This window comes from Notolepis coatsorum, assembly GCF_963971535.1.
Source record: "Notolepis coatsorum genome assembly, chromosome: 19".
Lineage (NCBI taxonomy): Eukaryota > Metazoa > Chordata > Actinopteri > Aulopiformes > Paralepididae > Notolepis > Notolepis coatsorum.
In genome coordinates, this window is record NC_140183.1 from 50,519,314 (window position 1) to 50,663,492 (window position 144,179).

The window sequence follows — 144,179 nt, forward strand, 5'->3', positions numbered from 1 at the left end:
TAATATAGGCACTTAGGCATGGTATATTACTTAATAGCAAACTGTAAAGATGGTACAAATGTTTTATTTTTTCATTTCAGATATTTGTATTGATATATTTATACTGTACTTATGGAGTATTTCCATTTTAGGGAACCTTGTACTTGTACTCCACTACATTTAAAAGGGAAATAGTAAACTCTTTACCCTATTTATCTGAAACCTGCAATTACTAGTTGCTTTAAATTAAATGATTTTGCATCCAAAACATGTTGATGAAGATGATGTACTTTTAGAATTTGAAGCCTGCCAACTTCACAAGGTTGTAATCATAGCTGGCATAACTGGACCACATACCACTTCGACATAACCATTTAGAGGTCAATGGATTGAGGGTTAATGTTCACAAGCACTGAAATACAATGTCAGAATATGTATTGCTTTGATACTTTAGTACATTCAATATCAAATTATGTCCTTTTTTCTGACAAACTTTTTTTTTTACCAGTACTATTTTTATATTTTACTTGAGTAAAGGAACAGCACTCCCTTCCCACTGCATGGATTTATGTTTGTGTAGGTGATTATTCCATATAGATAAAAATTTATCCACTTTTTCTGTTTTTCTCCCATCCCAATTTCCTCTCGTGCCAATTCTCCCTCTCCTGTCTTGATCATTGCTCGCATGTGCCCCCCACACTGGCCGGTCGTAGGGAGGGTTGCTAGATACTATCGCATGTCTCCTCAAATTCATGCAGAGTCAGCTAGCCACTTCTTTTCGCCTGCCAGCGTGGACTCATTGGCGAGGTGTAACGTGTGGGAGGCTCACACTATCCTCGCCATCTCCTGTCCTTGCTGTGCAGGCGCCCTGACCGACCTGTAGGAGTCGCTGTTTACAACGATAGATTACCACCCACTGGCTTCCCTGCCGCTGACTGACAATCGAGCCAGTATGACGGCCGGCCAAGCCGGAGGCAACGCTGACAGCCGGATTCGATACCAGTGTCTCTCGCGTTGGTGAAGAGCGCAATAGCCGCCCTATTATTCCATATAGTTTAAGTTTCAAGTTTTATTTGTCACATATAATGTACATTACAGTGAAATGCTTGGTTCTTTCTGTATGAGCTCCCTGAGATTGTGCTTCATATAGTAAAAAAAAATAATAAAGACCAAACACTACAAAATATACAAACTAAAGTACAAAATGCAAAATGAGGTAGGGATGTAGTGCAAATCTTTAGTAATAAATAGATCAAATATGGTGTCTAAAGTGAATGTTAAAGGTGCATGTTTAAAGTGAGTGTGGAATGAATGTAGATGGATGGGTTAGTGTCACATGGAGTCATTGAGCATCCTGATGGCCTGGGGATAGAAGCTCCTTTTGAGTCTCTACTGGCCATGAGACTGGTAGGCCTTGCCTGACCGCAGCAGTTGTTTGGGTGGCTAGAGTCTATTCTCTTAGCCTTTGGCCTCGCAACGCCTGGTGTAAATGTCCTGGAGGCGTGAATACTTTCGACAACAAATGTTTGTTTCCGCGTTCGAGTTTTGCGCTCGGATTGGCCAGGTCATGTCACGTGACATGTGCGCCAATCGTGGGACAGCAAGTTCTGCGCCTATTTCCGGGTCTAACAGCCTGCAAACTACCTGGCGTTCTATCGCCATGCTCTAAGACAAACTAACCTTAACCAACGTCGAAAGAGTGCCTAAACTTAACCGTCGAAAGAAGGGCAGGCGGTCTATCGCCATGCTCTAAGACAAACTCCAACCTTAACCAACTTCGAAAGGGCGCCTAAGCTTAACCAGTGTAGAAACTTGCGGTCCCACGATTGGCGCACATGTCACATGACCAGAAACGTGCGGGCCAATCGGAGACACGGAAACAAACATTTGTTGTCTAGTATTCAGGCGCCCAGGAGAGTGGGAAGCCCACCTCCTTATTGTGCATTTGGCTGATCGAGCCACTCTGCAGTCTGCTGCGTTGTGTTGATGTTGTTTGTATCCACAAAGGACTTAAACTGTCATGTTCTTGGTTTAAGTATCTCTTGATTCAGTCTTGATGTGATTTTGATTAAGCCTTTTCTGCGTTTTATGTGTTTTCATTAAAAACTAAAAGGAAAGTGATATCAACATCAGTCAGAGATCAACAGTTTGAGTTATGGCGCCATCTGCTGGTGAAATAAGGGACTCTTGAGAGCCTCAATTTATTTTTAAATATATAATTATACCAGTGATGCATTAGAGAAGCTTTGCAAGCCATTGATTCCAGGAGCTCAACTGGAGAGGATAAATTAGATCCTTTATGGCTGCTCCATTTATCACATAGCAATTAACTCGCATTCAAACTTTGTATGTCAACATGCATATATTTACTAGTATTTGGAGATTGGCACATGCACTTCCATTACATAAAGGAGGTGATAGAAATTATCTAAATAATTACAGACCAATCTCCAAGTTACCACACTTAGCTAAAATCCTGGAATCTGGTAAACAATTTACTCAAGACATTTATTTCTAGTCACTCTGTTTTAAGACCACACCAATCTGGTTTTAGACCCAATCACGCCACTATTTCAGCCATTAGCCAACAAACGGCCTTTGCTTTTTGGACAGGCTGCTTTTGTATAGTTTCAAGTTTCTTTAATATTTGTCATACAGAAGTACAGAATACTTTTATACAAAATGCTTCTTACTGTTACGCTCCAGAGACTGTGCAAGACAAGATAAGTATGAAATAAAATAACATGGTAAAATTAGAAGTAAAAAAAAATGAGGTCACAGTGTTCAGTTTAGACATATGTACAATGTTCGATGCAGAATAGACGTAGTTACCATACAATATACAATACTGTGCAGTGTACTAATATACAATACTATATAGTGCAAGGCAGGAATGGGACGAGGTGCAATTTAGGTACAATTCACAGTAGGTGTACGAGTTGTAGTGCAAATCCTTTATCAATAAATATAAAGTGTAAAGTGTGTTTGTGTGATCTAAAGTGTGGAGAGTGGGTGCTGCAGTGTGTTGTTTGAGTGAGTGTGTGCGTGTGGGTGTGTGTGCTGTGTGCATTTGATGGTTGTTGCATAGTGTTTATTGTTCGTTTAGCAGCCTGATGGCCTGGGGATAGAAGCTTCTTCTGAGTCTATAAGTATATACGAATTTGTTCTTAATTGTTTGCCTGGATAAATAAAGGTTAAATAAAAAAAAAATATATATATACTGACATGACAATAAAGAATGCTTTTGACCTAACTCCTAAAACCCACCTCACCCCTGCCCATTTTGAAAACCCAGGATGGCTTAGATTAGACGACAGAGTACAGCAACTTGCAATGTCTACAAGATACAATGGGCCTGGTCTACACCACTAAGGTACCCATGTACATGTTTGTCGAAATACTTCCCAAAGGTCAGTGAATACCACGACCACCACACCAGAGGGAGTTTCATAAATCATGTCCAACCCAGATTCGGCTCAAACAAGGGACTAAACACGTTTGGCAATTATGCCACAACAATGTGGAATGCCCTACCCACAGCCATAAAATAATGTGAATCCCTACCCACCTTCAAAACCGCTCTAAAAAAGCACCTACTTCGAAACTGGCCCGGTAAATGCTGATAGAAGCCTGCCCTCCAAATTATAAGTATCAATCGGTCAGAAAAAATAGAAAAGGGGGAGGGCTTGCCGCTATTTTATCTACATCGTTTGTATGTAATGACATTGACATGGGTGAATTTACATCATTTGAATATCTTGCTATTGAGCTCAAAGCTGAACTGTCTTTGCTCATCATCACATTGTACCGGCCACCAAAATACTCATCAATATTTCTGCAGGAATTCTCAGAGCTAATCTCAGTCGGTATCATTAGATGTGAAAGATTAATCATGGAGATCTGAATATTCATATAAGAAGAACGACCCCAAGGCTATTGAGCTTACCAACGTACTGGACAGCTTCAAGCTAATACAACACCCCACCAAGTGCGGTAGTTATAGACCCTTAAGCCTCCTCGGAACCGATATCAAACTGTACTCTAAGGTATTAGCCATCAGACTACAAAAGCACATGACGTCTTTAATTCATCCGGACCAAACTGGCTTCATAAGAGGCCGCTTGATCACTGATAACATAAGACGATTACTACACGTACTAGATGCTAACAAGGACGACACCACACCTAAGGCGATGCTGTCCCTGGATGCAATGAAAGCTTTTGACAGGTTGGAATGGTCGTATCTATGGGCAGTATTAGAAAGGATGGGGTTAGGAAAAGGATTCATTGATATGATTAAAGTATTATACAAAGACCCATCGGCCATGATTACAACAGGTACAATCACCTCCGAAATCTTTCCAGTATCACGTTCTTCCAGACAGGGTTGCCCTCTTAGTCCCGGACTATTCGATCTATCATTAGAGCCTTTAGCACAATATATAAGACAATCCCAATCCATAGAACCAATCGTAATCAAGGGCACACAACATAAAATTAGTTTATATGCGGACGACGTAATACTGTTCATGCAAAACCCAACACCGCATTGCCTCATCTTCTCAAGCTGATTGAGGACTTTGGAGATTTATCGGGATTTAGGATAAATTGGCCGAAGTCGGCCTTCCTCCCACTTAACGCCCCTGCAAAAATAAATATAACCCTCCCAGAAGAGATACCTATGGTAAAACACTTTAAATGTTTGGGAGTTGAAATATTCCCTACCATAAGCCAAACGGTGAAGCACAATTACATAAAAATCCAAAACAAAATCAAATACGACCTTGACAGGTGGTCAAAACTAAAAAACTCAGTACAGGCACGGGTATCAATAGTTAAGATGGACGTCCTACCTAGAATCAACTTCTTCAGCTCAATGCTACCGTTACCCCCTCCAGAGGGTTACTGGAAAGAATTACACTCCTCCACATACAAATTTATTTGGAATAACAAACCACCACGTATAAAAAGATCCACCACACAGAGAAACAGAGCAGACGGTGGTATGGCATTTCCAGATTTCTACCACTATTTTAAGGCATACACTTTAAGACCACTGACAACATGGTTTGATCCCCAAGCATCAGTATCCTGGAGAAATTTAGAAGAAAATATAGTAGCTCCACATAGGCTGAAGGACATAGTATACACCAAATTATCAATTAAGCAATGCGAACGGAAATTTGGCCCCATAATTACTCATGCGATCCGGATATGGCGTGAAACACAAAAAAAATATTCTATCCCACAGAAATGGCATAATCATACTCCCTTATTCAATAACAATGCACTCTTGATTGGAAAACAACCTATAAGATTCCCTAGATGGGAAAAGCAAGGCATACACTCATTAGGAGATGTTTTTGTAGTTATGATGAAATACGCAAAAAAATTTAATCTCACCAAGTCCACATATTATTTTTACGCACAGTTATTGGCATGTTTGAAGGCTCACAGTGTTCCATTAAGGATACCAATTGTACACCACAGATACCACAAATTCTTCTATGAAAGAGACATCGAGAGGTTTTGTTTCAGATTTTTATCATCAATTACTAACATCCTCATATGAAACCCTCCATCTAGACTCAGTCTGGAGGAGGGATATACCAGACCTGGAGATAGATTTTGACTGGCAAGAAGCCTGGGCAAATGTGCGACTTGCATCAAGGAACCCAGACCATCAACAAATCAATCTTAACTATATTCACAGGACATACTTAACTCCTATAAGACTGAACAAAATGGGTCTTAAACAAGACCCCAAATGCTCCTTATGTACAAATGGGGACGAGGGGACATTTATGCACATGTACTGGGACTGCCCACCAGTTAAGATATTCTGGACCCAACAATTATCAAATCTCTTAACTCTGAATATACCTGTACACCCCTCTGTATTACTGCTGAATGATGTGTTTGAGTGTGCAGTACATCCACAGCTAAAGAGATTGGTTTTATCTGGTATCACAGTGGCTAAAAATCTGATAGCATCACGATGGTTTCAACCGGAAAAAATGTGTTGGAAGGTCTGGATTCTTACATATCTCGATGTGATTTATCAAGAAATATCTACAGCAAGAATTTTGGGTCTCAATTAATCCAAAATGACAATGTGGTTAGAAGTGGTGGAGAGAATAAAAGCTAGCATATAAGGGTAGTGTCTGGTAGGAACAAGTTATAATGGATGGATTATCCAATGGGGGGTCCGGGAGGGGGGGGGGGGGTACGAGCTAGAGCATATGTGTGTAGGGTACTAGATAGGTAGGGGTATATCCTGTATAAGACATTTAACTAAATGGTGATTTCATTGGATATGCACTGTTAATTAATGCTTGTATATCTTATCGTGTGTTGTCATGTTTGTTTATATGTTTGTTTAAAAAATAATAAAAAAAATAAAATACAAGCTAATACAACATGTAAATGAACCCACTCACCAACATGGTAACACCCTAGACTTAGTGATGACAACAAGGCTGAACATTGATAAAGTATCAGTAATCGAATTACCTATATCTGACCATCACAGTATTCTTTTTCTCCTTATTTTTCTCCCATTCCAATTTCGTGTCGCCAATTCTCCCCTTCAATTCTCCCCTCCCCTGTCTTGAACGTTGCTAGACTATGCCTCCCACTGGTCGGCTGTAGTGAGGATAGAAGCCTTGCATCACGTGTCCCCTCCGGTACACGAGGAGGCAGCCTGTCGCATCTTTTCACCAGACAGCGCGGCCTCTCAGTGGTGAGGAGTAACGCGTGGAAGGCTCACGCTGCCCCCGATACTTCCTGACTCTGCTGTACAGGTGTCACCAAACCGACCTGTAGGAGTCGCTGTCCACAACGTCCAATCCCCACCCATCGACTTTCCACCCGCCAATTGAGATAGTATGACGACTGGCCCAAGCCGCAGGCAATGCTGACTCCGGGAGTCGAGACCGCAGCCTCTTGCATTGGTGACGATTGGAATCTCCGCTACGCCACCCAGTCGCCCAATATCACTGTGTATTCTTCAATGCTAACCTAAACTTAAGAGAGACAAAAAAGGTAACCATTGTAAAGCGAAAAGTACTAGATGACATCGCAGAAGAGAAGTTCTCAAACATCATGAGACAAACTGAACTATCCAGCCTGGACTGTTCTTTAAACTGCATGGTTGAACATTTCAACAACACCCTATCATATACACTGGATGCTGTCGCTCCATTAACCCTTTCCCCGCCAATAACGTCGTACAACGGGTTTCAAGTTCATGCGAATTCTGCCAATAACGGCGTACGACGTGATTCTGATCATAATTTCATATTTTCGCCATGGTATTCATATTTCACTCACGGAGCCTTGTCGGATGCTGTGTGAGCCAGCACAACTCTGCAACGCTTCAATACTGCCACCTGGTGGCTGATCGGCGAGTTGCAACCGGAAGTGGATCTCTTGTGATCCCGGTGCGTCTCCCTATTCCGTTCGGCCACTCGTTTATCGTCGCAGGACTCAATACACACACCGTGGATATGGATCTTTGCCATAACTCAATAATCTACATGATTTGGGCGTGTATTAGTAATATACAAACCGGAAATGGATCGCCTAGATCCCCACCACATAACTGGGATCTGTTTGCTCCACTCTCATCGCCCAACGGTACGAGGAGACTGACGTGAGTTTCAGCATTTTTGTTTATCATTTTCGATACAAACTGCTCTGATCAATATATCACCCATACTACATGAAGCATCTAACGACTATCACAGAATTATAAACGACCCCCCCCCCCCCCCCCCATTCACCCGTGCATGATCAGTCATACCGTTTAGGACCATGTACAGTTGAAAATTTTAATATAGCGTCGATCGGTATCAAACTGCATTTGATGATCTAATATATGCATTTGTGCCTATATCTCACGTTCTGGGAAATACTGCAGAAAACGATAAAAACATATTTATACTCTAGAGTCTAGATGATATTTTCGTATGAATGTGTAAATGAAAAAGTAAAACGTTCCTACATCCTGAACGATAGATAATCGATGTTGAATGGGCCATAGTAATGTCAATTTAGCAATACAATTTAAAAAGTTATAGCCCTGCAAAGAAGGTGAACATCTCCATAGACTTACTTACAGTGTATGACAACTATTAAAGAAACTTGGCAGAGATCAAACAGCGATGGATATAAGCGTGGCAGAGAATGGGTTAAAGGTAAAAAAAAAAAAAAAAAATCAGGTGACAAAATCTCCCCATGGTTAAATAATAGCAGTGTTGGTCAGACAAAGAGAATCTGTAGAGCTGCTGAACGAAAATGGAGAACTTCAATTAGAGCCAGCATTAGTCCTGATACAAACATGGACACCATCAGCAAACCCTGCGAAAAAGTAACCATAGGAAAATGTGCTTGCATTACATCAACTGAGCTTTACAAAACTGTCATGGAATGTAACTCCTCCACTTCCTGTATTGACCCTATACCCACAGCATTTTTTAAGCGAATATTCGAGAGTATTGCAAGTCATGTCCTAAATATTATACTTACTACTGTGTCTATGTGTGTTGACCATGTCAGATCCTCTGAGATGTGGACCCCCAGGTACTTGAAGCTGCTCACCCTGTCCACGGTAGCCCCGTTAATCATCAGTGGTGTGTGTGTCTCCTGCTGTCCTCTCCTATAATCCACGATCAGCTCCTTGGTTTTACCAATGTTCAGGAGCAGGCTGTTGTCCTGGCACCAACGTTCCAGTACCTCAACCTCCTCTCGGTAGGCCTTCTCGTCGTTGTCTGAGATCAGCCCCACCACCACTGTGTCGTCTGCGAACTTCACTATGGAGTTGGAGCTGAACTTGGCCACACAATCGTGTGTGTAGAGTGAGTACAGCAGGGGGCTTAGAACACAGCCCTGGGGGGACCCGATGCTCAGGGTGATGGTGTTGGAGGTCTGACCCCCCACCCTGACCGCCTGGGGTCTTTCACTCAGAAAGTCCAGTACCCAGGCGCTCAGGGCGGAGCTCAGACCTAGCTCGATCAGCTTGTCCACCAGTCTGGTGGGGACTATGGTGTTGAACGCTGAGCTGTAGTCAATGAACAACAGTCTCACATAGCCCCCCTTCTGACGGTCAAGGTGGGAGAGAGTGCTGTGCAGTACCTGGGAGACCGCGTCGTCAGTGGACCTGTTTGTCCTGTATGCAAATTGCATAGGGTCCATATCACTGGGGAGAGAGGCACAAATGTGGTCCTTGACCAGCCTCTCGAAACATTTCATGACCACAGAGGTGAGTGCCACCGGTCTGTAGTCATTTGGACATGTTGGGGAGGGTTTCTTCGGTACCGGGATGATGGTAGACATCTTGAAGCAGGCAGGGACTACTGACTCCGCCAGGGATTGATTAAATATGGCGGTGAACACCGGGGCAAGCTGGTTTGCACAGGACTTAAGTATGCGTCCTGTTATACCATCTGGGCCCGCAGCCTTCCTGGTGTTCACCTGCATAAATGCTCTTCTCACACTGTGTTCCGACAACGAGAGAGCGCCCCCGCCCCCCCGCGGTTGCCCCCCCCCTCCACAACAGCCGGTGTGCCAGTGACGTCACTAGCCAGAGGGCTAGCGGCGACACTGTCTACACCGAACCGAGCGTAGAAGGAGTTGAGTTTGTCCGCGAGAGAGGCGTCGTCGCTCCCCATTGAGGGGGCGCTGACTTTGTAGTCAGTTATTGTCTTCAGTCCCCTCCACAAGCCTCTTGTGTCGTTTTGTGCCATTTGTGTCTCCAGTTTCTCAGCATATGTCCTCTTAGCAAGTTTAACAGCCTTGCGCAGAGTGTAGACTGAAGCCTTGTACTCTTCCATATTTCCTGACTCTCTGCCCAGGTTATAAGCCGTGGTGCGTGAGTTCAGGGCTGCTCTTATAGTGCTGTCCACCCAAGGCTTCTGGTTTGGGAAAACCTGCGCCTTCTTTGTGAGGACAATACCGTCTCAAAACTGTCTCAATACAAATAAACTCCTTTCTCAAAGAAAACAACATCATGGAGGAATTTCAATCAGGCTTCAGAACGCACCATAGCACTGAAACTGCTCTTACAAAAATAATTAGTGACCTCAGAATAAACTCTGATGCAAACAAAGTCTCAATTCTCGTCCTATTGGATCTAAGCGCAGCGTTTGACACACTAAGCGCAGATGACACACAATTCAATTGTACATCTCTGCTGAACCAAATGATCACACAGCTATTAACGCCATTTCCGCCTGTCTCTTAGCAATAAACAAATGGATGACGAACAACTTCCTAAAATTAAATGAGGGCAAAACTGAAATCCTACTAGTCGGTCCTATAACAAAAAGAGAAATGTTACAGAGCAATATGGGGCAACTTACTCCTTGGATCAAACCCGAAGTTACAAGTCTTGGTGTTATAATAGACTCAGACCTAAGCTTTAAATCACGATACAAGGTGACAAAAACATCATTTTTCCACCATAGAAACATAGCTAAGGTAGGCCGTTTATAAATCAAAAAGACGCTGAAAAACTGATCCATGCCTTTATCTCAAGCTGACTTGACTAGTAATGCACTCCTCACCGGCCTCCCAAAAAAAAACACAGAACGACTCCAACTCATTCAAAACTCGGCAGCTAGGCTACTAACTAGAACCAAGAGGAGAGACCATCAGTCCAGTATTAACCTATTGGCTTCCGGTAACATTTAGAATTGATTTCAAGGTCCTCCTCCTTATATACAAAGCACTAAATGGAACAGGACCAAGCTACATTGCAAATTCTCTAGTCAACTATGTGCCTCCTAGAAAATCGGGGATGCAGCCTTTGAAAACTATGCACCAAAGTTATGGAATACACTACCTATGGACATTAGGGAAGCTAAATCTCATAATATTTTCAAAAATAAGCTAAAAACTTACCTCTTATAGCCTTCTAATACACTCTAGCACTATTTTACTCTGTCCATTCTATTGCATAATTTTACTATATATTCTATTCTACTATTTTATTGCACTGTATTATCTTACTCTGTCTATTACTTTTTATTACAGGTTCAAAACTGTCAGGTATTAAACTGTGTGGGTATCAAACAAGAGACTCAGGCCTAGAACTGCACCCTGAGAGAGGGAACTGCGCCCTGAGAGGGAGGTTTGCCCTGAGTGGGAGGTTTGAAGGGTCAAAGTGGGTATAAAACAGGAGGGAAGACTGTCGAGTTTTAAACTGTGGATACCAAACGGAGAAGGTAAAGACGACTTTGAACTGTGAACAGTAATCCAGAACAATTTTATTGCACTGTAAAAAATATATAGTTAATCTATTCTATTCTACTATTTTATTGCACTGCACTATTTTACTATTTTATCTTACTATTTTTATCTTTTTAACAGGTATATCATTAAATAGACATTTAAAACGGAATCAAACTATAAACAAGGTGGCCTGTTGGGATGTTAGATCCTAATGTGAAAAACTGTGATTTTATGTCTGCACTTTATGTGCTCATTTTATGCCTGCCTTTTTTCTGTTGTGAAGCACTTTGAGCTGCAGTTTCTGTATGAAAGGTGCTATACAAATAAAGTTTATTATTATTATTATTATTATTATTATTATTATTATTATTATTATTATTATTATTATTATTATTATTATTATTATTATTATTATTATTATTATTATTATTATTATTATTATTATTATTATTATTATTATTATTATTATTATTATTATTATTATTATTATTATTATTATTATTATTATTATTATTATTATTATTATATTATTATTATTATTATTAGTGTGTATGTCCGGGACTACAGTCTGAATTCTTACCAGTAACAAAGGGTGTTCCATAAGGATCAGTTGTGGGTCCTGTCCGCTTCACAATTTATATTAATTATGTTCTCTGGCAGAGAGGCGTATAAAAAAAAGACCATTGTCGGAAAACGACCACTTTATAGCAATGATGCTAGATTGGAACTTTGAACCCTGTCTTCTAACTCGCTCAAACTACTGGCTTATGCTTCAGGTCGCTCGAGCACAGTCTGAATTTGGAAAGTCAGCCTCTTATTTTAGTGCACCAACTTGATCTTCAACACACACTGAACAATCGATTCTCTAATAACCTATGTCCAGTTCATTGCTATGATCTCAAACCTCTCTGCTTCATTATGTGTCTGTATCGTCAGGCCCACAGGCTCCCCTTTGAACCTGCCTGTCATCAGTGATTCTCCGTCTATCACCAATATCCTAGACCCGCTTTGCAAATCCAAGGGCCTTCATTTTCTACACATAAATACTTGAAGTCTTCTCCCCAAGCTTCATGAACTCCGGATTATCTCCAGTCAGAGTAAAGTATCTATAATCTGCTGCTGTGAAACCTGGCTGGATGACTCAATAACAGACTCCGAAATTGAAATAGAAAATGTTATTGTTGTTAGGAAAGATAGGAACCGCAAAAGGCGGTGGTGTCTGTGTTTATGTTAAGGCAGATTTGGATTTTAATGTAAGAACGGACCTAAATAATGAGTTGATTGAGGCGGTGTGGTTGGATATTACTCTTCCTAGGAGTAAGCCTATTTTATTGGGAGCGTGTTATCGTCCACCCAACCAAAACCATTTCTATGAGCTACTAGAAGAGGTATGTTCAAACGGTGAAGGTTTTGCTAAGGCAGAAGTTATCATTCTAGGAGATCTGAACACAGACATTATCAAGAAAGACACTGCAATCTTTAAAGCCTTTGTTAATTTCTGCAGAATGTTTGATCTTCTTCAGATAATAAGAGATCCCACGAGAGTCACAACCACAACCCAAATAGACCTTATTCTGGTGTCCGACAGGAGTAGGATTATCAACAGTGGCGTGGTTGATTATAGCCTCAGTGACCACTCTATGATTTTCACCAGAAAGATCCAGATTTTCTTTTTTAATTGCCATAATTCAGTCAAAATTAGATAGCTGAAAAAGTATAGTAAAGACTCTCTCATTGAGAATATGACCAAAGTAGATTGGTCTAATGTTCTGAATTGTGTTGATGTCGACAAGGCATGGGTCAACTTCAAATCAGCTTTTTTTAAATAGTAGCTAGTTTGGCCCCATTTAAGATAGTTAGAATCAAACAATGTACAGAGCCATGGGTAACTGATGAGATTTTAAAGTTGATTAAGTTAAGGAATTTAAGTTTGATTCATTTTAAGAAAACTAGGGATGAGACAACTTTTAATGAGTTTTAAAAAATAATAGAAATGAAGTGAACGGGACAATAAAACTGGCTAAGAAATCCTTTGTGTGAAAAGCTAGTACATAAAAATGATTCACGCAAGCTGTGGAAATCCCTGAAAGAGTTGGGTTAGAGCAAAAAAAAATTAACAAAACCCAGCAGCTTTAGCCTGGATATAAAAGGTTCTACCATATCTGATAAGGTGGAAGTGGCAGAATGCTTAAATTACTATTTTACTTCTGTGGCAAGCAACCTGGTTAAGGAGCTCCCTTGCCACTCTGGCACATATGGTTGATTGATTGATTGATTGAAAAGTTTATTAACAGATTGCAGAATGGGTACAGTACAGTACAGCTCAATACATACAATTGTTAAGAGGATGCAGACCTGAGAAAGACTTTCGTCTTGTTTCCATCAGGGTCCCCCATTTTCAATTCATCATATGACACACATGACATACAGATAGACAGTACTGCTACATCTATACATTTATGACATACCAGATTTTCAAATACAGTACTGTTTGTGATACTAAAAAAATCCAGAAGAAGAGTATATACATTTGACATAGAAACTGTGCATTGGGGGAGGTTGGGTAGGTGGGGTGGGGCTGTACATTGGAGGTGGGGGGGGGGGGGGGGGGGGGGGGGTTGGGTAGGGGGGGGGACACACTGTACATTGGAATACTGACATACATTTGACATGGAAACTGTACATTGGAGGAGGTTGGGTAGGTGGGGTGGGGTTGGGTGGGGCTGTACATTGGAATACTGACAAAGCCATGCTTGGTCTTTATTGTACAACTGGGTTAGGACATTTGTAGGGGCCAGTTTTGAATTGCAGTCTCCCGTAGGTGTTCTTTGAGAGTGTTTTTGAAGGTGGGTAGTGATTTACATTCCTTTACAGCTTTGGGTAGGGCGTTCCACATTGTTGTGGCATAATTGATGCCACATGGTGCATCACATGTTCAGTTTTTATCGTCAACAAGGGCTTCAAGCCAACTCCTTTCATTTTAGCAGGGTAATGGAGAGTACTGTTCTCAAGAGGCTAAATGAATTAAAAGACAACAAAGCCACAGGTCTTGATAATATACCGGCCAGGTTCTTAAGGGATGCAGCTGAGTGCATTTCACCTGTGGTAACTCATATCATTAATCTCTCCATAGAACAGGGCAAGGTACCTTCTGATTTTAAAAGTGCTAGAGTCATCCCCCTCCATAAGAAGGGAAAAACATCTGAAAAGGGTAACTACAGACCAATTTCAGTTTTAAGTGTTCTATCCAAGGTCATGGAAAAGATTATTCACGAGCAGATTAATGCATTTTTAACAGGTCACAATATTTTATTCAAACTTCAGTCAGGTTTTAGACGATCCCACTCTACGGAAACATGCCTCCTCTATTTAACGGACCGCATCAGAAAAGAGGTTGACACAGGCCACTTTTGTGGAATGGTCTTGCTCGACCTCCAAAAGGCCTTTGATATGGTCGACCATGGCATCCTGCTAATGAAATTAAAGGCCATAGGCTTCAGCAGGTTGTCAATTGAATGGGTAAACTCCTACCTTTCGGGAAGGACCCAAATGGTCGATATAAATGGTACCTTTTCCTCCCCCAAGAATGTTAGCTGTGGGGTGCCTCAAGGGAGTGTGCTTAATTATATATTAATGACATGAAATTTGCCTGTATGTCTGACCTGTTTTTATACACCGATGATTCTGCCATTCTTGTGTCTCACAAAGACCTAGGAGAGGTAGAGAAGACCTTAAGTAAGGAGCTTCAGAGTGTGGGAACATGGCTGGCCGACAATAAGCTGTCTCTCCACCTGGGTAAAACTGAGGCCATACTTTTTGGATCCAAAGTAAAGCTGCGAAGGTCCCCAGGGCTGAAGATCCAGGCAGGAGAGTCGGTCATTGCTGGTAATGATTCTGTAATATATTTAGGATGCACCTTGGATGAATGTCTCACAGGGGAGGCTATGGCCTTGAAAGCCCTGGCTAGGATAAGCCAAAGAACCAAATTCCTAGCACGTAAGTCGGATATGTTGGATAGAAAAACACTTAGGATGTTGTCAGGTGCCCTGATACAGAGTAATTTTTACTACGCTGCCTCCTTCTGGTACAGTAGTGCACCCCAGAAAATTAAAAATACATTTCAGACTGCCCAAAACAAATTGATTAGAGTTAGTGTTAAAGCTTCCTACCCGCACTCACCTGGATGTAGCCATATTTAATCAACTTAACTGGCTCCCAGTGGAAAAACGGGTTATTCAAATCAAGTTGGGCCTTACACATAAAATAATGTATAATAGGGTCCCCTCATATCTCTCAAATTATTTTATGTGCTTTAGAGACACCCACTCCTATGCAACGAGGGGCAGTTTAACTGATATCAAACTGTGCATTTTCAGTAGCTCTATGGGGGGAAATACCTTTCGGTACTCTGCAGCCTATGAGTGGAACAAACTGCCAGTGTCCATAAAAATTATTGTCTCAATACCCCAACGACGGAAATTAGGGAACAGTACGGGATAAGATGGGACATGGACAAGATTAAATACTTAGGGGTGAACATCACGAGAGGGGTGGGGAAACTGTTTGAGGCGAACTATATAAAGATAAATCAGAACATCAAGAGAGACTTAGAGAGATGGACAGTAATGCCCTTGGACTTCAATTCAAGAATAGAGGTCATTAAAATGAACATACTATCAAGGTTACTGTACCTGTTCCAGTCATTACCGATACAAATACCACAGAATCAATTCAGGGAGTGGGACAGACTGATATCGAGGTTCATATGGGCGGGGAGAAGACCACGGGTCAGATATAAAACACTACAACTACCAAAGGAAGAGGGAGGGATGGCAGTACCCAGCCTACAAGATTATTATTATGCAGCGCAACTGAGAGCAGTGACGTGCTGGTGTAACGACAAATATGAGGCAAGATGGAAAGACATTGAAAAAGAAGGGGAGGGATACAAGGTACAAGCTCTGGTGGGAGATAGGGAACTGTTCAAAGAAAAAGAGGGACTGTTAGATCCTATCACCAAATGCACCTTGACCATATGGAACAGAGTAGTAAAAACACACAAATTAGAGAAGCAGTCAGGGGTTCTGAGATGGATAGCACATGACAAGAGATTCAAACCAGGGAGGCTGGACCATGGATTCAGAAGGTGGGAGAGGGGGGGGGGGGGGGGGGGGGGGGCAACAGCGATATGCAAAATGATAGAGAAGGGGGAAATGCAAACACTACAAAAATTAAAGGAGAAATTTGGACTAGAAAACAAGGACCACTTCAGATATCTGCAGATTAGAGATTACTATAATAAAGAAATAAGAGGGGACAAGGAAGAAGAACAGAATGGAATAATTAGGATGATAGTAAGGGCATACGAAGGAGGAAAAGGAAGGGTAATATCAGCACTGTACCGGGCTATAATGACCAGCAAGGGACACACGACCGATTATATAAGGGAGAAATGGGAGAGAGAACTAGAGATAGGAATAACAGAGAAGGAATGGGGGAACATATGCGAGGTGCAACATTCAACAACAGGATCGAGGATATGGAAAGAGTTTGGATGGAAAAACATAATCAGATTCTTTATAACCCCAGAGCTGAAGGGAAAATATGCACCAACACAAAGAGCATTCTGGAGGATGTGTGGGAAGGAGGGGGCAAATCACACGCACATATTCTGGGGATGTCAGAAGCTGAAGGGGTATTGGGAGGAGATAGGGGAGGCAATGATCAGAATATTAGGATACGGGTTACCACAAACAGGACTGGTGCTTTACTTAGGAGACCTGACACACGAGGGAATACAAGGGGGTGGGGCAAATATTTAATAAAGATAATGTTGATAGCGGCCAGAAAAGCAATAACAAGACTGTGGTACAAAGAAGACCCACCGACAATAGCACAATGGGTAGGAATAGTGGAGGAGATACAGGATATGGAGAGGATAACACACATGCTGAGGTTACAGGAAGAGAAATTTGGAGAAAGATGGGGAAAGTGGGAGGATTACAAGGGGAACGAAAACGACATCACAGAGGAAGAACCAAATGCATCACAAGAGGGCGAAGGGTAAAGGAGGAAAGAGGTTCAAGGAGGGTCTCTGAACCCATGTCACACACTTTTGACTTAGTTAGTATTTTCTGATTTTATTTATCATTTTTTTGGATATTACAATTGTATTACATTTTTTGTACTTTATTATTTATGTCTGTTTAACAATGTTGTATTAATAATCAAGGAAGATGTGGTTTGTAAATGGGTGAATCAAAAGGCAAAGAGAAATTTAGTATAAAAGAAATAGAAAGGGCGAAGGATACGAGAAGAAAGAAATTCAAGGAGGGTCACTGGACCCATACCATACATATTTGCCTTAGTCAGTATCTAATCCTTTTGAGTAGGTATTAAATGTGTCTATACCTGTTCAAGGGCGGTATACAATCAGTCTTTGTATTAAGTACCTGGAAAAACAACTGTAGTGGAAACATATAACCAACAATGCTATTCATGTAACCATTTATGTTCACTGCATTCTTTCATATTGTGTTATGGGATCCATTTTTGTGTAAGTGTTGTTTGTCTATAAATGTTAATAAAAATTTAAGTTAAAAAAAATATATATATATATTGTCTCAGAATTTTTTTTTTTAAAGATATGAAGAAATGGCTTAGTCACATAGGATGATGCTATATGGGGGTGTGCTGTAGACTGTGTTTATTTTATATTGTATTTATATGTCTTATTTGTGCATGGTGGATACTAGTAATCTTGTCCATTGTCCATTGTGAGGACCACAATGGAAATAAACCGCAAGGTTTTATTGTGTTTTAATCCTCGACGATCTTAGATTATATGTGATGGCTGTACATGTGTGTACCGGTATTGTATGTAATTTTGATTGTCAAATAAATTCAATCAATCAAACAGATTTATTTTGAATCTGTTCTGCTTTTATTTAATTGCCTAATTTTTATTATTGCCTGTTGTAATCTTGGCATCATTGAAAATGAGGGCCCATCCTCAATGTATTTCCTAAGAATTTAATAAAAGTATAATTAATTAATGAATAATACCAACGCAGTTGTGCGATTTGCGAATCTGATTGGCCACTGACGTTTCTGGTCATGTGACATGTGCGCCCAATAGCGTGACGAGCTGTGTCTTTGCCCATTTCCGCGTCGAACAGCCTGCAAACTACCTGGCGTTCTATCGCCATGCTCTAAGACAAACTCTAACCTTAACCAACTTCGAAAGCTTAACCGTCGAAAGAACTTGCCGTCACGCTCTAAGACAAACTCTAACCTTAACCAACTTCGAAAGAGTGCCTAAGCTTAACCGTCGAAAGAACTTGCCGTCACACGATTGGTGCACATGTCACATGACCAGAAACGTCAGTGGCCAATCAGATTAGCAAAACGCACAACTGCGTTGGTATTAGCATATAGGCCTACTGGCCACGTAGACCATCAAGTGTCCCGACTATTACAAGATACAATTTTATTTGTCACGGCATACAAGTATACAATGAAATGCGGGGGGTCTTGCCCGCAACGATGTGCATAATTACAATAGTAATATATAATAAGAATCCAATAGAACGACATTGTGCAATAAAAAGTAACAAAGTAGGGCATATCGGTATCTGTACATGAGTTATTTACAGAGCATGGTAGGACATGCTAGGTCCTGTGGTAGTGCAATACACTGTTAGCTACGGATGAGGCACTGGGTCTTTATGTACACTGCTATATTTTACAATCTCAACCTATACTATACTATTCTTAAAGTGACCTTTCCTTCTGTAAAGTGACCATAAGTGTGAGCTTGTGCAGCATGAGTGTGTGTGTGCTCATGTTAAAGTGGCTGCTAGTGTGTGAGCGTGTACAGTGTGTGTTGTGTGTGTGCTCATGTGTGCTTGTGCGTGGAGAGTTCAGTGTTTAAGGCTCTGATGGCCTGGGGGAGGAAGCTGAGCCGAAGTCTCTCTGTCCTAGTTACTGGTGTTCGCAGGCGTTTGCCTGACCGCAGCAGCATGAACAGGCTGTTGTTGGGGTGGTGAGGGTCTTTCATTATCCTGCAGGCTCTGGATTTGCACCTCTTGTTGTATAGGACCTGCAGGGTTGGTAGTGCAATAACCGTGGTACGCTCGGCTGAGCGCACCACTCTCTGTAGGGCCTTCTTGTCCTGTGCCCAGTGGCGTCATTTCAGTAAAAGCCAAGGTATGGCAATTAGGGAGGGTGGGGGGGGGGTGAAGGTGGATTTTTTTTTGTCAAACCAGTTGCGCAATAGTCACTTTTGGCGAGTTGTTTCTATACAATTCACTTATGACATTTAGGTATGACACAGGACTACACAAGCATCTTTTGTATAGAAATGTGTCAACAGACTAAAGCAGGGAACCACAATATTTTGCATACAAATTATGCAAAATGTAATATCATAACTGTCTATTATTTTTCTTGCAATTGAGCCAATTTTCCTAAGGTACGGTTTTGAGGTGTGTGTTCAACAGAATGTAGTATCAAAAACACATTCACAAAAAGTATGGGTTACTGAATGCTGAACTGCACTGTTATAATCACTAAGCCATTGTAAGACCTTACCTGTGTCCCTGTATCACTTGTCTCTGCTGCCCTTTGATTAAAAAACGTCTGTATGTCCATTTTCCTTTTTTTGTGTGGCATAGTAAAAGTCACTTAGTAAAACTGAGATAATTGACAATATCAAAACATGCTAGGGCTGTACCGAATAGTTCGAAGCTTCGTTCATAATGTTGACAGTCTATGTGTGTTGTCCATGTCAGGTCCTCTGAGATGTGGACCCCGAGGTACTTGAAGCTGCTCACCCTGTCCACGGTAGCCCCGTTTATCCACAGTGGTGTGTGTGTCTCCTGCTGTCTCCTCCTAAAATCCATGATCAGCTCCTATTGTAGACTCAAGTTTCTTTAATAGTTGTCATACAGAAGTACAGAATACTTTTATACAAAATGCTTCTTACTGTTACGCTCCAGAGACTGTGCTAGACAAGATAAGTATGAAATAAAATAGTATAGCATGTAAAATAGAAGTAAAAATAGAAGTCACAGTGTTCAGTATAGACATATGTACAATGTTCGATGCAGAATAGAAGTAACTGAGTTACCATACAATATACAATATACTATGCAATGTACTAATATACAATACTATATAGTGCAGAGCAGAAATGGGATGAGGTACAATTTACAGTAAGGTGTACGAGTTGTAGTGCAAATCCTTTACCAATAAATATAAAGTGTAAAGTGTGTTTCGGTGTTCTAAAGTGTGTAAAGTGGGTGCTGCAGTGAGTTGTTTGTTTAAAGTGAGTGTGTGCGTGTGGATGTGTGTGCTGTGTGCGTTTGATGGTTGTTGCATAGTGTTTATTGTTCGTTGAGCAGCCTGATGGCCTGGGGATAGAAGCTTCTTCTGAGTCTTTCTGTGCTCGCCTTAAGACTCCGGTATCGCTTGCCTGACCGCAGCAGTTCAAAGAGGCAGTTGTTCGGGTGGCTGGAGTCCTTGATGATTCTCTTAGCCTTCCCCCTGCACCGCTTGTTGTAAATGTTCTGGAGGGTGGGAAGCCCCCCTCCAATTGTGCGTTCGGCTGAACGTGTCACTCTTTGTAGTCTGCTACGGTCTTGTGCAGTGCTATTCCCAAACCAGGAGGTGATGTTGCCAGTCAGGATGCTCTCTATTGTACATGAGTAGAAGTTCCTAAGGATCTTCTGACTGACTTGGAACTTCCTTAGGCGCCTGAGGAAGTAGAGGCGTTGTCGTGCCTTCTTCACAACACTGTCAATGTGTGTGGTCCATGTCAAGTCCTTGGATATGTGGGCTCCGAGGTACTTGAAACTGTTCACTCTCTCAACCGGTGCCCCGTCGATGCTGAGGGGGCTGTAGTCCTTGACCCCCGACCTCCTGAAGTCCACAATCATCTCTTTTGTTTTGCTGACGTTCAGGGAGAGGCAGTTCTCCTGACACCACTGTGACAGATTCTCTACCTCTTCCAGGTAGGCCCTCTCGTCGTTGGCAGAGATCAGGCCCACCACTACTGTGTCATCAGCAAATTTGATGATTGTGTTGTTGTTCCGCTGTGCCACACAGTCATGTGTGTACAGGGAGTAGAGGAGGGGGCTCAGAACACAGCCCTGGGGGGCCCCTATGTTGAGCGTGATGGATGAGGAGGTGCAGTTGCCTGCTCTTACCACCTGGGGTCTGCCCGTCAGGAAGTCCAAGACCCACTGGCAGAGGTCATAGTTCAAGCCCAGGTCCCTGAGCTTGGCTATGAGTTTGGAGGGGACTATGGTATTGAATGCTGAGCTGTAGTCAATGAACAGCATTCTCACATAGTTCCCCTGCCTCTTGTCCAGGTGTGATGCTGCTGTGTGCAGCACATGGGCTATGGCATCCTCCATGGATCTGTTAGGGCGGTATGCAAATTGCAGGGGGTCCAGGTTGATGGGGAGGGAGGAACAGATGTAGCCCTTCACTAGCTTCTCAAAGCACTTCATGGCTATGGAGGTGAGGGCTACAGGGCGGTAGTCATTGAGGCAAGCGGGCGTAGATTTTTTGGGTACAGGGATGATGGTGGACTTCTTCAGACAGGTGGGGATGACAGCCTGTTCTAAGGACAGGTTAAAGATGTCAGTGAATACTCTAGTGCCATCTGGTGGTCTAACAAGAATGCTGCAATAGTAATTGTGATGAAATTTCAGCCTCGTTGTCATTTTGATTATTTGACTGAATGAATGAATGAATGAAAACGTTATTTAACAGATTGCAGAATGGGTACAATACAGTACGGCTCAATACACACAATTGTTAAGGGGATGCAGACCAGAGAAAGACGTTTGTCTTGTTTACACCAGGGTCCCCCATTTTCAATTCATATAGTGATCACTGTGTAATTCATCTTTGAACGAGTCAGGGTGTGAATGACGGATTGTTTTTTGTATGGTAGGATTGGGGATGTGGAAGTAAACAAGCTGGTAAACAAGTCGAGAATAGCCCCCTCAACCAGTGACGTCACTAAACTCAGGTGTGGCGTGTTCCAGGTGGAAAACACAGGTAGACCATCATAAATGGCCGCCAAATAGTGGGAGTCTCCATTTGTAAGGATATATACTATTTTACAAGTTTAGCGGGTCAAGGAAACATCAAACATTTCTTTGGACTAAGGAAGGAAATTGCCTCCAGGAAAAGCACTGCATGGGCTATAATTATCTCAAGCAAGTTTTTCCTACTTCTATGGTTTCCCCCCCGAGCTCTCAGAGACGAGTCATCTTGAAGAGCGAACATAGCTGGTTGAATGATCCCAAACATAGTGGCATTTTGAATGAAAAGGACGAGTTTTGGATCTCGCTATAATCGCTGACTATTGTGTGCATTTACTTGTTCATATGTGGAATTTAGCAGAGTCGAGTAGGATTATTTGTTAGTTTTGGAACGCCGGGGCACAACCAGTGAACATCGTCCTGCCAGGGTTTGGGTGAGTAGACTAATGATTTGTCATAGTGTTTCCGTTTCAAGGACCCCCGAATAGATTTGAGAAGATTTAGATCCATTTCTATCCGAGAGTAGGATATTTCCTACATAACATGCATTGCCTTATGTAATTGGGGTGGGGATGTGGAATTTATAAACATTACTCCGTACCAAAATAACCATACTATTACATTCGCTTGCCTTTAGTTTCTTTCTGGTCAGTGGAATTCTAGACAAATCAAGCTATTAAAGAGGCACTTAACAATGCTGATTTATTTCCCACATAATCTCACATAAATCTCAAAACTCTATACAGTTTCGTACACATTAATTTAGTTTGACCGTTATTGAGAGTAAATTAGTTTAAATATGGCTGCCAGTGATGTCATCATCAGGGACATTGAATCCTTGTGTTGTCAATCAACACATCATGACTTGGATACCATCATGTACATAATAAGCTTGTAGGAAGTGCAAGCTGACCATGTTGGATGATAGCCTAGTCTTCCCTGAAACAAAGGACATTTTGGACACCACTCCCTCATTTCCAATGCATGTTCCCATGTCCTGTCCCTCCATTATGTCCTCACATATTTTGTGTTGTCCTGATCACATCCCCAATGTAAACCTACAGATTCCAACCTCCTTCTGGCACCAGGGAAGTTATGCAGGACATTGACATTGAAGAGCAGGACCCGTTCCCTGTGGACAGAGATGGGAGGTCCTGGCCGCCTGAAGAAGACCAGGCTGTTGGGAAGAGGAAGCTGGGGTGGTGTGAGAGGTTCCAGCGGTCCGTCTCCAAATGGATGCTTCCCGAAGACGCCCGCAACACATACCTGGAGCGCACCAACTGCTGCCCGCCTCCCATCTTCATCATCCTCATCAGCATTGGAGAGGTGTGTGGGGAGGGGGGGGGGGTAATTAAGAACAATGATTATTTACAACGACGGCCTTGTAAAGGGTATCTTGAAGGGGAAAGGGGACAATTTTTTTTATGGAATAGGAAAAAAAGGCATAAAAAAATAAACAAAAAAGAACAATACAGATAAGACTATTGGACAAATACGATTACAATGTTACAATGAAGCAGAAAGCAATTTATATCTCAGTTAAAAGGCTGGGTGACAGTTGCAGGTGTGTAAACAACACTGCGATGCAGTCCTTAATAAAAGTAGTGAGGGGGGATCTATCATTTTCAAAATATTTTGCATCTCGTTCCAGCTGCTAGGAGCAGCAAATTGGAAGGAGGGTTGACCAAAGGAAGTGTTAACACGCAGAACATCTAGTGGGATATGACGAGCAGCTCTGGTGTTATAGGGAGTACAAAAGGTGTATCAAATAAGGAGGGGTCAGACCAAGGAGGGTTTTGTAAATTAGTGTAGGCCAATGAATTCACAGCTAAGCGTGCAGCACACATGTAGCACACCATATAGATCCTGTGCTCTAATTCTGCGGCATGTGCAACAGATTCTCATTAGACACGGGTGTGGTAATGACATTATGGATTCTCCCTGATTGTATTTAGGCCAAGAGCTCATGTGATGGGCTTGTCTCTCAGTGGGGTTTGTGTCCGATTCAGCCATGCTACTAAGTGAAACCATTAGTCCTATTGGACCTTATTGCAGCGATTTGACTGCAGCGTGGCTGTGCAGTTTGAACGTGTAACTGCACTGAGAGGCCCTTGTACGGCGGACGGACATTGGTCTCACTCTTTCTCTCCGCCTCCTCTGACGCCTCTGGCCAGTTAGCCCTCCGTGAATGTCTGAATTCATCCAGGGCGATCCCTAGATGTGGGCACGGTTTCAATGAAAATAATGGTTTTGAGCTTGAGATCAGACAGAGTACAGTCCATATTTAGAGATGCTCACTTGGAATGCGTAAATGGTATGCAGCCATAACATTAGATTTCTGCAGACGCAATAACCACGTCTGTGTCCTTGAGAAGCACAGGAATGTGTAGGGTTCACAAGGAGATGGTGGCCTGATAGTGGTTTTCCCTTAAACAAGAAGGTGCATTCAATGATGAACAAGGGGAACATTGGCATCATTTCTACTATGTAGACAGTGGCGCTGCTGGCTCTCCGGCTAGTGACGTCACTGGCGCGCCGGCTGTTGTGTGGGGGGGGGGGGGGGGGGCAACCGCGGGGGGGCGGGGACGCTCTCTCGTTGTCGGAACACAGTGTGAGAACACCAGGTGAACACCAGGAAGGCTGCTGGCCCAGATGGTATAACAGGACGCATACTCAAGTCCTGTGCCAACCAGCTGGCCCCGGTGTTCACCGCCATATTTAATCAATCCCTGGCGGAGTCAGTGGTCCCTGCCTGCTTCAAGATGTCTACCATCATCCCTGTACCGAAGAAACCCTCCCCAACATGTCCAAATGACTACAGACCGGTGGCACTCACCTCTGTGGTCATGAAATGTTTCGAGAGGCTGGTCAAGGACCACATTTGTGCCTCCCTCCCCAGTGATATGGACCCTATGCAATTTGCATACAGGACAAACAGGTCCACCGACGACGCGGTCTCCCAGGTACTGCACAGCACCCTCTCTCACCTTGACCGTCAGAAGGGGGGCTATGTGAGACTGTTGTTCATTGACTACAGCTCAGCGTTCAACACCATAGTCCCCACCAGACTGGTGGACAAGCTGATCGAGCTAGGTCTGAGCTCCGCCCTGAGCGCCTGGGTACTGGACTTTCTGAGCGAAAGACCCCAGGCGGTCAGGGTGGGGGGTCAGACCTCCAACACCATCACCCTGAGCATCGGGTCCCCCCAGGGCTGTGTTCTGAGCCCCCTGCTGTACTCACTCTACACACACGATTGTGTGGCCAAGTTCAGCTCCAACTCCATAGTGAAGTTCGCAGACGACACGGTGGTGGTGGGGCTGATCTCGGACAACGACGAGAAGGCCTACCGGGAGGAGGTTGAGGACAGCAGGAGACGCACACACCACTGATGATTAACGGGGCTACCGTGGACAGGGTGAGCAGCTTTAAGTACCTGGGGGTCCACATCTCAGAGGATCTGACATGGTCAACACACATAGACACAGTAGTAAAGAAGGCGAAACAGCGCCTCTACCACCTGAGACAGTTAAGGAAGTTCAGAGTATCGGGGAAGATACTCCAGTCCTTCTACTCAGGAGCGGTAGAGAGCATCCTGACCGGAAACATCACTGCCTGGTATGGAAACAGCACGGCACAGGACAAGAAGGCCCTACAGAGAGTGGTGCGCTCAGCCGAGCGTACCACGGGTATTGCACTACCTCCCCGGCAGGTTCTATACAACAAGAGGTGCAAATCCAGAGCCTGCAGAATAATGAAAGACCCCCACCACCCCAATAACAGCCTGTTTCAGCTGCTGAGGTCAGGCAGACGCCTGCGAACCCCAGCTACTAGGACAGAGAGGCTTAGGCTTAGCTTCTTCCCCCAGGCCATCAGAGTCCTGAACAATGAACATTGAGTACCACAGAACACTGAACTATCCACACATAAGCACACACGACACGCACGCAGTGCACGCTCACACACTAGCAGCCACTTAACACTTTAACATGAGCGGGCACACACTCATGCGCACACACTCACACTTATTGCCAAAAGGAAAGGCCACTTTAAATCAGTAGTAGCAACAGTAACAGTGTATTGCACTACCAAAGCTACCTAGCATGTCCTATATGCTCTGTAAATAACTATGTACAGATACCGATTTTGATGTCACACCATGTTACCTGTTACCTGTTATTGCACAATGTTTTTGTATTGGATTCTATTATATGTTGTACCCAGTCCACTGTATTGCACATCGTTGCGGGCAAGACCACCCACATTTCATTGTATACTCGTATGCCGTGACAAATAAAACTCTTGACTTGACTTGATGTAATGTGGACATGTCCCCTCCACTACTCCCCCCCCCCCCCCCCCCCAAACTGTTAAACTCTTTCGAGTGTAGGGTGTAAAAGTATGTAAGGCGGGGTTAGAAAAAAAATAAAAATTCCAGGGCTTTTTTTGCCGCCCTTATAGTTTCTGAACTATTAACAGCGGAGCTGTTTGTAATCTTCACTCGCACACTGCGAGTAAATGATTTTTCCGGTTCGCACACACATTATTAGGGGCAAATATGAGTGAAATGCTCGCACTGTAGAGCATATATATAATTATATAATTAGTAAACTGTCGGGGGCTTTTCTTGCCCCCCTTAACAGATTTTCGAGGGCATTTGGTAAATTTTCGAGGGCATTTTGCCCCAAGCCCCCGTTAATTTATGGGGTGGACGGTATAAACGGTATGAATTTGCGCTACGGTATGGATTTTGACTATACCTTCATACCTTGTGACTGGTAGACTAGAGCAGCTAGTCACAGCAGTAGCAATGACGTTAACGGTACTTGACGATTCACTCGACGTTTGCAGTGGTCGTTGCATAGTGTTTAATTGTACTGAGTTTTTCTCCACTTGCTCATGGACCTTGCCATATAGTTTGGGCATTTCAATTTGGCTAAGGAGGCTGAGAGGAGACTTGCTTTAGCGCAGCAACGGGCTAACGTTAGGCGCTAAGCGAACATTCTAACGTGACTCCGCGGCACCAGTTTTACCCCTTCAGAAGCATTTATATAGACATTTTAAGATAAATTAGTATACCGTGATATATACAGTTACCGTCTATTCTTAAAATTATACCGTGATATACATTTTAGACCATACCGTCCAGCCCTGAAAGTATGTATGGGCGTTCTCCCTGGATTATATCTTGGAATTCTAGAACTCTATAGCTCTCAATGACCAGCAGCCATTAGGTCATCATTAGAATGTTCAGTTCTCTATCTCACATGTGAGATAATGCGCCTGAGCGTGTTAAACAGGTTTACACTAAAGCAATGCAGCCACTGAGATGATTCCCCCCCTATATATATATATATATATATATATCCCCCTATATCTATATATATATATGGGCCACCTCCCAAACCAAATGTGTGCCTCTGAAGCACATTGCCCTCCTACTTCTTCCCCTAATATCAGATGGATGGATGGCTTGAAATGCTTAAAGCAGATAGCCTAGGGACTTTGATTGCTTTGCCAGAAGCTCCCCTAGGTCCAGCCACTGCTGTCAATTGGAAGAAGGCTGTCTATTCATTCAGACTCTCTTTATCAGCAAGCACCGTGTACATCCAGTGCCTATTCAGTTTTAGAGGAGAACAGCTCATCTTTTCTCTGTCGCAGATGTCCAGTGTCACTGTGTACAACTTGTCGCTCTGAGCATGTCCTTGTCTGGGCCCTTGGCAGGGACTTCATGACAGAATTCTCATTCTGTTGTATATGATCACGATCAGCATAAAATAATCCGATCCCTCATAAATGATGGTCCATATATCTACTACATATGTGTAAAAATCAAGGACCACAAAGTAGGATTCAGAATTGGCATTGGCAGAAGTGTATAGTTTGTGCATCCTTATTTATAAGTTCAAGTTCTTTAATATAGAACTATAAAGTGTAGTGTTTGCTGCATCCTTATTTATAAAGTGTAGTGTTTGTGCATCCTTATTTATAAAGTGTAGTGTTTGTTGCATCCTTATTTATAAAGTGTAGTGTTTGTTGCATCCTTATAAAGTGTAGTGTTTGTTGCATCCTTATTTATAAAGTGTAGTGTTTGTGCATCCTTATTTATAAAGTGTAGTGTTTGTGCATCCTTATTTATAAAGTGTAGTGTTTGTTGCATCCTTATTTATAAAGTGTAGTGTTTGTTGCATCCTTATTTATAAAGTGTAGTGTTTGTTGCATCCTTATTTATAAAGTGTATTGTTTGTTGCATCCTTATTTATAAAGTGTATTGTTTGTTGCATCCTTATTTATAAAGTGTATTGTTTGTTGCATCCTTATTTATAAAGTGTATTGTTTGTTGCATCCTTATTTATAAAGTGTAGTGTTTGTGCATCCTTATTTATAAAGTGTAGTGTTTGTTGAATCCTTATTTATAAAGTGTAGTGTTTGTTGAATCCTTATTTATAAAGTGTAGTGTTTGTTGCATCCTTATTTATAAAGTAGTGTTTGTGCATCCTTATTTATAAAGTGTAGTGTTTGTTGCATCCTTATTTATAAAGTGTAGTGTTTGTTGCATCCTTATTTATAAAGTGTAGTGTTTGTTGCATCCTTATTTATAAAGTGTAGTGTTTGTTGAATCCTTATTTATAAAGTGTAGTGTTTGTTAAATCCTTATTTATAAAGTGTAGTGTTTGTTGAATCCTTATTTATAAAGTGTATTGTTTGTTAAATCCTTATTTATAAAGTGTAGTGTTTGTTGAATCCTTGTTTATAAAGTGTGGTGTTTGTTGAATCCTTATTTATAAAGTGTAGTGTTTGTTGAATCCTTATTTATAAAGTGTAGTGTTTGTTGCATCCTTATTTATAAAGTGTAGTGTTTGTTGAATCCTTATTTATAAAGTGTAGTGTTTGTTGAATCCTTATTTATAAAGTGTGGTGTTTGTTGAATCCTTATTTATAAAGTGTGGTGTTTGTTGAATCCTTATTTATAAAGTGTGGTGTTTGTTGAATCCTTATTTATAAAGTGTGGTGTTTGTTGAATCCTTATTTATAAAGTGTGGTGTTTGTTGAATCCTTATTTATAAAGTGTAGTGTTTGTTGCATCCTTATTTATAAAGTGTAGTGTTTGTTGAATCCTTATTTATAAAGTGTAGTGTTTGTTGAATCCTTATTTATAAAGTGTGGTGTTTGTTGAATCCTTATTTATAAAGTGTGGTGTTTGTTGAATCCTTATTTATAAAGTGTGGTGTTTGTTGAATCCTTATTTATAAAGTGTAGTGTTTGTTGAATCCTTATTTATAAAGTGTAGTGTTTGTTGAATCCTTATTTATAAAGTGTAGTGTTTGTTGCATCCTTATTTATAAAGTGTAGTGTTTGTTGCATCCTTATTTATAAAGTGTAGTGTTTGTTGCATCCTTATTTATAAAGTGTAGTGTTTGTTGAATCCTTATTTATAAAGTGTAGTGTTTGTTGAATCCTTATTTATAAAGTGTATTGTTTGTTAAATCCTTATTTATAAAGTGTAGTGTTTGTTGAATCCTTATTAATAAAGTGTAGTGTTGGTTGAATCCTTATTTATAAAGTGTAGTGTTGGTTGAATCCTTATTTATAAAGTGTAGTGTTTGTTGCATCCTTATTTATAAAGTGTAGTGTTTGTTGAATCCTTATTTATAAAGTGTAGTGTTTGTTGCATCCTTATTTATAAAGTGTAGTGTTTGTTGAATCCTTATTTATAAAGTGTATTGTTTGTTAAATCCTTATTTATAAAGTGTAGTGTTTGTTGAATCCTTGTTTATAAAGTGTGGTGTTTGTTGAATCCTTATTTATAAAGTGTGGTGTTTGTTGAATCCTTATTTATAAAGTGTAGTGTTTGTTGCATCCTTATTTATAAAGTGTAGTGTTTGTTGAATCCTTATTTATAAAGTGTAGTGTTTGTTGAATCCTTATTTATAAAGTGTGGTGTTTGTTGAATCCTTATTTATAAAGTGTGGTGTTTGTTGAATCCTTATTTATAAAGTGTGGTGTTTGTTGAATCCTTATTTATAAAGTGTGGTGTTTGTTGAATCCTTATTTATAAAGTGTAGTGTTTGTGCATCCTTATTTATAAAGTGTAGTGTTTGTTGCATCCTTATTTATAAAGTGTAGTGTTTGTTGCATCCTTATTTATAAAGTGTAGTGTTTGTTGCATCCTTATTTATAAAGTGTATTGTTTGTTGCATCCTTATTTATAAAGTGTATTGTTTGTTGCATCCTTATTTATAAAGTGTATTGTTTGTTGCATCCTTATTTATAAAGTGTATTGTTTGTTGCATCCTTATTTATAAAGTGTAGTGTTTGTGCATCCTTATTTATAAAGTGTAGTGTTTGTTGAATCCTTATTTATAAAGTGTAGTGTTTGTTGAATCCTTATTTATAAAGTGTAGTGTTTGTTGCATCCTTATTTATAAAGTAGTGTTTGTGCATCCTTATTTATAAAGTGTAGTGTTTGTTGCATCCTTATTTATAAAGTGTAGTGTTTGTTGCATCCTTATTTATAAAGTGTAGTGTTTGTTGCATCCTTATTTATAAAGTGTAGTGTTTGTTGAATCCTTATTTATAAAGTGTAGTGTTTGTTAAATCCTTATTTATAAAGTGTAGTGTTTGTTGAATCCTTATTTATAAAGTGTATTGTTTGTTAAATCCTTATTTATAAAGTGTAGTGTTTGTTGAATCCTTGTTTATAAAGTGTGGTGTTTGTTGAATCCTTATTTATAAAGTGTAGTGTTTGTTGAATCCTTATTTATAAAGTGTAGTGTTTGTTGCATCCTTATTTATAAAGTGTAGTGTTTGTTGAATCCTTATTTATAAAGTGTAGTGTTTGTTGAATCCTTATTTATAAAGTGTGGTGTTTGTTGAATCCTTATTTATAAAGTGTGGTGTTTGTTGAATCCTTATTTATAAAGTGTGGTGTTTGTTGAATCCTTATTTATAAAGTGTGGTGTTTGTTGAATCCTTATTTATAAAGTGTGGTGTTTGTTGAATCCTTATTTATAAAGTGTAGTGTTTGTTGCATCCTTATTTATAAAGTGTAGTGTTTGTTGAATCCTTATTTATAAAGTGTAGTGTTTGTTGAATCCTTATTTATAAAGTGTGGTGTTTGTTGAATCCTTATTTATAAAGTGTGGTGTTTGTTGAATCCTTATTTATAAAGTGTGGTGTTTGTTGAATCCTTATTTATAAAGTGTAGTGTTTGTTGAATCCTTATTTATAAAGTGTAGTGTTTGTTGAATCCTTATTTATAAAGTGTAGTGTTTGTTGCATCCTTATTTATAAAGTGTAGTGTTTGTTGCATCCTTATTTATAAAGTGTAGTGTTTGTTGCATCCTTATTTATAAAGTGTAGTGTTTGTTGAATCCTTATTTATAAAGTGTAGTGTTTGTTGAATCCTTATTTATAAAGTGTATTGTTTGTTAAATCCTTATTTATAAAGTGTAGTGTTTGTTGAATCCTTATTAATAAAGTGTAGTGTTGGTTGAATCCTTATTTATAAAGTGTAGTGTTGGTTGAATCCTTATTTATAAAGTGTAGTGTTTGTTGCATCCTTATTTATAAAGTGTAGTGTTTGTTGAATCCTTATTTATAAAGTGTAGTGTTTGTTGCATCCTTATTTATAAAGTGTAGTGTTTGTTGAATCCTTATTTATAAAGTGTATTGTTTGTTAAATCCTTATTTATAAAGTGTAGTGTTTGTTGAATCCTTGTTTATAAAGTGTGGTGTTTGTTGAATCCTTATTTATAAAGTGTGGTGTTTGTTGAATCCTTATTTATAAAGTGTAGTGTTTGTTGCATCCTTATTTATAAAGTGTAGTGTTTGTTGAATCCTTATTTATAAAGTGTAGTGTTTGTTGAATCCTTATTTATAAAGTGTGGTGTTTGTTGAATCCTTATTTATAAAGTGTGGTGTTTGTTGAATCCTTATTTATAAAGTGTGGTGTTTGTTGAATCCTTATTTATAAAGTGTGGTGTTTGTTGAATCCTTATTTATAAAGTGTGGTGTTTGTTGAATCCTTATTTATAAAGTGTAGTGTTTGTTGCATCCTTATTTATAAAGTGTAGTGTTTGTTGAATCCTTATTTATAAAGTGTAGTGTTTGTTGAATCCTTATTTATAAAGTGTGGTGTTTGTTGAATCCTTATTTATAAAGTGTGGTGTTTGTTGAATCCTTATTTATAAAGTGTGGTGTTTGTTGAATCCTTATTTATAAAGTGTGGTGTTTGTTGAATCCTTATTTATAAAGTGTGGTGTTTGTTGAATCCTTATTTATAAAGTGTGGTATGGAACAGTGAACAGGGGGATAGTTTCTCCATGAAAAGCCCTTGGACTGACTCTAGCTCCCTGTTCAGTTGGCAGTGTTCATCTACTATGCAGTGTGGAAGCCTCAAAAGCAGTGGGTGACCCTGGACGAGGGCATCTGGGAAAGCCCCTTGAGCTACAGGGCCGACAGGAGGCAGGAGGCCTGGCGCTTCGTCTCCTACATGTTCGTCCACGCGGGGTAAGAGGCCCTTCATGTGCTTATGGATGGTTCATTATTATAAGGACGAGTACAACGTTGATTTGTGTCAAATAATTCGGCGCTAATATCAGATCATTTTCAATGCCAGTCCTTGTAGCAGGTACTAAAAATGGTTTCTAGAACACCAAGCATGTGACCATATATAGGACCTTTATGGTCTTGGTGCTTTTAGCTTCGTAGCCATGTATTTGTAAATTAGTGTTCTTTTGTTTTAACATTTTTATATTGCTCTGTTTTTGTATTTTGGGTATATTTGGGGACTGAGGATGAAAATTAGCATCCCTTGTTAAATCCTGTGTATTTACAGTGCATTATATGAATTGTCCATTAATACATGCTGTCCCTTCCAAATAAACAAATACATTAAATGAAACCATTAATGTAGAGTTCATGGGGGTTAGATGCTCTTGCTCAAGGGCATTTTTCTTTTTAGTTTTGGGTAGTGGGAATTGAACCAGCGTCAATAACGGCGTAGGTGGCTTCCCTTCCCTGTCTGTCTACCTGCTGCCTGTCAATAATCTATTCTAATAGATTATAAATGTATGTATAATAAAGCAGTCATAAAATAAGGCTTTGTGATTCGGATTGTGCACAATTTTCCTGCCATGTCCTAATATTGCCTTGGTCTGTCCCTCTAGGGTGGAGCATATCCTTGGGAACCTGGTGATGCAGTTGTTGCTGGGCATCCCTCTGGAGCTGGTCCATAAAGGCTTTGAAGTGGGCATGGTCTACCTGGCAGGGGTCCTGGCAGGTGGGCATGACTGTCGCAGAACTCCCTCACTCGCACAGCAAGAAGTAGCACTTTTACACTTGTCTATCTGTTGAGAATTGAGCCTTCTAAATCCCAAGCTACACGTCATCATTGGCACATACGTGTGAGGGCTGTGAAGGGTATGCACTAAACATCTGACATTTGTTCATCTTGGAAGTTTGTTTTTCCTGTTTGTGTCAAAGCGAGCCATGGATGTCAGAAATGCCATTGACGCTAAAAGCAGATAATTTCCCCCCTCAGGCTCCCTGGCCAGCTCCATCTTTGATCCCCTCAGTGCCCTGGTGGGGGCCTCGGGGGGGGTGTACGCCCTGATAGGAGGCTACTTCATGAACGCCGTGGTGGTGAGTTCAGATACAAGCCTGTGCTGTAAATACAAAAAGTGTTTGCCGGGCCTACATGTAAATTACACTGCATGCGGATGTTTGATGGTTTTTGGTGACATCACCGTGTCGCTCCTGTGAATTTATGCTCTGTTGTGTTTTGATTCCGCAGAACTTCCGAGAAATGATTCCTCTCATGGGAGTGTTCCGTATCGCGGTGATATTACTTATCGGTTGGTTTTCCCCTCCACTCCTCCACATTCCTTTTCCCCACCGTTGTTGCACTAGCTGTTGTGATCATTATAAAGACGGAAAAAGTCAATAATATTTTTTTCATCTCTAGTGGGGACGGATGTGGGCTTCGCCATCTACAGAAGATTCCTCACCGACGAAGACGGCTATAAGGTATGACGCCATCTATTGTTTGTTTTTTTGACAGTAAAGGAAGAGGTTGTTTCAACAGAGCGGAAAACAAACAGGAGAGAGAGGTCCTCATGAGTGCTCCAGGCAGCCTCACCCTCACACCAGTGGCTGGCCACGACTTTGATTAGCTTGAGGCAGTATAAAGATTGGAAGTTGTGTAGACGCAAGCCTCTACCGAGGACTGACTAATCATGTGCCCTCACACAAGGCTGCACACCCCCTCTCCTTGTTTTCTAGACTGTAGAGAATCTCACAGCAGCCAAAAGCATATCTCGGAGTATGTTTGTTTTTCCAGCTGATTAGAACAGCTAGTGTCACTGCCAGTTTCCTCTCCTTCCTCCTATAGTTCAGTGGTTCTCAAACTGGGCTCCTTGGGGGGTGGTTCAGGGGATCCCCAGCTAAATGGAAGCAGTTTAGTTTCACTAATTAATATTTACTTCACTAGAGGTTAGTACAGTGAGAGAATTAAGTTGGTGGGCATGCCCACAACGCAGGGCGCCTTTTTAGGGAAGTCCTGTGAGAGGGGAGGGGTCGTGTTATTTTCTAGGGCTGTCAAGTTTAATCGATTGATAGCCATAGTTTTTACCCGTGTATATGATTTAATTAAATGATATAAAAAAAATGTATAAACAAAAAGTACAGTGAGAGAATATACAAGAGTGACTATAATGCTCTCTCCTCTGTTGGTTTATACTCTATAAAGTATGGAATTCTGGATTAATGTAACAAAAATATCTTCAGACGGGGGTCTCTGGGATAGAATCTTATGAAATGGGGCTCCTTGACCAATTACCTATCAATTTGGGTGTCCTTCACGTGAAAACATTTGAGAACTAGTGCCATAGTTAACCTCATTTCTCATGCCCATGTCGGTAAGTAAGCCTTTGTTTTAGCCGTTGCTATTGAGCAGGTCCTGCTGGTTTTGTCCTGTGGTAATTATGTGTTGGTGGTATTGTGTGGCTTCACTCCGCCCTTCCATTCCTCCCTCAGGTGTCCTTCGTGGCCCATATCGGAGGAGGGGTGGCCGGTATGACCATCGGCTATGTCTTCTTCAGCTCTTACAATAAGAAGCTCCTCAAAGACCCACGCTTCTGGCTCTGCATTGTGGGTTATATAGTCTTCCTGCTCTTTGCTGTGCTCTTCAATATCTTTCTGTCCCCCGCATCCTAAATGCCTTGCATTGATCTGTCGTCAAAGCAAAGTTGCTTTTTAGGGACATACTGTAGTGCGAGTCATTACACACAAGATTATTTAGTTGTACTGTAATGACCCACCATCTTCCTTGAGTTGACAAGATGACTTCAAAATGGATGAGGGCCGCCTGCTGTTGCAGCATTGCACTCTAGAAAGGTTTGCATGGTGTTATACCTTTTGTTGATGAGAGCTATGTTTTATTACATTTTTATACCTCATGATACAGGTATTACCGTTTTTAGGATGTATATATAATTTGTTCTTTTTTTGGGTCAGTGTTTTTTAAAGGTATGTGCCTTCTATCTATGTGTATAAATTGAAAACACTAATGTTTTTACCACAAGGGTCCCATGCCATTTTACCTTAATAGAAAGTAATACCTCAGGTTTATGTCTCTTCAACGAAATGGCCACACTGGACAAAGTTTTCCTCTTTTTTTTCTTTTCATTATTGTGATACCTCGACAGCAATTTATTTTGCTAATGCGTCACAACAATGTCTCGATTTAATATCTACTGCAGTGTAAACCCTCAACACCTAGAAACCCCACAAAACATTTGGTGAAGATGCTATGCTAAACTACCTAAAAAGGATGATATTCCTTAGTGTATCTTATGCCACAAAAGACCAACTTCAGGAAAAGGGGACGTGCTGTATGTATAAAACACTGGTATTGTCTTTCAAGTGCCTTTTCTGGAAAAATGGATCCTACGTAACAATCAAGCCATGGCTGAATGCCTAGTTATTGTTTCACTTGCATCCTGTTGACAGGATGTGAGCTAATGATGTCAATGTTATAATTTCAGCAAGATGCGAAACGTAATTTTCTTTTATTATATTACTTTTTCAACCAGGCATCTTATTTTAAACAATTTGCGTTTCCATCTCCGAACTTTTAGCTATGACAGATTTTTTTTTAATTACAATTCTTTTTTATGAAAATGTTATTTCCTTGTCAGTGTAGTCTATATACTAAAGTCTGCTTATTTAGTTGTGCACTTTCAGCAGGAGGCTACACAAGGCTTTTGTGGATCATTTAAAGGTGCAACTTGTACGATTTCCAAATGTTTGGAATGAGGTCTGTCGACTCAAACATACACATTTTGTGAAATAAGCATGTAATGATCGAGTCAAAATGGTCCTCATTGATGGCCTGTCACACCTATTAAATGATGTGCTTATTTCTCAAAATGTGTGTGGTTGAGTATTCATGTCTTCACTCCAAATGATTGGAAAATGTACAGATGGCACATGAAATGTTAGTCCATGACTTGAAGTGAAAAACTACATTACCTCATGTGCCTGGATGCACTGACTTATTTCAAACCCGCCCTCTTTGCTCAAACCTCCAATCACAACTGTTGGCGAAGCAACAGTTGTCATTGGAGGATCAAGAAAGAGGGCTGGGTTTGAAATGGGTCAGTTGAACCCTTGAGATAAAGAACCATTTAACTGTTTAAGTTCTGTCAGTACAAAATGTGAAAGTACTCAAACCTCTGAACGTACAAAAAAAACTCCAATTTACCATCTTCAGATAATACATAATTATGGAAAATATTATACTTAAAACAAGTTATATGGTTCTTCTGATTCTGAGGTACTTTTCATATCCAAATTACATGTTTTCTCATCTATTCCTATAAAAGTGGCAGCAATTTGTCAGTGATCCATGCTGGAGTGTATATATATAAAAATATCCAATGATCACCTATTTTAAGAATCGCAATCACCTTCAATCTCGTCGGCCTAAAACCTATTTCCCGTTGGGCCTCAATGATGAAGTGAACATCAGTCACTCTAAAGTCCCGCCCAGCATGAAGTCCCACCTGAACAGCCCGTTTCATTCAGACGAGTCAAAACTCAAATCAAGACGAGACCATCCTACATACTAGCTAATTTCTTAGGATACCTTTTGCATTCTGTGTGGTGTGTGACATAACTTTGTATAACATGTCGATAGGTTTCAAATTGTGCTATAGGAAATAATGTTTTTGATGTCCTGTAGCTTAATTCCATTTTCTTTTGTGACATGATCAAAATTCTAACGGTGAAATGGAAAATGTTTTTTTTACTTTCTGCAATGGATTTTACATTGTCATGACTATAAGCATTTCTAATAAAAGTGTGGAACGTTGTGGAAAAGTGTTGCTGATTATCTCTGTTTTCTAATAAGAAATCTATCAGGACATGGCCATTGATTTTTCAAATGTAATGTTTACAGTCACTGAATATAAATATCTTGGTGTGTGGCTCTGAGAAATTTACATTTACATTCCATGTGGACAACCTTGCCTCTAAGTTGCAACAGAACATTGGCTTCCTATACATAAACAGAACCAGCTTTCCTTTGATTAATAGGGAGAGTTGTTGAAGCCATTTTCTTATCAGCCTTGGACTATGGTGACAGACATGCTGCAGCATCAACCCTTAAACTCTTGGACTATCACTGCCCTCAGATTCATCTCCAATGATGTATACACCACTCATCACTGTCCTTTATGAGAAGGTTGGTTGGCCCTCTCTGATTGATTGAAAAGTTTATTAACACATTGCAGAATGGGTACAAGAAACTTGAAACTTGTACAGTACAGCATGCAGACCAGAGAAAGACTTTCTCTGATGGAGAGGTGCAACAAACGCTGGTATTTGTTCATTTTGAAGGCCCTTACTGGCCTGCTACCTCCTTATACTACATTATTGGAATAACATTTTGTAACCTATGTAACTCGTTCTAGGGACTGGCTGGTCATTAAGGTCCCCAGAGTCTTCTCAGAACAGGGTAAATCATTTCGCTATGATGCCTCTAGCTCATGGAATGAACACCCAACAGTCGATACAGCTATAGATTCTCCCCTCTGTTGCAGAGTTTAAAACCTTGATCTCCAACCATTGTCAATCAGTTATGCACATTGTCTTGTCTTATGATTTTATATGCTTATTTCTGTATGTACACTTAACGTGACTGTAAATGAGGGAAACCTCAGTTGCCATTAGAGTTTAAATAAAGGTTTGAAATTAAATCTGGCATTAATAGTACTAATATTCACTTGTCCGGCTGAGGTAGCAAAGGTAAACGTCTAAAGAGGTTAGTTACCATGTTGCTGGCAGCATACCGACCTGGTGTGCCAGTGCACAGCTTGGCCTCCCCAACACTCATTAATTACGGGTGGTCCATTGATTGTGCCACCACTCTAATCACTTTATGTGGAACATTCCATAGTTTCCAGACATAGCACATCGATATCGCCTGCGCCATTGTGGCCGCTTGTTTGTTTGCTTTGGGAGCACTCAAAACAGTGGAAAATGATATGCATAAACACTTGATACATGATAACATGAGCCTGATTGTTGTGCAGTGGACCAACTTTGAGGAAATTCAGATGCCTATAACAGAGTGAAGGCTGATCAATTATGTATCCTTGCCTTCAAAATACTCAAGTACAAAGTAGAACACAGTTTACTCCTAGATGGCACTAAATTTAAACCATTAACCCTTTCACTTCCGCACTACCAAAACAGTTAACCCTTTCACTGCGACAATTCACAGAAGGTTAACCCTTTCACTGCCACACAACAGCCGGTTAACCCTTTCACTGCCACACGACAGAAGGTTAACCCTTTACTAGCACGCGACCGTCGGGTTAACCTGTCGTGTGGCAGTGAAAGGGTTAAATGCCCATTCAGTGATTAAAAATGTCATATGTCACATAAATAAAAACATCACATATAATAGCAATGGAGACATGCTTTAATTTTCTAGTTGATTGATTGAGCTCTTGATATAAGGTCTTAACACTTGACAACATAGTCTATTTGCCATCCCATAAAGCCCCATTGAACCCGGAAATTTCGGAACCACCAAAGTTTTATGATGGATATGGATAGTACGGATCCCCAGCACTCAGAAACTGCCGGATGCTATGTTGTAAATCTTGGGCAACTTTTTTTATTTGCATAATTAGCACACATTTGCATAATCGCATAAATGGCCAAATCTCAGAAACGACTTGATCAATTTCAACAATGTTAGAGTTGTTTTTGGGGTTATTCGGGATACTGAATCCAGTTATGATACTTAAGAGAAGAAGTGCCTAATAGACCACTACACTTCCGCGTTGCATTGAAATCGGGGAGGAGCAAATGAATGAATGTGGATGAGAGCCGTGATGTAAGTGGTTGCATTCCTAATCGATCAGAACTAAATCGGCAGAGAAAAAGCCCATTTTTAAGCACCTATTCCCCATGCACATGCGCAGATTGCCCACGGATTGGGACACCACGCACACCTGGACTGTTCCATCAGAGGGGCGAGCTTCGGTGGCCAGTGTCCTTTCAGCCAAACAGGATAATGAAACAATGATCCCACTAAATGGCCAGACGCGTCTTATGGCGACATCTACAATTACCTCATTGAGTCTCCAGGTAGACTAATGTTTATATTTAAGTGCAGTGGTCTGTAGCCACTCACACTACCATTAAAGCTCCCCCCTCTGATGGAATTGTGTTCTGATCGATTAGGAATGGGTCGCGCCGTGTTCAGGAGATTCAGGCGCATAGAAGTCTATTCGATCATGTCTCCAGCACCCCCACAGCCGTAGCTGCAATCACTTACATCACGGCTCTCATCCACATTCATTCATTTGCTCCCCCCGCTATCTTCTCCCCGATTTCAGAATCCCGGAAGACTATTGTTGATGAGTTGTTATGAAGAGCTGGCTACAATCCAGGAACAAAGATACACACCACTATCCATATCTTCCTCATTCCTGGGTGTGTCTGTGTGAAATCTCTCCCCAAACAGTTTCAAATGTTCTCGAGGTCATGTCCTACAAAGTATCCTCTATACAGTCTGCCCCATTGTTCTGACCAGGATTATTAGTTCCTTTTGGCCTCCTTGCTGACGTGGACGAGAAACCCATCTATAGGCCTAGTTATCAAATTCTTGGTTTGCAATGGTTTTGCACCTTGTGGGTAAATAAAAACCCAGTTTTCATCTACAACTCCTGTTTCCTCATTGTCTCACTGCTTGGTCCCTAACAAGGAGAAATGGGCATTCTAAACACTCTGTGCAAGGCCTCTATTAGGCGGTAAATTGTTCTTTGTTTTCACAATGTGTGCCCTCTATCGTATCGAGATACATATTCCATGTGTATGGAATAACACTCACCTTTAACATTCACTTTAAACACTTTTTAACACTACACCATATTGTATCTATTTATTAGTAAAAGATTTGCACTACCTCTCTAACTCATCTTTGCATTGTGTACTTGTACTAGTTTGTATAGTGTTTGGTCTTTATTTTTTTTTACTGTCTGAAGCACAATCTCAGGGGGCTCATACAGAACCAAGCATTTCACTGTAATGTACATGTACCTTATATGTGACAAATAAGCTGGTCAGGAAGGCCAGTAACATGGTGGGAGTGGAGCTGAACTCTTTCTCTGTCAGAGAGGAAGAGCCTTGCTAAGCTCCACGCCATCATGGACAACCCCTCCCACACGCTATACACAGACTTGGCTGATAGAAGGAGCATGTTCAGTGTTAGACTAACTCCCTAGATGCAACACTGAACGGCACAGGAAGTCCTTAATTCCAACAACCATCAGAGTATACAACGCATCACTGTGCCTCACTGCCTCACCACAGAGTGACAGTACAAACTCTGGTAATCTTCCTGGACTTTTGACTTCTTATTTTTACATATACACTTAAAAAATTTTATTAAAAGAAATTCAAGATTTATTACTGTACATTTTACTGTATATTTTTGGCTGTATATCCCGAACTGTATTTTTATTGTTATTTGTGATTTTTGACTACCTAAACTTTACGCAACATAGGGGAGGAGCAAACATAGCAGCCTTCTAAACTCTAATTTGAAAATTACCTTGAAGAAAAAGTTTTCTGCCAGTGAAGTTGTCACAGATATTTGACGGTGAAAGTGACAGGAGAGAATGTGTCCGAGACCCTGATTATGAGGCGTCCTCCTCTGATGAGAATGAGACCCTTAGTGCAGATGCTCCTGTTGTCTCTCAACCACAAGCAGACACGTTACTTTCCAAAAACAGAAAGTTATCATGGGCCCACTCCCCACTTGAACATAATATATATTATGTATGTATAATTGGGTGGGTGGGGGGGGAGTAGGGGTAATGTTTTATTTAAATGGTTATTTAGGTAATCAACAAAGTAACATGAAGCACCTGAAACATACATTTGGGTAACACTTTTGATTATGATAATTTTCTGGAGGTTTAAACTGCTGGGGTCAAAATGTCCCCAATGATAAAGAGTGTAAAGTCAATTTGAGGATAACAGGAGGGTTAACAAAACCATTTCAAATAATTTTAGCCCTGCTAGATAGAGGTAGCAAATAACTCTTAAGGATGGCAATAATAACAATAAACATTATTTGTACAAATTCCATACAAGAATTGCAGCCCAAAGTGCTTCACAGCAGAAAATACACTAGAATACATCAAATGAGCATAAAATAGACAGAATAAATGCAATGCAGAAAATAAAAATACAAGATGATAGAAGTAGATGATGGTAGTGTTCTTGGGGGCATGCACGGTAGTTGACAAGAAAATTGCCAATATAGCTTGGTCTGGTTCCATTTAGGGCTTTGTACATAAGGAGGAGGACCTTCAAATCAATTCTAAATGTTACCGGAAGCCAGTGTAATAGCCTATAGCTGAGAGTTGAATAAGCTGAAGTATTTTCTTCAGTCGGCTTGGAATAAAGGCATGGATCCGTTTTTCAGCATCCTTTTGATTTATAAATGGTTGTACTTTAGCTTTGTTTCTAAGGTGGAAGAATTATGTTTTTGTCACCTTGTTAATGTGGGACTTGAAGCTTACAGTAGACCTGAGTCTATGATAACCAAGACTTGTAAGCAAGGAGTAAGTTTCCCCATAATATTATTCAGCAGAATTTCTCTTGAAATTGAAATTTGGTAAATTCCAGTAAATATTGCAATTCCGAAACTCTTGAGTATCATAAATGGATTCAGCATCCCGAATAACCGCCAAAACAACTCCAACATTGTTGAAATTGATCAAGTAGTTTCCGAGATTTGTCCATTTAGGTGATTATGCAAATGCAGCTAATTATGCAAATAAAAAAAGTTGCCCAACATGTACAACTTAGCATCCGGCAGTTTCTAAGTGCTGGTGACCCATACTATCCATATCTATCATAAAAGTTTGGTGGTTCCAAAATTTCCGGGTTCATTGTGTTGGCAAATAGACTAACTAATAATTTATAATTGTACCATATTGACCTGAATATAAGACTAGTATTTTCTGTTTTGTGGTTTTGTTTATGATGGTAATGTTTGTAAACACTGGAATAAAACAGACCAATATTCTGATTTACAGTGGGGTGTAAAAGGTCTAGAGAAAATTATGTGTACACCCCACATTGATATAGTCAAAAGAAATGAGGGATTGGGGTTTTAACCTTCCAGCTATATGTAAAGAAGTGCCCTTTGCGGATCTTTACATATTCATGAGAAGGGAATCATTGTGTTTTCTGTGAAACCTCAGGAGCTGGACTTGAATGCCACAATTATGTTCTTTTCATAAAGTGAAAAGGTACCTTGTATTTTGGTTTGTGAAGAAAAAGTTAATTTTAAAAAGGAAAACTACTAAATCCTCGATGACAGCAGATGCAGTCTGATTAAGATGATAGATATTTTTTATTATAACATTTTACCCGACAGATCAAATAGGAAAAAAATATGAATACTGAAATTATGTCTTATATAAACCGTTTTGCACACATTCATTTAGTTATTTAGAGTACACTTATGTACATCATTTCATGGAGCTGTAATTAACACAAGACAGGAAATCACCATGTCCCTGATGACATCAATGGTGGCCATATTTAAACTCATTCATGTCAGTAACTGTCAAACTAGATGAATGCAATTGCGAAAATTATATCAGTTTCAATTTCCAAAAGCAGAAGCTGTTTGGTGCATGCAGGTCACAGAGGTCAGTTGAATACGACCCCCTACCGCCCCACAACCAATCATTAGCCTAGTTTAGGTTTGTTTGGTTTGTATTTTCTATCGGCTAACCAATATTCTGTCACGCTCTACATAACTAATGACCGGTTCAATCTGGGCTATTCATAGAGGACCAGCAGTACATACTGTATCTACTGTACTTGTGGACTAAAGAACATTTCTGAGATCAACAAATGGAACATGCTATTCCAACAGAGGAACTCCAGGGTACAACTGATCATATTCACACCGACTGCGGCCCAAAAGAATCCCAACCCAATCATGACATGAGCATATGGTAAATTCATGATTGACTCAATTATAACAAATACAAAAACAAGTAATATCTTATGGATGCCTTTCCATCTGTTGTAACCAACCAGCAGTTAACATGTCCAACAAGTCATAGCGATTGATTTCTTGTAAATGGGATAAAATATTGTCAACTGGAAGAGACAACTTAATTACATCCAGAGGGGAGCAGCAGAGGATGAAATCGGACGTGACTCATTGATCAGCTCACAAGAGAAGAAAACTATTGATCATGAAATGCCAATGCAGCTGAGTGCCTGCCTATCATAGCATTATGATTCCAACTACAGTTAACCGCTTTCAAACCTCTCCCGTTTGTATGCACAATCAGATGAGGTGGTAATACCCTTCACATGGGGCCTGGATTCAACGACCTGCCACACAAGAGATGTCATCATCGAACATCTATCTGCAAACTGCTATCACACCAACAGTCACAACCAATGCACATACACACACAGGTGAACCACCCCAGAGTATGCTGTGAAAAATATACTATGTTATTCTATGTCATGTTTTATGAATATTCCCGTCTGGAAAGGGTCATGTGTATGTACAAGTAAAAAAAAAAAGTGCCAGTGATTGACTCCATCATGCGCGAGGTTCAAATACAACCCCTGATTGCTGGGAGGCTATTATCTAAACAGCGGAGCTGTGGGTATCGACCTTACCCGATTAGAGTAGAGTTGGCACCCTTCCCTTTGGACGGCTCAGTTGTCCCAACTCTGTTTTTGGCAGCACTGGACACACCCGCGGGTCACCGAAGTTCAGGTGATGCGCAGCGACAGATGTGGAGGGTGGCAAACGATTTTCTTTTAGTTTTTTTTTACATTTTGGTGAGCGCGTCACGGCTGTATGACCCGAGGAGATTTAAACCACCGGCAGTCTATTCACGCCGCTGCAAGGTAAATGGCAATGGCTACTACATTGATCACTGTCCTTGTCTATAAAATTGGCACAATAGGGAATGGTTTTATTATGGTGAAACGGAACCACTGACTGGAGCTTAAAGGCATGATAATAACAGGCCCTGGACCATTACAATCAATGGCAGTGGAGGTGTTAAGACTTTTCCATCTTTTAGGTTTTTCTTTTTGAAAATATGTGACACTCAGGATTTTCATACTTACATGATGTGTCTTCAGTGTTAATGTTCGATTTTTCCTGATGGCAGGTACGTGTCTCATCAATTATCTTTCATTTATTTTGCGGATTTGTGAATGTACATTTTTCTGAATAACCTTTTTACCAAAATGTTCGACTTGAACCTCAAAAAGGTGCTGTAAGTGGTATTTTTTGGTTAAAATAATAGCTCCACATTATGACAGCAATCGCTGATATATTGTGTTTGGTCAGTAACATGGGTCTCCCAGTCCTTCTGCAGTAAACAGAAAATAAATGTTCTGGTATCTCCTTCCCACCTAATCCAATCAGAAGAGAGAACTCACTGCAAAAATGGTCTGACAAAAAGAAATAAAAACTAGTTTTACTTGTGCTTGAAACTTCAAACATCTGTAAGTAAATTTGGCTTGGCAAGATGTCTTTAAAAAAATATCTACCGATTGAATAAATTGGACCGGGATACCAGACATTGGGACTGGGATACCCATGTTACTGACCACTCTATATCAGTGATGGCTGTCACTTATTTTTATAATTTTTTAAATTATGTTTTTGTAGATTTTTATTGTTTTTTCTACCGGGCAGTCCAGTAGAGAGAGAGAGGAAGAACGGGAGACAGAGCGGGGGGGGGGGACATTGGGCAAAGGATGCCGGGAATCGAACCCGGGTCGGCCGCCTTGCGACGCAGCGCATTACATGGTTCGACACTCGTCTACTTTATGCTAATTCTATGTCTATTTTACTATATGTTCTGCTCTAAAGCACTTTAGGCTGCAATTATTGTATGAAAGGTGCTATACAAACAGCACATTTAATTTGTATGGTTAAAAATGTTTAACATGAAATTCCAAACTCTTAATTTATTTTAATTCAACTCTCAAAATGACTGTAGTTGCACATTAAATGCTTGCAGGCTACTTTTAGGCTGTGGCTACACTGATCCGTCACTTAGCAGATACATTTGATGGAAGGTACCTTTGCAGAAACAACAGCTTTGCGGATGGTAACATATCAGTCAATTCCAAAGGTTCTCCTTGAATGTTAGTCTGTCAAAACGGACAGAGATCTGGTGGAGACAAACACAGCATCAACCCTATCCAACAAACATACTCCTCGAATTGTAGATGGAAAAACAGATGTAGATGAACAGACAACAAATCAATGTAGCAAATACGGAATTTCTTTCCGACAAAACTCTGCTTTGTTGATGCACATCTCAAACTATTTCTTCAAAATCGCTTTCTTGATTTTCTCTCCCTCTCTATTCCTGCCATCACCTACTGCCAGTCACAACAATGGCCACGTGAAAATGGGGGATTGGAATTTCCTTGGGGGAATATTGGAGGAGGTCCACATCCACTCCACCATGGTGGGGAAGATCTGGCTGACCATCCTGTTCATCTTCCGCATGCTGGTGTTGGGGGTGGCCGCCGAGGACGTGTGGAACGATGAGCAGGCCGACTTCATCTGCAACACGGAGCAGCCCGGATGCAGAAATGTGTGCTACGACCTGGCTTTCCCGATCTCCCTCATCCGCTACTGGGTGCTGCAGGTCATCTTCGTGTCGTCTCCCTCGCTGGTCTACATGGGCCACGCGCTCTACCGTCTCCGGGCACTGGAGAAAGCACGGCAGAGGAAGAGGGCGCTACTGCGCCGGGAGCTGGAATCGGTGGACGTAGAACTGGCCGAGGCCAGGAAGAGGATTGAGCGGGAGATGAAACAGGTGGATCAGGGAAAGCTCAACAAAGCTCCTCTGAGGGGCTCTCTGCTGCGTACCTACGTGGCCCACATCTTCACTCGCTCTGCTGTGGAAGTTGCCTTCATGACGGGCCAGTATGTTCTCTATGGTTTCCAGCTCTACCCACTATTCAAGTGTGAGCGTGAGCCTTGCCCCAATGCGGTGGACTGCTACGTCTCTAGACCGACAGAGAAAAGTGTCTTCATGGTGTTCATGCAGTGCATCGCAGGGATTTCCCTCTTCCTCAACATCTTGGAAATCATACACCTGGGCTACAAGAAGGTAAAAAAGGGCATCTTGGACTTCTATCCACACGTGGATAGAGACGACATTGATGACTTCTATGCCAACAAGTCCAAGAAACAATCTATAGTGCAGGTGGGTGCCAGCACAGCCCGGAAGGTGACAATTGCCTCTGCACCTAGTGGCTACAACATCCTGATAGAGAAGCCCCAGGACCCAAGTCTTATCAACCCTTCAGCTTTCCTACCTCTCCAGGGTGAGCTTGCCTCTCACCAGGCATTAGATGACCCCAAGGATGCAGCTCATAGCCTCACTGAGACCAACTGCAACTCCAACAATACTAGTAGCGAGCCCCGCTCACCACCCTGTGACTCCGTGACCCCCCCAAAGCAGGAGGCAGAGGACATGGCACACCACCCCCCACAGAGTGAGGAGGACGTTGACGGAGGGAGCCCAGACTCAATAAAATTCCCAAGGGATGCCTCCTCCTGCCCCACACTGCCGGTTAGTGCTGTGAGGAGAACATGGAGGGGTCATGGCACGTCCAACTGCTCCACAGTTTTGGAGGGTAAGAGTTCAGACACAGACTCATACGGGGGCATGAAAGCCAGCGGTGGGTATCCGTGTGGCCGAACCCGGTCCAAATCTGACTCGAAACATCAAAGTCCGCCTACCAGCCCAGAGTCACTGGAAGACTCCAGTTCAGGATCCAGGCACAGCCCAAGACTACCATCCTCTACCCGCAAAACATCCATGGCAGGCAGCAACACGAGCAGCAGGCGAGCCCCAGACTTGCAAATATAAATTCTGAAAGCAGGTCTTTAGTTATTTTAGTCCCTAGTTGCTTCGTTACTAAACAGAAACCTAAACGATTGGTATAGCAGGTTAATGGGCTAATCATTGACATTTTACAAAGTCCAACTCTTTTGATTAGTGTCACAAAGTCAGACATTTGGAATGGTGTTTGCCATTCTTGACAAGCCTTTGAAATCAATGAACCAGTAGGTAATAAAATCGTAACAGGCGCATGTCTTAACATATAGCCTACATCATTGTCAACCTTTGAATTCCTTTCTGTGATATATTATTCCTAGTTTCAAAGTAGACTATGAATTTGTATATTTTGTATAATATATTTTCTAAACATGTTATTTGAAATAATGCCGTTTTGTATTGTGACTACATGCAACAGTAAATAAAGTAGACTATGAATTTGTATATTATGTATACAGTACATATTTTCAAACATGTTATTTGAAATAAAAATGTTTTGTATTGAGACTGACTACATGCAATGGTAAAGTAGGCCTGCACAATATTCACTAATAAAATGTTGTGATTATTTTAGCAGTTGTGTGATGTAACTAGCTATAACATCTTTAAGTCTAGTCTCAAGTCAGACAAGAAGATGAGACTAGTGTGCAGCCAGATAGCCTTCTACTGAACACATGGAAATTGACATCCATCTTCTTTCAGACTCTGGAGAAGATGTTAAGTGAATTTCCCATAATGTTGTGTTCCTTTAAGGTCCCCCTGGCAGCTCCATGAGGCAGCTCCATGAGGCAGCTCCACGAGGCCCCCTTGTGGTCCCCCAAGTTGATGTAGAATCCATGATAAAAGATGGAAACAAACAAACATTCTAAAAAGATATCAGCTCCATGTACTTATTTACACTTCTTGCTACATTAGTAAGAGTGTTGAATGGAGAGTTCTGCATGTTCAGCAATACACTGTACCGGCTGTGCACTGTACACAACTGTACATCACTAACATCTATCATGTGGAGTTCAGTGGCACATGTCTTCACATGTCTAAGTTTGGATGTACTAAGAAGACCCAAGAAAGCGTTTCAGCTCAAAGACGGGACTCGGGACGCAATACGCAGGGAAAACTAAAATATATTTATGATAAATTATGTACAAAATAAGTTAAATTCTAAGAAACATAGTAGAAAACAAGACTTAAGAAAAATAGAACATGTACATAAAAATCCCTTGCATTCAGTACTGTCTTGCAAATTGACCTATCCCCCAATCACAACTATTACTTCCCTCATTTGTCTGAGGGAAGCAACAGTTGTGATTGGAGGATAAAGAAAATAGGGCGGGTTTGAGATCACATAAAGAAAAGTAGGTCAGTCAAGCCAGGGTTAGGGTCACTCTGTTCAGGTCTATTCGCCTGCAGGTCCATCGTCTTTTACTTCATAGCGCTGAAGCTGTGGAAAATGAAACAAAAGTTAAACCACATCAGGTAAAACGTCTGGGCAATATACTGATATGCATTGTCTCTGCATAATCATATCATGAAATTATTTGATATTGTGATGCACAATTTTGTTTAAATAGGCCACATGATAAATTGGGACAGACAGAGCAGCTTGCACATCCAAACTTCTCTGTGCAGGTGCGTGGGAAGCAGACAAATATATGGTTTAAATAAAGAGAATCCCACACACTGCTCTTGTAACAAGGACATGACTTTATTAATTACTAACAATTCAGTCCTCATACTTGCATCAGAGTATGTGTATATCTTATACTCCGACAGGACTGAAAACTGAGTTAATAATATCCTTGTTGCAAGAGCAGAGAGAATATTAGTTGAAAATCATCGTTATATTTTGACATTGTATCAAACAACCCAGCGGTCGAATATGACGAACATCAATTGGACATGACTACCTGTGTGATTACAAGCGTTTTCCATACCCAAGCAGATATTGTGATATGTATTGTAAATCAAGGAAATTCCTTCTGAATATCGTGATGTATATATTTTTTTCCCCATATCCCCCCCCTGGCCCATCAGGTAATTGAAATCCATGCCCTATCTGTACACAAAATGGGTAATTTCCCACATCCGGGACATACCTTGGTCTTGAGTTCTTTGTTTTCCTCTGCCAGGAGGTTACATCTCTGCCGCAGCTCACTGATCTCCTGATGAAGAGCCTCAGTGTCTGCTGACTCTTGGCCAGCTGCACCAAGGTGCTCCTTGAAAAACCTAGAGTAGACCTGGTTAAAGAATTCACAACATGGGTGCAGTGTCATGCAACATTCAAGTGAGGGTTTTACATAAGCACATTGGAATAGCCTAATTGACCTCAAATCCACCCTCTCATGGCTCGAAAGTGCAAGTGTTTCACTCACTTAAAAATAGATTTGCAAATCGGAAAAAATATTTAGGAGCATGTACAAGATTAGATCCTACAAGCCAACAGTTCAATGACGCCCCCCCCCCCCCCTGCATATAGGTCAGTGGCTGCATTGAGCACACCACCATGACTAACAGTGGTCAGTAGGGTTGGGTACCTTTCACATTTGAACCGATGCCGGTACCAGTACCTGTGAATCGATACCGGTACCCAAACGGTACCTTTTTTCTGTACTTTAGTCTCTAAAAATGTCATCTACCTACCTCAGTTGTCATTTCTTTTTTTAAACTTCAAATAATTTATTATCATTATTATTTATTTAGAACAATTAATATACAATATTGCAGCGAGTGTTGTCTGCATCTAACTTTTGTAACAACACTTGCAACCGTTTTCGTCAACGACTGCTGCGTTGTTGAACCCCATTGACCATTTCTAAATAGTCTCATTTAAAACAAATAAAGCATAAACATTTGCATGGTGTACCTTTCTGTGTGTATTAATCCACAATCTATAGCTCAACATGAAAATATTCACAATTAAATCGTAATAATTTTTAACACTTTCAGTGCCCAGCAGGAGGCGCACATTTAGTGCTTGAATGCCCACCATCCACTTCAATGTTAGCATTAATATCACCTAATCTATGTTTTAAATTATGGCTATGTGTCTAATCTGCCCGTCGCTTATCAATGACTCATTTTCCAGTCAACATTGTCGAAGCGGATTGTTTTTTTATCGGTTCATTTCCGTTTGATAGCATTTTGAAAAGCCCTCGTTTTCAAGGGGAAAAAAAAGAATCCGTGATAAACGCCCTGTACTGTAATATTCTAGAACGTTGTCATTTTTCGGCCTATTTATGAATAGTTTTCAAATAAACGCTAGATTATCGATATTATGTGTACGTATGCACGCTGGTGCCGCGAGCTGAAAATCGATTATCTTAGTTCCTGATCGCTCGCACAGTCAAACAGCCATATCTCCGTGAAAACAGGTCTGATTATCCTAAGACTGGTAAAATAGATTCCTTACCCGAGATCAGATTGTATCCAAATGGATTATTCCAATTCCTGATCGCCATTCCAAAAATCGATAATTTTATTGATCCAACGTGTATACTGTAAAACACATTACACGCTGTGCTGAGGGTCCACAATGACTGGGATCATCTCCGGTTACATGCGTGAGAAGTAAAATGTGGATTCCGGAGTTTTTCTTTCTCATCCATTTTCATTGAGTCCATTCCAAAAGGGTGCATAGGGAGACGATAGGGGGCGCTTTTTTCACATCTGAGCTCCTGGTGGAGCTGATTTCCCAACGGTAGATTCGGTTGATGAAATATGAATTCAGATCGCTAATAAAAAAAAATTCATGAGAATTCTCGTGATGGGCATTCAGGGGGCGGGCTGATAACACCAGATATGTCGTGATGGGCATTCAAAGTGTTAAGTTCAACCAAAAATGCTTAACACTTTCAGTGCCAGCCGTTTTAGCCATCCTTGTACTCATTGCGGCACCGCTGTAAGAGATATAATAAGGATTTTCACTGTGCGTCGCGGTGTTTGCAGGGCTATATCTATATTCTATATTATAGCTATGGAGACAATACTATGGCTCATTTGACATCAACTATCCCTCGTTCAACATGTGAAAAATAATAAATTTGTTCATGTATACGTTCGCGTGTTATACCGTGGTGAATATTGTAGTTTCAGAGTGATACTGGCTAATTCCTGGTAACTAGGGCTGACCTTCGAAGCTTTTTTTTTGGCAATCGAAGCTTCGGGGCCGAGCTTCGATTTTAATTTGAAGCTTCGATTTTTTTTTTATAATTTTTTTTATTATAATTATTTTTTTATGTTGTGGGACTTGTACAGCACTTTGGTAAACTGTGGTTTTTAAATGTGCTCTATAAATAAAGTGGATTGGATTAATGAATTAAGTAGCCCCTTTCGTGACTGTGACGCAGCCAACAAGGTTTCACTCGGCTGTGTGATTTAATTCAAGGTGGATCGCTGTTGTCGTTTGAACAACTTCAGATTTCATGGGAACTACCAATCCCCCAAATCAAGAATGTTTAAGATGAATGAAGTAAGATTTTGATTATTTGAAATATGGCCTGTGTAAAAAAAATAGATTTTTTTTTTATGTTCGAAGCTTGTGCCATCGAACGAAGCTTCGAAGTATTTAAGACAGCCCTACTGGTAACTGTGCTATGGAGCGATATGTGAATTTTGCTAAAAGCGTTTGCGTTGCTCGCCTGGACACGCTAATATTTCCAAATCAAAGGTATATAATAGGTATTGTTTCATCATGAAATGCATGAAAGGGGGGGGGGGGGATTTTGGATGCTTTGATCGTCACCAATGGCATACGTTTTGGAGTATGTTACATATGATCGTTGTCATATAGTCCTTACCTTTAGGAGGTACTAGGAGGTATCCCAAAAAGAATATTCCAATTGTCTGATCGCGATTTCCAGTATTGATGTCGATCGGGTCCCTGACATGAAGTGGCACAAGATATGCCTAAAGTGTGCTTAACGCGTTTCGAAATGGTCGGATGAAGCGATTTACTTGGCTTGGTCTAAATTCTCCACCCGGATGAAATTAGATGTGACACACAGTGTGGAATAATGTTTCAAAGGGTGGGCGATACTGCCACCTAGCAGGATGCGGCCAGTATTGCACTCTCGGGATCTCAGAATGATTTCCTATGGTAACACCGAGGTCCGTGAGGCTGTAATGAATAAAAAATCGAATAAAAGAAAAAAACTGCCAAAACCCAACTATACTCTGGTATGGCGTTCAACCCGCTGGCGAGATAACCCGACTTTACTCGGGTCTGGCGCCCAATGAGTTAAACAATAATGTTATTGATAGAAGGGAACTCATTTTGTGCAAAAATGGAAAGCTTTTCAATGTTCATGAGGCAGAATTGTTACAATAGCCGATAATCCATTTTCCCAATGATAAATCCCTATACGGGTGGAGCTCGCGGGCGGTCCAAAGTTGCATCAGACTACACCTCCCTATTGGGTGCAGCAAGGAAGCAGCTCCAACATGACAAAGCATTTGTTTCAACACCCTCTGTGCACCATTTGAGTGTTCCGGTCTCCCGTCAGCGGTTACACTTGGGTTGGGTGACAAACTGGTCAGTAAGGCTGTCCCCGAAGCAAGTTTTTGGGATTCGAACATCGTCAGGGTTTTTCAAACGAACGTTCAAACCTTCGTTTTTTTATAGAAAAATAAATAATTTTTTTTCTATACTTTTTCTTTAGTTTTTTCTTTTTTTAAATATCCTCAAACTAAATCCTCAATTTGAATAAAGTGATTAAATGAGTTTTTAATTTTTTATTAAATAAACTTTCCAGCCCCAGCCCAGGGAGAAGCCCCAGCCCAACTAAATCAACTTTCTTTTAAAGGAAAACTCCAACATTTTGGTAAATTAGCTTATTTGCCATCTAACCTGGAGTTAGACAAAAAGATACATACCTTTTTCTTCTCTGTGCATGCAGTAGGAGTAGGAAGACGTTGGAAACTAGGCTAATGGAGGAACCTACTTCCAGTGACTGACGCTAAGCCAGGCTAACGGTGCGTGTCTTCCTACTCCTACTGCATGCACAGAGAAGAAAAAAGGTATGTATATTCTTGTCTAACTCCAGGGTGGCAAATAAGCTAATTTCCAAAAATAATGTTGGAGTTTTCCTTTAACCGTTTCGCGGCCAACCACGTATATATATATATGTTATTGGGCGCCATCCTTAACACTTTGAGTGCCACAGACGTGTTCTCGTTATTTCATGCCCCCCGTTGAGTGCCACCGACGCGAATTGTCGTTTGATTTTTTTGAATTCATATTTCATCAACCGAGTCTCCAGTTGGTACAGCAGCCCCTCTAGGAGCTCCGATGGGAAAATACCGCCCCCTATCGTCTATCCCTGTGTAACTGCAGGCCATTCGATTAGACTGGTGGATGTGTGGAGGGGGAGCCTACTGGCTCCACTATGCTGGCGAGCCGTCTGATCAAGAGGGAAGTGATCGCGAGATGGAAAGCAGCCTGGAATATATATTTACAGCAGAAGAAGAGGAATATTTTTTAAATAGCAAGAATTATCGACTGGCAAGTGCGTGCTCGTCAGACCTGCAGCTGCTGGTACTGTATGGAGAAAGAGGCACACAACAAGACAGACAGACAGCTCAGTGATTGAAACCGGCTGTCTGTCTGTTGTTGTGTGCCTCTCTCTCCATACAGTACCAGCAGCTGCAGGTCTGACGAGCACAGAGTTGCCAGTCGATAATTCTTGCTATTTAAAAATATTCCTCTTCTTCTCCCCCACTACTCCTCCAACGGGTGCTTGTGCGACCATGTCGACCTGAACAATGGGGGATAATAATAAGAAGGAGCCGCCTCGGAGGGAGGATACCGCAGGCGGAAGACGGCCGCTGCTGCTGGACCGAGTCAAGCCGGCGGCAGCGCGGCGCACGGAAGCCGGGGAGAAACCACCCTGGACCGAGTCAAGCCGGCGGCAGCGCGGTGCACGGAAGCCGGGGAGAAACCGCTGCATCGCCCGGCTGGCGCTTAACAGCGCGAGAGTGTAAAGGGGGGCGTAATAGCATAAGTCAGTGGCCAATCAGAGGAACCCGGAAACACAACTGCGTTGTAGAAAGCATACACGCAACCCGGACTATCTTGGGTTTGGCCTCCAAAGTGTTAAAAGGCCAACCACGTTTATATACGTGTTACCACTCAGTTTTGCTTTTATTCCATTTTAATATCCTACTCAATGTCACTGAGCTGTATGTTGGCTGGAAACGGCATATCGGGACTCCGAAAGTGCAGTACCGGCCAGATCCTGGTATTGGCGCGGTCTCGATAATGCAGTTTCCCCTGTTGCAGACCGGGTGTCACTTTTTTTTCACTCCGGGTTAGCTTTTCTGTTAGCCTGAAGCGAGGGCTTTACCCGATCGCCTGGAATACTTTTTGCGACGCCGAATTCAGTATGCAGTAAAGGAATATAGCATCAGCCAATGGACATATCGATCTACCAGATGGCGATAAAATAACTGGGAAATTCTTTTTGGAATCCAACCGGCCACAGGTAAGAGCGATTTGACGTCAATTTCAGTCTGATCGGGCCTTGTTCTCATAGCCATCCACCCGGTCAGCGTATGATGTTGCAATAACGAATGCCGTTATTGGTAATCAATAATCAGAAACGACTTCCCCTGCCCCCCCCCCCCCCCTTTCATGCATTCATGGTGGAACATGATACCGATCATATGCATTTTGATTTTTAACTCTAGCTTGTGTAGGGCCGAAACGCCAATCGATTTAACGTTATTAGCTTAGCGCCCTATAACTAGCTTTGCAGGAATTACCCCAGACCATTGCGCCATATAGTTCATATTCACAACGCTATAAAACGGGAACGTATTGATGAAAGAATTATTTCTTTATTGCATATTGAAGGGAAGGTTTATACTGTCAATTGACAATGACAATGGACACATAGCAATAATATAAAATATAGATTTAGCTCTACAAACAACCTCACGCACAGTGAAAACTTGTAATGAAAAGCTGGCCTCAGAGTGGGATTAGACGGGCCCCAATGGCCCCGAATGTGTTAATGAATATAACTAATCAGTTTCTTTTAATACTATAATATTAGTGTAGCCTAATCTTTTTTTTTTGAAACTTTATTTTTTAGCGTTTATCGCTTTTCTGGTCAAGCATGACTGACAGATACAGGGTGAAACGGGATATAGAGCAGGGGAAGACATTCTGGCAAATGACGGCGGGTCCGGGAATCGAACTCGGAGTCCACCAGATCCGTGACGCAGCACGGTTTTCCCGACGCAGAAATAGCGCCGAGATATGCGGTGAGCTACTGGAGCTCCCCGTGTAGCCTAATCTTTATCTGCAACTGTGAAGAAAAACCCCATTGGTTTAAACAGAATTAATGTATAATTTCTTATTTTCTTTTTTTAATTACAAAATAAAAAATACATTTTTTAATAAAAAATAAAAAATTCAAATGTTGATTTAGAATTCAAATGCCAATGTAACAAACGAAGGTTCGAACGTTCGGGCTCAGCCCTACTGGTCAGGCTACTGCTTGGCCTTACTCCTAAAAACCCACCTTACCCCTGCCCATTTTGATAAGCTAGCATGGTTTAGGGTAGACGGTAGAGTACAGCAATTTGAAATGGGCCTGGTCTACAAGATACACTAAACCTCAAATATATCCACGTACCCTTCTAAATACTTCCTAAAGGTCAGTGAAGTCCACGACCACAACACCAGTAGTCTAGATGGAAACATAGGTCCACCTGCATAGGGTGGATTTTTTTTCACCACCTGTTTTTTCTTAATCCTTGAAGTGTCTATTTTAAGATTCTGACAGGTAACAGGTTGAAATATACAGCGAGTCAACTTCAGAGTTGCCTGCTACAAAAGAGCCAAGCCAATATTTGAGAGGCCCAAACCCTATGATCAGGATATGGGCTGGGAGAAGATGATGAATGAGGGGGTGTTAGAGCCTGTGTGGACGGTTTGACCCATTCTCCCTCCTTCTCTTGTTGTGGTACTGGCCCAGAAAGCGGAGTCAGAAGAGCAAGAAGCTCTTAATAAGGAGGCAGATTATGAAAAACATAACGTGGATGAGGAGGATGGAGAATACGAGTGTGATGAGGAGGAAGAGATGGAGAGATAGACTTTGACAATCTCTTTGGCGATGATGATCATGATGATGATTTAGTAGTTTAGGTGTGAATGTTGTGCCAACAGAGAAGATGTACTGTAATAGTATTTTGTTTGAACCTTTGTATAGGAAAATGTGTTAATTTTTGTCTATGTAGGACACATTAGTCTTTTCACATTCGTCTTCCACTTTTGGCCATGTTTACACAAAATCTACAATATTTAGGGCATAACGGCATGGAGATGATCTTTATTACAATATTATTTCCAATATTAAGCTAAATCGATCTCGTCCAATGCACATTTTAGTAAAAAGGGAAAATAGAGATGTGATATACGTTTTTTCAGCGTTTTTTTCCTTTTTCTGTCCTGAAATTTAAGATGCGTTTGAATCTTTAAAATAACAATTGTACTGAATTCCTTGAGTCAAACTTTGAGAAAACGTTTTAATTTGTCTCTATATGTTGTTAACTTCAAAAAGGTATGCCGTTTTCTTTCTTATTTTTCAGGTTTTGGTTCAGGATAGGTGTAATAAAGGGTTAAAAATAAACCCCATGGGACATTATTCCAACCTGTTACCCGTCAGAATCTTAAAATAGACACTTCAAAGGATTAAGAAAAAACAGGTGGTGAAAATAAATCCACCCTATGCAGGTGGACCTATGTTTCCATCTAGACTACAGAGGGAGTTCCACAAATCACGTTCAACCCAGATTCAGCTCAAACCCAGGATTAAACTCGCTTCGCAACTATGCCACAATAATGTGGAACGCCCTACCAACAGCCGTAAAAATGAATGTGAATCCCCACCCTCCTTCAAAACCGCTCTTGACTCATTCAGCGGCAGTCACAAGAAAAGTTGGGTTAACTCGCCAACCGTGCGCCAATCACGAGAAAACTGGGGTTTTAATCGTTATTTCTTTTATTAGCTATATCCATTCATTTTTCATCCATCCAGCCTGATGTTATCATTGGGAATGGGTCTGAGCTCGCAAAAGGGCAAATACCGCCACCTACGCCTTCCAGCCGGTATTGCACTCTATTAGAAATGGTGTAGTTTCTTTTCTGGGCCGACCTGAGCGGGTGGGGTTTAAATACTCCAGCAGGACTAGCGCTTACACCGTTACATCTGCGATGCTGTACTCTAAGGCAGCATTTTTCCACTTCAAGATTTCTAGCCGTTTTGGGCTGAGCTCCGCCCATAAGCGCTTTGAGTGACAGTCACCCACAGTCTGCACTGGCAGACAGAGAGATCTAGAGATTGAGCGTGATACTAATACATTTTGCCACGGGGGGCATAATCCCACGGGACAATGCATTGTTAACTTGTTTCAATGACAATATATACCCGTGAATATTATTGCATGGATCGGAATATAGGCGTGCATGTGGGAGCATGCACTATGATATTTTCACAGTGATATGCGAGTGGAGAAGCTCCTGCCCCGCGCACGCACACACACAAACACTCACTCCCGCGGTCGGGAGGTTGTGTGTAAATGCTCGTGTCCCTCTCTCTCCCTCGCTCGTTCTCTGCTGTCTGTCGGCACCCGCGCACGTCAACCAGTTTGAGGAAGTAATTCCACTCTGTTGTTGAGCGAATTGTTGATTGTGGGCGGTGACTACAACCAGTGCATTACTCACGTCAGCAAAACAGTCAAATCAGAATGGCTTAGTTGAGTGAGGGAGGATCTCGTGAATTCGAGACTAGACTGATGAGCCTAAATGATAATTAGAGACGGACCCCATTGATACAAACCCCCATTGCTAGAAAACAATGATAAACACTGGAAAAGGCTATTTATAAGACAGAAGAGCACCTACAGTTGGCTGCAATTCGAAAATGCCCCAGGTAAATGTCAAAATCCCCCCCCCCCCCCCCCCCAAGGGTAAATTTTTTCTCTCCTTTTGTATGATGTTCTCTCTTTCTTACAACTGTATATTTGTACGTCTCTAAATGTTTCGATGAATTGAAAATAGAGGACCCTTATGTAAACAATATGAAAGTATTTTTCTGGTCTTGATCCTCTTAGCAGTTGTATTAAGCTGTACTGTATCCATTTTGCAATCTGTTAAAAGTTTCCGATCAATCAATCAATAATATCTCCTGTGGAGAGGGGTCTGGCTATGTGAGACACTTGAGTGTAAGAATATACTGACAGCTGACGTTACCCAAATTAACAATAATCCTAGATGCAAGTTCACAAAGCACCCTACCACGTCCAGTTAATCCCCAAACACCCTATTAAAAAAACTGCCACTTTAGTTATGAAGGGGAAGATGAGCACAGAAAGAGTGGATGAATGTCACTGAGCAGTGATTTAAGGTTAACGGCTTACATTCCTTGGCAACAGTTGTCTCCTTCCTTAGGTAACAGGTAAGCAAAATGCATTATCATCCACAGAAATATTAATTAATTGAATACGTCTCTTTGATATATTGACTATTCCGACTATGCTTGTGGGGTTTCCGTGAATATTTAAGGTGCAACACTGCATCGCAGAGCGGTTCGGACTCCATAAACGTACTTGAGTTTTGGCCATTAGTGGAGATATGGGATGAGGACCTCCAAACATCAAACATAAATGTCAAATGCTTCGGTTTTGGAATAGACTTGTGAAGATGTCTGATCAGACACTTACTAAAAAGATATTTAAATGGATGACTATGCCCCTTGGGGCAAATTAGTTGAAATCCTTATTGTATGGTAATGATGTTGGCATTCATTTTCCAGAAGCAATTAGTGTGATTTTCAGGAGATTATGAGTACAATTTGTCTCATGTACATAGAAAAATAGTCTGTTGATATATGGTATAAAGAAAAACTTAAACTTAGTCTCATAAAAGATAGTTACAGTGTAGAAACTTATGTTAAGTATAATTTAAACAAAAGACAAATATCACCATGTGCACAGATATGGCCAGGGACATTACCACTAGCCCTAGAGACCAGCAGATTTAATGCCACCCCAGAGGACACTTTGTTTGGTGTGCGAGTTTAGAGGTGAAATTGAGAATGAGGTTCACCTTTTCAGTTTTTTGTTTTACTGTCCCTTTTACGAGGATGCAAGGGAAGTACCTTTTAGTCAAATGTCCTCCATTTATGTTGATTTTCTTGAGCTGGAAGAATATGAATATGTGCTTCGGGAAGGGAACGTTTTTTGTAGCAGATTTGATTTGTCAAGCTTGGGAGAGAAGGCAGAATACTTTGTTTAAATCTGAGCTGTAATTTGTATTTATGTAATCCGTATTTAGATTATGAAGTGTAATGTCATCATGGAACACTGAAACAGTATTTGTTTGTGTCTTTGTGTGCATGACACGAAAATAAAATCATCAATCAAAATCAATGCATTAGAAACAGATGACAAACTAAAGGCTAAGTTACAGCACGCCAGGTTATGAGAAAAATATACCTTCATGTCATGATTGACAATTTACTGACTATAGCCTAAATCTGCCAAGAATGAAAGTAGTTTTGAGTCTTGATATTTAATTGTGTTAGAATCAGAACAGAGATTCGATAAGAACCGGATTTGATATGCAGAACCAGAATCGATCAAATCCAAATGATACCCAACCCTACTGAAAAATCGGTACGAACATTTTTCACTGTGGTCCTAAATTGCATTGTGTATTTTATTATTTAGTAGCACATGTACTCCTTGGGAAAAAGGTAAGCATCAAGCCCTGCCTCTTTTTTTTATCCTCAGATCACAACTGTTGCTTCCTGGATTTGTCTGAAGGAAGCTAGTTTGTCTGAGGGAAGAAACAGTTGTTTGAGGATAGGTCAATTACATCAGATTATGTGTATTTGTAATATATTGAATCAAGTTAAGTTTGGAAGGATACTCCAGTGCATTGTTGGGCTTCTCCGACTGTTCATACAAAGCCACCAGCACTGAAAAAAAAAAAACATTTTATTTGATTTACATTTAGTCATCGTTATTAAAAATTTGATCAGAAAAGAGCTGCTGTCATTTACAAGGCAATTGGTGAAGTAGGTTTCATCTGTACAAATGTAGCCTCATACAGCCAATTCTCAGGTCAGACTAAAATTCACATTATTATTCTAATGACAAGTTTTGCCATAAATCATGGCTCAATCCAGCCCCTTACGTGACTGCGATGTGCAAGCCAGGGGCTTTTGTAACCGCAGTCACTCAGCTATATAGCTACCAGGCTCGTTTGGACCACCAAGCACTGCTTCTGAACTCGGGGTGCGCTGTGACACCAATGGCGGAAATACACGGCTCGCTCTGTGAGTAGCACTCGTTTTATAACAATGATTTAAAATGTTTATTAGCAACTCCGAGATTTCAAACCCCAGCGTATCGCTGTGTGAAACCCTAATTGTACGCTGGGTACCTTTGAAATTCATATCGGATATATTTTTCTACCCACCCCGAGCTCAGAAGCAGTGCTTGGTGGTCCAAACGAGCCTGGTAGCTATATAGCTGAGTGACTGCGGTTACAAAAGCCCCTGGCTTGCACATCGCAGTCACATAAGGGGCTAGGCACAATCATGCAACTCATTGGTCATAGTTGTAATATATATTATAAATAATAAATCACCTGCTATTTGATTACAATCACCTGTTTGCAATTGAATACTATGAATATCTTGCCTTTGTTACCATCAGGTTTGCACATAATATACAAGCACATTTAGAATAGTCCTACATTATACATACGACTGGTATAGGAATACATAGGTGCAAAAGGCAATGTTGCCCTCAGCAAATACTGCCCCCACATCCAAAAGCATCCTAGATAATTACACTGGTAATATACATGTTAATTAAATCATATCCTTCTAATTAAACATTTAATCTGCCATAAAACAAGTTTCCTACCCTGGGTAAGACTATCCATAACACCAGCCTTCTCAAGGTATCGCCGGAACTGTTCTCGTTTCGAATCCGAAGCCTGTGGGCAGCCAGAGTCAGTTAATTTACTCAATACAATGACATACAAAACTGAACTTGATTCGGCTATGGTCTAAGACAGTCTAAAAATATTAGTGAAAATGAACAACTCTCCCAAAGTCAAATACTAGAGGGCTAAATCTCTCATATGTGATGTCATCAGGTTATAAAGTCTGAAGCTGCTCCATGGTCAATTAAATGGTAAAGGTGGTATAGGTGACAGAGCAGTGAATGTTCTGAGTATATGGACACATTCTCTATTTCTGAACTGAGAAGACTACTATAAAATAACCTAATTTGGTATACAAGAAAACAAACATTCTGTGGGTACAACAAATGTGTCATTCATAGTCAGTGGAGCAGCTCCAGACTTTATACCTACCTGATGACATCACAAGTTTGATTCTTACCTCTTTGGTTTCTAGCTTTGGGAGAGAGTAGCTCATGTTGACAAAATATTGATTGAACTTTCCTACTCCATGGACATAACACTGACATTCTTAATGTAGGTGTTGTCCCGCCTTAGTTAAACCTGGGAGGCCGCACCATCAAAATGCAGTTGACCCAATGTAACTTAACATGACTGTTTAACATTACATTGAGCTTTAACTGTCGTGTGTGTGGATGATTAACACAGCCATCTATTTCAGTCTCTCAATTAGTCTGCTGACTTGTAATATCCAAATGTATTAAGCATTTTATGTTTATTTATGGATTGATAAACAATTATAATTAACACTGATAGTTAGTTTACTGATACTATTCAGTTAGACATCCTAATTAAAATAGAAGTTAATAACAAGTCAAGCAGCAAAAGTCAAAGCAAGGCCGGGTTTGGATGGAAATCAATTAGATGGAGAACCTCGCGGTGACGCGGCTGCCTCTGATTGAGATGGGAGCGTTACTAAAGTTAAAGCTAGCTAACAGTTAGCTTGCGTCGCGTGGACGTTACTGACATGTACACACACGGTTCACCATAGTCCACGTTTGCTACAAAACTCAAACCTACTTACTCTATAATGCTGGGCCATAATAACGACGTGGAGCTTTCTCGTTGTCAACAATACTTTTGTTTAGAAGTCACTAGTAGCGACACAGCACAACAGCAGTCAAACTTGTGTCGCGCCAGTTGCCGGATAGATGTGGTTTCGTTTCGTCCTCTTCCTCTCACGCAGTGGGCGGGGCTTCCTCTCACGCAGTGGGCGGGATATCTTCCTCTCACGCAGTGGGCGGGGCTGCGCTGCTGCTGCTGCTCCACAGTGGACCTACACTGCCACCTGCTGGGGGAAAGGTAACACGTCATACATATCCACTGTTTTGACGTAGGGCTTTTCGCCATTATTCAAACGCGCTCCTTTTATTACAAATATATATGTGTTTTAATTCGGTGCTATAGTTTGATGCTCTAACTACTTTGATTATTTGTGGTACGAATTCATGTGTTATTCAGGTAATAGGTCACAAAACAAGTATGAGTACTAGTCAGGTGACAGCGAGGGTTCCTTGGTTGAATGGCAAACTAGTTGGCAAACCAGCGCTGGCTTCGTAAGCGGGATGTCCAATCAGAGACGGAGGTGGGATTAAAGTCAAGTTTATTTTCCCCTCACAGGAAAGGAAACCCGAAGGAAATGTGGGAACACGCTCTGTGTTTTGCAACTATTATTGGCGTTATCGATACAATAGATTTAACGGCTTAATTCGTTTTTAGGGACGATCGACCGATAAAAGCGGCACCGTGTTAAACAGCAAGTGAGGGGGGGATCAGGCAGGGGAAAGCGACCCAATCGTTAGGTCAAAATGTCGATTCAGTACGAGGTGGAGCCGCTGGCTGACAGCTACGGGGTTGCGGACTCGTTCCCCAAAGATTTCGGCTACGGAGAAGAGGAGGAGGCCGACATCGAGGACAGCCCGACGCCGTCTGACAGCAAGCCGAGGATACTGCTGATGGGCTTGCGAAGAAGTGGGAAATCGTCAATACAGAAGGTTAGGAAGAAGAGGTGCTGCTGAGCAGCTGTATTTACTTACCGCTGGTTCATGCGAGTAGCTGCTCAACCTAACTGGCTGCTAGCAGGAGCTAGTTGTTAGCATGTAGCCACACAGCAGATCAACAGGACATGGGGATAGGATAGTAGTGACTGACATCGCAACATTAGCTAGCTAATGTGTGTTTTGAATCATTAACCAGGTGAACACACAGACGGCTCAGTGCATTTTGCACTGATTCCCTGTGGGGTTATTATGGCACGACATGACTGTATGGCTTCAGTCAGCCCCCCCCCCCCCCCCATGACATGTTTGTGAGGTACTGAATCCAGTACAGAACACCTTATTTATTGCTATCATGTGACAAAGCAGCCACACCTTATTTCATCTGTGAGTCATAATACTTTGTTATACATCAATACTTATATGTCAATCCATAGACCTCTTTCCATAACTGGGCTTTCTCAATCCTGTGACTGCATACCACCATAATTGTGTATGTTGTTATCTAACTCCACAGCAGGGTTAGACTATTCCAACGCTTCACATTGTTAAGTCAGACACTTTTAGACTAGCACTGTAGATAAATAATTGATAATGCAGTTGTGTGATATTTTTATTATTATTATTCATGTTTAACTCCACAGTGGGCTGTCCGTTTCAGATACTAGAACAGGATAGAGCTAGACTGAATAATAACACATTTAGGACTGTCTTATAGTAGATTCCATCGACTCCTTAAAAAATACACATCAAATTATTTCCCCATGCATACCTAATGTTTGACTGCGTTGGCTGTAAATCCTTGGGCCCATGAGTTCCAGATTAAGTCTGTCATGTAAGCCTCTAAGGGTGGGCTCAGCAACATGTGATTTGGCTTTTTCCTGCCCCAGTGGCACATGAGCAGACTCTAAGCCAGCAGCGCTCCTATCCTCTCCAGCAACACTAACTGCACCAATATCTCCCTCCTCCCCTCAGGTGGTATTCCACAAAATGTCACCCAATGAGACGTTATTCCTGGAGAGCACCAACAAGATCTACAAAGATGACATCTCCAGCAGCTCCTTCGTCAACTTCCAGATCTGGGACTTCCCCGGCCAGGTGGACTTCTTCGACCCCACCTTCGACTACGAGATGATCTTCAGAGGGACCGGGGCGCTCATATTCGTCATCGACGCTCAGGTGAACGGACTACTCTGAAGGTTTTGAAAAACAACACTCAAAATTCAGTCACATGGCCATAAAAAAGACCCTCCCATATGATTTTAATATACAGAGCTTGGAACCCAAAAGGCATGTTCCTGTCCTTGGTGGGTCCTTAATGAACGTTCTAGTAGTGGAAGTCAATGGGCATGACATAAGAAACATCATTTAGAATGCCCCCCAATCGACTTCCACTAGCATGCTTATTATAATGCTAACATTTTCTTCTACCAATTATTCCCAACACCAAAACACTGGTGTACATATTCCAAGCACAATGCTTTCGTCTCATTGTGGTTTCCCCTCAAGTCAAAGGGGGGGATGGGTCCCCAAGGTGCCTGGATGGAAAACATCTGCCTAACAAAGTGGGATTCGCTTCCAACTTATGTGAAGGAAGGGCACATTTACTTTCCCTTGATGCCTCATTTCCCCCGCCCTTCCACAAAGGGTATAAAATACACATTTCCAGCATGAAGTGTCTCCCACATTCCAGTACTCCACAAGGTCACTGAATCTGCACATAATTAAACAGAAGTATAATGGCTAAGAATCACATATGTAAATGAGTGGCCTATAGAGGAAACTTCCAGTTTGCATATGTTTTAGACCATTTACTAATCAGGACACCTTTTTTCTTTTTTAATTAAACCTACCGTAAAATGTTTTCCTGGTTGTGCTAACCAGCATACATTCGTTTTTATTTGTTTAATCCACTTTTTCTCCCCATTTTTTTTTCTTTCTATTTTTCTCCCATCCCAATTTCGTATTATCCAATTCTTCCCTCCCCTGTCTTGAACATTGCTAGACTATGCCAGTATGCCTCCCACTGGTCGGTTGTAGTGAGGACAGAAGCCTTGCATCACATGTCCCCTCCGGTACACGAGGAGGCAGCCTGTTGCATCTTTTCACCGCAGCAGCTCAAACTCTCAGTGGCGAGGAGTAACGTGTGAGAGGCTCACGCTGCCCCCGCTACTTCCTGCTTCCGCCGCACCAGTGTTAATTTTGTTGACAAAAATTATGACGAAAGATGTTCGTCAACAAAGGTTTTTTTCATGACGACAACGAGACGTGACGTCACGTTATTGAAGACCACTTGAGGCTTGAGCTTAATCGTTTATTAAATATCGTTGACCACAACTGACACAAAAATGTAATTTACAAAAACCAGGACGAAATTTCTCTTCATGTATGTTGATATTGTTGACTAAAACAAGACGAGACAAAATAATTTTTTTAACTTTTTTTTAACTTTTTTAACAAAATTTTTTTTATTTTAACTTTTTTTTTTAACCTCGTCCCGAGTTGAGCAGTGTGACGGGGAGCTATGTTATTAGCATTAGCTGAAGAGCTATTTGAAAAGCTAGTTTTAGCTTAACGTTACCTTGGCTAAAGTTGGGACTATTCATAATCCAGCTGCAGACCTGCAAGCAAAGTACAGCAAGTTGGCAAAGGAGTATTCCAAGGTAAATCACTTTTTCACCAGTAACGTTACATTGTTTGTATTTCCATCTAGCTTGCGTTAGCTAGTGGCTAACCTAGCTCACGCTAATGTGGCTAACTGATCGACCTCTCCCACACAATTAATGACATGTTGTGGACAGCCATACCGGTGACAATGTTTAGCTTTTAGTGCCAAATGATAAGAGTGTGAGGCGGAGTCTCAAAAGAGAATGTTGAATATTTATTGTGCATTTAAAATCACAACAGAGCCTCTGCTACTACAGTAGCTAACCTAAATGGAGCCTTCTGGCTAGGAGGAAGTGCGCAACAACGTATAATGTCCGTGTGGAACCAATGTGCCAACAACCTTTCCGTGGGTGAAGCATAGTTGAGCATAGCACTTTTAATGATACTAATACTAATCTATACAATCACCTGTTGTTGAATAAATACCACTACTTTCTAGTTATTACTAAAAAACTGTATATATAAAACAGTAGCTGTAAGAAAGAAAAGGTTTTATAATTTATATAATTTTCTTTTCTTTTTTTGTACATTAACTAAAAATAGACAAAAATGTCATCCGTTTTCGTCGACAAAATCTAGACTTAAAACAAAGACAAAATTGAGACAAAAACTGACCAAGACTAAAATGCTCAGACATTTAGTTGACTAAAACTGACTAAACGAAAAAGAAATGAAGATGACTAAATATGATAAACGAAAAAGGAGCACTTGACACATGACTAAGACTAAAACTAAAATGAAAATAGCTGCCAAAATTAACACTGCACCGCACCGGCGTCACGAAAGCGACTTGTAGGAGTCGCTGTCCACAACGTAAAATCACCACCCACCGGCTTTCCCACCCTCTAACACAGACCTGGGCATTGTACGGCCCGTGGGATGATTCTGACCGGCCTGCAAAAGATTACATGATAATTAATTTTTTTTTTCTTCCATGTCAACGTTCACACGCACAATATACGCTTACCTAGGATTTGACTTGATTCAACAACAAATCAGTCGGGGCAATGGCAAGCCGAAAACTGTCGAAAGTGTGGTTATTTAAAGTTTTGATTTTTATTTATTAGAGGTAGGTAGATTAAAAAAAATTTTTATTTGCAATTAATTTCAAGGCAACTAGGCAGCAACAATCTGGAACACATGAAAACCCTGAAAGAAGTCAAACCATCAGCTGATCACCGGCACAGGAGCACTGCATGATGAATTTTCAAGGCGTTTAAGATTTCAAAAAGGTTGAGGATGAAATGCAGCTGGTTTCCTCTCCCTTTACCTGCAGTGTTGATAGTGCACCCACTGATGTTCAGCTTGAACTCATTGACCTGCAGTCTGATTCACTACTGAAAGAGCACTTTAAGTCAGCATCACTGCTAGAGTTCTACTCTGCTCTTAAGGAGGATAACTTTCCAAACATGAGGAGACATGCTCAGAAGATGTTGGTTCTCTTTGGATCCATATGTGAACAGACATTCTCAGTCATGAAGTTTACCAAATCCAGGTACAGATCCTCTCTCACTGAACATCTGTCGGCTGTGCTTCGCATCTCCACCTCATTCAACCTGACTTTGATGGACTTGTTAAAGCTCAAAAGAGACTGGACTTTGCACACTGAATGAAAAAAAAGAACTGAAGAACACTAAAATGTGGAAATATAACAAGTGAAATTGGACACTTGAACCCTTTATTTTTTTCTGCACAGTAAAAAAAGAAAACTGAAGAACACTAAAATGTGGAAATATAACAAGTGAAAATGGACACATTCTTTTTTTTGCACAGTTCTGAAAACATTAAATGTTTAATATAGGCATGTAGTTAAAAAGGCTACAAAACTGGGACACTTTTCTTTACACCGTTACACAGTTCAGTGACATGTCTTGTTTATTTTGGCTACAAAGATGATGTGATGTCTTTAGAAAGCTAAGAATATCCTTGTTTCAATAGTATATGAAACTCAAAATGCCCTTTGTTATTAATGTGACTGAAAATGAGTTAAATGTTTCACATTTTGTTTATCATTTTGGAAATTCTATTTGAATAAATGATATTTTTGAAAGCTAACCTCACCTTTTAATTGCCAAATAATAACATACACTCTTACCAGCGGTCAAAACAATGCCATTTACTGCTTTTTATATAGAAATAAAATGTATATTATGCATAATTGAGTTCGGAATTTTGGCCCGGCCCTCCAAAATATTTTCAGTTGCTCATTTGGCCCCCTGGGGAAAATAATTGCCCACCCCTGCTCTAACACTTGCCAATTGTGTTAGTATGAACGACCAGCCAGCCGGTAGCAACACCGAGAGCTGGGCTCGAACCCAGCGTCTCCTGCGTTAGTGGCGAGCGCCTTGCATCAGTCGCCCAGCATACATTCGTTTTAAAAGGCGGAGGACGTGCCATTGCTTTTTGGCACAATAAAGTGACTTTGACAAATATACTGTGTCGCACGATTATGAGATAATTACATTTTGCTGTCATTTCACGCTCCATTCATTTTCTCGCTGAGCTGCCTGGCGAGATGACTTCGGTGACTCTCTCTCCCCACAAGGGTTTGAAGCACGTCGTTCTCACTAGAATGCGCAGGCATGAGTACAGAGAGCCTGCTTTGTGTGGTAGTTCTCCCTGAATAATATACATTTACTAACAAAGAGCCGTTGTTCCCCTTTTAAAGGTGGCCAGGTTGTTTAAAAAAAGAAGGGGAAAAAAAGAAGCTAAATATTGCAGATATTTTAAATGGATTTCAGGGCCGTTCGACTTCGATTTCCATTAGTGGTGTTCCCTTGCTGGGAACCAGATAGGCTAACGATTTGTATTGTCAGGTCGTCACCAGAGGGCTCACTAATGGGACCTGCACCTTCCTTTTCACAGGTTATATCAGGTCGGAAACGTATTCAGCTTGTAGACTATAGAACAACAATGGAACTCCACAATTCCCCATTGTGTGGAAATGTGAAATATAAACGAAAGCGAGCAAACTCTGTTGGAATACTTTTTAACCGGATGAGCCAGGACGACCGTCGGGTCGCCAGACTATTGGGTGTCACCGCGCCGTGTGCCTGTACCAGTGCCACACACATTAACCTGAGTGCTTGGACCGAAGCTTTCTCATCCACAATCACATTCTAAGCTGATCTGGTTGAAAGGTTTATAAGTCATCAAAGATCTAACCCTGATGCGATTTGTCTCTGTGGTTGATCACACAGTGAGTTGTAAGGAGACTCTTGTCACAGCGGGTTGTCCTTGTTGTTGCTGTAGTTGACGGTGAAGTAATGCGTTCACTCATACCTTGTCTGAAATGCCTGTTCTTATTTCAAGTCTGTTGCAATTATTAGCTTAGGTGTAACCGATAGGGTAGCATCTTCTGTCTGTGAGTGTTTAAGCCGTGGTTTTCTGTCTCTTTTCGACTAAGGAGAATGTGCTGTCTGTGGCATAATTTAGCTTCTCTAGCTGGTGCATTATATAACTACATATTGAAATGATCTGAATTTACCTACATAAGCCATTTCCTGAGCTTGTCAGAACAAGTTTTAACTGTTGCTGTCAGAAACATACCTGTCAACTCTCCCGTTTTTCCCGGGATTCTCCCGTATTTCAACCTTCTCTCCTGCCGTCCTCCCGTTAAAATATTTCCCTGTATTCTTTTATTTATACAAAATAGCTGCAAATCCCCTCCGTGACAATAGGTGGCAGCACTGTAGATTAGAAAATTAGAACAGGAAGTCAGACAGGAAGACAGTTGAAGTGGGGTTGTTCCCGGAGAGCTCACTCTCGGCCGTGGTTTCTCAGTGTATAATGTATGGTGCTCTCCCTCAACATGCGAGTAAGGTGAGACAACACTATTCTTTAGTCCAAATAATACCCTACTTTATACTATATTATTGTCATTCGTTTAATGTAAAGTCAGTCTTACATTGGCACTGCTTTAACATAGGGCTGGGCGATATGGCCTAAAAATAAAATCCCTGAATTTATTTTTTAAATCCGATTTACGATTTTAATCGATTTTTTTTCTCTTGAAAACTAGAAACGCCAAGGAAATCATTCAAATAACCTTTGTTTTTATTTGACAGTGACACAAAAAAATTATCAAACCAAGATGAATGTCCCTATTGGGATTGAAGTGCAAACCTAACTTTCACCAATCTTTTCACCATTTTTTTTTATATAATATATATATATTAGGGATGCTCGATATTGGCTTTTTTACCGATACCGATATTCCGATATTGTCCAACTCTTAATTTCCGATACCGATATCAACCGATACCGATATATGCAGGGTTTCCCCCCCCCAAAAAACTGAATAATTTCAGGTAACTAATAATTTCACTGGATATATATATAACAAATATTGTTATTGTTTTTTTCTTTTTTTAAACCGATACAGATATTTTCCGATATCACATTTTACTGCCGATATCGGCCGATAATATCGGTCGGCCGATAATATCGGACATCCCTAATATATATATATGTAAAGTTAATCAATACACAATGAAACAATATCTTTATCTATATCACATGTCAAAACTACTTTAATAAAACAAGATTTCCGGCCGGCTGATTGGCGCAGTGGGCAAGGCGCTCGCCTCTAACGCAGGAGACGCTGGGTTCGAGCCCAGCTCTCGGCTTTGCTACCGGCTGGCCGGTCGTTCATACTAACACAATTGGCAAGTGTTAGAGCAGGGGTCTCAAACTCAATTTACCTGGGGGCCGCTGGAGGTAGAGTCTGGGTGAGGCTGGGCCGCATCAAAAATTCCACAAAAAAAGGGTTTCCAGTATTCCAAAAAAAGTACAACTGATCCAATCTTCTCAATATTTAGCAATAACATTTCAGAACATGAACAGTTCTTCAGAACATGAACGGTTCTTCAGAACATAGGCTTCTCAGTGGTGTCAGTGGACTCATCCACATGCAGCTATTGAAATGCACTGCATTTTTTTTTTTTATTCTATAACAAAGCTGTTTAATCAAATCACCAGCCAGTATTTCAGTTATTCTGGTTGCTGTGCGATCTGAGGGGGATTTGCTTTTGTTTGCCTTCAAACATGGTCTCCATCACTTCAGTCATACATTATTTTATTATGTATGCATCAGAGAGAGAGAATGGCTTCTTGTGTTTAGCCACCCATGGTTGCTTTTTCTCGTTGTGACATAGATTTAACAATAATTCTGCTTGCAGCTTGATATGATTTTCATTCCATTTATTTGTGTGGTTCTTAGCACTGAATTTTGAGGGAAGGTTGCATCAAAATAACTGTTTTGTTTCATAGTGGTGTTTCATATTGCCACTCTTCACAAGAGCTACCGTTTCTTGGCATATTAGTCACATTGGTTTGGTGCTGGACTCAGGATGAACGCATATTTTTCAGTCCATTCACCCTTGAATTGCAGTCGACTTTTCTTTTACTGGCCATCTTTGAAGATCCCATATTTTTCTGCTGCCTGCCTGCTGGCGAAACTAGCTACATTTATCTCACGGAGATAAAACTGGGAGCAAGGCTACTGTAGATGCGCTGTCAACTCTGCTCTGACTCGGACTGAAAGAGACGACACGCATTCCGTGAAGACCCGCCCTACTCCCCTACTCTGCCTCTGATTCGCAGACTGTGGGTGGGGGGGGAGAAACTCTGACGGGACGCTGAATGTGATTGGACCAGACCCGTACACAGACACAGACAGACAGTGGCAGTGCAGCCGGACATGCAGAGCACTGCTTGCAGAGGAGATTTAGCGAGGATGCATTTGCCTTCCACTTTACTTGGTATCACTCCGGAATCACGTTTCAACCAAGTCACTAACGTAACGTTGCTGTCATGAGCCTGCGCTATGGTAGCCTACAAGTGATAAAATAAATAAAACTTCCAACTCGCGCAACGACTCGGCAACAAGTTGCGCGCGGGCCGCATTAACACTAAACTTTGATGTCAAGTAGGGGGCCGAGCGGTCAGGTGGCGTAGCGGAGATTGTGCTCGTCACCAATGCAAGAGGCTGCGGTCTCGACTCCCGGAGAGTCAGCATTGCCTTGGCTTGGGCTGATCGCTATACTAACTCGTTTGGCTGAGTTAGGGGGAGGGAAGCCGTGGGTGGGTCCTTTGAATATTTTTTTTGATTGAATACTTTATTTTGACACAAATCGTATGACAAAAAAACATTTTAAAAGACAAGACAATAACAGTGTCAATAACGCAGCGACAGCGACCCCTACAGTTTGGTCGGGGCGCCTGCACAGCGAGGGTAGGATCTGGAGAAAGGTAGTGTGACCTTCCACACGTTACACTCTCCCGGTGAGAATCTGCGCTGCCAGGCTGGCTGCCGGCTGGCTGCACATGTGTCGGAGGAAAACATGTGACAGTCTCCGGCCTCCCGGACCAACAGTAGGGGGGGGGTGCGCAACAACCAGGAAGGGAGTTGGGAATTGGCATAACGACTAACGGTGGGATGGGAGAAGGATCGAAAAAAAAGGGGGAAAAGATTTAAAAAAAAAAAGAAAAAAAAAGTAGGTGGCCGCAAAATATCATCCCGCGGGCCGCAATTGGCCTGCGGGCCGCGAGTTTGAGACCCCTGTGTTAGAGGGTGGGAAAGCCGGAGGGTGGGGATTTGACGTTGTGGACAGCGACTCCTACAGGTCTGTTTGGTGACGCCGGTGTGACAGAAGCAGGAAGTGACGGGGGAAGCGTGAGCCTCCCACGCGCTACTCCTCGCCGCAGAGTTCGAGCTGCTGCGGTGAAAAGATGCGACAGGCTGCCTCCTCGTGTACTGGAGGGGACACGTGATGCAAGGCTTCTGTCCTCACTACAACCGACCTGTGGGAGGCATAGTCTAGCAACGTTCAAGACAGGGGAGGGAAGAATTGGATATACAAAATTGGGATGGAAGAAAAATAGAAAATGGGGAGAAAAAGTGGATAAAAAAAACAACAAGATTTCCGTTTTTCAATTCTACTTCTGCATGCACCGGGAGAATTGAGCTCATAGCACAGATTTGGAGTTGATAGAATGGACATTGCTGTTCTTAGGAAATGTTGCACATGGTGGAAATAATGGAAATTAACATTTCTAACATTAACATTTAGTGTATGTTTGTGGGCGGCTAGGTGGCGTAGTGGGCAAGGCACTCGCCACCAATGTGGAAACGCTGGGTTCGCGTGTTCGAATCCAGCTCTCCACATTGTTTTCAGTTTGGCTGGTCGTCCGTACTAATACAATTGGCAGTATTAGAGGGTGGGAAACTGATGGGTGGGGATCGGGCGTTGTGGACAGCGACTCCTACAGGTCGGTTGGTGCACCTGTGCAGTAGAATCAGGAAGTGTCGGGGGCAGCGTGAGCCTCCCACGCGTTACTCCTCGCCACTGAGAGATCGAGCTGTGCAGGTGAAAAGATGCGACTGCTGTTACCTCAAGTACCGGAGGGGACTTGTGCTATGTATGACTTAGTCCACATTGCAGCCGGCTTGTGGGAGGCAAGAAACAGCGTTCGTGACAGGGGAGGGTTGAATTGGATGATACGAAATTGGGATGGGAGAAAAATATAGAAAATGGGAGAAAAAGTGGATAAAAAAAAACAAAACATTTAGTGTATGTTTAAAGTTGATACATTGAGGCATGGTAGAATTTCACTTTATATTACAGCAGTATCTGTTTTTAACATTACAATTAGTGTCTGACACTATAGACACATTAAAAGTCAACTTTGTCATTTTCCAATTTGTGCAAGACATACAGAAAAATTTAATTACGTGCCCCCCTTCCCACGGTGTATATAGAAAGAGACAATAAACACAAAAGTAACAGGACACAATATACAACACACAGGACTATGTACAATATAAACAGTGCCTACAATTAAATTAATGAATTAATTAAATAAGAGGTAAAAGAGAACTTAGTGTAAATATTCCTTAATTTGTGTCAACGTTATAAAAATCCTATTGTATTCAACAAATTAATTATGATACACCACAATGTGCCCTTTCTATCTATTCTAAATCTATGGCCTCGCGATTCCACGGCTGCGCAGTGCAGACAATATATATATATATATATAATATACATACGAGGGGGAGGAGACTACATTGGGAGGGGGCGGGGCCGGGGCAAAATATCCAGTTTTTTCAAATCCCAATGTTGACCGCTATGGTCAGAAACAGCATTGTGAGGTAGTAATGTACAGTACGATTGCCCAACAATTTAGCTTTAAGCCCTTGCACCTATCCCATGCTATTGGCACTATAGCAGAGCACAAGCTTGTTGTTCAAATCTGTATCTCTGTGTTGTGTCATTGTCGTCCGTCCGCCCCCCCCCCCCCCCCCCCCCCCCACAGGATGACTATGTGGAGGCGCTGGTGAGACTCCACCTGACGGTGTCCCGGGCCTACCGCGTCAACCCGGAGATCAACTTCGAGGTGTTCATCCACAAAGTGGACGGTCTCTCTGACGACCACAAGATCGAGACCCAGAGAGACATCCACCAGAGAGCCAACGATGACCTGGCCGACGCCAGCCTAGAGAAGCTGCATCTGAGGTACACACACACACACACACGCACGCACGCACACACACACACAACCAGATGTTTCCTACAATATTTGGGGTATAGACTAACATAACATACATAAGTGCTTATGTCCATGTCTCCAATATCTCAACAGGTCCTTATATGGGAACTAACAGATCTTTGACCTCTCGGGTGCGAGGATGTTCACTATTGAATATTACATACAGGATATATTCAGAATTACACTCTTTGTTTGAAAGAGATATAAAGGTAATATAGAAATTATTATGGATATGATATAGATATGTAATGTTGTCAGAATTCACATACACACACACACACGCACACACACCAGCTTAGAGAGGTCGCACCTCTCAGACCAAATGTATTTGCGCCGTTCTCTAGATCAGTGGTTCCCAACCTTTTTCCCCCCAGGGACCCCCAAACATCTCTGATGAAATTCGCGGACCCCCTCCTAATAAGATACCATAAAATACTTTTTTTTTTTTCATTTTAATAACAAACTGCTTATACACAGGCATATGCATCACAATTAGACCCACTATGCTTCTTTGACTTGTGCCTTCAATCAACAAATCTCATCTTGCACCATATGCATTTCAAAATGTTTGGCCAATATTCAAATGCTGTATTCATCCTCTCAAATCAGGCCCTAATGGTGAACGGTTTGCATTTATGGAACAAATCAATGCAACAAATTAAACTAAATATGAGACAGGAAATTCCAATCAGTAGCAGAGAGAATCTGTCCTAGCTGGGTTTAATACCTTTTTTTTGTCATTTTAATAACAAACTGCTTATACACAGGCATATGCATCACAATTAGACCCACTATGCTTCTTTAACTTGTGCCTTCAATCAACAAATCTCATCTTGCACCATATGCATTTCAAAATGTTTGGCCAATATTCAAATCCTGTATTCATCCTCTCAAATCAGTCCCTAATGGTGAACGGTTTGCATTTATGGAACAAATCAATGCAACAAATTAAACTAAATATGAGACAGGAAATTCCAATCAGTAGCAGAGAGAATCTGTCCTAGCTGGGTTTAATACCTTTTTTTTGTCATTTTAATAACAAACTGCTTATACACAGGCATATGCACCATAATTAGACCCACTATGCTTCTTTGACTTGTGCCTTCAATCAACAAATCTAATCTTGCACCTTATGTATTTCAAAATTTTGGCCAATATTCAAATCCTGTATTCATCCTCTCAAATCAGGCCCTAATGGTGAACGGTTTGCATTTATGTTGAATGAAGTAAGAATCCACTGCAGTAAAAATATCCTCACCTCGAGTGGGTGACTGACATGAGAATGTCCTGCTTCAGATCCTCATTTTCAATATATTGCACATAAACGATGAGCACAGCCTCGTCTGCGACAGTTGTAGTTTCATCAAGTTGTATGGCAAATGGACCCTTTCTAAGCTTTTCTGACAGCTGCTGCTCGCAATCACTTGACATCTTATCAATTCGGTATTTCACTACATTGTTCGAGAGTGGTACTGATTTTAGTTTATCCGCCACCTGTGGGCCGCACAGTTTCTAAACCATTTTGATGCAGGCTGGTTTGATGAGCTGCTCGCCAATATTGTGCGGTTTCTTTGCTTTTGCAATTAAAAGCGAACACTCAAAGGAGGCTTCGGTAGCCTTCTGTAAATCACTGCCACCCCTGCTCCACGCTACTCTAACATCAACAGGCTTGTTCGCCTTGAGAGACTGTTCTTTCCTCCGAAAAAAGTCTGGATCCTTCCCAACGGTTTCTGGGTGCTTAGACGCCTGATGTCTCTTCAGCTTGCTGGGCTTCAGGCTCGAGTTTGCCAACTTTTCTCCACAAATCACACACTCAGGTCGTTTGTCTGGTCCCTCAGTGAAGCCCATGGTGATGTAATTTTCGCGATTGCTGTAGGTCCTAACTTTTTTTGCAGATGAGCTGCCATCATCTCCTTTTCGTTTGTCACACATTTTCGCCTCTGGCGGCTGACTGCAGACGAGCCGAGAAAGTTAACTAGCGTGCTAGGCTAGCTACAGAAAGTGATACAGTCAACTGATTCGCGTTTAGCCGGTAGCCTACTGTTAACATTCAAAAATCATGTCTAGATGTTTATTTATTTATCTTTATTTTTTTATTGTAGTGGAGAGACTATTCATGCTTCTGATGATAAAAAAAAATTAAAAAAAAACTTTAAAAAAAAAAAAAAAAAAAAAAACTCAAATCATCTGTGGTCTGGCGGACCCCCTGCGCCCCCTGGCGGACCCCCAGGGGTCCGCGGACCCCAGGTTGGGAATCACTGCTCTAGATGATACCGGACCAAAACACAGTCCTCACTTTGTTCCAACACATATTTGTGAATACAGCCGTAATAACAAAACAGGATATGGAGAGGGCTTCAGCGTTCTTGTTTTGTTTCAGGTAGGTGCTCTTTGGATTAAATCCGGGGTAGGATTCGTTTATAAAAGAGAGGTTGAGATCCAAGGCAGCTCTACAAATTTTTAAAAAGCCTTTATTTGTTGGCTTACATTATTTAGAAAAATATTAAAAAAAACGACATGTTTCGGCCTACATGGCCTTCTTCAGGGTGTTGTAGCTGTGACAAGACAATACTGTGACTAAATAAAGAAAAGACTAAAAAACAAAAACAAAACTCAGGGAGTGACTAATTACAATGGGGGACAGCTGGTCCCAAATGAATGAAGGCAAAGCACATTCTCAACTTGACATAGTTAGAAGACAATCCACTTATAAGTTATGTCTACGTTGAAGGAATAGACAATAATACTAAATAGAAATAAACAAATTTGTATATTATATATGTATATATACACACACACTCAAAATATTATAACAACATAAGGAAATGAGTCAAAACAAACATAGAATAGATCAATAATAATATAAAAAATTATCAAAAATTATCAAAAACAACAATGTAAGAGCATTGAGTAATGCAAGACAAAAAATACTACTATATAATGTAATCTACTTAGCCTATAGAAGTGAAAACATGTCCATAGAGTCATTTAAACCTGCAAAGAGGTGGCCTGTAGTCTATCAAAATACAATAAATAACAATGTATAAATATAATAAATAAATAAAGTGTTCTACTGGCCTATAAAAATGATACCATGTCTATGGAATCATTTAAACCTGGGAGTGAGGTGGCCTGTAGTCTATCGATCCAGCGACTTTCTTTCTGGTTTAGAATTCTTTGTCTATTTCCTCCTCTAGACGTGAGTGGAACACTGTCAATTCCGATAGCTGTAAATAAAACGGAGGTAATTTGGTGAACTTCATGAATATGTTTAGCCATTGCATAATCCATGTTGTTAGTTTTGATAGCATATTTATGATCTGCCAGTCGATCAAGTAGGCGGCGTTTCGTACGACCAACATAAAAAGAGTCACATTCGGAACAAGACGGTATATAAATAACATGTGTCGTTTGACAATTAATAAAGCTGTTAGAAGTATATGTCTATTTTGTAACTGGGTGGGTAAAACCTTTTGATCTTACCACCACATCGCATTGTTTGCAGTGACCACATCTATACGTTCCTATAGGAGGCTTTGGTAACCATGTAGATTTAACATCTGCCGGTAGATGGCTTCGTACTAATTTATCTCCGAGATTGGGGGCTCTCCTAAATGTACAGAGGGGCGGGTCAGGGAATATGTTAGACAGGGCCTCATCACATTGGATCAAGCTCCAATTCTTTTTAATTATATTGCGAACAGCAAGGGCCTTAGTACTATAAGTGGTAGAGAAAAACACCCTATCGGTTTTCTCTTTTAGTGTCTTTCTTTTTAAGAGGGAGTCGTGTTCTACAGTAGCGGCTTCAGATATAGCTGTTTTAAGAGTATTATGTGTATAGCCACGTTTTCTAAAGCGATCATACATTTCTCCGCTCTTTTCTCTAAAATCAGCCTCACTGTCACAGATTCTACGTACTCTTTTAAATTGGCCGTAGGGAACATTGTTGATCAAAGTAGAGGGATGGAAGCTCTCTGCATGTAAAATAGTATTTTTATGCGTTAACTTCCTGTACAATGACGTATGTAGGTCACCATTCAAATCTTTAGTGATTTCTAAGTCCATAAAATTGACTTGATCGGGACTAAAATCTAGAGACGGTTTTATATTTGGGTTAGTGTTGTTCAAATAACTATGAAATGCTTTCAATTCATCAATAGTGCCTTTCCACCACATAATGATGTCATCTATGTATCTGGCCCACCAGATGATCTTATCTTTAAATACGTTTTGAGTGTTGAACACATAGTCGTCCTCCCATTTTCCCATAAACAAGCCTGCATATGAAGGGCTAAAACATGCACTCATAGCACAGCCTTTTACCTGTCGATACATTTTGTCCTGAAATAAAAACACATTGTTAAGTAAAGTCAATTTAGTTAGTTCGACCAAAAAATCTGTAGGGGGGTCCTGTGAGTCAGTGCGAGTATCTAAAAAATGTCTCATGGCTGTCATGCCTTGGTCATGGGCAATACTGGTGTAAAGGGCTTCTACATCCATTGTCACTAAGTAAGTGCCTGGTCCAATATTACCTTGCTCTAGAAGCCAACCTTCTCTTTCTCTCCTCATAAAGACAACCTTCTCTCTCTCTCATAAAGACAACCTTCTCTTTCTCTCCTCATAAAGACAACCTTATCTTTCTCTCCTCATAAAGACGACTCTTTCTCTCCCCATAAAGACAACCTTCTCTTTCTCTCCTCATAAAGTCGAGCTTCTCTTTCTCCTCATAAAGGCAACCTTCTCTCCTCATAAAGACGACCTTCTCTTTCTCTCCTCATAAAGACGACCTTCTCTCATAAAGACGACCTTCCTTCTCTTTCTCTCCTCATAAAGACTACCATATCTTTCCCTCCTCATAAAGACTAGACGCTGCCCTGTCGGAACTGACTGCCATTACTCAAAACTCAGAGACCAAATGTATTTGCGGCGTTCTCTAGATGATACCGGACCAAAACACAGTCCTCACTTTGTTCTAACACATATTTGTGAATACAGCCGTAATAACGTTCATTACACAAGGACCAAAGATGCCACTAGTGCGTGTCCCAAAGACGTGCGTCAGTGAGACAGATTGACCTGTGTGTTCCCATCACATGTCCCACAAACTGTACTCTTAGCGTTGCTGTTAGATTCCTCTCTGGCCTCCTAACGAACGGCACAGACATGCGCTCCACATACCAGGAGTGTTAATTAGTCTACCACTTAAACCAGAGAGGAGTGCTGCGTTTCCTGAGACCGGTCTTGGTCCTTTAAGCCTGATCTGTTAAAAGATAAATACTGATGGTCCTCCTAGTCTTGTCTTGGTCTTGGATAGGGCTGCACGATTTAGTGAAAGAGCAATTGCGATTATTGTGGACAATATTGCGATTTTGTAATATAATATATATATAAATGGTAATGGTTACCATTTATTAATGGTGGGAATCGCCAGAGACCTCACAATACGATACTATCGCGATACTTGCGCCACGATACGATAGTATCGCGATACTAAATATACCGCGATACGCTGAGTATTGCGATATTAATATTGCGATTTTTATTTTATTTTTTTAAATTTAATTTATTACCTTTTTCAACTGCAAAAGTAAAACTGTCAACATGTTTTATCTAATAAAATAAAGTTCAGTCTGTTCATCTCCCTTCAATCATTTTTATTGCAGAACATGGTATTTTCTCAAGCAGACAGAAACACTGTAATCTGTGTTGCATGTACCTGACAAACTGAACTGTTTGTATTACAGTCATATTCCAACTTAACTGAATGCACATGTGTGTGTGTTCTACTGTACTATTACAGGTATTTAAATGAACAATGCAACTTCCTTATAAAAAAAATATATTTTTTTATGAATAATTAAATATCGATACTTTGCGTCCCTGTATCGATACAGTATCGCCATGAAAAGTATCGCGATACTACTACGTATCGATTTTTTCCCCCACCCCTACCATTTATATGTATATTATATCACAAAATCGTAGAGCTGTACCGAATGTAATTTTTTAACATTCGAAGCTTCTATTGAAGTATTCGAACGAAGCTTCGAATGTCTGTCGTCATATATATATATTTTTTATATCCTCAAACTAAATCCTCAATTTGAATAAAGTGATTAATCTGGTATTTTTTTTTTTTATTAAATCAACTTTCTTTAATGAATATAACTCATCAGTTTCGTCAACATAAATAATAAGGGCACGGTTGGTACGAAAGTGATGGTGACGTCTTATAGTATAATACTATAATATTAGTGTAGCCTAATCTTTATCTGCAACTGTGAAGAAAAACCCCATTGGTTTAAACAGAATGAATAGACACGTAAAAAAAAGATATAAAAAATTAAATTAAATAACTTTTTATTAAAAATAAAAAATTCTAATGTTGCTTTTAGAATTCGAATGTCAACATTATGATCGAAGCTTTGAAGCATTCGGCTCAGCCCTATAATGGTGTCATGAGTCTACTTGTTTGGTTATCAAGGAAAAGGCAGAGATTACTGATGGTTTTGAAATGTGTATTTCTCAGCTCAAACAGAATAACTTAACCACATACTATTTCTATATTTATAAAATAAATCATAATAATGAATCATGTTACCCTTTTTTTAGTTCGGCATGCATGTGAACTGTGGATTAATTCCAAAATCTAACTATCACCGTGCGCTATATGACATGTTTGGGTACAGATTTAGTTTTGTCTATAAATAGAGACGGATTAAACAGCAGCTGTGTGTGAGAATTGTTCACATTGACCTAATGTGTCAATATTAGGGGTGCACGATATAGATTTCTTGATATCGATACCGATAACTTTCTGCTCCTCAAGGTCGATACCGATAACCGATATATATATATTTATTGTATTATAATTATTTTTTTATGTATATTCCTGTAGTGTTGACCTAACCAGATTTATCATGACATGAGCGTTACTACTATGAACAAAACAAAGCCAAGAGAACAGTTTGACTCTTCAAATAAAGTGACTATATTTATTTTTCCAAATAAATATAATTTGAGTCAATCACAAAATTCACAATCCGTCAATGTCATTAACAATGTGTTTCCCTGAACAATGAGTGAACTAAAAACCAACAGGTATTGTGCTTTGTCAGTAGGGATGGGATACCATCCACATTTGAATACGGTAGCGGTACCTGTAAATCGATACCGGTACCCAACGGTACCTTTTTTCGGTACTTTAGTCTCTAAAAATGTTATCTACCTACCTCAGTTGTAAAAAAAAAAAAAAAAAATTATCCAAACTTCAAATAACCACATTTTCGACAGTTTTCGGCTTGCCATTGCCCCGACTGCTTTGTTGTTGAATCAAGTCAAATCCTAAGTAAGCATATATTGTGCGTGTGAACGTTGACATGACATTTTTTATTTATTTTTTTTAAATCGGAGCTATCAATAATTGTATCGGGTTTATCGGGATGACGTCATAATTGCTGATTATCGACCCGATAATTATCGTGCATCCCTACTAGTCAATATATACTTTAACGTTATGTCTGGATAACAGTCCGTTACCAGTATGAGATCCAGGAAGGCAAAAGCAACTCCTCCTCCCCAAAGTATTTACAGAAAATACCTCTGCATTAAGATATTGACAGGGCAAAATCATAATAGAAGCCTTAATGTTATTTATAACAAACGTTATGCAGTTGTGGGTATTTGTTATTTCAGTGCATAATGTCGAGCCACAACGTTATATTTCCTTTCGGTCACAAGGCAGAATTGTCAAAGAATGATCCAACACGTCCACTATGTTGCACTACTAGGTCAGAGGACTGGAGCTCCAGAGTTACCAGACTGACAACAACTCTCATTACAGAGAAAGAAAGTCCTTCTGACTTGAGAGCCACTTAGAATGAACAAATTAGCCTAATTTATACCTACCGGTAGATAAGAACATACATACGTGTTCCTTATGGTTTCAGCTAATGCCTTTTTCTTTTCTTTTTTTTGCTGATCCGAAAAATTATCCAATCTGTGACTCAAAACCGTGATATGATCAGAACCATTTTGTGATCCATTGCTCGTGATTTTTGGATGTTTTTTGATACAGTGTCTCTATCGTAGAACATGAATCCGGGTCCTAAATGCTGTAGGCTAATAAAAAGCTCCCTCAGGCTCAGCTGAGAGCCGGCTCTTCTGTAAGGTTAGATCTTTAATGGGTGGTGTTGTTGGCGCCCCATGCACTGGACCTTACGGAAGGGAGAGATTGCTGTTTATTCACGTCAGATAGCCGGATCAATGTTCAGTTTACATGGAGCTAAGAGAGATATCTGGTGCTCCGATGGTGTGTTGTCTGGCTGTCTGCACTTGCAACATTATTTCTCTGCCAAGTAAGAGCCATATGACACACATGACATACAGATAGACAATACTGCTACATCTATACATTTATGACATACCAGATTTACAAATACAGTATTGTTTGTGATACAATAAGAGTCTAAAAAAGAGAGTATATACATTTGACGAAGAAACTACATTGGAGGAGGTTGGGTGGAGGGGGGGGGACTGTACATTGGAGGTGGTTGGGTGGGTGGGGGGGGGGGAGGGGGTAACTGTACATTGGATTATCGACTAAACCTAAACAAGTAGGCACCCTTAAAACGCTAACGCTAATAAAAAAAAAATACAGTGGAGGTTAAAATAAGAATATGACAGTCAGGAGATTTTTTTTTGCTTTAATCCCTGGAGCCTGCAGACAGTTGGCTGATGTCATTGACTTCCCCTTTGTTTGATCTTTTGACTACAGCACTTTTTACACAAGTAACCAAAGCGACCGCAGTGTCAAAGCGACCGCAGTGTCAAATGTTGAATCACCACTCGGGAATCAGTCGATGCTAATCATTAGGCTTCAATTCCCCAAAATGTTTCCAAGTTAAGGTCAGGATGGCTGAAGTGCCGCCTGAAGGTCCTCTACTAGTCTACTCCACAAAGCAGCTGCCGCTGGTCATGTGTCCGCTTTTGTGTTTTTACCTGTCTTCACACAAAGTATGAGGAACCGAGACGTGTTCCAGATGCTGATTGTCAGAAGAGTAAATGCTTGTTCACTTCCCTCTTCTGTCTTGACTTCTGGTCCCCATCCCAGCTTCTACCTAACCAGCATCTATGACCACTCCATCTTCGAGGCCTTCAGCAAAGTGGTCCAGAAGCTAATCCCCCAGCTGCCCACCTTGGAGAACCTCCTGAACATCTTCATCTCTGTAAGTAGAGAACTGTACATTTAGTGTGAGGAAACCTATTTTTCTTTGACTAGTGTGATGCATGTGTGACTCAAGCTATGTGGTCTGAGTCATTGTCAGCCTTGGCAAGTGTCCCTCCTGCTTTTATAGGCCTGGTGGTAGTTTTATAACAGTTTTACTTAAAGGCCCAGGCAGTGTTTGGACTCCTTTTTGTAAAGCGCGGATTCGCAATTGCTGCAGCCTTTTTGCAATAGACCACTCCCATCGCCATGCTCTCCTTTTTAGCCAATTGGCATTAACACACACACATGCACGCACGCACACACACACACACACTTGACCTCCACAAATCGCAAAGATGTATCCAGCCAACATTGAAGTGAGAAAGAGGAAGGTGCTTGAACTGAAATCACACAACTAGCAACAAGACAGCTGTTGCCAGCTGTGAAAGGAAACGCTGTGACTTTAGCCTCCTATCGTATCGGCCACGTTCTTCAGCCTCTTATGACATCAGCCACGTTCTTCAGCCTCTCATACCACCTGCCACGTTCTTCAGCCAAACACAAGAAATTGTTTCAGGATGGCAAGATATTCCAGGTGGCATTTCTTTCAGGTGCAGACGGGTTGTTTTAAAAACAGGACTGAACTCATGGAAGGTGTCCACAGCCTTCAGTTGTCCAGGAGAACAGTGACATGGAGCCATGAGGGGACGCCAGGCGCAACTGAAAAAGAACATCAAAACCTGTGTGTTTTTGTCTTCAGTTTGAGGAGTCAACAGACCTTACTGAAGCAGAGCTGTGACCAGGCATGACGGTGGATTTCATGGCCTTTTCTTTTCTACAGTCAGATTTTCTTTGTACAGTCTTAATTTTAGATTTAAGTGAAAATAATAGCTTCTGCTTGTACTCTTTTCTTTCCTCTGACGTGCAATATATTCATTATTTTGTGTTGTGCAGTCAAATTTGTTTTGTACAGTCATTTGTTTTGTAAAGTCTTAGAACCTGCTGCTTGACTCCTTTCTTGCCTCAGAGAGAATGACCTTTCTGCAATATATTCATTATCTTGTGTTGTGTAATTCTTGGGTTCTCTAATAAACATTTTGAACTGAGAAATGTGGCTTTTCTTCTTTCTCAATATTGAAATGTAAAGCAAAGTGCAAACTGTTCAGAGGTCATCGGGAGCAAGTGCTATCATCTATTTTTTTTTTTATATAATTTCAATGTACTTCTTTCTCCAGATAGTTGGAACATGTTTATAAACGGGGTTAATTATTAACTTGAGTAATCAGGAGCAAGTGCTATCATCTGCATTTTAAAGGTCCCATATAAGTTATTATTAGATAATACAAATGTGCATATTACCTTTCTCCCCAGATAGTCAGAATGTATTTATATATCTTTGTATTATTAATATTAAATGATTGACTCATGTTTGCATTATTCTGATTTACAGCAGCCTATAATAACATCTAAAAGCAGTAGTCATTCGCTTGGCAGGCGATGGTAGATCTCTCCAGCATGGGCGTAAAAGGCAAAGTAGATATTGTTGACCACCCCTGACCTATACAATCAACAGCAGAAAATATTAACAAACCGGATACTATAACAGTTTTTTTGCACAATTTCATTTCAACAATAGTTTCCTACTCACTTGTGCCGCTTGTAATACATATAAAGCGTTAAACTGTTTAGAATTTTAAAAAAAGTGTCACAATCAACCAGACATGCTAGCCGCCCTCCACTGACGTGATGCATGATCAGTCATGCCAACTCTCCTTTACTGTGACTACAACCTCTATGTTGGAAAGGAACTGGAACTGAAAGGGAAGGTCGAATTAAAGGGAAAATCAATTGCCACCCCTATCTGCTGTGGCTTAAAGCTTTGCTCAAATGTAAATACAAAATAATTACATTTACGTCATTAAAAAACTAAATCCTCCAGGTTAGTTTAGTTTGTTAAGTTCAATAGTTAAGTCTGTCCTGTCATCATTGTATAATTGTATATACACAGTATATATATATACATCAGTGATCTAACCAATGACATCCTGTCGCTCCTTTTTGCCCCTTCTCCTTAACAACCCCACACCATTCCTCCTCCTCTCGTCCTCCAGAACTCGGGGATAGAGAAGGCGTTTCTGTTTGACGTGGTCAGTAAGATCTACATCGCCACCGACAGCTCTCCAGTGGACATGCAGTCCTACGAGCTGTGCTGCGACATGATCGACGTGGTCATCGACGTCTCGTGCATCTACGGGTCAGTCTGTCCTTCCGTTTTGCTATGGCTCCTCCTGGTTGGATCACAACGAGTCAATTCAGAGGAAGAGGCTAACGTTTGTTTATCCTATGAGCGAGAAAGAACAAAAGATCTGCATCTGTTATCGCTTAAAGGAAATTTTAGGAAATTAGCTTACCGTCTTCTCCAGAGAGAGAGACAAGAAGATGGATACCAGTTTCCTCTCTGTGCGTTCAGTAGAAGGCTATCTGGCTGCATGTTAGCCTAGCTTAGCACAATGAATGGAAGCGGAAATGACCGGTTAGCCTAGGCATTGTCCAACTAACACCTCTCCCGAAGGCTAACCGGTGTCTGCTTCCATTCATTCTGGCCTAAACAACTAGCCCAGGGACTATAACTGAAAACTAGCAACCCTGCTAATGTTGGCATATTTACAGTTTTTAATTTGTATTCATTTATAAATGTATAACTGTTGATTGATAAGCACCGTTCCTGATCAAATAAACTGAGTAAACTAAACTAAGCTAGGCTAACATGCAGCCAGATAACCTTCTACTGAACGCACAGAGAGAAAACTGGTATCTATCTTCTAGTCCAGGGGTGGCCAACCCAGGGCTCGCGAGCCTCATGCGGCTCTTTGCCTGTCAATGTGCGGCTCTTCCATCCATAAAAAAAAAAAAAAATTATTATATATATATATATATATATTTTTTTTTACTTCACTCATTCCATAAGGATGTAGAATAAACATTTACAATTTTTTTTAAATGGTCCATTTGCATGTTCTTGGTATCTGAATCTAGGGACATATATGGATCAGTGTCAGAAATAGTGTGTCTGTTACTAGGCTTGAGTAAATTGTAATGAACCAAAGGAGAATATCAATTCTATTTAAAAAAATATATATATCTTTGACTGAATAACACCATGCTAAAATTGACCAGACCTGAAAAATCTAAGCAAATGAATAAAGGGATTAAACAGAAGGTTTTGTAGATACAGTACTGAATTCTGCCATCTTTTTTATAATGTAAATTTCTCCACCACTTTTCATCGTATTGCAACACCATTTTTGCAAGACGTTCACAGAAAGGTAGAGAAACTAACTGCGTTCTGTTTTATGGCAATAACGTTCCGGTTTGTGGGAGATAATCCCAAAAAATAAGAGAAATAAAAAAGTTAATCCAGAAGTCAGATGATTGACACAGGCGTGGTGTGAGCTGGGTAGGGTAGTTTTTCGAAATTCGAAAGCCCCGAGTCTCTTCCTTCAAAAGACTACACTCACTTTTGGCTGTGCCACTTCCTCCTGTCAATATGCGCTGGTTTTTGACTCAATGCCCTGAGATTTCTATAATCTTATATTTCACTAATAACAGTTAAAATAATTGGTAAACAAACGTAATGCTGAAAATATACACTTTTACTGTATATCTCGGGCTTAAGAAGTTAACCCTGTGAGGCCCAAATTAAAAAGACATTAGCAACTTCAGAGGCCAGAGGGTGGGACATATAAACACATTTACTATCAAATAGCATTGTGAGGCTGAACAACAGGACCAATTGACTATACATGTGCTTAGCATTTTTTAAATAAACATTCTTTTTTTAAATGGCTAAAAGTGATTTTGTAATTTTGCAACCGTGGGTCTCACAGGGTACTTTTAACCCTGTGAGGCCCAAATAAAAAAGACATTAGCAACTTCAGAGGCCAGAGGGTGAGACCTATAAACACATGAATGGTGCCGTGACTGAAAAAAAAGGTTGAGAAACGCTGGTATATGGTGTGGCTCTTTGTGGTACCACAGTAATTTTTGTGGCTCTTAGTCTCTGACTGGTTGGCCACCCCTGTTCTAGTCTCTCTTTGGAGAAGACTATAAGCTAATTTATCAAAATGTTGGTGTGTTCCTTTAAGTATCCGATGGAGTTTCTGACGTCTCGTTGATGAAATTGCTGCTGCAGCACATGGTAGAAAAGTGGTCCCTGAAAATAGTGTATGGCATGTTGTGTCATCATGCACACAAGGACGCACGAGGCACAATGCAGCAAAGAGAGAGAGAGATCACTTACCGCACGGTGGTGTAGTGGTTAAACACTGTCGCCTCACAGCAAGAAGGTCCAGGGTTCGATTCCCGCTTGGGGACCAGGTTTCCATGATGCCAGTTACCCAGGTGGGGTATCTCCCAGGCCTTTCTGTGTGGAGTTTGCATGTTCTCCCCGTGCTCACAAGGGTTTCCCCAGCCCCCCCCCCCCCCCCGATAAGATAAACCCAATGGAAAAACATGCACAACAACAAGATCGCTAACGCTGTGGCGTCCTTGACGAAGACGGACAGGAGCACTTGGATTGGTCCCCTGGCGCGGCTCACGTTGCGCCTGTCTGCTCCCGGCTGCCCTTGGGGGGGAAGGACGACGGGATGGGTTAATCGCAGAGACGAATCGCATACATGCATTGCATGCATGCCAATTAATGACCTCTGAGCAGGTCCTAAATTATTATTTATTTATTACTTACCTAACGAGACTGGTGATGTTGCTTTGCGTTTGTCTTGCACGTGAAAAAGTGTCACTGACGTCCCCTGAAGATTGAGTCCATTCAAATGCTAAAAAATATCTGCCTTGTATGCCAATTTGGCAAGCCACTGAGCATCACAGAAACAATGTGAAAGATAAAATTTTTAGTCAAGTAAAAACATTCTAACACAACTCGTAGAGCAAGCACCTTTCCTCTCGATAGCCAGCGGACCTCGGTGTGGAGAAGTAATTGCCGGTGATCACTGCCCATCTCATCGCATAAAGCTGCAAACAACCGTGAATTCAATGGACGGGCCTTGATAAAATTGACAGTTCTTACCGCTTCGTCCAAAACTGTTTTGAGATCAGCAGGCATTTTTTTTGGCAGCTAGAGCCGCCCTGTGGATGTAGCAGTGAATAGATTTCACTTGCGGAGCCTGCACTGCTTTTACGCGGGTAAGTGCAGAGGTGCAGGTGCATCTGTAAATCTGTCGTCACGCACGCGTGTAGCTTAATCCCAGCGGAAGAGTCGCAGAACGCTTCCGCATTCTTTGCCGCACGCCAGTACGGTAATGCGCATTTCCTTTTCCTTCGCCCAGGTGCTCGCGAGGTGCTCGCGCGCGCATGCGCATGAGATCCACGCTTGGTTCGACACATTAACACGCTTTGGTTCATATTAATCATATTAATCACATACACGCGATGGACGCAGCAGGCGATCACTGCTACTGTTATTCAGCCGCGCCGAGGTACATGCATTTGTACGTCACAGGAGAGAAACCGTGTATTCAAAGAAAGCTATTAAAATAGTCTTTGAATCTAAATATACTTTCTTTGTAAAATTTGTCATAATGTAGCATTTGTGTGTGTAACGTACTGTAAAAAATAAATGTTTTTTCACAGGAAATTCACTTCTCTGGTCTGCATCCCCTTAACAATTGTGTGTATTGAGCCGTACTGTATTGTACCCATTCTGCAATCTGTTATTTTCATTCAATCAATTTCATTCAATCAATTTTATGAATGACCGAAAAAACAATGTTACAAAGTAAAGTTGACAGCTGCGTTGTGTTATCGTTACAATGTACAGGGAAATAACATTATGGCGTTGCGAGTGAATCGCGTCGCGATAATATACATGTATTCCATAATATGTAAAGTACAGTTGACAGCTGCGTTGTCCTCATTTGGATAATATGTAAAGTACATATCCATCAATCATGTACCTCGGCGCGGCTGAATAACAGTAGCAGTGATCGCCTGCGTCCATCGCGTGTATATATGTGTGCTAATATGGCGCGTTAGCGTTAATATGTGATTAATATTAACCAAAGCGTGTTAATATGTGATTAATATGATCGCCTGCTTTGTCCATCGCGTGTATATATGTGTGCTAATATGGCGCGTTAGTATGAACCAAAGCGTGTTAATATGTGATTAATATGAACCAAAGCGTGTTAATATGTGATTAATATGAACCAAAGCGGCGAACCAAGCGGGGATTTCATTCGCCTGGGTGAAGGAAAAGGAAATGCGCATTACCGTACTGGCGTGCGGCGAAGAATGCGGAAGCGTTCTGCGACTCTTCCGCTGGGATTAAGCTACACGCGTCACTCACAAGTGCCACTATTTACCCATAATGATTAGCCTAATTTGAGAGTAACAAACTATAATACCATGTTTTATATTACACAACAGTTTTACAATTTTATTTTAAATTAAAATTATTTTATATACATTTTCTATTTAATTTCGCTTTTTTCCCCACGGACCACCTGCAATACCCTCGCGGACCACAGTTTGGGAACCACTGTTAGATGGTACATTCCAAACAGCTTTCTAACTGTTTAGCTGCATAGACCATATGCCGTAGTGTAGGAGGACTTAAATGTGAGGTCTGTTTAGTTTTATGCCCCAGTTGACGTTCACCAGTATTGCTAACAAAGGCTAATATTTTCCAAAGCTAAGTGTTTTCTGGCTGAAAGGGATAGGTTATGGGTAGGGCTGCAACTAATGACTATTTTGGTAGTCGACTAATCTGTCGATTATTTTTTCGATTAGTCGACTAATCGAAAAACAATTATATTAAAAAAAAAAAATATATATATATATATATATTTTTTTTTTTTTTTTGTACTACCTATCTTTGTGAAAGTGGCTTCTCAGCTCTGGTCCAGCTGAAGACAGAGCAGAGGAACAGATTGGACATTGAGCATGACCTCAGAGTTGCTTTGAGACTCTTGTCAGGACCAAACAACATCCCCAGTTATCCCATTAGTTCCCCCAAACTTACTGTCGGTCTGTTATGTTAAGCCAGTGCTTCTCAAACTTTTTCTGTCAGGCCCCCCTTTGGCGGACCCAAATATTTTGGGCCCCCCCCCCCCACCCTCGCCCCAACAAAATAGTCATGAAATGGGCCATGTTTAAATTTATTGAAATAACACCAATATCGTGACCTTTCAAATTGGCCCTATATTTTGTTTTCAGAGCTGTCGTGGATGAAAAGCCAGCTTCACACAGATACTGTATGTGGTGCTGAATGGTATCAACACCTTAACTGCTGCATCATGAGATACTTGGTGGGCCATGAGATGAGATACTTGGTACTCAGCACCACACTCTGAAACTAGCTCTCCAGGTGGTATCAGATGAGATTTCAAAGAGTTCTTCCAAGAGTTTGGATGGAGATGTGTCAGGAAGCTTTGTCTCAATGTTGTCTGTAAAGTTTTTTTTTATCCAGAGTAACTTGGTGATCCTTTTCTGTGTTTTATTAAATAATGATTTTCAGATTTTGAGAAATGGTATTTTCATGGAGAACAGTGCAGCTGCAACAGATAGCACTTTAGTGATAATTTTCTGTAATCCAATTTTTAATAAATCTCAAGGCCCCCCTGTCATGCCTCTGCGCCCCCCACTTTGAGAAACACTGTGTTAAGCTAAGAAGTCTTCAGCTGGCTGGACCAGAGTTGAGAAGCCACTTTCACAAAGATAGGTAGTGCAAAAAAAAAAAAAAAAAATTATAATATATATATATATATATATATATTTTTTTTTTAATGACTAATCGACGCAACAATTCCTCGTTGTCGATTATGTCGACTAATCGTTGCAGCCCTAGTTATGGGTAATGCTAATTGTTTACAATGGGTGAAGTATCACTTTCAGGTTTCAGGTCAGTAGTTAGTTGTGTGATGGTGGTGGTTGTCTTTCCCAGTCTGAAGGAGGATGGCAGTGGCAGTGCTTACGACAAGGAGTCCATGGCCATCATCAAGCTGAACAACACCACCGTGCTGTATCTGAAGGAGGTCACCAAGTTCCTGGCGCTGGTCTGCATCCTTCGAGAAGAAAGCTTTGAGCGCAAAGGTAAGCTATTATCATGGAATTACATTGTTTTCATTTAATTTCAAATGTTTTATTTATACTCGAAAAGCAACAGGGGTTTCCCTAATTTACAGTCGCATTGAGTTTACATACAGAAATAAGCATAAATAAATATGGTTGTTTTATAATCTGAAGAATCCAGAAACTCTTGTGGAGGGCAGATTGTGTGACGTGCGAGAGACTCTGCAGTCCGCATACTGACTGTACACAGGAAGTCAAAGGGTCTAAGGGGGAGGTCTCGGCTACTAAATACCCTCCCTTTCCTGAAATGTTCACAGCGAATGACCGGCCAGTAGATCCATTTACATGCCACACAGCCACGCCCCCCTCTATTGTTATTTGCCCCAAAAATCTGTTGGGATTTCAAATGTCATGAGGTAGAAACGCCTCCTTCACACTGCATTCAGAAAGCCTGCCATCAGATCCATCATGTTAACCCATCTCTAGTTGAAGTGCTCGCTTCTGCTGTCATCTCCTTCTGACACATTTTTACCATGGGCCATCTACTTCTCCACAGCAGCTCTATCAAATAAAAGAACACGAGAGGGAAAACATGGAAATAACTACAGTACTACACGTTTTAACTACAGGTGGAGCTATACAAGTGGATCTTTCTCTTGACCGCCTTTCTTACTATACAACAATCAAGTAGATGTGCTTGGTGTGTGATTTACATGTTGCAGGTTTGAGCAAATATTAGCAAACCTTTAACCCTTTCACTGCCACACAACAGAAGGTTAACCCTTTACTATCACACAACCGACGGTTGCCGGCTGTTGTGTGGCAGTGAAAGGGTTAACCTTCTGTGTGTCGCCGCAGTGAAAGTGTTAACCGTTTTGGCAGTGCGGCAGTGAAAGGGTTAAGTACATAGGGAAATTGTGGATTATAACGCACTAGCAAGCTGGGACACTGTTGTACTGACACAATGTACAACTCTCACAATGCATTCTCCCATGTGCAGAGCACTCTTTATTACATGTGCAGATCACTCTTTATCACATGTGCAGATCACTCTTTATCACCACATGTGCAGATCACTCTTCTATTACATGTGCAGTTCACTCTTTATCACATGTGCAGATCACTCTTTATCACCACATGTGCAGATCACTCTTCTATTACATGTGCAGATCACTCTTTATCACATGTGCAGATCACTCTATCACATGTGCAGATCACTCTATCACATGTGCAGATCACTCTATATCACATGTGCAGATCACTCTTTATTACATGTGCAGATCACTTTTCTATCACATGTGCAGATCACTCTTTATCACATGTGCAGATCACGCTTTATCACGTGTGCAAATCACTCTTTATTACATATGCAGATCACTCTATTACATGTGCAGATCACTCTTCTATCACATGTGCAGATCACTCTTCTATCACATGTGCAGATCACTCTTCTATCACATGTGCAGATCACTCTTTATCACATGTGCAGATCACTCTTTATCACATGTGCAGATCACTCTTTATCACATGTGCAGATCACTCTATTACATGTGCAGATCACTCTTCTATCACATGTGCAGATCACTCTTTATCACATGTGCAGAACACTCTTTATCACATGTGCAGATCACTCTTATATTACATGTGCAGATCACTCTTATATTATATGTGCAGATCACTCTTTATCACATGTGCAGATCACTCTTTATTACATGTGCAGATCACTCTTTATCACATGTGCAGATCACTCTTCTATCACATGTGCAGATCACTCTTTATTACATGTGCAGATCACTCTTTATTACATGTGCAGATCACTCTTTATTACATGTGCAGATCATTCTTCTATTACATGTGCAGATCACGCTTTATCACATGTGCAGATCACTATTTATCACATGTGTAGATCACTCTTTATCACATGTGAAGATCACTCTATCACATGTGCAGATCACTCTTTATCACATGTGCAGATCACTCTTCTATCACATGTGCAGATCACTCTTTATTACATGTGCAGATCATTCTTCTATTACATGTGCAGATCACTCTTTATCACATGTGCAGATCACTCTTTATCACATGTGCAGATCACTATTTATCACATGTGCAGATCACTCTTTATCACATGTGAAGATCACTCTATCACATGTGCAGATCACTCTTTTTTTTTTTTTTTTCTTTTTCCCCCTCCATTTTCCTCCGATTTTCTCCCATCCCAATGTTAGTCGTATGCCAATTCCCAGTCCCTTCCTGGTCGCTGCGCACTTACCCCCCACAGTCAGATCATCTGGGAGAGTGGAGGCTACCACGTGCTTCCTCCGACACACGTCCAGCCAATCACCGCTTCTTTTCACCTGGCAGCGCGGATTCTCATTGAGAGGGCGTAGCGTGTGGGAGGACCACACTATCCCCCTCACGTCCAATCCGCGCTTAGCAGGCGCCCCGACCGAACTGTAGGAGTCGCTGTTTACAACGACCCGGACCCACCCCGCCAGCTTCTCCCACCCTCTGATACAGCCAATTGTATCAGTGCAGACGGCCAGCCAAGCTGGTGACAACCCCGGAGCTGTGAGCTGGATTCGAACAGGCAAATCCAGCTCAGCTCCGGGGCTGGTGACGAACGCAATCTCCGCTCGGCCACCTAACCGCCGTGCAGATCACTCTTTATCACATGTGCAGATCACTCTTCTATCACATGTGCAGATCATTCTTTATTATATGTGCAGATCACTCTCCTCCGTCTCTCCCCTCTCTCTGCTCCTCCGTCTCTCCTCTCTCTCTGCTCCTCCGTCTCTCCTCTCTCTGCTCCTCCGTCTCTCCTCTCTCTCTCTGCTCCTCCGTCTCTCCTCTCTCTGCTCCTCCGTCTCTCCTCTCTCTCTGCTCCTCCGTCTCTCCTCTCTCTGCTCCTCCGTCTCTCTCTCTTTGCTGCTCCGTCTCTCCTCTCTCTGCTCCTCCGTCTCTCTCTCTCTGCTCCTCTCTCTGCTCCTCCGTCTCTCCTCTCTCTGCTCCTCCGTCTCTCTCTCTTTGCTCCTCCATCTCTCTCTCTCTTTGCTCCTCCATCTCTCTCTCTCTCTGCTCCTCCATCTCTCTCTCTCTTTGCTCCTCCGTCTCTCCTCTCTCTGCTCCTCCATCTCTCTCTCTGCTCCTCCATCTCTCTCTCTCTCTGCTCCTCCGTCTCTCCTCTCTGCTCCTCCGTCTCTCCTCTCTCTCTGCTCCTCCGTCTCCCCTCTCTCTCTCTGCTCCTCCGTCTCTCTCTCTCTGCTCCTCCGTCTCTCTCTCTCTGCTCCTCCGTCTCTCTCTCTCTGCTCCTCCGTCTCTCCTCTCTCTCTCTGCTCCTCCGTCTCTCTCTCTCTGCTCCTCCGTCTCTCTCTCTCTGCTCCTCCGTCTCTCTCTCTCTGCTCCTCCGTCTCTCTCTCTCTGCTCCTCCGTCTCTCCTCTCTCTCTCTGCTCCTCCGTCTCTCCTCTCTCTGCTCCTCCATCTCTCTCTCTCTGCTCCTCCATCTCTCTCCTCTCTCTGCTCCTCCGTCTCTCTCTCTCTCTGCTCCTCTGTCTCTCTCTCTGCTCCTCCATCTCTCTCTCTCTGCTCCTCCGTCTCTCTCTCTCTGCTCCTCTCTCTCTCTCTCTCTGCTCCTCCATCTCTCTCTCTCTCTGCTCCTCCGTCTCTCTCTCTCTGCTCCTCCGTCTCCTCTCTCTGCTCCTCCGTCTCTCCTCTCTCTCTCTGCTCCTCCGTCTCTCTCTCTCTGCTCCTCCCGTCTCTCCTCTCTCTGCTCCTCCATCTCTCTCTCTCTCTGCTCCTCCGTCTCTCTCTCTCTCTCTCTCTCTGCTCCTCCGTCTCTCCTCTCTCTGCTCCTCTGTCTCTCCTCTCTCTCTCTGCTCCTCCGTCTCTCCTCTCTCTGCTCCTCCATCTCTCTCTTTGCTCCTCCGTCTCTCCTCTCTCTGCTCCTCCGTCTCTCCTCTCTCTCTCTGCTCCTCCATCTCTCCTCTCTCTCTTTGCTCCTCCGTCTCTCCTCTCTCTCTCTGCTCCTCCGTCTCTCCTCTCTCTCTCTGCTCCTCCGTCTCTCCTCTCTGCTCCTCCATCTCTCCTCTCTCTCTTTGCTCCTCCGTCTCTCCTCTCTCTGCTCCTCCATCTCTCTCTCTTTGCTCCTCCGTCTCTCCTCTCTCTGCTCCTCCATCTCTCTCTCTCTGCTCCTCCGTCTCTCCTCTCTCTCTGCTCCTCCATCTCTCCTCTCTCTCTCTCTGCTCCTCCGTCTCTCCTCTCTCTGCTCCTCCTCTCCTCTCTCTGCTCCTCCTCTCTCCTCTCTCTGCTCCTCCCGTCTCTCCTCTCTCTGCTCCTCCCATCTCTCCTCTCTCTCTGCTCCTCCGTCTCTCCCCTCTCTGCTCCTCCGTCTCTCCTCTCTCTGCTCCTCCCATCTCTCCTCTCTCTCTGCTCCTCCCGTCTCTCCTCTATCTGCTCCTCCGTCTCCTCTCTCTGCTCCTCCGTCTCTCCTCTCTCTGCTCCTCTCTCTGCTCCTCCGTCTCTCCTCTCTCTCTCTGCTCCTCCGTCTCTCCTCTCTCTCTCTGCTCCTCCGTCTCTCCTCTCTCTGCTCCTCCCCTCTCCTCTCTCTCTCTCTGCTCCTCCGTCTCTCACTACTGCTTCACCCTCTGCTGGCTTAAAGGACCATACCAGTCTTTTTTTCTTTTCTTTTTTATCCACTTTTTCTCCCATCCCAATTTCGCATCGCCAATTCTCCCCTTCAATTCTCCCCTCCGCTGTCTTGAACGTTGCTAGACTATGCCTCCCACTGGTCGGCTGTAGTGAGGATAGAAGCCTTGCATCACGTGTCCCCTCCGGTACACGAGGAGGCAGCCTGTCGCATCTTTTCACCAGACAGCGCGGACTCTCAGTGGCGAGGAGTAACGCGTGGGAGGCTCACGCTGCCCCCGATACTTCCTGTCTCTGCTGTACAGGCGTCACCCAACCGACCTGTAGGAGTCGCTGTCCACAATGTCCAATCCCCACCCATCGACTTTCCACCCGCTACCTCTGCCAATTGAGATAGTATGACTGGCCCAAGCCACAGGCAAAAGATTTATCTAATTAATTACAGGATTTGTAATTAATTAATCTAATTAATCGCATTTTAATAATTTATTATGCCTTATTATCATTTTATGCCTGATATTCTATATTCTATAATTATATTTCAAATTGCATGTGTCCGGATGGCAGAATTCAGTACTGTATCTACAAAACCTTCTGTTTAATCATCTTCCATCTATTAATTTGCTTAGATTTTTCAGGTCTGGTCAATTTCAGCATAGTGTTATTCACAGTCAAAGATAAAAACAAATAAATGTAATTGATATTCTCATTTGGTTCATTACAATTTACTCAAGCCTAGTAACAGTATTTCTGGCGCTGGGAATACATTCCCTGAGATCCATAGATGTCCCTAGAATCAGATACCAAGAACATGGACCATATAAAAAAAAAACGTTCTTATGGAATGAATGAGATTTAAAAAAAATAAAAAGTATTTATAAAAAAAATAAAAACAAAAAAAATTTGAGTTCATTTTCATAACGCGCTAATTTGCTGTGTAATTAATTAATCTAATTAACGCGATAAACTGACAGCCCTAATATATACGTGATTGGTGTTCAACACATGGCGAGCAAACACGTATATATATGTGGTTGGCGGAGATTGAGTTAAGACACCTTTCCAAATACAATGGAAGCCTATGGTATTGGTGATTTGGCAGAAAGATTCTGTTATGGTGAAAGATTATGGAAAAAGAGCGTCTTGATTTTTGTATCAAGGTAAAACTGATACAAGATAGGTGTTCATATCAGAAACATCACTGCAAATCGAAAATAAATTAGGTCGCCAACATGTCAAAAAAAAAGAAGAAACATGTAGTTCCTTTTCTGTGATAATTTTACTTCTTTCATGTAACAGCTGCTGTTGGGAATCTGGCTGCAGAAACACAGATGGATACAAACATGTTACTTCATTACTAAACGCCCAGTGTTTTCTCACATGCTGACAGCCCGACGGTTGGATAAATGGTACTGCTGAACTAGGGATCATGTTATACATTTACATGAAATGTACCTTTTCAGGACATATTTTTGTCCTTTTCAACAAGCTAATATAGGTCTTTGAGGTTCCCTAAACATGTCTTTGTGTTTTTTGCTGAAAGAAAAGCACTAGCAGCCTCTATACCCCTCTGTTTCAGTCCTGTTCTCAATGGGCTGTTTCTGTGCCGAGCGAACCGTTGCTAGATGGAGCACGAGCCTGCAGATAAAATATGACTCGAGCTGCAGCAATAGTATAGCATTAGCAACCTTACCGTTAGGAATGTATCAACTTTAGGTAGAATAGAGAAGATTTACGACCGTTTTATACACACATTTTTATCAAGATATGTGCATGCACATACAGGTGCAGCTCAATAAATTTGAATATTGTGGAAAAGTTCATTTATTTCAGTAATTCAATTAAAAAAGCGAAACTCTTATAGGTTATAGACTCATTACAAACAAAGTGAAATATTTCAAGCCTTTATTTGTTTTAATTTTGAAGATCATGGCTTACAGCTAATGAAAACCCCAAATTCAGTATCTCACATAATTAGAATATTGTGAAAAGGTTCAATATTGTACTCTCACGTTGTCACACTCTAATTAGATAATTAACTGAAAACGCCTGCAAAGGTTTCCTGAGCCTTTAAATTGTCTTTCAGTCTGGTTTAGTCGGCTACACAATCATGGGGAAGACTGCTGACTTGACAGTTGTCCAGAAGACAGTCGTTGACACCCTCCACAAGGATGGTAAGCCATAAATACAGAGTGCTGTATCCAAGCATATCCATAGAAAGTTGAGTGGAAGGAAAAAGTGTGGTAGGAAAAGGTGCACAAGCAACAGGGACAACCGCAGCCTTGAGAGGATTGTCAAGCAAAGCCCATTCAAGAATTTGGGGGAGCTTCACAAGGAGTGGACAGAGACTGGAGTCAGAGCATCAAGAGCCACCACACACAGACGTGTCCAGGACATGGGCTACAACTGTCACATTCCTCGTGTCAAGCCACTCCTGAACCAGAGACAACGTCAGAAGCGTCTTACTTGGGCTAAGGAGAAAAAGAACTACTGTTCTACCACTGCAACTACTACTGTTGCTCAGTGGTCCAAAGTCCTCTTTTCAGATTAAAGTAAATGTTGCATTTCATTTGGAAATCAAGGTCCAAGAGTCTGGAGGAAGAGTGGAGAGGCACAGCATCCACATTGCTTGAAGTCCAGTGTGAAGTTTCCACAGTCAGTGATGATTTGGGGTGCTGTCATCTGATGGTGTTGGCCCACTGTGTTTTCTCAAGTCCAGAGTCAACGCAGCCGTCTACCAGGAGGTTTTAGAGCACTTCATGCTTCCTTCTGTTGACAAGCTTTATGGAGATGTTGATTTCATTTTCCAGCAAGACTTAGCACCTGCCCACACTGCCAAAAGTACCCATAACTGGTTTAATAACAAGTTTCAAGTTCAAGTTTCTTTATTAGTTGTCATACAGAAATACAGAATACTTTTGCATGAAATGCTTCTTTCTGTTTTGCTCCTGAGAGTGTGCTAGGTAAAATAACAAGATAGTATAAAATAAGTATAATATAAGTATAAAATAGAAAGTCAAGTACATAAACGAGTGTAAACAACAAAAATTGTCAATATACATATATACAGTATATGTACAGTCTATACAATGCAGATACAGTACAGTGTAGAAATGGTGAGGTATAGCTTAGCTTGTGGTGCCACCTTGTGGTGGTGAGGTGCAATGAGGTGCATGAGATTGATGTGCAAATCTCCTTACAAATAAATATAAAGTGTTATGTCTAAAGTGGGTGCTACAGTGTGTTGTTTATTTAAAGTGAGTGTGTGCGTGTGGATGTGTGTGCTGTGGGTGTATTTGATGGTTTTTTATTGTTCATTGAGCATCCTGATGGCCTGGGGATAGAAACTCCTTCTGAGTCTCTCTGTGCTTGCCATGAGACTCCGGTATCACTTGCCTGACCGCAGCAGTTCAAAGAGGCAGTTGTTTGGGTGGCTGGGGTCTTTGATTATTCTCTTAGCCTTACCCATGCAGCGCTTGTTGTAAATGTCTTGGAGAGTGGGAAGCCCCCCTCCAATTTAGTCCATGGGCCAGAGGCCAAAATTTCACTTGTCGGTGCCACTAACGGTGAATAAACTTACATATAATTTTTTCGAAGATCTATGTCTGTAGATGATATTTTTGTATGATAGCCCTTCCAGAGTGGTAGCTTAATCTTAATTATCAAGTCATGAAGTATACCTACCCCCTCAGGAAATTGCATTTCAGATGCTGGTGCATATCCTGTTTAGACTCATGTAGAGGACATCTGTCAATGTTTCACAATATTGTGTTTGGTATCATTTTAAAGGGGACTATGTAATCTTTCATTCAAGCTAAGATGTGAATCTTTCTGACCAATATAGAGGTCACTGGAGCTCTTTGAACAGTCAACAACACACATTTTACACGATTTTCACCTAAATGATATACTATCTTTTAGCCTTGTGTCATCTAGGAGCAATAGGGACACAAAATACAAAATCTACAACACTCTCAGGACCATAAGGATTCAGGAAATATATAATATGCCTATACTATTTCTTATCAGGGGTGATTGTGAGCCTTAAATTAGAAGAGCGGTATTAGGCTCCTATTAAAACTATACAGAACAGCCACTAGGATAATGTCACAAAGTGATCCGTCTTTATCATACATATACAGGAGCAACAGGGGCACAAAATACAAAATCTACAACACTCTCAGGACCATAAGGATTCAGGAAATGTATAATATGCCTATACTATTTCATTGTTACGGGTCATTGTGAGCCTTAACCTGTCCATGAATGAACTTGCCAAAGAAAACCAGTCTCTTAAAAGGGAGCTTCAGACCTTGAAAAGTGCTAGTGCCCAAGATGTCATAGCCAACACAGCCATCAAGCTGAGAGAGGACTAGGGCTGCAACGATTAGTCGACATAATCGACGACGTCGATTATAAAAAATCGTCGACGAGAAATTGTTGCGTCGATTAGTCATTAAAAAAAAAAAAAATTATTTAATTTTTTTTTTTTTTTTTTTTGCACTACCTATCTTTGTGAGAGTGGCTTCTCAGGGTTCCAGACAACATCATAACATGATGATCCCATAGCAAATTTTGGACATTGAAAACATTGTTCCCCTGCAGGAGATGATGATCAGACTAGACACACAATACATTACACACGCACTCCTCTCACTCACACACAGCGATCAGAGTAAGACACACACATACACACTCCTCTCACTCACACACAGCGATCAGAGTAAGACACACACACATACACACTCCTCTCACTCACACACAGCGATCAGAGTAAGACACACACACATTCACACTCCTCTCACTCACACACAGCGATCAGAGTAAGACACACACACATACACAAATTACACAGTACACACCTCTCACTCACACAGCGATCAGAGTAAGACACACACACAAATTACACAGTACACACACTCCTCTCACTCACACAGCGATCAGAGTAAGACACACACACATACACACACACACGGACTCCTCTCACAAACAGCAAACAAAAGTTATTTAAAGTACACTTCCACTTTAATTTGTATTATTTCATTTATTTATCTTGTTATGAGTGATTGCTGTATTGTTCTTCAAATACATTTCCATTTAAAGTGGCTTAAAGATCCAAATTCAAATGTTTCATGAGTCATTATTTTAATTTGCTATGGGATCATCATGTTATGATGTTGTTGTTTGGTCCTGACAAGAGTCTCAAAGTCTGGGGTGATGGTAGACAAGCAACTCTGAGGTCATGCTCAATGTCCAATCTGTTCCTCTGCTCTGTCTTCAGCTGGACCAGAGCTGAGAAGCCACTTTCACAAAGATAGGTAATTAAAAAAAATATATATATAATTTTTTTTTTTTTTTTTTTTTTTACATTGGTTTTCGATTAGTCGACTAATCGAAAAAATAATCGGCAGATTAGTCGACTACCAAATTAGTCATTAGTTGCAGCCCTAGAGAGGACATCAATAATCAAGATGTTCCTCAAGCCTGGCCACCTGACATCAAACCAGAAGCAGAATGTCCTGTCATTCCAGAATCCCTTAGAGTCTTTCTGTGCTATCTACTCTCTGGCACTAATGATCCTGATCATGCATCCCAGAGAGTTTTGCGGCTCATACAGTCATTCGGCCATGACATGGTATATGCAGTGACAAGTGGAAGGATCAAACCGTCCAAGCACATCGTTTTGCCATTCAGTGTCAAGTCATTGACAGGGAATGTAGAGCTGATAAACATCCTCAACCTACTTGGTCACAGCGTGTCCTACTCACAGATGGAGGAAATCGACACTGCCTTGTGTCTGCAGAAACTCTCAGCATCAGGAAGTGACATTGCCTTACCAAGTAACATCCATCCTGGTGTATTCACAACTTTAGCCTGGGACAATATTGATCGTCTTGAAGAAACCATCAGTGGAGAGGGAACATCTCACAGAGTCAATGGGATTGCTGTGCAAGCAAAGACGGTCAACCCAGTCCCTGTCCAACCCATGCCCACACAAAACAAAGCAGAGAAGCATTGACTCATCCCAGCCAATGTTACCAACTTACAACGCTGGACAACGGGCTGGGCCACCACAAAGCAAAAGTGCAGATGCTGATACTGCTGCCAATACTCAGCTTGCCAGAGAGAAGAACCTTGTTTGGGTCCTAGCAAGAATGTCACAGCAAGAAGACCAGTCAGTCAACATCCTGACTCGCGGTGATATGACAGTCATCCCTCACAGTGTAGGCTATCTGCCTACCATCAATGCTCCAGCGACACAAATGTCTACTGTCAACGAGGTGCTTAACCAGTCACTAAGCATCATGCAGTGCTTAGACCTGACAAAGATTGTCTGTGTCTTTGACCAAGCCCTGTATGCAAAGGCTGTTGAGATCACATGGAAACATGCTGGCAAGTTCCAGAATATCATCATCAGACTTGGGCTATTTCACACCATCTGCACACTGCTGGCAATCATAGGAAAGCGTTTCCAAGATGCTGGACTCCAAGACCTGTGCATTCAGTCTGGCATGATCGCAGAAGGCTCCATTGCTTGGGTCATGGGTGGCTGCAAGTACAACAGGGCAGTGCGACTACACAAGCTCTTGTATGAGGCTCTCATGCGACTGACATGGAAGGGTTTCCTCTCTTGGTTGGAAACAACTGAATGAGATGGTTTATTTGGATGAAACACTGAAGGTAATTGACAGCCTTGGGGAAAATGTCTCACAAGCCACTTTGAAGGAAGCCCTCGAGAACAGCTCTTGTGCACGCATCATAGAACTGTTTGAAGTCTACCGCAAGTTCCTCAGAGGTGGGAACAGCAGCCTCTCCAGCTTCTGGGTGTCCTATTTGGACATGGTCGAAATCTTGCTGGGGCTCATCCGAGCATCCCGAGAGGGAGACTGGATGCTACACTTGGCAAGCATTCGAGCAATGATCCCATGTTGCTTTGCCTATGACAGGATGAACTACGCACGCTACCTCCCCTACTACTACGCCCAGATGTCTCAGCTGTACATCACACACCCAGATGTGTACACAGAATTCATGAAAGGAGGCTTCTCTGTCCAACTGGGCCCCACTAATCCCTTTGGCAGGATCCCAGTTGTCCAAGCTATAGAAGAAAGTGAACAAAGACACCCAGACAGCTGGAGGGATGAAGGGATTCAGCTTGAAGTCAGGAGCTGTGGCCAAGTATTACCTAACCGCTGAGTATAGAAGCATGTACCTCAGACAGCTGAGAGACCTGACAGATCAAGGCACGTCCAAACTGTCCCATCCAGATCTACAGCGTCCAAGAATCAAGAGAGATTAAGCCGATGTCCAGTCTCTTCTTGACCTTATGCAGAACAAGTGGTTCAATCCTATGTCCCCTGATGAGAACGATCTGGTTAGCCTATCCACTGGCTTCATGGCTCCACCTGATGTGACAAGAGATCTCCTGAGAGCTCATGAGATAGGAGAAGAGGCATACCAGGTATTCAAACAAACAAGGTTAGATGAGGACCCACCATCTTTAAAGTTTTATGACAAGTCAGAGGATTGATGTTGTGTTTGATGTTTACCGCCAGACTTCAATCAAAGATGCTGAACGACAAAACCGGGGTGCAGACACTACGGTCCAATACAAGAACCTGGCAGGAGGACACCACGTACAGCAGTGGAGAACTCTCCTGTGCAGTCCTTCCAACAAGACCAGTCTCATCAAGTTTCTGGTGGAAGAGTGGAACCTCCCACAATACAGAAAGAGGCTGCATGGCAAAGTGTTGTACACAACCTGTGAGGAAACCTGCTACAGGTTGACAGATGGTGGGTGTGAAGAAGTAGCAGAACTGCAATCAACACATGAAGATGCTGACACTCGCCTGCTCCTGCATGCATCAGATGCTGCAAACATGGGCTCAAAAGCAGTCATCATCATAGCTGAGGACACTGATGTCATGGTGCTTTGTCTTGCCTTCCAGAAGGACATCACCTGTCCCATCTACATGAAGTGTGGGACCCAGAACCGCACACGATATGTGAACATCAGCAAACTTGCAAGCTCAGTTGGAGACAGCCTCTGTGACAGCCTAATTGGCTTACACGCCTTCACTGGCTGTGACACTGTCAGTGCATTCGCTGGCCGGGGGAAGCTGAATGCCCTGAAGATGGTGAAGAAGGATACTTCCTACCAAGAAACCTTCAGTGGACTAGGGCAGTCATGGGATGTGAGTGAGGAGCTGTTCCAGAGAATTGAGGAGTTTACATGTCGCATGTACTCTGCTAACAGCAGCACAGTAGAGGTGAACCAACTGCGCTACCAGCTCTTCTGTACCAAAAGGGGAGAGGTCGAGTCCAGCCAGCTTCCACCATGTAGGGACTGTCTCTTCCTGCATGTTGAACGAGCCAACTATCAGGCAGCAATCTGGAAGAGCAGTCTGCAGTCTAACCCTGTGGTCCCAAGTCCTACAGAGCATGGATGGAAAGACGATGAGGGCAAGCTGGCAATTTACTGGATGCGCTCCCCACCTGCACCAGATGTAGTCCTGGAATTGCTAAGATGCAAGTGTGTCCGTTCATGCAAAATGCCAAGCTGCACATGCTTATCAAATGGACTGGCATTCACAGATATGTGCAAGTTACAGACATGCAGCAACCAAAAACTGCAGGATGATCCAGAACCTGACTTCGAACTCGAGGAGACGGAGGATGAGAGAGACGAGCAGTTTGAGTGATTCAATGTACATTTAGTATATAATGTTGTTCTGTTTAATAGGTTGTTCATAAAACTCTAAGTGGTTCCTTATCTCATTGTGGTGTCCTTTATGTCCTGTATATGTATGATAAAGACAGACCACTTTGTGACATTATCCTAGTTATCTGACCCAGTTAATAATGCCCATCTAATTTAAGGCTCACAATGACCCGTAACAATGAAATAGTATAGGCATATTATACATTTCCTGAATCCTTATGATCCTGAGAGTGTTGTAGATTTTGTATTTTGTGCCCCTGTTGCTCCTGTATATGTATGATAAAGACAGACCACTTTGTGACATTATCCTAGTGGCTGTTCTGTATAGTTTTAATAGGAGCCTAATACCGCTCTTCTAATTTAAGGCTCACAATCACCCCTGATAAGAAATAGTATAGGCATATTATACATTTTCTGAATCCTTATGGTCCTGAGAGTGTTGTAGATTTTGTATTTTGTGTCCCTATTGCTCCTAGATGACACAAGGCTAAAAGATAGTATATCATTTAGGCGAAAATCGTGTAAAAACGTGTGTTGTTGACTGTTCAAAGAGCTCCAGTGAGCTCTATATTGGTCAGAAAGATTCACATCTTAGCTTGAATGAAAGATTACATAGTCCCCTTTAAAATGATATCAAACACAATATTGTGAAACATTGACAGATGTCCTCTACGTGAGTCTAAAGCAGGATATGCACCAGCATCTGAAATGCGATTTCCTGAGGGGGTGGGTATACTTCATGACTTGATAAGTATGATTAAGCTACCACTCTGGAAGGGCTATCATACAAAAATATCATCTACAGACATAGATCTTTGAAAAAATGATATGTAAGTTTATTCACCATGAGTGGCACCGATATCTGGTCTGGCCCATGGACTAATTGTGCGTTCGGCGTTGTCGTGCCTTCTTGATAACACTGTCAATGTGTGTGGTCCATGTCAAGTCCTCAGATATGTGGACTACTTAAAACTGTTCACTCTCTCAACCGGTGCGCCGTCGATGCTGAGGGGGCTGTAGTCCCTGACCCCCGACCTCCTAAAGTCCACAATCATCTCTTTTGTTTTGCTGACGTTCAGGGAGAGGCTCTTGACACCATCCCGCTAGAACCTTTACCTCTTCCAGGTAGGCCCTCTCGTTGTTTGCAGAGATCAGGCCCACCACTACTGTGTCGTCAGCAAATTTGATGATTGTGTTGTTGTTCCGCTGTGCCACACAGTCATGTGTGTACAGGGAGTAGAGGAGGGGACTCAGAACACAGCCCTGGGGGGCCCCTATGTTGAGAGTGATGGATCAGGAGGTGCAGTTGTCTGCCCTCACCACCTGGGGTCTGCCCGTCAGGAAGTCCAAGACCCACTGGCAGAGGTCATAGTTCAAGCCCAGGTCCCTGAGCTTGGCTATGAGTTTGGAGGGGACTATGGTATTGAATGCTGAGCTGTTGTCGATGAATAGCATTCTCACATAGTTCCCCTGCCTCTTGTCCAGGTGTGATGCTGCTGTGTGCAGCACATGGGCTATGGTGTCCTCCGTGGACCTGTTGGGGCGATATGCAAATTGCAGGGGGTCCAGGTTGATGGTCTTGTGTAATATTCCAATTTTCTGAGATACTGAATTTTGGGTTTTCATTAGCTGTAAGCCATACCTTCAAAATGTTAACAAATAAAGGCGTGAAATATTTCACTTTGTGTGTAATGAATCTATAATATATGAGTTTCACTTTTCTATTGAATTACTGAAATAAATGGACTTTTCCACGATATTCTAATTTATCGAGCTGCACCTGTATACATACATACATACACATACACACACATGTATACAAGGCCTTATAAACTTTGGCGATGAATGAATGAATGACCTTTATTTATATAGCACCCTTCACAGCACGAATGCACAGGGTGCTTTACACTACAGCTAGCATATAAAAACAAATCAGAAATAAATGACAACAGACAGCAGTTGAAAACAGTGAACCAATTAAAATAATAAAATCATCAGTCAATAATTAAAAACTATAGGAACAGTGAGGACAAAAAGGGTGCCTATATATGACCAAAAGCCTGTCTAAACATGTGTTTTTAGCTGTTTTTTTAAAAGAGTTATTGTGGCTGCAATTCTCAATGGCTAATTTCAAGAGGGAGGATTCTTGTTGCAGAACTGCAGAAAAGGCACAATGCACATGTTTAACATGTTCTCAGTGTTGGGACAACCCCTCATTCTGTAAAAACAATGCAACACACAGGAAAAGGCGATTTTCACAATAGGTCCCCTTTTAAAATGATTTCACTCTCACCATTTATTTTATTTTGTAATAATGATTACCAAAAAAATTACAGAGAGAGGGAGAGATAACATCATGTAGTTATTTATTTCTTATGGGTTTGTCTTCCAAATCGGAAACAAATCTAAGCAAGAGCATTTACAACAGTGCTGTATATACCACATATATACAGATTTATATTTACCGCACATATATCTATATATATCGCACATAATATATATATGTGTATATATATCTGTCTGAATATACCTGCACATAATCCTCAAATATACCTACTTATACACCTGCATATAACCCATATAATTCTGTATGATAGCATGTACAATAATGCTGTATACCGTATATATAAATGTATTTTTTCCATATATATATTAGGGGTGCACCGATGTATCGGTCGGGTATCGGTATCGGCCGATAAGTGCCTTGTTGACTGCAATCGGCCTATCGGCCGATAAGCTCGAATGTGCCGATGGCAGTAGCCGATAAATATCCATCAATTTGTGTAGCATCAAGACAAAAAAAGTTCACTCGCGACCTGCACAACGCCGTCCCCAGTCCCCCCCCCCCACACACACACACACACACACACACACACACACAAGCTACTGCATCAAAGTTACTACTTATGATTAACAAGGCATTCGTTTTGTGGCATTAACGTTATATAGTTAGTGTTACACGTTCAATAACATCAACATATTATTTACCCGAACGTAGCAAGTGTTCATACTAGCTCAGTTCCTTCCGTTGCTCACAGAGCCCTGAGTTTTACCCATTCTGCAATCTGTTAATAACGTTTTCAATCAGACACATGTATAGAAAGGCTTTGTTTTATTATAACATTAGTTGCAGTAAAATCATTATGCCTCATTTAAGTCATCCTGCGGTGCTAAAAGCTAAACGTTGGCCGCGCCGTGTTGTTGTTGTTCTAGAAAACCTCTCTTGTCAAAATCAATGGCGGACAAAAGCAGAAGTAAAAAATGTATACGCGCTTGCCGATTGGTGGTAACAGCAGAGGCGGGTGCAAGCGGTGTGTGACGTAATTGGCAGAATCGACTGTCAATCAAAATGTCATTGGTTGAGACAATAGTATCTAGCTGCAGCCCAGCAGGTAGACCATGCTGGGAGAACTAGTAACTAGCTGCAGCCCTGCAGAACATACTGGGAGAGAGATAGTGCTATTTCTTGATGTTTCCTTTTTTTAAATAAGTAAAGAGGCCTATGTTCATATCGGTGAGCACAATTTGTAAGACAAATATACAGTAGTTTCATAAAAATAAAAATATTACAAAAAAAAAATATTTACAAAAAAAAAGAAATTTAAAAAATATAAAAAAAAAGAAATTTGCCACAAATATCTGTATCGGTATAGGCCGATTGTGTTAGTTGAACAATCGGTATCTGTGGCAAATTTTCATATCGGTGCATCCCTAATATATATATATCCACAGCTGTCTGTACATACCTGCATATAATCCTTTTTATATATCTGTAGATACTATATCTATATCTGTACATATCCCCTACCTACTAGTTACGCTGCTGGCCAGTACTATGACTACTACCATACTGTCTTTATACCTGTATCACTGTACATATTAATATTACAACTCTGTACATACTGTACATCTGATTAGTACTATTACTCAGTAGTACTATTTTATACCCAGTTTAATCACCTGTACATTGTATATTACTATTGCATTGGCACTCTGGTTGGATGCCAAACTTATTTTTGTTGTACTGTACTGCTGTATAATGAGATTTGAAACTGATCTTCACATGGTTCCTCTCTGCCCTCCTCCTCTTCCTCCTCTCTCTCCAGGCTTGATAGACTACAACTTCCACTGTTTTCGGAAGGCCATCCATGAAGTGTTTGAAGTGGGTGTCTCCACCCTGCGCCTGGGAGGCACGCAGCCGACAGGCACCCCTTGCACCAAGCCTGTGGCGCTCAACGGCACACCGCGCAACACCATCTAGACACCCGAAGAGAGGAGAAAAAAAAGAGAGGGAGAGAGAGAGAGATGGAGGAAAGGATGGGAACAGGGTTAGGGAGGAGAGACTAATGGATTGGGGCCTCGCCCGGCGCACCAATCACATTCCCCCCAAAGCACAGTGAGAAGACTATAAGTAAGAGGGAGAGAGATAGAGATAGAGAGAAGGACCGACGCACTGAGTGGGGGGGAAGGGGTCTAGGCTTCTCTTAGGATGGAAGGGAAACTCCAGCGTTCGTTTCATGCGAATGCCAGGCATTCAGAGGCACACCGTTCGCCCCCGCAAGAAAGTCAATGAAGTGAAAGTGCACCTGGACTTGTGTGCTACTAGTGGAGACTGCAATAGGTGTTCTGGATCTTTCCCTGGCTTTTCTTTTTTCCTGAAAAAAAAACAAGTGCCCAGAGGAAAGCGCGTGGCGACGGCACCGTGTCAATTAGTTGCTGGGCCTTCTATGTGAATTCTGACAACGAAACAAAAAGAAAAAACTAAAGTTTATGGTAAACCCCCCCACCCCACTCCACACCCCCTGCTATGGACAAGCTGTAATGGACTCAGTGTAGTCATAACCCCCCACTCGCTGATGAAGAGACGGAGGATGAGAGTTGCCAGCCAAACCCCCACTGTTCAGAGATGGCCTTATGCAGAAAGAGCTTGTCCTGACGAGCTTTCTCTCACCATTTTACCATTCACCTCACCTGAATGCTGCCCAAGCCACCTCACTTTTTGCTCTCACTACTGAAGGGAAAATAGGTTCCTCACCCAGAGTGAAAAGGGATTGCGGCGTCCACCTATTCTGCTTTTTGTGTGTGTGTGTGTGAGAGAGCGATTGTGAGTATGTGAGAGAGAGAAGGAAAGGTTTTGATCATGTATTTCAGACCATGCTCCATATCTGTCGTGACAAATCTTGTGTTGGAACGTTGTATGATGTCAGACTACTTATGCAAACGCTTAGCAAACGAACGCTGATCCCACCAGTTTGATCGGTGAGAGTGACGTTACCCGCTACATACTGGCTGTACTGTGTATAGTGTTACTCCACTTAACATCAGATTTCGTGATGGCGACGTCTACTGCCAACGCGTGGGCATGTTCTTGCCTATTCGTAGATCGTAAACATGAGCATAATTTGGCTGAAAATTAAATGGTGAATTGGTAACATCTCGCCAAAATGAAAATGTTAAAGAGAGGGGAAGAAATGCAAAATGCGTAAGAAGAAAATACATTTGATCTCTTTGATCAAGTCGCTATTCGCCCTTCAGCTTCTAATCGTGTCATTGTCTGGATGAAGTGGGTCAGTCGGCGGACTGTGGGAAGCCAGATTCCTGTTTGGTTTTTTTGGCCTCACGGTAGCCGGTAGGTAGGTGTCGTGATGTGGATGAGCATCGGATCTTTGCACCTCCTCCTCGGTCTTGTCCGGTGTGATTTACTTCATCTGTTGTCTCTGGCGTGACTCCAGTCACAGGGATTCACCCGTGACAAATTGACAGCACACGCAGCAGAATCCAGTACCCATTCCAAGCATGTCGTTGAACCATAACTTTTGCTCATTGTATTCAAAAGGTGAGAACGTCGAAAGTGGACTAACCGAGAAAATTTAAACACGGAGAACACGACAATAAAAATAAAAAGACCAAATTTCATTACTATTGTCATTACAATAACATGTTTAAATGCCTGAAGTTTTTGTTATGGTTTGATATTGATTGCGAAGCAGATGCAGGGATTCAGACTGGCTTCATCGAAGACTTGGTACCATCAACCCAGCCCCACTATCAGTCTCATGGAAATATAGACTTGCACATCAAAACCATGTTGGATGATTGATCGATGTATTATGATGCTATACTGTGTGAAATAAATGGAAATTAAATTTTCACTCTGCTACTGTGATGAATCATTACAGCAAGCTATACTGGCATGACAAGGTCTTAACTGGTGGGTTTAAGCTTTCAGGAGATGCATTTCATAGCATCCAAAAAGTATTTGTTTCTGACAAATTCGTAGAAGCCTTCAGCATTTGTTAGCAATGCTTGCTAGTGCCGATCAGCAGGGTTCAAAATCCTTTCATTTCAAAACCACATGCAAGCCATGATTTCCAATTAATTCTGTTCAACTGTTTGGTTTGAAATTTATTAGAAGGATAAACCCCTTCAATCTCGTTTTCGAGGGGGTTCTTAAATGATGTTTAGTTTCTAACTAGACCCGACGTATGTTGGGTTACATAGTTGCAGAGCCATGCGATTTCTCCTCCACTCGCACTAGTGCCACCAAGGCAAATATTAAGTTGAGCCAAAACAATGCAAGATCAATGTGTTGCACCTGACAAGGGCACAGGTTGTAAAACATAAGCATTTTACATAATCTCTTCTGTATTCTCTACATCATTTTTAGACTATGTTGACCTAAATTACTCTGAGAAAGTTGGATGCAGCAGTGCCACTGGTGGAACGGTTAGTCTGGAGCTCTGCTCAAAATGCAGTCAATTGTGTTACTCAACATAAAACCACATCACATTTAAAGGATATGGCTTAAGTTATTACATTTCCAGAAGTCGTAGAACAAATACTTTTAAAACGAGTCACAGACCTGTACTTTATTGAATCACTATATAAAGTGACCGCGATTCCATTGAGTCTTGGACGAACTACAGTGGTACATAAAACGCAGCAGCATGTTTCAGAAAGGACATGGATATTTTGAGTTCATGAAGAACACAATGTTTCCTATGTAAATTGCATTGCCATATTACACTAACCTTTACTTTGTTAACATAGGCTGTCTTCTAAACATGAGCCAAATAATTAACCCACAGAGCTTGTAGAAAGGTGCAAAATAAAAGTATCGCTCCCCCCCCCCCCCCCCCCCCCCAAGTAAATTATTGATTCATTTATCATTTAAAAAATCTTTACAGGTCCAAAATGAATCGCCATTTCTGTGGAATGCATCTGATTGGATAAATGACATGCTGGTGCTCTAGTGTGACATCTAGTAGCTGAATGTTTTCTATACCACATTTAACTTTAGCTAACAAGAATACACTTAAAACAATTTTCCTAAACCTAACGGTACACTTACAATGCAGCTATGTCTCTCTCAGCTAACATTAATGTGAGTTTAGGTCACAGACTTATTGCTTACATGGCCATGGCATTTCATAGAACTCATTAATAAGGCTAATTAATACTAGCTTTTAATGTTAAATTAGTTACCTTTAGCTAAATGGACAATCCTCGAAACAGACTTGTACCAACATACAGACCTGGTAGCACATGGGACTTTTTTTTTAAATTTGTAATTCACCAGGCAAGTCATTATGAACTAATTCTTATTTACAATTGCAGTCTGGCAAGACTTGCGCAAGAATAACTGGTAATGTTTGCTTTAGGGCTGTACTGAATAGTTCGAAGCTTCATTCATAACGTTCAATTTTCTTTTTTTCATTCTGTTTAAACCAATGGGGTATTTCTTCATAGTTGCAGATAAAAATTAGGCTACACTAATATTATACTATTATACAGTGGCGGCTGGTCCATAGAGGGTGCTAGGGCGCCGCCCCCCCTGGTGTAAAGAAGAAGAAAAAGGTGGTTTTGGATTTGTCTATAATAGTAGATTTTTTAAAAAATAAATTATTAAATAAATAATAATTACTAATTTTAACACTTTAAGTGCCGGAAACATGTTTAGGCGTCTTTCCTAGCCATGCTCAAGTTGCCTAGGACGCCGTAACTCGTCTTTGATATCAATATTTCAAAAATCTGTGATCGGAATCATATTTCCCCTCTGCAGCCTTCACACACAGTTCTGATCTCCTCTCAATTCTCTAGCGGTTCAAGAGCGCCATCTGGTGGCCGATCGGCAGATCGCCCAACAGGAAGTCATGTGGATGAAGTGGTGATCACCCATATTACTTCCGGGCACTCGCTATAGGTCCCGGGACTCGAGCTCGACACAATACATAGCGATCCGTTGCCAATAACTCGATAAACAACATGATTTGGACGTATATACTATTATACAACCTGGAAATGGACCGGGTATTTCGACATCCCATAATGGAAAACTGTCTACTCCACGCTGATCGCCCAACGGCCCGAGGAGACTGGGGTGAGTTTTAGCGTGTAATATTACCGTGTTCGATACTAACTGCTATGATGAACATATGACCTACATTAGATGAATGGTATAACGCTGCCCACGGAATTATAAACGCCCCCTCGCCCATCCGGTCAACATCAGATGACGTGTAGTAACTTCCAGAAGTACGTCCAGTTGGAATTTTTTATATCGCGCCGATTGCTATCAAACTGTATTTCATCATCAATATAATGCATTTGGGGCTATAAATCACGTTCTGGAGAAAGCTGCAGAAAGAGATGAAACATACTTATACTTTAGACCATATTTTAGTATGAATATGTGAATGAAAAAGTTTAACGTTGCTACACCATGAACAATACATATAGGACCTTGAATGGGCCCTAATAATGGCAATCTAGCAATATAATTAAAAAAGTTATAGCCCTGCAAAGAAGGGGAACTTCTCCATGTTAAATGCCTTAGGCAATCAAAGTGTTAAGTATGTTTGTGTTTAAAATGCACAATAACGTTATGTATACAATGTAAATATGTACCTCTGGTGCAGGGACGTGCACAGGACTTTAGAGGGGCAGGTGCTCAAAGGCTGAAAAGGGCACCACACTTGTGTATATATATTAAGCGAGCGCGCGTAGCGCGCAAGCCCGATTTGTAAGGGCCCTTTTCGGGCGGGGGGCCCCCTTTTTATGCTTTTTGGGGGGTTTTGGTGATCAAATATTGAATATTGAACTATAATAATCAGTGCAGGAGCTCACTTATCCTTGAAAGACACTTTTATCACTGACTTAAAAGGCCCATACATCTCCATAAATGTTCAGGGGGGAGGGAATAAGTGCTTACCCTACAGACCCCAAGAAGTGCTGTATATTCTGTATTGTTTAATATAAATGCATTTTTTATTCCAATCCCGATTTGTATTTGAGATTCCCAAATCCCATCGGACTTGACTTCTTTGTGTCCCTCAATGAGTGTAATACCAGCATTCAACAGCGGTTTCTATCATGATCATCATCACCACCCACGCTATGCATAAAATATATAGGTCCGCGGAGAGGCATGCTGAGGAGGCCGTGCAAACTGCAATGGAATATGGGGCATCTCTCTCTCTTTACCTAATATTTTGATTCTATCCTGACATTTTTCAGTTGGAAGGGCAGTCTATATGCGTAACAGTAAAAAAAAAAAAAAAGGGCACTTTTTTGATGAGGCTCAAAAAGGCAGGTGCTCAGGCACCCCTTGGCCTCTATGTGTGCACGTGCCTGCTCTGGTGTGTGTGGGTCAATGATCACACTCGGGTTTACCAAACCGTAGGTTTATTTAACATCTAGATATGACGTGACGGCAAGAGCAGGTTCACAGTACCGAGGCAGTTTGTAAGCAGCAGCACTACCGGTACGGTGGCTCGTAGTAGTCATTAGTCAAACTGCATAATCATTTAGCCAATGATCTACATCCCTTCCCTTTAGCTCAAATCTCGTATAACAAAATACTGTATCACTAGGTGAATGTTAACATCACAGAACATTTCTTTTACTTAAAAAATCTACAATTTCCAGTAAACAATTAAATGAAGATACTCTTAGATAAACTTGAAACTATCCATCTGTAGACAAAGGTGGACGAATATATATCACTTTGAGAAGTAGTGCATTCATAAAACATGGAATCACCATAAGTGGAACAACTTAGTGCAAATAACATTGACACATTGGCATAGCATTTTACATTAACCATGTTATACACAGCAGTTTTCTTGCGGCCTGCACACGTTGGTGCGTTACTGTTCTCAGCTGGGAAGCGTGCTGGGTTTGTCGGCCGGGGAGAGTGTGTTGCATGTTGTTTGGCCCTGGTGATAGTGGCGTGAAGGGTGCATTGTTCACTGTAGAGGAGCTGGTGTTCTGGGAGTCTGGGTCCTCTGCGTGGAACCGTGGTGGTGGTGGTTCTGTGACAGGAAGGATGTGACAGCGATTCCTCCTGTATGTCTTCCCGTTGGACTGGATGACGTAGGAGCGCGGCTCTTTGCTCTTCTCCTTCACAGTCCCAAGTCGGTCGTATCCTTTCGGGGTCTGCATACGGACCACCTGTCCCTCTGTTAAAGGCGGTAGTAGGCGACTTGACTTGTCAAAATGGTGCTTTATAGAGTGAGCCTTTTGTTGAGGAGCTGGGCGCTGACTCGCCAGGCGTCCTTGGGGGCTGGTTTCAGTAGTTTGCTACACACTGGAATGGCTGCGCGTGTCTGCCGTGACATCAGACGTTCAGCAGGGGAGCCTAGTGTTGAGTCACGGGGGACGTTCCTGAGGTTTAGGAGATTGAAAAAAAACATCGGTTCCATCTCTATGAGATTTCTCCATCAGATGCTTGGCACTTCTGACCGCCCTCTCTGCGAGCCCATTAGACTGTGGGAACTCTGGGCAGCTGGTGGTATGGACAAAATCCCATTGTTTGGCAAAGTCCTTGAAACTCTGACTGGTGTATTGTCTAGCATTGTCAGAGAAGAGGGTGTGCGGTGAGCCGTGGACTGAAAAATGTCTTTTCAACTTAGATATCACAGCCGATGATGTCAGGCTGTGGAGAAGGTCGATCTCGTACCAGCCAGAATACGAATCTGAGGCAGTTTGTAAGCAGCAGCACTACCAGTACGGTGGCTCGTAGTAGTCATTAGTCAAACTGGATAATCATTTAGCCAATGATCTACATAATATATCAAATATAAATCATTGTGTGTCCTATTCATCCCCCCTCTTCTCGGGCCGCTAGAATTTTGCCCCATGTTGGGCGTCAGTGTGCAACGCAGCCAATTGAAAATTTCACAGGGGCAACATAGCAACAAAATTTTGCCAATCAGCGTCTTAAAATATGATGCATGAAGGGCGCTTTCTCTAGCGCCCAGAGTCACTGGTGCATAGATATAATATATCTATTAGGAGGTGCACGGACTGATGACGACATCAATGATTGTCGCAGTGACTCAAGACGAGACAGGATTTCAGGAAATTGATAATAATCACAAGAAAATTGAGACTGTGTTGGATCTAACTAAATGGATTTATATGGACACATTTGTGGAAAATTCAAGCCCGGACCACAAAGCTTCTCAAAGGGTTCGCGCGACACGCAACGGCTCTTCCAACGCGTAGTGATGTTCTACCGCAGCAAAACAGTGAGTGTCTATAACAATATATACTGTTCTGTAGTTACTGAAACTGATTGAATATGCCACTGCCCCACCTAGAATGATTTTCACCAGCTGCCACTGCTATTTTTTTGTGATACATTTTTTTTAAATGTATTTCCTTTTTCTTTTACATGAAACAAGACAACACAACTCAAGAGACGAGGAACTACCTGGGGGAAGCAGAAAGGACAGCCCAAAGCCGTGTTGGATGGAGAAAAGTCGTAGATGGCCTATGCTCCATTGGGAGCGATGGGCCTAAGTAAGTAAGTAAGTAAAGACAACACAAAGACAGTAATAACAACAATAAACAGGACTTCACAGGACATAGTAACAACAATAACGACAATGGAAATAATCAAAACAAGAAAACGGAACATAAAAATAAAATTGTGTTACCACAGACAAAATATATATATATATAAAAATAAACAATATTTATTTCCTCCCCCACTACCACCCCTGGACCCCCAGGATCAGCACCCCAACTCCGCTTCGTCGCTAAAACATGGCCTTCACTCTCTCAGCCACTGCTATTATGAAAATTAACTACTAGTATAGTCATAAATTTTTTTATAAAACATTTATCATAAATGATGTAGCCTATCTGCATCCGCTTGGCGCTCTGCGCTCCATCAAGACGTCACCATCACTTTCGTACCAACTGTGCCCTTATTGGATTATTTATGTTGACGAAACTGACAAGTTATATTCATTAAAGAAAGTTGATTTAATATAAAAAAGACTCATTTAAACAGATTAATCACTTTATTTAAATTGAGGATTTAGTTTGAGAAAAAAAAGTATGATTAAAATATAGAATATGACGCTTCATTAGAAAACTTCAATAGAAGCTTCGAATGTAAAAAGAAAAATGACATTAGGTACAGCCCTAGTTAGCTTTACATCCTTCACAAAGCCCAAACCAGCTGGCTGTTAACACAGGATGGTGGATAAATGGCGCTCTCTACAGGCCAGTGTTGCCTGTTACACTTAACAGCTTGCCGTAAAGGCCTTTACTATGTCGTAACACTTAGACACTGTCCCGTGGCGTCTAGAGTTGCTGATGATCGTATCAAAATATGTATGAGCCAGCTGAACAGAGATTCAAAAGACAAAGGTGAATTCAATCAGTGTTTTTTATTGTCTGGAACACACAGACAATCAATGTACAGTGTTACTTGTTTATACAGTATGCCCCCCGCCCCCCCCCCCAACCACCTCCAATGTAAATTACCCAGTATGGTTGTCAATATCCCAATGTACCCAACCCCCCCCACCCAACCTCCAATGTACAGTTTCTACGTCAAATGTATATACTCCCTTTTCTTGACTCCTTCTGTATCACAAACAGTACTGTATTTGCAAATCTGGTATGTCATAAATGTATAGATGTAGCAGTACTGACTATCTGTATGTCATGTATGTCATATATGTCTATATGAATTGAAAATGGGGGACCCTGATGGAAACAAGACAAACGTCTTTCTCAGGTCTGCATCCCCTTAACAATTGTATGTATTGAGCCGTACTGTATTGTACCCATTCTGCAATCTGTTAAATAAAGTTTTCATTCATTCATTCATTCAAGAACAGTCCGGAGCCCAGCCCTCCACGGGGCTGAGAGTCTCCAAGAACGCGTCTCTACAATTCGTAGCCGCATTTCTGCAGACCCCTCTCTGATTGGTTGAGGCCATTTCTGCAGACCCCTCTCTGATTGGCCGAGCGTGCGCATGCGCATGAGCCGCGACAAGCTCTAGCCAGGAGTCGAAACTCCGTTAAGCTCCAGAGAGAGAGGCTGAAAACCCACAGTTGTTGCCCGACGGATGGGAGCCGAATCCCGGATCCGAGTTTTCTGATGAATAGCCCCAAAACATGGAGGTCGCGAACGCAATTTATACGCATGGAAGTATTGATTACGCCATAACGAATCATTAAAAAAATATACCGTTAACTGGAATATGTTGTGTGTGCCTTTACACATATGTTGGATAGGATTATGTAATTGGTTTGTCATTAAAACCAATAATAATCGCTCGCCAGCTTCGCTGACCAGAGCTCTCTCAAATTCAAAATGTTTATTAACATACATGTTTCGGAACCAATGTGTAACTAGACAGTTACAATATAACATTTATATTAATTACCCCAGTTAATGCCTTAAGAGAAAGAGTCTGGTGGTCAATTGCTACGGAAATGTTGTGACTTACTAATAATAACTAATTCCTTGGTCAATAGAAGTCTCTGTGATACTTTCTGAATATGATTTGGGAACATCAAATGGGCAGGCCGCGAAATAACAACGTTACAATGTACAGTTTCTGACAGCTGGCTGTGTTGTGAAATGTGCATAACGTTATGAATAAACCACGAAGTCACGCGAAATAACGTTATACGCGAATCTGGTAGTACATTTCCAATCAGAGAGGGGCTTCGCTCAACCAATCAGAGAGGGGTCTGCAGAAATGGAGCTCCACCAATCAGAGAGGGGTCTGCAGAAAAGAGGCTACGAATTGTAGAGACGCCTCTAGAACAGGGGTCAGCAACCTTTTTGACATGGAGTGCCTGTTTGAAATATAGTTGTAACTAGTGTGCCTCAACAATATTCCATGCATTGTAAATTCTTTTTCTCGTAATCAGGTCTTTTTAATGATAATTTTTACATTATTACATCATTATTGTTATTGTTATTATTAACAATATTATTATGATGGTTGTATCAACCCTAAATCTGAGTTGGGGGGGGGGGGAAATGCAATGCAGACAAACAGCTGCATACAGTGCGACCATTTCACTCATATTTGCCCATTCATTTTTGGACACATCACACACCATCGGTGTGTGTACTTTACGTGTGCTGTCATAGCTCCACCTACAGGCCTAATGGAGAACACCAGGGTGTGAATGGAGGGTGAATGTGAGGTATATTGTGTAAATAAGTTTTGATTGATCGCAAGACTACACTGTAAAAAAATAAATAATAATAAGTTACCAGAACTTAAAAATATTGAGTTCAGTTACTGTGCATTAAGGTTTTCAGTTTTCAATCCATAAGTTAACAGAAAAATAAGTACACAACCACATTATTTCAACCTAATAAAACTATGTTTATTGTCATTGTTTTAAGAACACAAGTTGACTTGGTAATACTCACATTTTGAGTTAAAAAAATGGCTTTTAACATGTGCAATGTTCAATGAAATAGAAAAATTAATAATACAATTTGTTGATTAATCCCACTGGTCACAATGGTGACCGTAATAATGTTTTTGTTATAAGGCTCTGCAAATGTTACTGAATGATGTAGCAATGTATTTCCAGCTAAATTGAAATAATAAACAAATAAAGGGTCTCAATTAAATATGTGGTAGTAAAAATAACCTGTGGGAGGATTTCAACAAGATAAATGCGACAACAGTGCAAAACATTTCACTATAATATTTCAAAGCAAAAAAAAAGAAACGTATAATATTTATTTTTTTATTTTTTTTATGCTGCCCCCTGTGCCTATGAAAATGCCCCCGTGTGCCTATGCAGGCACGCGTGCCTAGGGTTGCCTACCCCTGCTCTAGAATGATGACACAACCATGGCATTATATACTCTTGTGGCAGTTCCATATATAGGGAGGTGGTTAATAATGGATGATCCGACAGACATTACCATACATGGTCTTGTGTGTGTGTGTGTGTGTGTGTGTGTGTGCGTGTGTGTGTGTGTGTGTGTGTGTGCGTGTGTGTGTGTGTGTGTGTGTGTGTGTGTGTGTGTGTGTGTGTGTGTGTGTGTGTGTGTGTGTGTGTGTGTGTGTGTGTGTGTGTGTGTGTGTGTGTGTGTGTGTGTGTGTGTGTGTGTGTGTGTGTGTGTGTGTGTGTGTGTGTGTGTGTGTGTGTGTGTGAAAGAGGGGGGTGGGGAGGCACATAGACGATAAAACATCCACGGCCCGACAAGGGTGCGGTCACTGGACCCTACAGCCTGCACATTCCGGAGTGGGGGAGACGCATGCTTTGACCAGAGGAGCTTAGATATAATATTAGATATTAATTAACTAAAATAACTATCAATTCCCCCTTTTGACATTAAAATCAAATATGTCCACACAATAGTTCATTAATGGACCTGTACCTGCCCATCATCAACCATTAAACACATCATACCTAACCAGAAGAAAACTAAACAACAGTTAGAGAGGAGAGAGAAAGAGAGAAGAGGGGGGGGCGGGAGAGAGAGAGAAAAGAGAGAGACACAGATTTGCAACTTTCAAAAGAATACACCTAACCCCTTTGAACCCCCCTTACTCAGGTACACCTTTCCTCTATTAGGATATCCTTCCCTCTCTTACAGTGCACCCCCTGTCTTTGGGCTGGTCCCGTCTTCTAGGGCAAGGTCCCCCTCTAGAGAAAGGTCCCAGTTCCAGGGCACAGTTCTATAGGCACAGTGTCTCTTCTGGTCTGCCTCAGTGTCTTTGGGCTGTCTTCTCCGCCTCTCCCCAGCTGGTACCCCATCTCTTCAGCTCTGCCTCAGTGTCTCTCCTGCTGCTGTCTTTTCCCTCTCATTGTAGATGATCTGTGTACCAGGCTGCGGTGCTTGGCCTTGCTGGGCGGAGGAGATATGGGGCGGCGTTCTGGCCCCTGCGGCTTAGCTGACTCCTCCTCCAGCCTGTCTCTCTTCATCTCTGGCCTGTCCTCCGTCTCCTCCAGCCTGTCTCTTGGTCGAGGGTCGTCTGGTGGTCTGGGTCTCGGACGTCTGAGGGGCTGCTGACCTCCCTCTCTGCCACAGCTGAAGACGCACCGCAGACAGCTGTTAGTGAATGTCTGGATCTTCTGCAACATCTATTTTCTTCATTCTCCATGTCTCCTTTTGATGTCAGGAGTTCTCGTTCTGTCATTGAAGAAAAAGCACCAGCGGCCCTTCTTGGTGTTTGTCAGCTGGCCCAAAATCAATCTCAGCAGCACCTCCATTTGATAGTATCAAAAAGCCCAAGTCCTTTGGATTGATATGTATGAGCCAGCTGAACAGAGATTCAAAAGACAAAGGTGAATTCAATCAGTGTTTTTTATTGTCTGGAACACACAGAGAAGAAGAACAGTCCGGAGCCCAGCCCTCCACGGGGCTGAGAGTCTCTAGAATGATGACACAACCATGGCATTATATACTCTTGTGGCAGTTTCATATATATAGGGAGGTGGTTAATAATGGATGATCCGACAGACATTACCATACATGGTCTGGTTTGGAGATGAATCTGATATTATAGGTCTGCCCCTCCTCACTGGCCTGTGGTGTGTGTGTGTGTGTGTGTGTGTCTGTGTGTGTCTGTGTGTGTGTGTGTGTGTGTGTGTGTGTGTGTGTGTGTGTGTGTGTGTGTGTGTGTGTGTGTGTGTGTGTGTGTGTGTGTGTGTGTGTGTGTGTGTGTGTGTGTGTGTGTGTGTGTGTGTGTGTGTGTGTGTGTGTGTGTGTGTGTGAGAAAGAGGGGTGGGGAGGCATCCAGATGGCATCCAGATGTAGAGAGAGACACACAGAGACGATAAAACATCCACGGCCCGACAAGGGTGCGGTCACTGGACCCTACAGCCTGCACATTCCAGAGTGGGGGAGACGCATGCTTTGACCAGAGGAGCTTAGATATAAGATATTAGATATTAATTAACTAAAATAACTATCACTGAGCTCTTGCCATAAAGGCTGTTACTATGTGGTCAGTGTCCATGTCCAGACTAAACCGATTTCGGTCGTATCAGTCAAAGTATTTGATCGTATGCACCTTTCATCCACACGGAACTGCGTTGTGGCAGCCTGAAGACGCTATTTTCTGAAACCGGCTTCCAGAGTGCGGCAGTGCGCAATTCTGAAGACGCTCCCCTTGCGTCGCCGTCTTTACAAGCTATACAAGTCTTTTCTTGAACCGTTGACGTGATAGCCCACCTCTCCCTTAACCCGCATGTGCAAACTCAGCCAACATCACAACCACCGTCGACAATAGATTGACATCTCCCTTACAGTGTTACAGAAGCTATTGAGCTTGATCGGGCTTTTACAGCTAAATGTACTTTTTCTGAAAACCCAAGTAGTAGCCAAGCACATACTGTTCCATAGAATACGCCTTCAGTTGATCATGACAAATCCTCTCTTACCTTGACGATTAAAAAGCCTCCATCATTTAGTAAATAGTATTCTCATGGCTGGTGTTGAGCTGTAGCCAGCGAGCTAGCGTTGATGCTATGCTATCAACATTACAGTCGGATCTCGACTCCCGGAGAGTCAGCATTGCCTTGGCTTGGGCTGATCACTATACTAACTCGTTTGGCTGAGTTAGGGGGAGGGAAGCCGTGGGTGGGTCCTGGGCGTTGTGGACAGCGACCCCTACAGTTCGGTCGGGGCACCTGCACAGCGAGGGTAGGATCTGGAGAAAGGTAGTGTGACCTTCCACACGTTACACTCTCCCGGTGAGAATCTGCGCTGCCAGGCTGGCTGCCGGCTGGCTGCACATGTGTCGGAGGAAAACATGTGACAGTCTTCGGCCTCCCGGACCAACAGTAGGGGGGGGGGTGCGCAACAACCAGGAAGGGGGTTGGGAATTGGCATAACGACTAACAGTGGGATGGGAGAAAAAATCGGAAAAAGGAGGGAAAAATAAACAAAATAAAATAAAACATTACAGTCAGCACGGTGGTGTAGTGGTTAACACTGTCGCCTCACAGCAAGAAGGTCCAGGGTTCGATTCCCGCTTGGGGACCAGGTTTCCATGATGCCAGGTACTCAAGTGGGGTATCTCCCAGGCCTTTCTGTGTGGAGTTTGCATGTTCTCCCCGTGCTCGCAAGGGTTTCCCCCCGATAAGATAAACCCAATGGAAAAACATGCACAACAGATCGCTAACGCTGTGGTGTCCTTGACGAAGACGGACAGGAGCACTTGGATTGGTCCCCGGGGCGCGGCTCACGTTGACGCCCTATCTGCTCCCGGTTGCCCATGGGGGGAAGGACAACGGGATGGGAAAAGTGCAGAGACATTTCATCGGCGACTCAGTGCATGTGTGTGTGTTCCTGTGGGTCGCCCATCTCGCATTTGTGTGTTAAAACTGCATGACAAATAAAGACTTCTAGTCTTCTAGTCTTAGCTAAATAGCTAACCAACTAAATACAATAGACAGTGGTATCCTGAGGTAACGTTAAATACAGACAACTTTTGCTACAATTACAGTGGTATCCTGAGGTAACGTTAAATACAGACAACTTTTGCTACAATTACAGTGGTATCCTGAGGTAACGTTAAATACAGACAACGTTTGCTAGTCGAGAGGACTGGACAGTGGACACAAGGACAAGTTAAACATCAATCAATTAATTTAATACAACACAGGTAGTTTGAGCTGCCTCCGACCGCACCACGGGTTATTATATTATATACGGCTTTGAGCTCTCTCGCTCTCCTGCTGATTAAAATCCGCAGCTCTTCCTCCACCTCATCACCGATTGCCTGTGAAGCTGCATTTGCGCCGCGGTGTCGTCTCTCCTATCCGTTGGAAACTAGCGTCAGCTCAAAAGCACAGAACCAGACGACAAGTTATCGAAAACAACGACAACACTTCCGGTCGGGGTTTTTCAAAATAAAAGAGCGACGTCTACAACAGGAAAGACATTTATTTTGTAAATTTGTGGCACGCACTTATTTCTTGAAACTATTTCGTTTTTGATTGATTGATTGATTGAAAACTTTATTAACAGATTGCAGAATGGGTACAATACCGTACAGCTCAATACACACAATTGTTAAGGGGATGCAGACCAGAGAAAGACTTTCGTCTTGTTTACATCAGGGTCCCCCATTTTCAATTCATCAGGATTCATTTTTTACGGAAACCTTTTTTTAAATGAAAACTAAATTAAAACGAAAAAGATCAAAATCGATTTCGTCTGGACAAGGCACACTCGGACGTCCCGGCAGCTCTGTAGAGTTGCGTCCGTGGTGTCTGTCCTGTGCGAGCTTCCGCTCTGCAACAAATAATCCTGAACCTGCTACTATCTCATGTAGACCTGAAAACCAACGCTAGATGGAGCTATTGGACTGTCCCAATGTGATCCATCTCAGCCTATCTAGCCCTAATAACTGCTTTCCTACTTGTTCAATTCACAGTAAGCTTATGCCACTTGCTGAACTTATATGAGGAAGTATGTGACATAGGCTTCTATGAAGAATACAGATAATATTTGTTATGCAGTAGCCTGGGCCATGCAAGGTTAGCATGACAAGGAAATATTGTTCAATGTTGACAATCCACAGGGTCTTGCTCACGTTTCCCTGCTATGTTCTATAGTAGTCTATGTAGCATAGCCTAAATTACATCTGTATCAATTGCCAATTTGCTCAAGATAGCAAGGCTATTTTCAACAATGGGCTATAATATGAAACTAGACACTACAGTATCCTAATAATTGCCAGTTGTGTAGCTTAGGCTTTGGTTCATGTGACATTTTAATGAGCGAGTGGTGAGGGGAAGAAAGAAAGAAAAGAAATCCCCCACTGGTTTTTGTCGCTGAATAGCTTCAACGGTTATTCACCAGTTAAGTTAAACAAGCCTCACAGCTACTGTCACGAGCCATTATGTGGGGTATAGGAGAGACAGCTAAACACCACTTCCACACAATTTAGATGCAATAAAACACTGACAGCTTTTTTTATCCACTTCATTAAACCCCTAATTTCTTATAAAAATATCCTGCATTAATCCTGGCTATGGCTTCCCCGCCGCTCCTTAAGCTCTCCTCCAACCTCCGCCTCCTTGCTTTGATGCTTACTCAAATAGGCGCTAATTTGAGATAAATTATGCATCCGCATGTACCCATGCCAGGGAATATAAAGTGTGACACTGAGAGATGGGGAATTAACGCAAAGTGTGATGTCTCGACAGACTAATGGCAGATAGGTTGGACCCGTCAGCCTGACGGTTACATGATGTACAGGTCACATCATACTCTGTCGGAGGAGGTGGGTGGGGCGGTTACTTTTCGAATGTTCTGAAGGTCACTTGGCTGCATTGCAGGAAGCCTTGGACTGTAGACATGCTGCATGCGCACAATGCATTTGCTCCTGTGTCTTCAGGTGAGAGCATGCGGTATCTTGACCATCTCTTTGAAGTCCTGCCATGTAACACTTTGTCTGATGATGTCACAGTACTTTGTCAGACGATGTCACCATGTAACCACCGCCTTGGTGTCCTTTTCCCTGAGAGAAAATAATAATAATAAACTTTATTTGTATAGCACCTTTCATACAGAAATTGCAGCTCAAAGTGCTTCACAATAGAAAAGAAGACACGGAAATGAGCAGTGCAGACATATAAAATCAAATCCCAACATCCCAATAGGCCACCTTGTTTATGGTTCGATTCAGTTTTAAAAATAGACAATAATAAAAAGACTAAGAGTAAGATATAATAGACAGAGTAAAATAGTGCAATAAGTAGTAGAATATAATAGACATTAAATGAGCACATAAAATTGTTCTAGTTTACTGTAGTTTAAAGTCGTCTTTACCTTCTCTGTTTGGTATCCACAGTTTAAAACCTGACAGTCTTTCCTCCTGTTTGATACCCACTTTGACCCTTCAAACCCAGTGGCGTCGCATGGGTAAAATAACAGAGGATGCCAAAAAAATAATAGTTATTAAAAAACAATTAATAATTTTTTTTTTATAAATGTAATTATTTTTATTTATTTTATATTTAAGCCAAGCAGTCACCATGTACAGTATGGCTCGGTGGCCAGTCAAACCAAGCAGTCACCATGTACAGTATGGCTCGGTGGCCAGTCAAACCAGGCAGTCAACATGTACAGTATGGCTCGGCGGCCAGTCAAACCAAGCAGTCACCTAGCCCCTTTCGTGACTGCGATGCACTGTAATCATAACAACTACTACCTTACACTGTAATCATAACTACTATTACCTTACACTGTAATCATAACTACTACTACCTTACACTGTAATCATAACAACTACTACCTTACACTGTAATTAGGGATGCTCGATATTGGCTTTTTTACCGATACCGATATTGTCCAACTCTTAATTTCCGATACCGATATCACATTTTAATGCTGATATCGGCTGATAATATCGGTAGGCTGATAATATCGGACATCATTTCTATAGAAATGTAAAAAAAAAAAAAAAAAAATTTAAAACCGATACCGATATTTTCCCATATCACATTTTAATGCCGATATCGGCCGATAATATCGGACATCCCTAACTGTAATCATAACTACTACTACTTTACACTGTAATCACAACTACTACTACCTTACACTGTAATCATAACTACTACTACCTTACACTGTAATCATAACTACTACTACCTTACACTGTAATCATAACAACTACTACCTTACACTGTAATCATAACTACTACTACCTTACACTGTAATCATATAACAACTACTACCTTACACTGTAATCATAACTACTACTACCTTACACTGTAATCATAACTACTACTACCTTACACTGTAATCATAACTACTACTACCTTACACTGTAATCATAACTTGCATTTGGCGTTGGGTGCATGATGTGCATGGTGCATGCGCTGTGATGGTGCAGGCAGCCAAATACGGAAATACAGCCGTTTTGAGCAGTGTTGACCAGTTTATAAAAATTATTTTAAATGTTTATTAGCAACGCCAAACTTTCAAACCCCGCCACATCTGTGTGTGAAACCCTAATGGAACGCTGGGTACCTGTGTTTCTATTTCATAATTGTAATCCAGCTACACAATCTTAGCTCATGCATGCAGCGCAGGGTTCCCCATCCTATGCGCGGGCATAGGGAGTTAGTGACACGACATCTATATTTAGACTAAAGCCTGTGCTGCTACAGTAGATGGCTCCAGTATGGTGTTAAAAACGCAACCAATATTCCTGTAGCCTGCTCGGTGCTAGCTGTCAGCATCATGATCAGATGCGCTTTGGAAATAAACAGGATCTCTCTAGGTCACCTCGTCAGTGACTGTTGTGTTGGCAATTGTGTTAGACCGACGATTGTTTATTTTTTTCCTTGACATAATACTGTGTTTGCAACTTTGCATATGCATTGCATTCCTACCTGGTCAATGTGGTCCTCCTGGACAGATACATTTGTGCTGGTCCCCAGTTAAGGTCCCGCCGGTGAAAAATAAGTTGCTGCTCAATGAATGAATCCGAGAGAGGAATCCGAATTTCCCCTCTAACTAGTGCTATATATCCTTCATTGCGTCGTTATTAATAAAGTTTTCAATCAATCAATCAAACAATGCTCGCATAACGTTACATAATGTTAGCTAGCAAGCCAGCTAGTCGACAATATCTCCTTCTTCCATGATTGCAACGCTATGTACAGTACTAGAGAATTCGAAAGTGCCCGCGAGGCAATGACGTTTGGTCACGTTTAGCTTTTAATGTGATTTGATTGGCCAGAAGCAAAATTTGAATATATTCCCCTACCTAGAACCAAGATGGGCCGTGTTAACTCTTAGGGGCTAAGCCCAACCCAGCTTGCATCTTATTGGCTAATAATTAAGCAATAGGACGAATAAACAAAAACAAATACGACCTAGCGTCCAAAAGCCTCCAAATGTCAATCAAAATAATGGTACCAGGCTGGCAGACTGTCAGTCAGTCAGACTGGTAAACAAACTACCCTCCCACTCAGGGCAGTATGGGGTAGAACACATAGTAGCATACTACAAGAACCTAGGCGTCCACAAAGACGACTTCAAACTGGAAATGGTAACTACAGATGAGGTACTCAAAAGACTGAGCGCCCTCCAACCAAACAAGGCCACTGGCCATGACAACATCCCCTCCAAATTCCTCAGAGACTCAGCAGCAGCCATCACCCCAGTCATCACACACATAATAAACCTCTCCATAAAACAGGGACACGTCCCCAAGGACTTCAAAATTGCGAGAGTAACACCCCTGCACAAAAAGGGCAGCAAATTAGACCCGGGCAACTACCGCCCTGTTTCTATCCTTACATCAATCTCGAAAGTCATGGAAAAAATAGTATACGAACAGATCGAAAAGTACCTAGCGGAAAAAAATCGAATCTACGAATTCCAATCTGGCTTCAGAACATCCCACTCCACTGACACATGCCTTCTCTATTTGAACGACCACATCAAACAAGAGGTGGACGCGGGCAAATACTGCGGCATGGTCATGCTGGACCTACAAAAGGCCTTCGACACTGTCAATCACACCATTCTGATTGACAAGCTAAAAGCAATTGGTTTTGATAGTCTATCAGTGAGCTGGATACAATCCTACCTGGAGGGGAGAGAACAGATGGTGGAGGTAAACGGTACCCTATCCCCCCCCCCCCTCACAGTGAGCTGTGGTGTTCCACAAGGAAGCATACTAGGACCGCTACTATTCCTAATTTATGCAAATGACATGTCGTCAGCTTGTGACTGCAACTTGTTCCTGTTTGCGGACGACTCAGCCCTGCTGGTCTCTGACAAGAACAAGTTACAGGTTGAAAAAGCCCTCAGCTCGGAACTAGGCAAAATCTGCATATGGCTCGCCGACAACAAACTATCATTACACATGGGCAAAACAGAGTCCATTCTCTTCGGTTCAAATAACAAACTCAGCAAGACCGACGGCTTCTCGGTTACAGTGGGTGACAATATTGTCACAAGGAAAGATGAAATTACCTACCTGGGTTCCATCCTAGAGGCTAATCTTTCCTGTGACAAAATGGCATCCAATGTAATAAAAAAAGTCAACCAACGAACTCGATTCTTGTACCGGATCTCCTCTCTGGTAAACAAGAATACCCTGAAGACTCTAGCAGGAGCACTCATTCAAGGGTACTATGACTATGCTTGCACCTCATGGTACCAAAGCACCTCAAAGGCACTAAAAAACAAATTACAAACATCTCAAAACAAGCTGGTCAGACTACTGCTTGACCTGACTCCTAGAACCCACCTCACCCCTGCCCACTTTGACAACCTAGGATGGCTTAGAGTAGACGACATAGTACAGCAACTTGCAATGGGCCTGGTCTACAAGATACACTACGCGACCAAGGTACCCATGTACATGTCAAAATACTTCCCAAAGGTCAGTGAATACCACGATCACAACACCAGAGGGAGCTCCACAAATCATGTTAAACCCAGATTCGGCTCAAACAAGGGACTAAACACGTTTCGCAATTATGCCACATCAATGTGGAACGCCCTACCCAAAGCTGTAAAGGAATGTGAATCACTACCCACTTTCAAAAACACTCTCAAAAAACACCTACGGGAGACTGCAATTCGAAACTGGCCCCTACAAATGTCCTAACCTAGTTGTACAGTAAATGACCAAGTATGGCTTTGTCAGTATTCCAATGTACAGTGTTCAATGTGTGTGTCCCCCTACCCCCCCCCCCCCCCCACCTCCAATGTACAGCCCCCACCCACCCACCCACCCACCCACCCAACCCCACCCCACCCCACCCACCCAACCTCCTCCAATGTACAGTTTCTACATCAAATGTATATACACTTTTTCTGGACACTTTTGTATCACAAACAGTACTGTATTTGCAAATCTGATATGTCTTAAATGTATAGATGTAGCAGTACTGTCTATCTGTATGTCATGTATGTCATATATGTTATGATGAATTGAAAATGGGGGACCCTGATGTAAACAAGACGAACGTCTTTCTCTGGTCTGCATCCCCTTAACAATTGTATGTATTGAGCTGTACTGTACTGTACCCATTCTGCAATCTGTTAATAAACTTTTCAATCAATCAATCAATCAATCAATCAATCAGACTATGGGCTGCCTCAGTCAGTGACAGTGTTAGAGAGAGTGGGGGCAGTTTAGCTCGTTCGGTTAATTTCTCCAGGAGGCAGACAATTATTATAACACAGAGATGAAAAATTATGATTTTAGAATAATTTTTTCTTATTTTTTATTTTTTATTTTTTTACTGTTTATATTTTTGGGGAATATTTTTGGCTTCTCTTGGCTTCCATGAATATTCGCCACTGTTCAAACCTCCCCTTCAGGGCGCAGTTCCCTCTTTCAGGGCGCAGTTCTCCTACGCCTAAAATGACAGGATTAAGCAACAGACAAAAGGGTGTCCAAGCTTGAATACGTAACACTAGCTCTTTCCTCTGAAGAAAACTGAGGAATCCTATATATTAACCATACTGACACAATATTTATATTCATATTCAACTGTCCCCTTGGACATACTATCTCAGTCACACAAGAACTGTATCCCTCCTCTAGATGGGGCTGTTGTCTGCTTTTCAACCATTGATAACCTCCCCCCCCCCCCCCCCCCTTCACTCTGTCTCTCTGCTTTACAGTGGTGCACATCATTGGTTAACACACACACACACACACACACACACACACACACACACACACACACACACACACACACACACACACACACACACACACACACACACACACACACACACACACACACACACACACACACACACAGAGACTGGCAAAGAGGAGGATAGATGGAGGAGACAGAAGAAAACATGGAGGAGAAGTTGAGAGAGGGAAACAGAGAGAAAGAGAGCTGCGTGATATACAACAGTAATTTGGCACTATAGCAGCAGCTGAAATGGCCTTACTTTACTAAAAAGCAACACAGCTTAATTCCCCGCCGTCATAATAAGGAAGCTCGACCCATAGTGAAATCAAGCTAGCAGAACATATTTCTGCCTGTGATGTCACAGTCTACTCCCTTTGCCGTTCCTCCCTTCATTCTCTGTGTCTGGAGTTGTCATCCCAGCAGTGATATTGTCATTAGGTTCTTAATAAAACTCAGTCAGCAGCGTATTATCTCTCATCTTTACATTTTATTAAGCATGCTTATGAGGGACGGGGGGGGGGGGGGCGTCGCCACTAAAGCAAGACATCTCATATAGCTGACAAATGTAAAGAAGGGGCTTGTGTCAGCTCTGGTGTCTGTGTGTGTAACTACGCAACGGAGACATAGGAAATTTGTATTGGAACGGCTAATCTGGAGGTTGGTAGATATTGCTTTGCTACAGGGTGGTTAATGGATAATAACTGAAGTGGTTATACTTGTAACAACTTACAGTGTTAAACTAATGTGATGTAGTGCTGATGGGACCACATTACATTTAGGTTATGATCACAAAATCCACTGCAATTAAAATGTGTTATCTTTTCACAAACACCCAATTGTCTGTAAAGTGACATGGCTCTGAGATTTATTACAAACTGTGGATCGTACTCACCATTGTGTGTTATATTTAAAAGTGAACTGGCCTTCTTTATGTGCACGTGGGCTCAGTCACTGGTATGTTCTAATCTACAGGGTCATTCTTGGTTACGGTTCCGATTTACTTATCGTGTTTTTTAAATTTGAACAATGGAAATTCAATTACAATCTCCATTCAAAGGACTTTCTGCACTTCGTTGTTCCCAAAGTCTGAACAGAAATGGGAAAGAAAGCTTTTAGGTCCCTGCTTGGGACAATCTTCAGTCTGATCTTAAAATTCAGTTGAGTGTATTTAAGGCTATGGTGAAGCCTATTGTAACCAGGTTTTCTGTGTGCAGATCTTTTATCTGATCACGTTGTAATGTTACTTTTATCTGTGAAGTCACTTTTATGTGTTTATTCTGAAACTCTCTGTTGCTGCTATTCATGGCCAGGTCTCCCTTGTAAAAGAGATCTTGGATCGCAATGGGACAAGCCTGGTTAAATAAATAAAGTAAAAAGAATTATAAAATAATGGTACGACAAGATCTGCTCCTCTACAGCTTATAGGAGAAGGTGGGTACACTGGCCTTAGCAGCCGTGAGGAGCCTCAAAGTGGAATCATTACTTTTTGTGTGATTGACGGAGAATCAAGTGCTGCTAAATCAAGTGCTGCTCATGTTATTTCAGTCTGGACTCGGAGTACATCACCACCTGTGATACAGTATCAACACTGATATAACACAGATTTTTCTTGACATAAATTGTAACACTTAAACACAAGTTTTAAATGTATTTGTAAGGTGTTTACTATATCTAAATATATATACACACTAAACCAGTGGTCATCACCAACCTTTTTAAGCCCAAGATCACTTATTTTTTTGGTGAAGGCAAGATCTACCTATTGAAGCGTTGAGAGAAAAAGACAGCCAAGATTGTACTTTAAACTAAATGACTTTTATTTGCCTGTATTCTAATTACATGCAATGCTTTGGTCCAACATTAAAAGTAGAACTGTAATATGTACTTTCTCAGTCAGTGCTAAGTGCAGCATCACTTTTCACATCAAAACAAACGTAGAACTGTAATGTGGACTTTCTCATATTATTAACATTGACAAACATATTTACAATTAGCATTTTATAAAGTAGAACTGTAATGTGTACTTTCTCAGTCAGTGCTAAGTGCAGTCAGTGCTAAGTGCAGCATCACTTTTCACATCAAAACAAAAGTAGAACTGTAATGTGGACTTTCTCATTTTATTAACATTGACAAACATATTTGCAATTAGCATTTTATAAAGTAGAACTGTAATGTGGACTTTCTCAGTCAGTGCTACGTGCGGTCAGTGCTAAGTGCAGCATCACTTTTCACATCAAAACAAAAGTAGAACTGTAATGTGGACTTTCTAATTTTATTAACATTGACAAACATATTTACAATTAGCATTTTATAAAGTAGAACTGTAATGTGTACTTTCTCAGTCAGTGCTAAGTGCAGTCAGTGCTAAGTGCAGCATCACTTTTCACATCAAAACAAAAGTAGAACTGTAATGTGGACTCTCAGGGAAAGATCTAAAAAAAGAAAATAATAATAATAATTTCAGGGAAAGATCTACAGGGAAAGTCTCAAAGATCGACCAGTCGATCGCGATCGACAGGTTGGTGACCACTGCACTAAACTATATGCCTACTACATATTCAATTAGGGTCAGTACTCGAGATGGCATCCCCCCTGAAATAAAAACTGTCTATCATCCCCCTTCTAAAACGGCCATCCCCCCTTCCCATCCATTATGTCATTTTATCAATGAACATGGTATTACTGCTATTTCAACATTCCGTTTTTGTGCATATTGAAAATATTGACGGCGAAGGAGCACGTACGCCTGCATGCAATGAAATTATTTGCGCAGCCAGTTACCGGTCATCAATATCATAATGGCCAAACGACCAGGAGGACAGCACGATGTAAGGGACATGTTTAAAAAGGCTAAAAATAATATAACAGGTAAGTCAAGTGTCATTACTTTAGTTATCAAAGGTGGAGTCTCTGGACATAAGCAATGATAACGTTAGTTTAAAGTTAAGCTACGTTTTTTCTCTCTTGTTAGCTAGCTAGCCCCCCAATAATAATGTGCTATCAAGAGTAGTGTATCTACTCCCGCTCTGTAATTCTAGTTTCAAAATACTCCTAAAAGCTTAATTTGCATATTAAAATCATTAAAATTTTCTACCAAGGGGACGATGCCCCCGTACCCCCCTACTCTGCGTCCTCCCCAAACTTGTCATGAGATCTGCAGAACTCTAGTACTGATTAGGGTGGATTCTGAAAGAGATTATTTTCCATCAGTAAGCCCTACCCTTGAAGAACATTTATGTATAACATTATTACATGTAACATACTGGATATACTCCTCATTTGTCCTAGATTTGGGCTTTAACTCGTGCTTATTTCTTCCTTATCCAGGCCTGGTCTATAGACGGTTTCACTAGAATTCTGTTGCTAGGGAACAGTTTGGATCCAATTTGATTTACTGTCAGTTATTGCATTAGCAAACATTGCAACAGGAAATAAACTTGGGTCCTTTTAGAATCGTATTGTTGTCACTTTGAAAGCCTAAACCTACCCACCCTCTTGTTATCTCCCCTCAGAAAAGAAACCACCTCACCTCACCCCTCTCCTCTGGCAATCCCCTCAACCTCTCATCCTGCAGCGGCGAGAGCAGCCAAAGAAGTGATAAATAGAAAGAAAGAAAGAAAGAAAGAAAGAAAGAAAGAAAGAAAGAAAGAAAGAAAGAGAGTGAGGGAGGGAGTCAGAGGAGGGGGCAGGCAACAGGGAGTTAGAGGAGGAGACAGGCAGCAGGGAGATGGAGGAGGAGACAGGCAGCAGGGAGATCGAGGAGGAGACAGACAGAAGGGAGATGGAGGAGGAGACAGACATCAGAGAGTTAGAGGAGGAGACAGACATCAGAGTGTTAAAGAATGAGACAGACAGCAGGGAGTTAGAGGAGGAGACAGACATCAGAGAGATAGAGGAGGAGACAGACATCAGAGAGATAGAGGAGGAGACAGACATCAGGGAGTTAGAGGAGGAGACAGACATCAGAGTTAGAGGAGGAGACAGACATCAGAGTTAGAGGAGGAGACAGACATCAGAGAGTTAGAGGAGGAGACATACATCAGAGAGTTAGAGGAGGAGACAGACATCAGGGAGTTAGAGGAGGAGACAGACATCAGGGAGTTAGAGGAGGAGACAGACATCAGGGAGTTAGAGGAGGAGACAGACATCAGAGTTAGAGGAGGAGACAGACATCAGAGAGTTAGAGGAGGAGACAGACATCAGAGAGTTAGAGGAGGAGACAGACATCAGAGAGTTAGAGGAGGAGACAGACATCAGAGAGTTAGAGGAGGAGACAGACATCAGAGAGTTAGAGGAGGAGACAGACATCAGAGAGTTAGAGGAGGAGACAGACATCAGAGAGTTAGAGGAGGAGACAGACATCAGTGAGATAGAAGAGGTGACAGACATCAGGGAGTTAGGGGAGGAGACATACATCAGAGAGATAGAGGAGGAGACAGACATCAGAGAGTTAGAGGAGGAGACAGACATCAGGGAGTTAGAGGAGGAGACAGACAGCAGGGAGTTAGAGGAGGAGACAGACATCAGAGAGTTAGAGGAGGAGACAGACATCAGAGAGTTAGAGGAGGAGACAGACATCAGAGAGTTAGAGGAGGAGACAGACATCAGAGAGTTAGAGGAGGAGACAGACATCAGAGAGTTAGAGGAGGAGACAGGCATCAGAGAGTTAGAGGAGGAGACAGACATCAGAGAGTTAGAGGAGGAGACAGACATCAGAGAGTTAGAGGAGGAGACAGACATCAGAGAGTTAGAGGAGGAGACAGACATCAGGGAGTTAGAGGAGGAGACAGACATCAGGGAGTTAGAGGAGGAGACAGACATCAGAGAGTTAGAGGAGGAGACAGACATCAGAGAGTTAGAGGAGGAGACAGACATCAGAGAGTTAGAGGAGGAGACAGACATCAGAGAGTTAGAGGAGGAGACAGACATCAGAGAGTTAGAGGAGGAGACAGACAGAAGGGAGTTAGAGGAGGAGACAGACATCAGAGAGTTAGAGGAGGAGACAGACATCAGAGAGATAGAGGAGGAGACATCAGAGAGTTAGAGGAGGAGACAGACATCAGAGAGTTAGAGGAGGAGACAGACAGAATGGAGTTAGAGGAGGAGACAGACATCAGAGAGTTAGAGGAGGAGACCGACATCAGAGAGTTAGAGGAGGAGACATCAGAGAGTTAGAGGAGGAGACATACATCAGAGAGTTAGAGGAGGAGACAGACATCAGGGAGTTAGAGGAGGAGACAGACATCAGAGTTAGAGGAGGAGACAGACATCAGAGAGTTAGAGGAGGAGACAGACATCAGAGAGTTAGAGGAGGAGACAGACATCAGAGAGTTAGAGGAGGAGACAGACATCAGAGAGTTAGAGGAGGAGACAGACATCAGAGAGTTAGAGGAGGAGACAGACATCAGAGAGTTAGAGGAGGAGACAGACATCAGAGAGTTAGAGGAGGAGACAGACATCAGTGAGATAGAAGAGGTGACAGACATCAGGGAGTTAGGGGAGGAGACATACATCAGAGAGATAGAGGAGGAGACAGACATCAGAGAGTTAGAGGAGGAGACAGACATCAGAGAGTTAGAGGAGGAGACAGACATCAGAGAGTTAGAGGAGACAGACATCAGAGAGTTAGAGGAGGAGACAGACATCAGAGAGTTAGAGGAGGAGACAGACAGAAGGGAGTTAGAGGAGGAGACAGACATCAGAGAGTTAGAGGAGGAGACAGACATCAGAGAGATAGAGGAGGAGACATCAGAGAGTTAGAGGAGGAGACAGACATCAGAGAGTTAGAGGAGGAGACAGACAGAATGGAGTTAGAGGAGGAGACAGACATCAGAGAGTTAGAGGAGGAGACCGACATCAGAGAGTTAGAGGAGGAGACATCAGAGAGTTAGAGGAGGAGACATACATCAGAGAGTTAGAGGAGGAGACAGACATCAGGGAGTTAGAGGAGGAGACAGACATCAGAGTTAGAGGAGGAGACAGACATCAGAGAGTTAGAGGAGGAGACAGACATCAGAGAGTTAGAGGAGGAGACAGACATCAGAGAGTTAGAGGAGGAGACAGACATCAGTGAGATAGAAGAGGTGACAGACATCAGGGAGTTAGGGGAGGAGACATACATCAGAGAGATAGAGGAGGAGACAGACATCAGAGAGTTAGAGGAGGAGACAGACATCAGGGAGTTAGAGGAGGAGACAGACAGCAGGGAGTTAGAGGAGGAGACAGACATCAGAGAGTTAGAGGAGGAGACAGACATCAGAGAGTTAGAGGAGGAGACAGACATCAGAGAGTTAGAGGAGGAGACAGACATCAGAGAGTTAGAGGAGGAGACAGACATCAGAGAGTTAGAGGAGGAGACAGGCATCAGAGAGTTAGAGGAGGAGACAGACATCAGAGAGTTAGAGGAGGAGACAGACATCAGAGAGTTAGAGGAGGAGACAGACATCAGAGAGTTAGAGGAGGAGACAGACATCAGGGAGTTAGAGGAGGAGACAGACATCAGGGAGTTAGAGGAGGAGACAGACATCAGAGAGTTAGAGGAGGAGACAGACATCAGAGAGTTAGAGGAGGAGACAGACATCAGAGAGTTAGAGGAGGAGACAGACATCAGAGAGTTAGAGGAGGAGACAGACATCAGAGAGTTAGAGGAGGAGACAGACAGAAGGGAGTTAGAGGAGGAGACAGACATCAGAGAGTTAGAGGAGGAGACAGACATCAGAGAGATAGAGGAGGAGACATCAGAGAGTTAGAGGAGGAGACAGACATCAGAGAGTTAGAGGAGGAGACAGACAGAATGGAGTTAGAGGAGGAGACAGACATCAGAGAGTTAGAGGAGGAGACCGACATCAGAGAGTTAGAGGAGGAGACATCAGAGAGTTAGAGGAGGAGACATACATCAGAGAGTTAGAGGAGGAGACAGACATCAGGGAGTTAGAGGAGGAGACAGACATCAGAGTTAGAGGAGGAGACAGACATCAGAGAGTTAGAGGAGGAGACAGACATCAGAGAGTTAGAGGAGGAGACAGACATCAGAGAGTTAGAGGAGGAGACAGACATCAGAGAGTTAGAGGAGGAGACAGACATCAGAGAGTTAGAGGAGGAGACAGACATCAGAGAGTTAGAGGAGGAGACAGACATCAGAGAGTTAGAGGAGGAGACAGACATCAGTGAGATAGAAGAGGTGACAGACATCAGGGAGTTAGGGGAGGAGACATACATCAGAGAGATAGAGGAGGAGACAGACATCAGAGAGTTAGAGGAGGAGACAGACATCAGAGAGTTAGAGGAGGAGACAGACATCAGAGAGTTAGAGGAGACAGACATCAGAGAGTTAGAGGAGGAGACAGACATCAGAGAGTTAGAGGAGGAGACAGACAGAAGGGAGTTAGAGGAGGAGACAGACATCAGAGAGTTAGAGGAGGAGACAGACATCAGAGAGATAGAGGAGGAGACATCAGAGAGTTAGAGGAGGAGACAGACATCAGAGAGTTAGAGGAGGAGACAGACAGAATGGAGTTAGAGGAGGAGACAGACATCAGAGAGTTAGAGGAGGAGACCGACATCAGAGAGTTAGAGGAGGAGACATCAGAGAGTTAGAGGAGGAGACATACATCAGAGAGTTAGAGGAGGAGACAGACATCAGGGAGTTAGAGGAGGAGACAGACATCAGAGTTAGAGGAGGAGACAGACATCAGAGAGTTAGAGGAGGAGACAGACATCAGAGAGTTAGAGGAGGAGACAGACATCAGATAGTTAGAGGAGGAGACAGACATCAGAGAGTTAGAGGAGGAGACAGACATCAGAGAGTTAGAGGAGGAGACAGACATCAGAGAGTTAGAGGAGGAGACAGACATCAGAGAGTTAGAGGAGGAGACAGACATCAGTGAGATAGAAGAGGTGACAGACATCAGGGAGTTAGGGGAGGAGACATACATCAGAGAGATAGAGGAGGAGACAGACATCAGAGAGTTAGAGGAGGAGACAGACATCAGGGAGTTAGAGGAGGAGACAGACAGCAGGGAGTTAGAGGAGGAGACAGACATCAGAGAGTTAGAGGAGGAGACAGACATCAGAGAGTTAGAGGAGGAGACAGACATCAGAGAGTTAGAGGATGAGACAGACATCAGAGAGTTAGAGGAGGAGACAGACATCAGAGAGTTAGAGGAGGAGACAGGCATCAGAGAGTTAGAGGAGGAGACAGACATCAGAGAGTTAGAGGAGGAGACAGACATCAGAGAGTTAGAGGAGGAGACAGACATCAGAGAGTTAGAGGAGGAGACAGACATCAGGAAGTTAGAGGAGGAGACAGACATCAGGGAGTTAGAGGAGGAGACAGACATCAGAGAGTTAGAGGAGGAGACAGACATCAGAGAGTTAGAGGAGGAGACAGACATCAGAGAGTTAGAGGAGGAGACAGACATCAGAGAGTTAGAGGAGGAGACAGACATCAGAGAGTTAGAGGAGGAGACAGACATCAGAGAGTTAGAGGAGGAGACAGACATCAGAGAGTTAGAGGAGGAGACAGACAGAAGGGAGTTAGAGGAGGAGACAGACATCAGAGAGTTAGAGGAGGAGACAGACATCAGAGAGATAGAGGAGGAGACATCAGAGAGTTAGAGGAGGAGACAGACATCAGAGAGTTAGAGGAGGAGACAGACAGAATGGAGTTAGAGGAGGAGACAGACATCAGAGAGTTAGAGGAGGAGACCGACATCAGAGAGTTAGAGGAGGAGACATCAGAGAGTTAGAGGAGGAGACAGACATCAGAGAGTTAGAGGAGGAGACAGACATCAGGGAGTTAGAGGAGGAGACAGACATCAGAGAGTTAGAGGAGGAGACAGACATCAGAGAGATAGAGGAGGAGACAGACAGCAGGGAGTTAGAGGAGGAGACAGACATCAGGGAGTTAGAGGAGGAGACAGACAGCAGGGAGTTAGAGGAGGAGACATTCATCAGGGAGTTAGAGGAGGAGACAGACATCAGAGAGTTAGAGGAGGAGACAGACAGCAGGGAGTTAGAGGAGGAGACAGACATCAGAGAGTTAGAGGAAGAGACAGACATCAGAGAGTTAGAGGAGGAGACAGACATCAGGGAGTTAGAGGAGGAGACAGACATCAGAGAGTTAGAGGAGGAGACATCAGAGAGTTAGAGGAGGAGACAGACATCAGAGAGTTAGAGGAGGAGACAGACATCAGAGAGTTAGAGGAAGAGACAGACATCAGAGAGTTAGAGGAGGAGACAGACAGAAGGGAGTTAGAGGAGGAGACAGACATCAGAGAGTTAGAGGAGGAGACAGACATCAGAGAGTTAGAGGAGGAGACAGACATCAGAGAGTTAGAGGAGGAGACAGACATCAGAGAGTTAGAGGACGAGACAGATATCAGGGAGTTAGAGGAGGAGACAGACATCAGAGAGTTAGAGGAGGAGACAGACATCAGAGAGTTAGAGGAGGAGACAGACATCAGAGAGTTAGAGGAAGAGACAGACATCAGAGAGTTAGAGGAGGAGACAGACAGAAGGGAGTTAGAGGAGGAGACAGACATCAGAGAGTTAGAGGAGGAGACAGACATCAGAGAGTTAGAGGAGGAGACAGACATCAGAGAGTTAGAGGAGGAGACAGACATCAGAGAGTTAGAGGACGAGACAGATATCAGGGAGTTAGAGGAGGAGACAGACATCAGAGAGTTAGAGGAGGAGACAGACATCAGAGAGTTAGAGGAGGAGACAGACATCAGAGAGTTAGAGGAGGAGACAGACATCAGAGAGTTAGAGGAGGAGACAGACATCAGAGTTAGAGGGGGAGACATCAGGGAGATAGAGGAGGAGACAGACGTCAGAGAGATGGAGGAGGAGACAGACATCAGAGAGATGGAGGAGGAGACAGACATTAGGGAGTTAGAGGAGGAGACAGACATCAGGGAGTTAGAGGAGGAGACAGACATCAGGGAGATAGAGGAGGAGACAGACATCAGAGAGTTAGAGGAGGAGACAAACATCAGGGAGTTAGAGGAGGAGACAGACGTCAGAGAGTTAGAGGAGGAGACATCAGAGAGATAGAGAAGGAGACATCAGAGAGATAGAGGAGGAGACAGACATCAGAGAGATAGAGGAGGAGACAGACATCAGAGAGTTAGAGGAGGAGACAGACATCAGAGAGTTAGAGGAGGAGACATCAGAGAGTTAGAGGAGGAGACAGACATCAGAGAGTTAGAGGAGGAGACAGACATCAGAGAGTTAGAGGAGGAGACAGACATCAGAGAGTTAGAGGAGGAGACAGACATCAGAGAGTTAGAGGAGGAGACAGACATCAGAGAGTTAGAGGAGGAGACAGACATCAGAGAGTTAGAGGAGGAGACAGACATCAGAGAGTTAGAGGGGGAGACATCAGGGAGATAGAGGAGGAGACACACATCAGAGAGATGGAGGAGGAGACAGACATCAGAGAGATGGAGGAGGAGACAGACATTAGGGAGTTAGAGGAGGAGACATCAGGGAGATAGAGGAGGAGACAGACATCAGAGAGTTAGAGGAGGAGACATACATCAGGGAGTTAGAGGAGGAGACAGACATCAGAGAGTTAGAGGAGGAGACAGACATCAGAGAGTTAGAGGAGGAGACAGACATCAGGGAGTTAGAGGAGGAGACAGACATCAGAGAGTTAGAGGAGGAGACAGCCATCACGGAGTTAGAGGAGGAGACAGACATCAGGGAGTTAGAGGAGAAGACAGACATCAGGGAGTTAGAGGAGGAGACAGACAGAAAAGAGTTAGAGGAGGAGACAGACATCAGAGAGTTAGAGGAGGAGACAGACATCAGGGTGTTAGAGGAGGAGACAGACATCAGAGAGTTTGAGGAGGAGACAGACATGAGGGAGTTAGAGGAGGAGACATACATCAGGGAATTAGAGGAGGAGACAGACATCAGGGAGTTAGAGGAGGAGACAGACATCAGAGAGTTAGAGGAGGAGACAGACATCAGAGAGTTAGAGGAGGAGATGGACATCAGAGAGTTAGAGGAGGAGACAGACATCAGGGAGTTAGAGGAGGAGACAGACATCAGAGAGTTAGAGGAGGAGACAGACATCAGAGAGTTAGAGGAGGAGACAGACATCAGGGAGTTAGAGGAGGAGACAGACATCAGAGAGATAGAGGAGGAGACAGACATCAGAGAGGTAGAGGAGGAGATGGACATCAGAGAGTTAGAGGAGGAGACAGACATCAGGGAGTTAGAGGAGGAGACAGACATCAGAGAGTTAGAGGAGGAGACAGACATCAGAGAGATGGAGGAGGAGACAGACATCAGGGAGTTAGAGGAGGAGACAGACATCAGAGAGTTAGAGGAGGAGACAGACATCAGAGAGTTAGAGGAGGAGACAGACATCAGAGAGTTAGAGGAGGAGACAGACATCAGAGAGTTAGAGGAGGAGACAGACATGAGGGAGTTAGAGGAGGAGACAGACATCAGGGAATTAGAGGAGGAGACAGACATCAGGGAGTTAGAGGAGGAGACAGACATCAGAGAGTTAGAGGAGGAGACAGACATCAGGGAGTTAGAGGAGGAGACAGACATCAGAGAGATAGAGGAGGAGACAGACATCAGAGAGTTAGAGGAGGAGACAGACATCAGGGAGTTAGAGGAGGAGACAGACATCAGAGAGATAGAGGAGGAGACAGACATCAGAGAGTTAGAGGAGGAGACAGACATCAGAGAGATAGAGGAGGAGACAGACATCAGAGAGTTAGAGGAGGAGATGGACATCAGGGAGTTAGAGGAGGAGACAGACATCAGAGAGTTAGAGGAGGAGACAGACATCAGAGAGTTAGAGGAGGAGACAGACATCAGAGAGTTAGAGGAGGAGACAGACATCAGGGAGTTAGAGGAGGAGACAGACATCAGAGAGTTAGAGGAGGAGACAGACATCAGAGAGTTAGAGGAGGAGACATCAGGGAGATAGAGGAGGAGACAGACATCAGAGAGTTAGAGGAGGAGACAGACATCAGAGAGTTAGAGGAGGAGACATCAGGGAGATAGAGGAGGAGACAGACATCAGAGAGTTAGAGGAGGAGACAGACATCAGAGAGTTAGAGGAGGAGACATCAGGGAGATAGAGGAGACAGACATCAGAGAGTTAGAGGAGGAGACAGACATCAGAGAGTTAGAGGAGGAGACAGACATCAGAGAGTTAGAGGAGGAGACAGACATCAGAGAGTTAGAGGAGGAGACATCAGGGAGATAGAGGAGACAGACATCAGAGAGTTAGAGGAGGAGACAGACATCAGAGAGTTAGAGGAGGAGACAGACATCAGAGAGTTAGAGGAGGAGACATCAGGGAGATAGAGGAGGAGACAGACATCAGATAGTTAGAGGAGGAGACAGACATCAGAGAGTTAGAGGAGGAGACAGACATCAGAGAGTTAGAGGAGGAGACAGACATCAGAGAGTTAGAGGAGGAGACAGACATCAGAGAGTTAGAGGAGGAGATAGACATCAGAGAGTTAGAGGAGGAGACAGACATCAGAGAGTTAGAGGAGGAGACAGACATCAGAGAGTTAGAGGAGGAGACAGACATCAGAGAGATAGAGGAGGAGACAGACAGCAGGGAGTTAGAGGAGGAGACAGACATCAGGGAGTTAGAGGAGGAGACAGACAGCAGGGAGTTAGAGGAG

At 42.1% G+C, this 144,179-nt stretch overlaps 4 protein-coding genes across 4 annotated transcripts; 3 read left to right on the forward strand and 1 right to left on the reverse strand.

Moving 5' to 3' along the window:
* The first annotated feature begins 22,285 nt into the window (after window positions 1-22,285).
* Window positions 22,286-36,984, forward strand: rhbdl2 (rhomboid, veinlet-like 2). The gene is made up of 8 exons (XM_084335972.1): window positions 22,286-22,702; window positions 23,333-23,594; window positions 32,629-32,777; window positions 33,437-33,549; window positions 33,811-33,911; window positions 34,063-34,123; window positions 34,234-34,295; window positions 35,304-36,984. Exons 2-8 carry the CDS (start codon window positions 23,364-23,366, stop codon window positions 35,481-35,483), a joined length of 897 nt encoding a protein of 298 aa, XP_084192098.1. The 5' UTR covers window positions 22,286-22,702; window positions 23,333-23,363; the 3' UTR covers window positions 35,484-36,984.
* Window positions 36,985-44,694: 7,710 nt separating this feature from the next.
* Window positions 44,695-47,746, forward strand: gja9a (gap junction protein alpha 9a; the record flags this gene model as incomplete). The annotated part of the gene is made up of 2 exons (XM_084336339.1): window positions 44,695-44,744; window positions 46,249-47,746. 2 exons carry the CDS (start codon window positions 44,695-44,697, stop codon window positions 47,744-47,746), a joined length of 1,548 nt encoding a protein of 515 aa, XP_084192465.1.
* A 1,076-nt stretch (window positions 47,747-48,822) lies between these two features.
* LOC311246083 (c-Myc-binding protein-like) lies at window positions 48,823-62,907 on the reverse strand. Its single transcript, XM_084336157.1, has 5 exons — window positions 62,740-62,907; window positions 61,655-61,727; window positions 60,651-60,699; window positions 49,813-49,942; window positions 48,823-49,157 (listed from the first exon to the last, which is right to left on the reverse strand). Exons 1-5 carry the CDS (start codon window positions 62,755-62,757, stop codon window positions 49,113-49,115), a joined length of 315 nt encoding a protein of 104 aa, XP_084192283.1. The 5' UTR covers window positions 62,758-62,907; the 3' UTR covers window positions 48,823-49,112.
* Window positions 62,908-63,345: 438 nt separating this feature from the next.
* rragca (Ras-related GTP binding Ca) lies at window positions 63,346-111,715 on the forward strand. Its single transcript, XM_084336363.1, has 7 exons — window positions 63,346-63,709; window positions 64,688-64,891; window positions 74,699-74,898; window positions 84,045-84,159; window positions 86,252-86,394; window positions 92,098-92,246; window positions 109,699-111,715. Exons 1-7 carry the CDS (start codon window positions 63,524-63,526, stop codon window positions 109,851-109,853), a joined length of 1,152 nt encoding a protein of 383 aa, XP_084192489.1. The 5' UTR covers window positions 63,346-63,523; the 3' UTR covers window positions 109,854-111,715.
* The last annotated feature ends 32,464 nt before the right edge of the window (window positions 111,716-144,179 follow it).

What these genes read in the sequence shown, in the direction of transcription:
- rragca (XM_084336363.1), top strand. Translation starts at nt 63,524, where the DNA reads ATGTCGATTCAGTACGAGGTGGAGCCGCTGGCTGACAGCTACGGGGTT. An exon ending in TATTCGTCATCGACGCTCAG is followed by an intron (nt 64,892 to 74,698) that starts GTGAACGGACTA and finishes CCCCCCCCACAG; the next exon opens with GATGACTATGTGGAGGCGCT. An exon ending in CTAGAGAAGCTGCATCTGAG is followed by an intron (nt 74,899 to 84,044) that starts GTACACACACAC and finishes TCCCCATCCCAG; the next exon opens with CTTCTACCTAACCAGCATCT.
- rhbdl2 (XM_084335972.1), top strand. Translation starts at nt 23,364, where the DNA reads ATGCAGGACATTGACATTGAAGAGCAGGACCCGTTCCCTGTGGACAGA. An exon ending in TCCTCATCAGCATTGGAGAG is followed by an intron (nt 23,595 to 32,628) that starts GTGTGTGGGGAG and finishes CTCCCTGTTCAG; the next exon opens with TTGGCAGTGTTCATCTACTA. An exon ending in CGCGGTGATATTACTTATCG is followed by an intron (nt 34,124 to 34,233) that starts GTTGGTTTTCCC and finishes TTTCATCTCTAG; the next exon opens with TGGGGACGGATGTGGGCTTC.
- LOC311246083 (XM_084336157.1), bottom strand. An exon ending in TATGGATAGTCTTACCCAGG is followed by an intron (nt 60,700 to 61,654) that starts GTAGGAAACTTG and finishes TTTTTTTTTCAG; the next exon opens with TGCTGGTGGCTTTGTATGAA. An exon ending in AAGCCCAACAATGCACTGGA is followed by an intron (nt 49,943 to 60,650) that starts GTATCCTTCCAA and finishes GGTCTACTCTAG; the next exon opens with GTTTTTCAAGGAGCACCTTG.